The 138,101-nt window shown below is 48.0% G+C and overlaps 2 protein-coding genes across 3 annotated transcripts; one reads left to right on the top strand and one right to left on the bottom strand.

Moving 5' to 3' along the window:
* The first annotated feature begins 23,468 nt into the window (after positions 1–23,468).
* LOC125947933 (nuclear pore complex protein DDB_G0274915-like) lies at positions 23,469–100,530 on the top strand. Of its 2 annotated transcripts, none has more exons than XM_049673498.1 (6): positions 23,469–24,960; positions 69,728–70,194; positions 83,487–83,709; positions 91,795–91,922; positions 97,113–97,281; positions 99,410–100,530. In XM_049673498.1, exons 1-6 carry the CDS (start codon positions 24,891–24,893, stop codon positions 100,087–100,089), a joined length of 1,737 nt encoding a protein of 578 aa, XP_049529455.1. In that variant the 5' UTR covers positions 23,469–24,890; the 3' UTR covers positions 100,090–100,530. The 2 variants fall into 2 exon arrangements, with proteins under 2 accessions (XP_049529455.1, XP_049529456.1); XM_049673499.1 differs by having other exon boundaries at positions 99,432–99,734.
* A 27,189-nt stretch (positions 100,531–127,719) lies between these two features.
* Positions 127,720–131,027, bottom strand: LOC125959143 (transient receptor potential cation channel protein painless-like). Its single transcript, XM_049691951.1, has 4 exons — positions 130,760–131,027; positions 130,396–130,686; positions 128,179–130,312; positions 127,720–127,742 (listed from the first exon to the last, which is right to left on the bottom strand). Exons 1-4 carry the CDS (start codon positions 130,889–130,891, stop codon positions 127,720–127,722), a joined length of 2,580 nt encoding a protein of 859 aa, XP_049547908.1. The 5' UTR covers positions 130,892–131,027.
* Positions 131,028–138,101: the final 7,074 nt, after the last annotated feature.

The following is a 138,101-nucleotide window of genomic DNA, read 5'->3' as shown; positions in this document are numbered from 1 at the left end:
CGGATGGAAGTGAGAGGAGGAAGAGGAGGAGGAGGAGGAAAAGAGGAAGTTAAATTTTATTATCTTTTGAAGATATTATCTCTTCTCGTGACACACGCTCCCTACACCAATCTCTCTTTCTCGCTCTCTATCTCTCTCTCTCTCTGTCTCTCTCTCTCTCTTTCTCTCGCTCTCTCTCTCTCTCTCTCTCTCTGTGTATCTGTGTCTCTTTCCATCTATGTGATCTTCTTTCAACGGGTGGTCCCTGGAATGCGCCGGAACTAACCGTTGCTCCCGGCTTATTATAGCAAAAAGGGCGCCGCGTAACTAGCATCACAACGTTTGGTCTATCCCGTGGCATCCATCCCTTCACTTGACGTAACTAGATCTCTGGTATACTGTAGTGTCAGCATCTATTTTCCCCCCACCGCGGAACGATGCTTGCTGTAGTGTGTGTGCGTGTTGGTTGGTAATTTTCCTGGCTTCACTCTTCTCACCGGATAGTCGACAACTAACGGCGCGTGCTCTTCGGCGCCGTTTATGTCAAAGTTCACTCCAGGGTTAAGGGTCTGATTGAACCTCGGTACCGGGAAGCGAAACGGGAATTATGAGTTGCGTTCCTGGGAAGCGAAACATTCCAACATTCCACGGAGAAATACGGAACGTTCCATATCGCCGCCGACAAATCGCTCGCCGTTCGGCGGTGCTGCAGATTGTGAAAAACGAAAAATCATGCCAGTGGCCAGTGTTTGTGCGCCACCACACGAACGCGTCTCCATGCCGTATAGCGGCCATTACACGGGAGTGGTTTTGCCGCAATCATAAAATGTGTTTGTTGTCTCTGTCTTGTGCTGGGTGGCGCGTATCGGCGTGGCGTGGCGTTCGGAAAGGCATGCAATACCCAAACACTGGCGCACACACACACGTGGGAATTGTGTTGACCCTTTCTCCTCGACTACCTCGAGACTGAGACTGAAGACGCAACTTTTAAGTGTCATAAAACATTTAGATTACGATAAGCTTCGATTTGTTTCGTGGCGCTTTCTCGGTGCGTTTGCCGTTTGGCAACAAAAAAACACTGCAAGGCACAAACACTCCAACAGTGGAATGTGTTTCAATTCTTGTAGCATTTTTGCACAAATATAAAGAGAAAGAGAGCGAGTGCGAGAGAGAGATAGAATCAATTTAAGAGCATGAACCCCGGGGAAACCATTGTGGCAAGGAATTTGCAAAGAAATGTCAACCAATTGGCGAACCGGTTGGGGGATGCGCTTCACGGCGACGACGACGACGACGACGACACCGAAATCTGACACCCGGACCCGGACCCGGACCCGGACCCGGACCCGGACCCGGACGGACAGACGGTCTGTCCCGGGCGTCACAGTCATGCCAGACACCTAAAGCCACGTACCCGGTTACTTTTGCTAATGAAAACATGGCTGACGGGGGCATTTGGGGCTTCCACCCTGTGGATTGTGGTCGCCGCTGCCTCTTGCAACCCACCCCTCGCTACCCTCGACGTTGACGTCGACCCTCGGTTTTCCCCTTACGAGGTTTTTGGTTTTTTTTTGTTGCTTTTTTTGTTGTCGCTTTTCGGTTCCGCACAAAATGTGAAAGGGTTCTTCCGCAATGGCTCGGTCACGGTCTCGCACGGTCTGCGGAATGGTCTGCGGTGGTTTTTTCGCTGTTGTTGTTGGGCGCATTGCTTTTGCGGAATCTGGAGGGCGGGGAAACCCGGTTCGCGTAAAATGAGTTTTGGAGTTTATCGCTCCGGGGAGGTGGGCGGAAAACAGATTTTCTTTTTTTAACCATCGCTGCTGTCGCTGGAATTTGATTAACCAGATATGGTTTTGAGAATTTTTGGGCAGCTTTTTCGGTGAAAAAGAGAATCATTAATGGTATGTGTTTGTGTTCGTGTGAGCGAGATGAGATTATTGCATCGTACAGCAGCATGCACATTACAGCAAAAATCGTTGAAAGATTAAAACCATTTCAAACATTAATCAGTTCGCTCTACGGAAGGCCTCTCTAGAATCCGGAAAGTAAGCTGTTTGATCTTCATCTTTGCCGAGTCAAGACATTAACCAACAAGCCAACCAGAGCCTACTAGCGTGCCAATGCGACAAACCATTTTATTTTCGCTTTGAATAATCAACCACACACACCAGGGCAACGCTTGGAATTCAATGGACTCAGCGCTCTGGCTGTAGAAAAAGAAAAACCACGACAAAAATGGCTTCGCGAATGGCAAAAAAAACCCTTCCTTTTCCTTCCTTCCGATGAGCTCAGCGAAACCAATAACCAACACGTCGTCGAAGATACGTCGTGGCCGGTAGAAGTTTTGGGCAACCGAAGCAACCAGCAACAGTAGCAGCAGTAGTAGCAGCAGCAGCAGCAGCAGCAGGAAAGCAATTTCGGATTATCGCATCGTAAGTTTTCCCGCCCAATGGAAGAAGCACCAGCAATAAGGGAGGACAAAAAAAAAAGAAAGAGACGGAAGAAAAGAAGGGATTGGTGAGAAGGGAAGGGGGGGGGGGGATAACCTATGCGCCATGTATCCGGAAATCGAATCTTTGCATGAACCACAACCCATGGCCGTGGTCGTGCCGTGGCATTGGTTTGCGAGGAAGCCGGCATCGGCTACCGTATGACCAAATGAAGCTCGGCGCACGTACTGCTGCGGTTACGCTAAGACTTTTCTTCGTGTACCAAGGATGCTAACAAACACACACACACACATATGGCAACGCCTCTTGGTGGAGGCAAGGCTTTCTAGGATTTCTAGCATTTTTTTTTTTTTGACGTAAATATCGCATCAAAGCAGCCGCATAACTCGAAATGCAAGAAAATCAACTTCGAACGTGTGTGTGTGTCGAGTTGGATGCAAAATTTAGATAGAAAGTTAAACTCACCACAAACCAGCCCTCCTTTCCCCTTGCCGGTGGCCCTGCACGACGGAACCTATTCCATCACTAAGCCGAAGCGCGCTGAGGAGGGGCTTCATCCGGAACCGAACGACCAACCGACCGATGGCGTTGATGGCGGCCGAACGGACGAACGGACGGACGGATGGTTTTGCATTATTCGCCTCAGCCCATCCTCAAATGACCGATCGGATTAGGTAGCATTAGGAAAGGGGATACGGGGTCTAGGAATCCGGATTGTGGCCAGAAATGAAAGTAGAATGTGAACGATTATGTGAAGACCATTGAGGGCCTCCCCACCCCAGCTGGCCGGCCAAAGAGTAGGCACGCTCGAAGCGTCAAATTTCCAATGATTGGCCTACCGAGGATTTACCGAGATCCTCGTGGGATCGTGGTGCGTGCGAGAGTCTTGGAGTTGTTTCCACCGAATGGTCGGCTTAAGGGGTTTAAAAGGAAGAAAAAGAAGCGATCATTTTAAATTGTAAGTCCCTGGCTCTCCGTGAAGCGAATCGTGAAGCCGCACACACCACCACCACCGCATATCGTCAGATGGTGGGTGCTGTTGTTGCTGAGTTGCCATCCCGATGGCCGTAAGCTTCAAATTTCGGTAAATACATTGACGAGAACGCGAGAAAGCATCACTATCGTGGGGTTATTTTCATGGACGAAAACCCGATGAGCGCTACGCTAGTGTAGTGCACGCGAGAGGCACTTGAATTTATTCGAAATGAAAGTTTCCAGCTCATGCTTCTACCAACGTTGGGCCAAAACATAAGAGAGAGAGAGAGAGAAGGAAACTCGAACGGATATCGATGTGCCATTAACTGGAGCATCGAAACGGCGTGGCTGGTACCATTCCCTCGCTCACCCCGAAACCTGCACACCTGGGAAATCAATATGCTCGCCATTAAATTTACTGCTAATGAGTTTCGGAAACAGTCCCCGTGAGTCGGTGCAAACAAAAAAAAAAAAGCCGCCCCCGTTACAGCAACCGCGGGTAAATGTGGGCCTCGAACCGCGCGACCGAGATCTGGCTGTGCTCGACACATGATGATGCCGCATATGATGACGCCATGTTTCGGTTTTACGTTGGTTCGTTCGTTGCCTTCGTTCGATAAACTGTCTTGAAAACGGTATCTTATGGACGATTTGGGAGCCGATCTCGCAGGGCATGTCTGTGTGTGTGAAAAGCTGTGCATGATACTGGGCACCATCGTCTCTACATATGTTCCAAAAACCCCCAACAGGCCGCGTGTGTGTGTGTTGTGTGCAAAATTATCTGACTTGTTTTATTCGCTTCTTTAGCATTTTATAGCACCAGCGGCGTGGTGCTCGGTTCTCGGTGCTCGGTGCCGGCGATGTTTATCGTCCGTGGATCCCGTGGCACCATAAGGTTACGTTAGGTGTTGTTGCCATTTAAAAATCTCATTTTTCCGCCATCAAGCACCATCGGTGGCATCGTGCAACGATCGAAACACCGAGCGTACCGAAGCGTACCTCCCACTTAATTGTTATGGTTCCATCGGTCAGCGAACGCGAACGCGGTCCAAGCTGTGACACTACTTTGCTCTCGATGTGTGCATACCAAGGAGCAATAGCCTGGCTCGGTTAGTCGGTTGGTCACAACGCGTTAAGCGCGAAATCAGCAACATTTGGGGCCCCATATCCGGAGGTAGGAGGAGGAGGAGCAGGGAGGGGGCTTACAACTGGCCATAACTGGTGCGCGATGCGGTCGAGTAGCCGCTGCTGTTGTTGTGGAAATTTGAGACCCCGCATTGGCACACACTTGGCCCCACCGGGGACTGGGGCGAAAGAGCGTCGATTAGCGCCGAGAGCGTCAACACCACCACGGACCTAGTTAAGTGTCAAGAGGTTATTGAGTTGGTAGCCAGCTGGCAACAACAACAACGAAGCGCTATCCCGAAATGGTCGAGCTGTCGAGATTTGAGGCCATTTCTTACCTGCAATTAGTGCACATAACGAGCACATTTCTCCCTTTTCGCTCTACATCCTGCCTCCTGGTGGTAGGCAAATTGGAGCTCCGATAACACCCAGCACACCGCACACGGCACACACACACACTCATCCATTTCGCAAACGCTTAATGAGTGCATGTGGACTGCACCTTCAGTGCATCATGGAAAATTGTTGGGCAAATTTTATTCCAAAAACTACCCCGTCCCCTGCTGGTGGAGGGTTTTTGGGGTGCTTGCCGGTGCTTACGTCAGGTGGTAAATCGATTTCGACTAGAAGCGACTGGTTGAAGTTCAGAATGTCGGTGTAAGCACGCGATCGCTACATTTCACACATTACATTCTAACCAGCAGTTCATCGGCGGCCGGTTAAGCTGCTTGTGGTGGAAATCAGCTGACGGTAGCGGACGGGTAGTGGCCACCGTCTTGAGCGTCTCGAGACGGAAGCGAAACAAAACCTGGAACAATCGTTTCGCCGGTCGGCAGCAAGACCTTCGCGTGCAAGATTCGCGCTTTGCCGCACTTTGGGGGTTACCGCGGTAGTGTTGGAAGATAGTATAACATTAGTATGGTCGGGAAAGGAAGAGGAAAGGAGGGCAATAAGCGAACATTTCGTATGAAGACCATTCCTCACATAAACTGGCCTTTGGAAGAAACATCAAAAAGATCGTTTTTTTTCCAAGGAATCGATTGGCAGCTTCGGTTGAGGGTAATGTTGGTTTAATGAATGAATGATTAGCTCACATTTTTTATGCTCAAACATATGTATTGTGACTTGAAATGGCTCCTAAATGTACAACGAGTTTTAAAAATCAATGCAATAGTTGCAGCGAAAGAATGCCGTAGCTAAAACGATTTAAAGACAAATGTTTGAAAATCATTATTAAAATCATTCATCGCATAAAAGAAAAAGAGTTATCAAAAAAAAGTGTTCTGGCGAGCCTTTCGGTGTGTGCTTCTGCGCAAAAAAGTACGCTAGCAAAAACGCCAAGTTCAATGTCCGAATTTGTTGGTGTTCCATAACAGCATAATCTACCTACAAGGAGTTAAATTTTCATTGCGTGGCGCTTGCCAGAAGCAATAAAAAGAAGCGTCAAGCAAAGGGCATCGCGCTAACCCAAATTCATCGCATTGTTCCACCATCAGCAGTACAGTAGTTTCTTTCTGATTCGGGCGAAATCGATGCTCGATCACCGTTCTTGCCTAGAAAAAAAAAAAACAAAAAGGAAGCGCCAACCACAACATTATTGTAGTAGCATGAAATGGAAGGAAAGAAGCGAGCCGATGGTTTACATGCTAGCACAAGATTCAAGAATGACTGCGGTAATGGTATCGCATGTGCCTATGTATGTGTGCTCACGCGTGTGTATGTGTGCGTTTTTGCAACAATATGTTGAACATGGTGAATGCCATGGATTGTCTCGCTAGACGTCCCTGTTCGCAATGTTTTTTGTCAATAAAAAGCCCTCCTTCGCGCTATTGGTGCTTGTGTGTGTGTGTCTGTGTGTGGTAAGGGCGAATGGGCTTCACGTGCCAAAACAAATCAATTCGGCGTGTTTCCGTTCTCCTTTTATTATTGGATAAAATTACGCTTATCGAGTGTTCGAGTACTCGAGCAGCACGGAATCGCATGTGAACAGCACCTTAGGTCCGAACTGAGGTCGTGCCGGGCCGTACAAGAACGGGTCGGCTGGCCCTTTGGAACTACTACAACCGTTTTCTTCCAACAAACATTGCCATAAGCCTAAGTTGATCCATTATAGGGTTGTAGCTTAGGGTAAGCTTGATGGTTACACGGCAATGCGAAACATAAACAAAGAGATTCGATGTTCATATTTTGTCTGACCCAACGATAGAGAGGGAGACGAAATCGATACAACCTAAGATTATCTTATAAATAAAAAGAAGCATCCATCTGTATGTTTGTATGCTCCAGAGATTAAGTAAAATTTATCGAGTCGATCTTTTACTTCAAACTCAGCGCACTTGCAACCTCTGCACAAAGTGGAGACGATATAGAAAAGAGCTCAATCAACAACAACACGATGACGATGGCGAAATCATTCTATAAACGATTTCTTATACGTGTTTGCCATTAAATGGAAAATAGCCATAAATAAAGTGCAGTAACTGGCCGTCGACAAAACGGCTGATCCAACACTAACCTCATTTCAATTGAACCGTCATTCGATTTTGCTGACGTTCTCGATCACGGTGATAGCATAAAAACCCTCCAGCAACGATCAATCGCGAGCTAGTCGCGGTTGACGATCGGTACCGGTAAGCCACCGGCAGTCTCTAGACTTCCGTGTATCCAACAGACAGGAAATAGCAAACAGCATGAAGCTGAGTGTAGTGTGTGTAATTATTGCGGTGTGTTTAGTGCTGCAGTTGAGTGCCGCAGCGCCGCTGGAGGAATCGGAAGGTCTAGCACCTAGTGAAGGACTGGCAGCCAAGGACCTTGTTCGACCGGTTGTCCCACTGGAGGAAGTTCAGCAACTACCTACTAATGAAGTAGCAAAGCAAGAAACGGCCGTCGTGGCTGAACCGGAGCAGAAAGAAGATGTTAGTGAAAAAGTGGCAGAAAGCGGTGTAAGCAGCTACGTCGATGGTGGTGCGGACAGCGACGTTGCCCTCGAGGATGCTGCTGAAGGAACCGAATTGGTGTCAAATCTTCGCTTTAAGCGATCGGTCGAGTGCACCGAAGTCGTAGACAAAGACGGCGTCAAGCAGCTCGTTTGCGATCAAGATCATGATGCGGAAAGCAGCGATACCATGGTGCGCGCGTACGGTGGAGGTCATCACCACAAGGAACACCACTATGGACATAAGGTAGAGGATTCGTACGACTGTGGCTGCACAGGATATCAGGTAAAGGTAACGTGTAGGTCCATCCCTATTCCCTATTTGAAAATGAACTATTGCAAGCATAAATCAAAGTTGCAATTCTCTCAACAACTCACCGTGAATGGTGGGGACCTACACTTTACTTTTGCCATTTGGTTTTGTCTACTGTACATTTTTCCCTCTTACCCTTTATTTCTGCCGAATATCATCATCACCAGGCCTCTCATGGCGGCGAACATGGAGGAGCCCATCACTACGAGTCGGCTAAGGGCTATGGACACAAGGAAGGCCATGGAGGACACCACGAAGGAGGCCATGGCCATGGAGATCATCACTATGGACACAAGGAAGGCCATGGATACGGAGGTCACCACGAAGCTGCTAAGGGCCATGGACACAAGGAAGGCCATGGATACGGAGGACACCATGAAGGTGGCCATGGCCATGGAGGCCACGGCTATGGGCACAAGGAAGCTCATGGATATGGACACCACGAAGCTGCTAAGGGCTATGGACACAAGGAGGCTCATGGATATGGACACCACGAAGCTGCTAAGGGCTATGGACACAAGGAGGCTCATGGATACGGAGGACACCACGGAGGTGGCCATGGCCATGGAGGCCACGGTTATGGGCACAAGGAAGCTCATGGATATGGACACCACGAAGCTGCTAAGGGCTATGGACACAAGGAAGGACATGGATACGGAGGACACCACGAAGCTGCTAAGGGCTATGGACACAAGGAAGGCCACGGATACGGAGGACATCACGAAGGTGGCCATGGTCATGGAGGCCACGGCTATGGACACAAGGAAGGCCACGGATACGGAGGACATCACGAAGGTGGCCATGGAGGCCACGGCTATGGACACAAGGAAGCACATGGATATGGACACCACGAAGCTGCTAAGGGCTATGGACACAAGGAGGCTCATGGATACGGAGGACACCACGAAGGTGGCCATGGAGGCCACGGCTATGGACACAAGGAAGCTCATGGATATGGACACCACGAAGCTGCTAAGGGCTATGGACACAAGGAGGCTCATGGATACGGAGGACACCACGAAGGTGGCCATGGAGGCCACGGCTATGGACACAAGGAAGCTCATGGATATGGACACCACGAAGCTGCTAAGGGCTATGGACACAAGGAGGCTCATGGATACGGAGGACACCACGAAGGTGGCCATGGAGGCCACGGCTATGGACACAAGGAGGCTCATGGATATGGACACAAAGGAGGTCATGAGTATGGAGGACACCATGGACATAAAGGAGGTCATGGATACGGAGGACACCACGAAGCTGCCCATGGCTATGGTGGCCACGGCTATGGACACAAGAAGGTATACCGATCTGCTAACTATGAGCAGCAACCTGCCGCATACGGAGAGCACGCTGCGCCGGTGAAGTGTGGCGCAAACCTGCTTGTCGGTTGCGCCCCAACCGTTGCCAAAGTTCCTTGTCAACCAGTGCACCACGATTATGGTGGCCATGGATCGGCCTCTGAGCTCGCCTACAGCTTTGCGGTCCCCGAACCAGTTCCGGAGGAAAGCAGTGAGCAGTGAGTGAGTTCGATTGAGACGCTTAGCAATGTTACTCAGCAAAGAAGCAAAATACACTATATCATAACTCCAAAAGATTCATGACTTTTCTACATGATTATGATAATGTTTGAAAACACAACTTTACAGATCAAAATGGCGGACATTTCGAAAGAATTCACGACAAAACTTGGAACAGGTTTTCCGGAAAATTGGATACATCATCGAACTTGGGAAGCGTCCTCTTCCTTATGATTCCTTTTTTTTCGTGGAAGTTATGAGATTGCGATTGCTGTAAGTAACGGTTTTAGAGCTTCATAATTTTCAGTAGTCAATCTCAAATGTCGACAAAAAACGTGACAGCCTGGATCTGCTTCACACAAATGTCGCTAGTGAGCTATAAAATTTTTGATAAATTAATAACCCTCTCCGGACGCTCGGTTCTCATCATTGCGTTCGTCTACGCTTTGCACAAACAATGTGCCAAAATCAAACCATAAATTTGAAAAATGACACCAAAGTTGATTAAAATCTCGTCAAGCCAGCAGATTCCATCGTTCCGCTAACCCATATGTCGTTTCGTTCCACTCTGCACCTTCGAATGAATCCCTTATTCACCTCGATCGATGGCAGAACCGTCACCTCCACCTCCTTGAATTCAACGAAACGTGCCTCTGGCCAGGTTCTATACCAAAGCATCCTTCGTAGGGATACCCATTATTTGCATTGTTGTGTGATCGTGTGCGTGCGGTGCATGCTAAGGGTCGAGGGAAAAGACTGGAAGGAGGATTGCGAGGGTTGGGAAACGTATGAAGATCTATGCTTCGATAAATTACGAAACTTTTCGGATCACATTTGACAAGTCATTAATCATAAAATCAAGCATTAATCAAGTGTGCAAAATAGAAAAGGTATCGAACGCGTGTGTTTGCTCCGCCAGGGGTTTGTTGCCCGGGTTCGAGGCAAGGCATGGTAAGTGGAAGGGCAACGGGTGATGGTTCATTTACCCGCTCGGGTTCCAACGCCCACCCAACCCCCCTGGGACTGTTGGTTCAGTAAATTTGCACTCATTGATGATGGGGGTTTCGAATAAGTTGTGTTGGTTCGTTCCTTCCAAATTTATTTGCGAATTTTATTTTCATTTTTTTCCAAAAGGATGTCAATGAGAATACCGTTTTAGGTTCATAAGTTATGACGTTTTGGTTTCAAAACTCTTTACCAATCAAATCGAAAAATATGACTAATCAATTACAGATGAAAATGAATGTCTTTATCGATGTATTGGTGCAGTTTTTTTCCACAAAGCGGTCCTTTCTGTAGGGAGTTTATTTCTTTCTGGTTTCGTTTCCATAAATAGTTAAATATTAGTTGTAGTATTAGTTCTTCTCATACCAACAAATACGTTGAAAGACGTCCTTTTTGGAACGATTAATTTACCTAAAACGATCAGACTCATTCGAAACCAATGGTATTTTTGGTCCAAATACCATTATAACATTATACAAAATTATAAGCTTAATAACACGAAAATGTTGCGGTTGCACTTCAACAATGTTGCGGTCCGACACTGCGTTTCTACGTACGTTAGTCTATTAATTTTCCGCCATTTTATACATTGGTCTCTACAAGAATGAAAGCGAACGATCGTCGGATGCAACATGGTTGCAAACCACATCGCAACAATGAAACAAGAAGCTACACAAAGCGCGTTCCGAAATTGGATGTTTCATCGGCGGCTAGGCAGGGCTGCCTCAATCGCTGAAATGCATCATCAGCATCATTGATCGGTCGTTCGGAACCGGTTGAAACGAGGAAAACCACTCGCAACCACACCGAACCCGAACCTTGTATCATGCAGCGAACATCCGCTTCCGATATCCGTCCATTTTTATTCGACACAACACACACCACTCCAGGTCCGGTGGACTCTCTGCTAGTTCCGCTAGAATCGGTGGCAAAGAGTTTGAAGTCAATTTGTTTGATAATGACTTCGATTTTCACGAACTTTCGGTTCTACGCCCGGACCCGATTTTACGTACCCAACGTTGTCACAACCTCCGAGAGTGTGCGTCGTATGTCAAAAATTTGTTTGGCATCCTTCACATCCACGGCACAACGGCTGTCATGACGGGGTGACAGTCAGGACACGACGTGGTCGTCGTTGTCGTTCAGACCGGCTCATCCGACACAGACCAGACACTGGAACGCGGGAGTATGGGTCGATTCAGGTCATCGAGGTAGGAATCCGAACCTCCGAGACTCGCTGGAGCAGCGAACGAACGAGAGAAGAGACGACGACGACGACGACGCCCATCCGTCACTGTGATGTATGATTATACTTCCAATAAATCAATGCTCCAGTTTCTCCGGTCGTACTTAACATGATCCTAAAACTGGAACCCGCGACCGTGTGCGTGCGTGTGCGCGTGTGTGTGTGCTGCGAGTGTAATCTGCACATTCCGCTCAACCGCTTCCTACACAAAGCTGCTTCCTTCGTTCCGGCGACCGTCCGGGTTCTAAATTTCGTGCAAATAGATCCGGGAGAGCCGGAAAATTCCGCCAACCGCCAGTTAGGGGCTAGGGGCAAAGGAATGGAAGAGAGAAAGTGCTGCTGGTGAAGATTATTCTCTCCACGCCATGGTCCCGCCATGGTATCGGAATGTTGTTGCGTGATGTTTGACGCTGAACGTTCCGGGCTCGGCATGTACTCGGCATGCCCCCGAGTGATGGTGGGTCACGAGCCTTCTCGAACCACTCGGAACAGGGTCAGCACCGGTCCATCGAAATGAGCTGAAACGATAAATTATCCTGCTTTATTGCGCCGGGAATGAGCGTGTAGCCATGATGGTCCCGTTGCCACTGATCGTCGTCAGTAACAAATTTAAATGACCCGCACGGATTTCGGCCGCGCCCACTCTCTGGCGTGGCGAGACCATCTATGTAATTGAGTGCACGAGACCGGACGAACGGTACCGGTGTGCTAATGCCTGAGGAACTCGTGGAATCGCTTTTGCAAATGACTCTAAAGGGCACGCTTCGGCACGCAGACAATCAATGCACTCTTCATTAAATGCATTTAATTTAATTCCATTTCAATGGCCGTTAATTAATATTTTCATTCGTCATTCGTGGGGATCGCGGGACCTTCATCGTAACAACAGTTGCAGTTGGTTGCCGTTAGTTGATTGTTTCGCAATTACTTTCTTCACACCTTATGCCCTCATTCATTGGGTTGGTTATGGAACAAGGTTGAAGGTGATTCCCGGTTCCAGCGATAAGTAATTACTTTCACTTTGCAGCGCTGTCCGTAAATAGTCGATAGGATATCTTTAATAATCCTTCGAGCTACCTTCGTGACTAATTATCAGTTTTTTGCGTTGTGCTTACTTTCCTCAGTACAGCAGTTCCTGACATAAAAGCTCGAAAATCAATTAATATAAAATCTACAGTAAGTGATTACCTTATTAAAATTTATTAACGGTCCGCATTGCTCCATTTCTAGTTTGACGATCTAAACAATCATTAAAGTTGTTGATGTATCATTTTCAAAACACTCTAGAAAGCTATTAAAGGCTTGAGAAAATTATTTTAAAAACTAATGTGGGCAGAAAAGGAATTTGAAATTTAAAAAACACTGTGGCTAACTCGCTTCACACTCCCTTCTTTACACACGCCATTTTATTACATAAATGTGATCCTTGTAGTGATTCACTATCGAAAGACTTTATGAAAATAAACGTTCCACAAAAGTGTTTCATAAATTTGGCTGCTTAGGTGAACGGTGTTATTTGCAAAAGATTCAGCAGCGAAATGAAACAAACATCTTTGAACAACTTATCTTTACATTGTTTGCTAAAAATCCCCGAAATCTTTTTGTAATATAACAGGCACAAGCTTTGACCATCAAAGTTATGCTGAATGTATGCGTGCCGATTCCAAATGAAACGCTCCTCAATTAACTTCTAATGAAATTTAAATAACTGAATCTCTCAGCATACTTTCTGTCGATTGGTGTCTCATTGGTGGCATGATGAATTCCACAAAACTCTTGCCACCATCTTGCGCGAATAACTCGTTTCCTTCGTCCTTCGATCGACCAAAGACCGTACAACTCGAGCTCGACGGCAACATCTTTCAAGACCCGCATTCGACAAATCAATCCGGAATCATTCCCAAAAACTCCCAAAAACGTCGTGGCGTCGCACGGTCTCGGTCGTTCTATCCGTGGAAGGAAGAAAAGAACAACGCCTCACAAAAAAAAAGCGGAAAAGCTTCTCTTCACTGCGAATCATCCGAGCACTGTCAGCAGATAACAAGCGGCGACGATGGCGGCGGTGGTGGGGGCTAGAGACACCATCAATCATCGGATCATAATTTGCAAAATGTGTTATTCCAGTGCGAAATTTGTGCCGCCTGACTGCCGGCTTTTTGGGTGGTGTAAAGGGAGGTGGAGTGAGCAACGACCACGTCACCGTGAGCCACGCACCGAGCATTGTTTATCCGGCAGCTTCAGCGAAAGATGGTCTTCGGCGCCCCGAATCGTGCGGTCCCGTCGTGGAGCGTTTCCGCTGAGAATATACCATTCTTCTCGATCAAACGAAACGCATGTGGTCGGTGCCAGACTCATCCGTCTTCAATCACACCGGCAAACCGGCATCTTCCACTGGGGGGAGGGAGGAAGGATAATCCATTGCATTCCCTATGTTTTATCATTCGCTCCGGTTCCGTAAATCATTTGTGCGATGGTGTTGGTGCGTGTCGCGCGCCCAGGAACGGGCTGGTGGCTGATTGTTTCCCACGAGCACCACCCCACTATCCCTCCCCTTCACCCCACAAGCCACGTGCTCAAGTCCACCCGGCCAAGGACGGCTTCATCGGTGAGGCGAAGAATATAAATAGGAAGTAAATTACCAGATAAGTTGCTGCCATTTAGGCGCATGACAGAGAAAACGAATGGATTATTTATATGCGAGGATATCGCCATCGCTTCGGTGCGGTCCTTATGTTGGCCGCACATTGCGCCGAAGAAAAATTGGCCCTCATTATGGGCGCCGAGCGAGGCAAGAGAGTGTGCGGCACACGCGGCACATTCCCGGGCTTTTGGTTTTTTTTCTTTTTGCTGCTTCTTTTATTGTTTTCCTTTCCAGCGACCGCTAAGCTTGTTAGTGCCAGATGAGGCTATGAATATTTTTAACACTTCCAACCGGCAACCGGAGGTCGGTGGCCCCTTCTTACGCGAGGCATAATGCATGCTGGCATTCACGCGTGGAGCACTTGAGACGAGGCCTTCTTCCCTAATGAGTGTCTCATTTCAGGATAGGCGTACGTTTTGTCACCGCGCCATTAACGTCGCTCCGTTTTGGAAGCCATCCGGGGAGCATAACTCTTGCGTAAGGTGGCTTTCATGCGTTCGTCCGTTTGGTAAGAAGTGAAGTTTATCCAGTCGATTGCAGCGTTGCGACTGGGTATTTATTGATGTTTAAACTGCTTAAACAATACACACACACACACCGTGCTCACTAGCATCACCATTCGACAGTTGACCGTTATGGATGGATGTTTGAATAATTTCGTTTCGTTATGTCAACTCCGATAAGCAACATCTTCCAGAATGACTTCCGTTGAGATTGAACGCTTCGAGTCTTAGCAGAAACTTAGTATCCCATCTCGGAAGTTTGTTGCATTATTGAAAATTCTTTAAACTTTAGTCGCTCAACCGCTTCGCCCCGTCTACAGCAACTGCAGAGTCGAAGGTACACGATGCTCTATCCTTCTTGCTACATTGATTGATGTAGATGTGACGTGCGCACTACTGCAAGCGAAGACGAGACCTGCACCCTGCACGGACATGGCCTTGCAACCCTTCACTCACACACACACTAACTCGCACTCAAAGTCAGTCAGTCAGTCACAGGCTTTGGGGTCAGTCAATCACGGCCTGGCATGGCCGGCTTCCTGATGCACCAGCAATCATCCTGCCAAGTGCATCGCGTTCGCACCGCATTCGCACCGCTGCCATCGCCAAAAGCATCTTTGCATATAGATGAGCTATGAATTTTATAGCGTCCCCTACAATGTTGCGCTCAACATCGTTTTCTGCGATTCGCAAAAGTGTAGCAAGTGCGAAGTGCATCTCAGTTCCGGTGCATCGTATCGTTCTTGTGCACGAAGTGCAATGCCTTCCGAAGCCTTCGATCCGGTTCCCAGATTTTAGTTAGTGTGTGTGTGTGTGTGTGTTTGGTTGTGTGAAAACGGGGGAAACAGACAGGAAGGTAAGCCCGTGACTCCTGCCGTGGCTTATGGCACCCAAAAAGCCCTGGAAAAGCTTCTGGCAGTCGGTCGCAGGTGGTCCATAATCATCACATTATGGGGGTTGAAGGCAAGAGCAAAGCTTCTCAGCTGGCCTCATTATCGATCAACCCAACAACAGGTAACAGAAGGGAAGGAGCATGAAGCAGGTGTCCCCCCGGGGAGGCAAGGATCAAAACACCGACCAATAACAACGAATGGGCGCCCGGGGAAGCGTCGGGGCCGACCAAAGCCGACCAAAGTGTTTTCCCTGTTGTGTTGATCCGCAGCGGGAAAACTTTCTCTCCAAACGCACACACACACACGCACGTCGCTGTGGGAGTGTCAATCATTTGCAACTTTTGTGCTCCCCCTTCTCCTGGTTTTTCTCCCCCTCCACACGCCGGATTACGGATAGAAACGGGGACTCGGGCATCGAATAACGTAGTCGCCGGGATCTGGGACTGCGTTGCAGAAAGTTTTTCCTTCCGCACACAACACGCTCTCTCTCTCTCTTCTCTCTTCTTCTCTCTCTCTCACTCTCCCTCGTGGTACGATCGTTTCGTTTGTTTATTTGTTTCCCCACCCAGCAAAACTTTTCCCTTTTCCCCGTTCCGGAGTGGGGGATTGACGAATGGGCCACCCACCGCCCATCGGAGGACTCCGGAGGGTCCGTAGTCGATATGTTGACAGAATGTTGCAACCACCACCGGGAGCCCACACACACACACACACAAGAGGGCACACCGAAGGATATGTTTGGCTAATGAGCTCGCTTGCGTGAGGTTCCCGGTTTGGGCAATTGGAAAATGGTTTTTCCACCGGTACGCCGAACGAGCATCCGGTGCATTAATGCCATGCGACTGACCAACACACACACACACACACACACGCGTACCGGAAACATAATGTTGTGTTTGCGTGCCGGGTTAATTAAGCAAGAAGCCCCTGCCGGTGCCACAACAATGTTGCGAGATGCTCCAAACGAAGCAAACATTACACATTACACTGCAGGTCAAGCGATGCTACACGCCAGCAGATTAGATCTTTTGCACCGTTTTGCGTTCCAGTAGCGGCGTTGGCCATGGTCCAGGTGTGTTTGTGTGTTGTCCAGTTGAACGCACCAACACCAGAAGGTGACCATTAGAGCTCAGGTAACCAGGAACTAGTGGATGCGAATGGGTTTTTGCGTTGCAGCATAAAAGGAAAAGAGAAAGGGAAAGCTCCTTCTGCTGCTGCTGCTGCTGCTGGAGTATATCAAAAAGTTGCTTGCACTGCCGGAGAGATGCCCGAGAGTGGAAAGTAAATTGTTGCAATGTGATCATGCGAAATCGTTTCACTCCATCGCTGGCACTTCCTTCCTTGCTTCCTTCCTTCCTTCCTTCCTTCCCGGTATGCCATTCCGGACACCGGATGGTGGTTCCATTATGTTTCGTAGTTGCCAGTTGCGGCGCCCCGGCGGAAAGTTGGACAGAAGAAGAAAAAGCGGAAACGGATGCACACATAAGGACACCGGCGGCCGTGCAGGTTGCAATCGTACGGTGCGAGTACCCAGACCCACAGCGACCCAACCACTGTTTAGCGGCGGAGCCGACAAGAAGCGACGAGTCTGGCCGTATTTTCTTGGGCAAATTTTCACGTTCCAGCGTCCGCTGAAACCCGACAGCTGCTCCGAACGTACAGTACCGGCAGATGCGCCAACGCTGGGCCGTGGAAGGGGCGGGGTGCGAGGGAAAAAAGCGAAGCAAAACTTTCCCATTCGTCCCGCCAGCCAGCCAGCCAGCCAGCCAGCTCGTAGCCGGGGGCCTCGCACGGAGCAACGGCAAAGTTACCAGCAAGATAACGAACGATGCTACCGTCAGCCTTCTTTCTCGTGCTCTCTCACTCTGTAGCTCTCGGTGAACAAAAAGCGAGTAACGCTCCAAGTGTCTTTGCAGCTGCTGGAACAACTTCGAGCTGCGAGAAGCGGTATTGGCCGCCAGGGGGCGTTCGGGCGCTCGCGCGCACAACGGTTGAACGAACGCCCAAGGAGCCAATGTTTACCCGGGCAATGAACAAAACATAACTACCACTACCAGTACCACTACTGCTACGGAGTTTTGTCGTCTTTTCTTTCGCAATTGCTCAGCGCCATCGAGTCGGCGGCGGCAACCCTCGTCGATGCCGTTGATCGTCGTCCTGACTGTCTGTGCTCGGCTGCGAGACGAGTATGCGAATGCCTTGGTTTGTTTTGTTTGCAGGTTACCCCTTCTTTTCCCTTTTTCTACTCCCCTTCAGGCCACTATCACTATCGCGCTTGGCTTCCATCGACACATTCTGGTTTTGTTGGAGAGCAGCGAGTTCCGTGAACCATCTTGTCGTTTTGTTACCCGCTAGGGTTGCGCCTCCATTGCATCCACGCTTCCACGCCGTGAGAACGAATTTCGGATGTTATGTTCTCTCTATGCTTAGAGAAATTGGGTGTTTCCCCTGCACACACACACAGAGCCACTTTCATGCGCTAGAAGTTATGAACAGTGAAGTCTACGTCGGCGAAGAAAGCACGTGTGTGTGTGTGTGCGACAGAAAACTAATCAATCAGCAGCCAGCACTCGCTCGCTCGTTCGCTCTCCCCCCCCCTTTCGAAGCCCAATATTCGCTTCGATCCGCGCTGTGGCTTCTCTTCGGAAAGTCTTCGAAAGTCATACCACAGTTTTGCTGCAGTCGATTGCGTCGTCGCCATCTTGGGCACTTCCGCCGAAAATCCTTGGCGCACACTTGTTTTGCGAAGAAACTTTCCTTGTTATTTAACTATTCTCGAGTATTCGTTCGATCGGTCGATACACACCCACGGTACACACGGTTGCGACAATCATCGGCAATTGGAAGCCCAAAAAAAGGGAACCTAAAAAGGGCCGGGGGGAACGTTGAAGGAACCGCCATTCGACTAACAAGCCAACAAGCCAGCAGGAAAAAACACAAATCAACTCCCCCATCCAATTGGAGACGATTTTGACAGCAAAGTTCTCGCGTTTTCGTCCACAATATGGCGGAGTTGGGAACGGATATGCACGAGTGATGCACGCAGAAAACACGAATACAGTGCTTCACTAATTGTATCGTACTATCAAAGACGATTAGTGTGTGCGCATCGAGTGACAGAGGCCCTGTAGGGAGCGTTTTCACTCGTGTGGCCGCAACGAAGCATTGAAAGAAGGAAAGTTCTCGGTATCGAAAAGTTTTCTTTCGTAAACAGAACTGGTCGAGCGAAACATTGACATGCTCCGGTAGCTGCCTAGCAACCGATCAAGAACGCAACCATTTCAAGTGACTCCAAAGGTGCCCCTTAACCTCACAATCTCTGGCTAATGACGTTATGGAGCGCCGAAGTTCGTTGAGGCACTCGGATTTACGGCAACCGGTTTTGTGAAAAAGTGGAAAGCGAAAATGAAAAGAATTTCCGATGAGTCGCAGCAAAATGGCCCCGGAGTAGTACTGACGCCCCGGATCCGAGCCCGGGGTGTCGCTGTCGCTGAAAAATCTAATAATGCAATCACCAATCAACCCCCGGGTTGCCCTGTTTGCGAGCGTGATCATCACTCGAGCGTATTATCTGGCCGGTTGGCCCGGTTGGCTTGGCCTCCGATCGATCGATCGAAATTCATCAGCGAATCCCGAAGCTGTCAACGCGGGAGCTTAATTTTGCTGACCCAAAACCCTGGACCGCCACTGCATCCAGTACCGGACGTCCGTGTGTGTCCGAATGTCACGTTCGCAACCGCAAACGCACCCTCTTCCTATCACTTCTCTCCTCGTCGTCATCGTTGTCCCTTGGTGAATGTTTTGAAGTAAAAGCGGTCCTGGTCGTCATTGAGCTTCGGGCACGGTGATCGGCGACGTGCGACAAGTGACGTGTGAGACCGGCGAATGACGGGCGATTGACAGACCGAGGGACACACGGGAACTCGCGACGACGCTCACTGACGCGCAGCCTGGTAATGACATTTGCACCAAGAAACTCGTCACCTCGAGAACGAGAGGCTCCTTCTTGGGATGTTCCAAATTCCAAAGGATCGCAAATGATTTATTATCGAAAAACCTCCGGAGTTTACAAAAGAATGGCCGAGACGAACGAGTGGAGCAATTCCACTGCAGCTGATCAGCTGCTGACCAGTGAGCACGTCAGCAACCGCATCGGACATCGGAATTGCGTCCCTATCCTCCCTTTCCCGCGCTATCACGTCCCGTTCCAATTCGCTGATTCGATTCGCGTTCGATGAACTGCAAAAATCTATCCGACGTCCTCTCGACGACGACGACGACGGTGCCACTCCGGACGAGCCGGACCGTCTGCAATCGATCCCGGTGGCCCGGTGGCCCGGTGGCCACGTGCACCATCGAGCGAACCGACGACGTATTTGATTATTCAAGCATCCTTCATTCATAACGCGCTGACCGTTCCATTAGGCATCGCGGAATGGAATCGGTTGCCACCTACCGGAAGGGTGTGTGTGTGTGTTCCTCTGTGGCAAATACCAGAACTGCACCGATGCGCATCCGTATCGATTCCAACCGCCAGTGAAATGCCATCGCGCTACTAGGGCGTTGGCTAGAGATTGGAGAGAGAGAGAGAGGAAAAAATCGAAATTCCATTCCACAGGACATGACGCATCGCGCCGAGAAAATCATCCCCCAAATGGGGGCTCTTCGCTTTGTTTGTCATTCAGTATCCTCGGGTAAATAGCGCTGGGCTCGGCAGGTGTTGACAGACATGGATTCTGCAAATGGACACTGGTTAACAGTCCTCCGCCGGGCCTGTATGCATTAGTTCGGAAGGTTTTTAACCAAAAAATCGATTGTTTATCTGCCGACTATGTCACTCAGCCTCAGGTTTGATAGCTCAGTGGCCGAGCAATTGATGTTGGATACGTTTGAAGCTAGAATAAATAGAGAGCACGTTAGATGTTTATGAATGCAGAAAGTACATTGGACCCATTTGAATGGTTTGTTTTCAACTTATCGGGAATATACTGCTGGGAACTGTATTTCTAGTGGCATTCAAATGATGTCATATATGTAGATAGAAACGAATGCTTGAAATTCGTGTCGGGAATGGAGCAGATACTTTAATTTTCCTGATTTATATAATAAGATTGGGCCAATGAACCACCATTTTAAACCATTTTTAATACTAGAAGGCATTTAGGTACTTGATTCACGGAGCTTCGGTGTAACTCCGGACTTGCCTGAATTTTGGCATGAAAAACGAACATCGGAGTGTCCTTTTGTGTCTATAGTGGGATCAGAGAGAGTATCGTACACTTCGAGGTGTTATAATTTCAATTCCAATAATTTCAAAAGTAAACTAAAGAGCAACAACATAAATATTATCGATTGTTTGGTGGGCGAGGCGGTAGACCTTGCTATTAAAACCAAATAATGTTACTTTTAATGTTCGTCTCTTACAATCGATTGCACATTGCATGGCTTAAATGTTTTTCACTTGATACGCGAATACTGATTTACGATTTGCAACAAAATTAATGAATTCTTCGATTGAAAAACTGAACATCATACCTGAATGTTGGCAGCATGTTGAAGTTTTCAAACCATTTTTACATCAAATGAAATGCGATAACCTATTCTAAAAACATAAATTCTCGAAGTTCACCCAAGAAACGCATAAAGTAAATACACTTCAACCTTATGGATTCCTTCCCGGTGATTCTTCAAAACAAAATTCTACCCCATCGCCCCGAGAGCGTTAATGAACCTGTTGATGAACGGTTCTGCTAATGCAATGTTCACTTCTCGAACCCGAACGTGAAAACCAACGGCAACCCTTCCACATACCTTGCGCCAGGTTGGAACTTACTTATTTACACCGACACGACGGTAGACACGACGCAAACAATACACTCATGAGGGCATACTTTATGGCACAACATCCCGATACCTGACAGGGCACACCGCACCGTTCTCCCCCGATGCTCCTGCTAGGGCTGGCACTCATAAATGTGTAACAAAGTGCTCACACACACGCACCGGATGCCGCCCCACCCCCTCGTGTGCTCGTAAAAAAATAAAAGGATCCTCTCGCACCATCCACCATGCTTCCACCTTCTACTACTCTTTGCCGAATGCTTGACGTTAGGCAAATGTTTCCCTCAATATTCCTTCCTTTCCTGCTGTTCACATCTTTATTTGCGAAAAGCGAACGAAGGAAAGGACCGGCATGATGATGGCAACATGATCCGGCATCACGCCAATGCTTCGTGTGTGTGCCGGGTATGCCGAGGCCCATGTTTGTATCACCGTTTGATGTCACTTCCGAGCCGAGTGTTGATTTGCGCCCGTAGGAAGGCGCACAATACGCGTGAAGTAGTAGAAGTATCACCAACACCACCGCCATCAGGAAAGGCTCATGAGGTACTTGAGGTTGTTACGTGCACGCTTCGGCTCGCGAGCAAAGACAGAGAGAGAGAGAGAGACAGAGAGACAAATCAAACATTGGACCATTATAAAACAAAAAAATCACATAAACGCGTGCCAGAAGAACGCCTGTAACGAACGACAGCTGATTGCGTACCACCCATCAGGGCCGCTATTTTGCACGACGACGTAAGGCGAATACTTAAACAGGACCTCGTAGCTCACGGAATTGACTCCTTCCCGTTGCGTCACGCAAGTCACGCGATAGGGGATGAAAATGTGGTTTCGAAAATGGGTTTTGACAAATTGCATCTCATCTATTCCATCGATGGTGCAGCGGTTTTGAAGCAATGTTGATTTCGACATCCGTTACCAGAAGAAACGAAGACAGACGCCGTAGCTGGCGGTGGTCGAGTGGACTCCAATTTATTTTTATTGTTTCCAGCTTCCCGGGGGTTGATTTTATTATTGAATTCCACTTGTCACGGTAGCCATCCCCGGCCAGGCTGTGTGTGTGTGTGTGTGTTTGTATGTATGGCTTATCAGCCAAACCTGACCACTTATGTCACTCGCTCCCCATTTCACTCGATGTGCTATTGCTCCTGCGTTAACCTAGTTTCAAACACTCACCGTCGCTATCTGCTTGTTTTCTGCTCTGTTCCCGTTTCAGATGTACGTCCAATCAACAGCTCAATAAACACGTGGTGCAGCAATGGAAGAGCAGCATGCAGCAGTAGCAGCATCATCATCATCAGCACCAGTAGCATCAATGCCTGCCGCCGGGTATCAGTGGCAGTGAGAAAATCGATCGATCGCTCGACATTCGCAAACCAGCGAACCGACGGATCGGTTCCGGATCGTTTAGCTTTTTCGCACGCCGATAAGCCAACCGACGCGACGGTCGCTTACGCTTCGGGGTGTCACTTCTTCTGCTTCTGGTGAGCTTTACGGACCCACAGCCCATACCGTGAGTGTCCTGTGCTGCGTATGTGTGTGTGTTTGTAATCGATATCGGTGGTCAGCAGTGAGTGCGGAGTGTTGCTGGCGATGCCAACCGTCGCCATTCAGCGGCAGCCGGTAGTCCGGAAGCCCGATTGCCTGCAACGGGGTGGCCAGTGGCTTACTGGCGGTTGACGCGGGCCAGCAGGACGATCAAACCGAGACACCATGAAGGCAGAGGACCGACGTCCGCCTCCGAGCTGTTGCCGTGTTTGTGTCCGTACCGATTGGTCCGCCGGCACCGCTGCCGGTTGTGATTCTTCCTGTTTCTCACAGCTGGAGCAGCACCCGGAAGCCACTGAACCAGCATCAGCACCAGCAGCATCAGCAACAACAACATCAACAACAACGACGACGCCAACGACGGAATCGCGTCGCTAATCTCGCGAAAACTTCCGGAAGCGTTTGGCTAACGAAAGAACAAGAAGAGTGAGACCGAAACCACCGAAGTGACCGAAGGGGCAGACAGAAGAGAAGAGCTAGTAGTGGTGGTGGTGGTGGTGGTGGTGCATCGCGTTTGGTGCGAGTGTTTGGAGCCGTGCAGCTTCGGGGCTCATAAAATATTCAAAACAGCAAACATAAATACGAACGGCAGCAGCGAGTGAGGCAGTGAGAGAAAGAAAGGTGAAAAAGGAGGAAGAGGATAAACTCTTGGGTAAAAACACGGTCCAGGGCAGCAGCAGCAGCAGCAGCAGAAACTTGGTCCTTCCTCCTGGTTGGGGAAAAAAAACACGAACACGTTTCGACCAACAGAAGGGAAAGCCAAAGTGTACCGCTTCCGGTTGACGATCCCTCTCTCTCTCTCTCTCTCTCTCTCTCTCTCTCTCTTTCTCTGCCAACGCCAGCAGCAGCCGGTCCCCGGGTCCGTGCGCTTTATCGGGAGCCCTTTTTCAACCCCGAGTGTGACGTAATTCCGGTGCTCAAGTGCTTTCATCTTTCGTGTGTACGTGTGTACGTGTGTGTGTCTGAGCGGGACTAAAAGTAAGAAACACGTCACATCCGGTTACGGATCCGGCGTTCGTTGTGGTGTTCTGGTCCTGGGGCTAGGGGTTAAGCTTCGGTTCGCACGTGCCCATCACACGTAACGTAACGCGTCCGTGGACCGGCATTCCGCTGGCAGTGCTCCAAGATGGAAATGTGCTTCTAGCCGGTTCGCGTCAGTGTGCCTGTGTGTGTGTCTGTGTGTGTGTGTGTGAAGCGTGTGAGAAAAGCAACGCCATCGCGCCGTGCGATAATCAAATAGTGTTCGTTTGCTGGCAGACGGCGGATTGGGATTTTTCCCCGAAAAGCAGGGAAAAAGGAAAACCCCTCGCCACGTAGGAAAAGCTTAAAGCAAAACAAACAAAAAGAGGGGGTTTCAGGGCACCACCGTAGGGATCATCGCTTTGATGTCCACGGCAGGAAAGCCTCGGTGGCATTCCTTTCACTTTGCTGCAGCCTCGCAATCCATAAACGCCTGGCAGGCCGCCTGCAGACCGTCGCTAAGGGTCCCGCTGATCCGGAGCTAGTGTGTGTGTGCATGAGTGGCACCGGAATGCAGTAATCCGACGAGCGCTGGCAGTGCAGCGAAATTTCTTCAAAAGAAATTGCATTCGAAAGAAGTGCAAGTGCATCCAGCAGCGAGCGAAGGGTTGGTTGTGGCCTTCGGTACGATTGGCTGCAACGGCTCACAAGAACCATCGTTTGGGTGTGTGTGTGTGTGTGTGTGCGTGTGAGTGTCGAGTGAATCTAAGAACCGTCTTGAAGATAACAGTTAGATGAGATAGAAGTGCGCGAGTGTGCGAGTGAGAAGGCGACGCGACCGGAACAACCGGAAGGGCGCAGGAAGGATACCCGCAGGACAACTCTACGACGGAAAAAGGGATCCCCCAGCAGGCCACCGGTGGGCCCGGGGGGTTTGGATAAACGCATTCAAAATGACAATGACGAAGGCACACACGGTGTGCATCCTGTGGATGATTATCTTCTTCAGTTCGAGTAACACAGGTAAGAAGATTGGAGGGATGCTATCGTCTTCTTCTTCTTCGCTTTCTAGTTGCATTACCGATTGCTGGTGCCTAGGAGGTCGAACAGGAACCGGGAACCGCAGCTTCTCGTTCAGCTCCCTTGATGGGGTAGCGGAACTTTGTCTCTTTTAAAGATCTCTTTCCTCTGCTCACTGATTCCTGGAACTTCGCTCCGCACCGTTATGCTGTGTCAGCGCTGATGCTGTGCTAGCGATAGATACGCGGTACGTCAATCTATCCAACGAGGATTGCATCGGTATGGCAGGGAAGGATTGGAAGAAGGGAGGGGGGGAAATCATGGCGTGGCCCGTAATGGAGTACGCTTGTTATGCGCTTGCGATGCGGATGCGGTTCGCAGTCGAGTGCAACGTGTGCCAACCAGAGTGCATTTCCGTGTGCAACGCAGCGTATTGAGAGGTTTTCCGTTTCGTCGTCGTTTACGATTGAGTGGCAACGGTGCCCTTTCCCTTACCCGTAGGAGCGGGGCCGCGGGTCGGGCGTAAGGGCGTAATGGCAATCTGGATTTTGTGGGGATTAAGCTCGCTGCTGGAATTCACATTTTTCCATTCGATCATTAGCTCGAGAGCGATTAGAGTGCAACGGAACAAGCGGTAGATGTTTTGTATGTTAAATTTGAGTTTGTATTCGTAGTAATGTGTTCAGATGCATCTTTTAGGGTACACACTGCAGCAACTTGTATAAAGTTTGAAATGTTTTAAGGTTTTTAATGTAAATTTGAAGATTGAACGAATAATATTTCAAGAATATTGTAATAACAAATTTGAATCAATCGCAAGAAAATTTACATATAGATACAATTGAAATATCTGAGCGTCTTGTAATACAAGTGCATCATGCAAGTTTGAAACGCTTTGTCCTAAACTAACCCTCTCAAAGTTTGTTTCTACATTAGCATGCACAATACATGATATTATCGGACATTATTGTAGTATTGAGTTGCTATGTAATGTAGAAATGTTATAAAAAAAGAAAAAAAATGCATAAAGTTTAAGATTCAATCAATGTTCATGTTAATATTGATGTTTATACTGCGATAAGTAATTTTCGAATAAGTTCATTTTGCAAACCAGTTTCGTCGATATCAGGGCTTCGATATCGATGTATTTTTAAGATAAATTTTCATCAAACCGTATCCTTATGTTATTGAAAAGTTGTACTTCAATACGATACTAACAAAAGTAAAATGGTTTCTGTTGCTCAAGCAAAGTTACTAAAAAATTATATACAGTGAACACATGTAAGAGTGAACCATTTGCTAGAGTGTGTTCATTCCTGCTGCAAAGTGACGGCAACCGGTTCTACTTTAATCAATTTACTGAATTAACTGCCCCGACCGCTCTCCAAATATTGCTCCCGATTGAATCTAATAAATCCTGGTGCGCCTCAAAAGGAGCATCGCTTCCCGGGCACCAGTGTTTGAGTTACCGATCGTTTCATTAATTTATATTTGCTCGAAGCACATAAAAACACACACACACACACACACAAGTTCACATACACTGTAGTAAACTCACTCTCCTAAATAAATACCCCAAACGCACAATCGAAACGTTTCCCTTCCCAAAATCCGATCCAATGCGAACGGCGATGATGATGATGGTGATGGTGATGATGGAGTAAGGGTTCGAATGGAGCAAAAGTGAACACCACGCACCACTGTTTGCGTTGCGTATCAATATTAAAATACCAAAAAGGCTGGGAAACTCCGTACCGTGGGAAATTCTCTCTCTCGCTCTCCTTCTCTCTCTCTCGCTCTTTATCTCTTTGAGCAAGGCGTGGGTTTATTCCTTCACTCCTTTCACTCGTCTTCATCCCCCGCCATTTTGCAATGGGATTGGCATGCGAATGATCAACGACACCGGAACCGGAGTGATGATGACGATGATGACGATGATGACGACGGAGACGGCGACGGAGACGGAGACGGCGACGGAGACGGAGACGGCGACGGAGACGGAGACGACATTCCACGCATGAGAGGTAGACGCACGGCGGCAATTGAATCACAAAATCTTAACGCACTTCCGGCCACGTTCACGGTGACAAAATGCAGAATTGGGCGCCACATCAATCCAGCGCTGGAGGGGAACGTAGGAGGGTGCAAAGAAGAAAAAGATGAAGGAGCATAAACAAAAAAAAACAATCGCGTAAAATCCGCCATTTATGCTCTGGCGTTTCACGATTCACCATGGCCACCCTAGATTCCCGTGGCGGATTTGCGTCCCACTGCTGCCACCGTTGTGAGGCCGTTTTTGATGATTGACATAAAACGGGGCGTCGCGTTGAATAGCAGGCCATGGGGAGGGATTTTTGGTAGGGGAAAGGAACCGGCGCCATTGCGTTGCGTTGCTGGCGTTTGCTGCCGAGGCCGAGCCCAGGCGGTTGGGAAGCATAAACTTTTCGGCTTTATCAGTGTGTAAGGGATGATTACACTGGCAGGCAGGCTGGTTGGGTGCGACGGTTTGACGTGCTGGCGGTGCTTGTCAAATAATCACAATCCTTTGGATGGAACTTTACACAACGAAATGCCGGCCTCCGCGTTCCAACACACACACACATGCGTGTCAGGGTGAGACGAACGTAGCCGCGTTGTTTATGCATTTAAGGGGGTTTTTGTTTGTCGTTGGTTGGTGCTATGCCGGTGTTGGTGTGGTGGGTGACTTTAAAATTTGCCAAACGAAACGTTAGGATTACTACCCACTGCCCCCATTCCCTTCTCACTCTTTACCTAGAGACCCGCTAGGCAAATGATTTAATGCGGGAATGTTACCCCCAGGCAGCATACGATGGAGGCGCCTGGTTCTTGATGATGAAAAAACAGTCTAACACCCGCTGAGGTGGGGTGGTACGGGGTGGGAATAAATTTTCATACTCACCACTTACCCACCCCTCCCATCACCCTTCTTTTTGTGTCACCATTTCGGTTGGTTAAACACCGAGCGCATCACATTTCACCGAAGGGTTTCGTTTTATTTATTGAAGAAAAATTTACAGAAGAAACTGAAACGCCGCCGAGGGGTGGTTGGGGAGGATTACGGAATCGACACAATGGGTACCATTCTAATTGATGGTTGGTTGAATGCGCGCCCAGCTCCAACCCCCCCGGGGAGGACGACAACCGGACGGAACGATTGTTTTATGTATCGATTGTATAGGGTGGCCATTTCGGGGGTTTATTGCATAATTTGAGCATGGCACTTTGAAGCCCCTTCCCCCCCGGTCGCTGGCTGTGGAATGGAGCGACAGGCTCAGCAATTTCCATGATATATTCCTAGTGGGCATCATTTAACCAACCCTCCGCTGTTTGAGCAAGTGAGAGAGAGAGAGCACGTACGAGATGGCTTCATCATCACACACAACCACTCACACACACACACACACGCCGTATGGTTTTATCGTTTCATTTTTGTTGCCACTAGGGTACGAGTTCCCACCCACCCGAGTGCCCACCACCGTTTCACCAACGCGGGGAATCATGAAACGTAAAACCGTTTTGATGCAGAAATTTAATCAGCTGGCCGGACGGCTTTGCTCCACGTCCACCAAAAGCATTTTTCATGTTTTAAATTACAATTTAATTTCTTTTATGAAACGATACACCCCCCACGAATGTTGCTCCTCCCCCTTTGGTCCCGAAATTCATTGGGGGAAGGAAACGTGCACACGGATTGGACTTTTATTGGCAGATAAAATGGCGGCACATGGCGGCACACAGCGGCAAGGCAAAGGTATTGGTGTTGTGTCGAGCACACCATTAGCACACGATACCAATTGGACAGTTAATGGTTGGCAGGGGAGTGGAGAAGAGGGGTAAGAGGGTACCATGTACGCCCAACGGTGGAACAGATAACTCAAATGTATCATTTGACCAATGGATACCAGTCAATGATTTATGATCAATGGATTGAGCTTCGGTCGATTGGATTGCCACCCCTCTGAGGGGTGTTTGCTCCCCAATCGTTTTGATTTCCTTCCTAGAATTACTGTAGGCATGTTTGTGTGCGTGTGTGAGATGGTTTGATTCGTTTTATTAATGGAATTAATATGATTAGCTATCCATCATACAATTACGACGCAATGGTTTTATTGCTTATGCGTCTTATCAAATGTGCCAGGAGCATAGGCGAGGACAAACCAAGGTGGCCAACTAGATCTAACGTATTGTAACATCGATTAACAAATTAATAAGACCTTGCTACGAATTGAAATAAGTAAATATAAAATAATATAAGTAAAATATAAGGATGGCACAACATTAAAAGACAGATTCAAACTGCACCCCCCAAAACGCACACACGCACAATTCTTCGTCGTCAGTTAATGCATGACTGGTTTTATGAGCTCTGACTCATCTCCGTTCCCCAAACCCAAACAACAATCAATTCGAACAAAATGAAGCCACGAACGAAAACCCAAAATGAAGAACCATGAACCGAAATCGAAACGAAACCTCACCCATTCCACTCGCACGCACCACTGAAGGCAATAATCGTTAATTATGCTTCCCTTCCCCATCACCCCACGGGGTTGTGGTTTTTTTTTCCCGATGGCGAAAAAATCGCTGAAACGTATCATTGATCAAATCAAGCGGCAGCTTCCTTTCGTTGCGTTCTCGTCTGCGCGTCCACTACGTTGTTGATCCAAGAAGCTGAAATCACGCTCCTTGGGCCTTGTGTTCGATTCGAATCGGAGTAGCAGTACCGCCGGCAGCACCGCTCCGTTGCTCACCTCACCTTTTGTGCTCCATCATCAGCGCCAATCTTGAATCGTGAATCCGGACCGTTTTTGGGGCCCTTGGGGTGGTCCTAGCCTCGGTACTAGCTCGCTAGTATCCAAAGGAATGGCCACGGAGCACGCAGCATCTGTGGTGCGAAGTTCGCGATGGGCCTTAAATGGCGATGGGAGCCGAAACCGCATTTAAACATTAGAGATACAGCGGCCAAAGGCGGCGTTGTCTTGTGCCCTGTATTGTTATTGGAAGAGGGGGAAAAATCCCATTTCACGGATCAATTCACGCCTTCCCAAACGTTGCGTATCGGTGGCTGTGAGGAGCTGCTAACCATAACGTCCATTGGCTGGCGAGCGAGAACATACTGACCCAGTCCCAGTCCCAGTCCCAGGCCGAGCATGAAGCGAGTTTGCGTACCAAGCGACCAGCATAAATATTCATTTAATACTCTTCTCCACGGGCTGGAGTGCTGAAAGGGCGAACAAGGCAAAGCCACAACCTGATGTTCTTAATGTTTTCAGCCGTTTTTGGGGTGCGATTACGTTATTAAAAGATTTTCACTTAACCTCATTCATTTTGCGAGGGGCTTTCAAGGGATGTTCGTGGTCGGTTTTTTTTTGCATATAAAAGGTGCTTTAAGGGAAGCTTTTCATTTGGATAACAGCGAAGAGAACGCTTCAAACGAGTGTAGAACTTTTAACCAATCTTGAAGACAATTCCTCCTTCAAAATTCGAACCATTGGCATTCAAATATTGGCAAATTAGACGACGAATGGTCAACGGTGCTGCCTGCTGGACGCACAGTGTCAGCATTCCCGGGCCCCGCACGATCGGTGCCTATCAAAGGTCGATCACAAAACATCAAATATGTTGCACACAAAAAAAAACCATAAGCCAGCAAGCATTAAATCCCTTTCCATCAATCCGCTTCTCGACATGTTCGACGCCGGCCCTTGATTTGCTCAATTTCAAATCCATCTCGGACCACCACCACCACCACCACCAACTACCACAACCATCAATCAGTGCCTGACGAGAACACAATCAAAAAGGCCGACAGCAATGAAATGGCGTTGGTTGGCGAACGGAAGCCGGAATCGGAAGAAGCCGGGCAAAAGATATGCTAACCATCTGGCCCCGATTCTGACTGCTCGAAACCGAGCGATATCGGTCGGTCGGTCGGTCGAACTCGGACATCCTTCCATCCGCACCCCTCACCTCCTCTCCCGAAAATGATTGCTTCCGTACCGGGCATCGGTTGGTCAGCACCGCCCCAGCCAGTTCATTTCCGGTCACTCTTTCGTCGTCCTCCAAGCTTTCCGGCCCCTCTGTGGGGGGGAAACAAGAGTAGTAACAGGAGGAGTGTGGTGGGGTAGCACACAACAACAACAACAACAACAAAAAATACCCGAGATCGGTAGCTACTGGCAATAAAACCCTGACTAAGCAGAAATCGAAGTTACGTGGGTTGGTGAGGGAGGGTGGTGGTGGTGGTGGATGATACGCCCTCTCCTCCCTCTACAGGGCGATCGAACGATCAACCCCCTTCATGCTGTTGCTTCTATGGGCTCACTCACTCTGGCTCTGGGTAAAAATATTTACGACCATGCTGATTATGCAGAATAAATCAAACCATGTTCCAGGTCCATGTCCGTCCGTCCATCCGTCCATCCGTCCCTTCGCTTCGAACGACGAATACGATCCGGACGCTCAACATTGGCATCGGATTCAGCTCGGTTGCTACTAACGCCGCTAGCGAGCAGCAGCCTTTGCAAGCACAGCATGGGATTGCGCTTACTTAAAAAAATGTAAAATATTTCTCCACCAACCGTCATGGCCCTCTATTTCTTCTTCTCTCTGGTTGCGCGCTCGGTAACTATGGTAATGATGATTGAATTTGAAATATAAACCTCAACCTGTCGCCAACCAATTGCGTCATCGCTGCATTGGCCGCGGGGGGCACGGAACAGGTGCGGGAAGGAAGGTGGGGCAGAGCGGCCAACAAGCTTCCATCATTGTCGTCGTCGTCCTCCGTCGTGGCCAGAAGGCGTTTCCATCGTATCGTTCGTCCGTAGCCAGCCAACTTCACAAATTGACACAAATGCGAGGTGTTCGAGCGCGACAGGAACCATCGTTACATTCACATCATGGCAAGCCTTGGTCCGTCAGTGGTCCGGAAAGGTGCACGCCGAGCACGCAAGGAAATGGTTCGAGCGCCAGTGACCGTTCGCAGGGGCAACGCGCGTTATGCAATTGGAATTAAATTTCAAGAAAAAACCATCAAAGTAAACGTAATTCTTGCGCTTTTACTTCCATGGAATAGAGGCACCACACGGGGCTCGGCCAGATGGATATGATTTCGCTTGTTCACCCGAACTCCCCCGGAGGGTCATTGTATGGGGGTGTAATGGTGATGGAAAAGCAAATGCAATGATGGTAAACCGATGACTTTTGCTGTGGTTAGGTTTCGCTGCGTACCGTGTTATGTGTTGTATTGGGCGGATGATATTTATCCTAACTAACTAGTTTAGGAAATGCTTTCAAATTACTTAGGACAGAGAATCGTTAGGCGGTTTGGTGAACACAAACATCACAGCAATGATGCATTCGAGATTTACCAGGAACTTTCAATTCCTTGAAGAAACAGTTGCTACATACAACATTTGTGTACATGAAAGAAGTAGACGCTGTAGACGTTTGTTAGTGTAGACGTAAAGTCAATTTACAGTACTCAAAATATATATTTTTCTCATCGTGCTCGTGCTGTCTTTGGACATAAAATTCCTCATTTTTTTTTTTCAAGCGACTAATGTCACAGAAAGAATAAATTGCACTAATAACAGTGCTAGAGAACCACCTATAAATAACGACCTGGAAATTTTGCGAGGGTATTGCGGAATGTGTTTCAACATTCATGTTTTTCCCATGGAAATGGCTGGACACCGCCCGTATTAAGAGATTAGAGTCAGAGTCAAAGTGTTTTTGAAAGTCTTCCAACAATGCACCACTACTCTATGCAAATCATTTCGAGTTGTTATTATCAATAACCTACTCGATCGCAAAATCCATGTTGCAGTGAAAGGAGGATCTCAGCCAGCATTCTAGCCAGTATGACGTCAATGTCTACCATAAATATCGAAAACTTTATGTGACTCCCCATAGAACAAGCGTCACTGTACGTAATAGTGTGTATATTAGTGTGCACCATTAATTACAGTTCGCTGGCAAAAGCCCTTAACCGCCCGAAAAATCATCCCGAGAACTGCTTCCAAGAATCCGTTCCCCTGATAGGCCACTTCCTGTTCCCCACGGTTTATCAATAATCAAGATATATGTCATGTTACTGTGGCCTGGCTGCCATGTTCCCGGAAGGAAGGTTAAAGCATTGGTAGCCGAGATCGACGATGAATTTGCGGCCAACCGACCTGTCGACCTACATCGGTCCCCTGGGGGGGAGGTTAAAGGGCAACGGGGAGGCACTCGCCACCATTAATCGATCAAGATGGCGAAAGTTTCCTCCCTAATTTCTGCTCCTTCTTCTGCCCTTCACACCGGAAGCTCACAGACACACACCCGGGTGTGAGATAATAAGAATTTACTGTTGTGTTAGTGCGCGGCCAGTCCCGCGCTAGAACGTCACCCAAGCATTAATGTATGCAAACAAAAATGGTTAATCTTCTCGGTCCTCGGTTCTCGGTGCTCGATTCTCGGGTGACCACAACGCCGCTCCGCCGCATCTCGGGGACCGACACCGGCACCGGCCGATATTGGCCAGGGGTTTATATTAGCTTTTCGCCTCCGCTCGACATTATGAAGATACATGACGTTCACACACACACACACACGCGGGCGCTCGCACACACAACGAAGGGCAAACCGGAACTCAGTCTCAGTAATGATGACAAAATGGCATCACGACACGAGGCGGCAGCGGAGAGTATAGAACGCCACAAAGGAGACACTTCCTTCCTTCCTTCCTTCCTTCCTTCCTTCCTTCCTTCCTTCCTTTCTTGCTTCCGGGCCAGTGGAGCGAGTGAATGGCCGAGCGAAACTCTCGGGCAACTCGTGCGCTCCCCACGGGAAAACCTAATCCGATCCGTCGCCAACAACCTCCCCAAGGCCAAGAAAGCGAGCGAACTCCGTATTTGTTAATCCCCTGGAATGTGGTCCGTTCTGAACTGAGGAGAAGTCGAGGTCTACGGATCCGTTGGGCTGTCGACCACTGGCTGGATGGCTCGCTGGCATGTCGGACTTGACGAAGGCACTACATGAACCACGGCGTCTACGTCTTCTCACTTCGGACTCTCACCGGGTGCGTGTCCTGTACTGACAAGCTGACGCCCTCACTCATAAACCGACCGAGCGTTCTGATCCATACATTTCATAATCAACCTCCAAGAAACGTCACAGAACAGAGAGTGCAGGCCGAACCCTTGTCCAAGGCGTTGCTCTCGGAACGCGGAACGCTTTTGAACCCCACGAGGGCGCCTACCGTATCGAGGCTTGTTGATGACTGAAGGCGTGTGAAGCAGAGAAGTAGACCACAAACACCATCCCGGGAACAGCGTACAGGACAATCGAAGAAGAAAGTAGCGAACAAGCGTCGTCGTCGTCGTAGTCGTCGACGTCATGTTTACGCCTGTTGTCGTCACCACTAACTGTTGCGCTGTTGTCCTTGTCCCGCCGGATCCGGGGATCCTGTCGTCACCACTCGCAGTTGCTCTTCTGCTCCGGTTTCCGGTCCGGAATGAGACGCAGCTTTTTGCATTGTATACATCCAGGGGTATTGTGCCCGATGAACGACCGAGAGAGGAAGGAAGGGAATGGAAATGACGACTAGAACGAAAAGCTATTCCCACCCTCCGGAACCGGATGTCCCCGAGGCAATACCCAGCTGTGTGTGTGTGTGTGTGTGCGCGCATTCGGGAGAGAATTAAGCAAAATTGTTATTAACTTGGGTCATTAATCTAAATGTAGCCATCAGAAGTGATGGAGCTTTTTGGTCGTTCTGCGGAGAACTTGCCAGGCATCTCCAGGACCAGGCACCCACCACCCACCAGGTAATACCTAGGACACTAGGTGGCGCCATTAAAAATCTCGCAAAAGAGCATAAATTATCCACAAAATAACGAATTAAAAGGAACCATATTTTTACTGTCTGGAGAAGGAGACAGACCGACCGACCGACCGGTACGACGTTGGTAACATTTAACATTGAGCAAAGGACACAGCGGACGGGAATGCGGATTGCGTAGACCCGGGAGAGCCAACACCAAACGACAAACTCAACGTCTAGCCCTTGATGGCCAATCTGCCATTAGTCTTGAAACCAAATCCCCTTTTAAAGTACGTAATTTCAGCACCTCAAAGCCTTCTCGGCAGCAGCTCCTTTCGTCCCTCGATCCGAAAGGGAGACCGAAAAGCGTTCCCTAAAGTATCACTTCAGCTCGTGATGTGTGATGTGATCCGTTTCCGGTTTCATTTCTCGCAACAAAACACAAACTCCCGCGTGAGTCTCGGCATCTCGTACGAGACATTTTCCCCTGGATGCCGTAGTATCAGACACTTCTCCGTAGCACCCAGCAGAAGGACGGACGAGGACGCCTGAATTGTCTGAAATGACAAATGTGACTTTCATGCTCGTGTGTGTGTGTGTGAGGGAGAGAGAGAGAGAGAGTTGGTCTGCGTTTGTGGCGATACCCTGGGACGCCGATTCGGACTGTCTTCACTTTGTCTTTGTCCTTTTTTGGAGTGGTGCGTTTTTCTTCAAACGACTTGCTCCCTCCGCCGGAGAGAAAGAGGGATTATCAAGGTAACCGGGACGACTCCTTTTGCATGTCGGAATCGGTGTGGTTGTCGCTGCTACTGCTTCCTGCTGACGTGTTGCTGATCGTTGTCATGTCGTTGATGGGGTTGGTGTGAGATGGTTTTTGGGAGCCGAAAAGATTTAGCGACCATTTTACGACCACCAACGCCGAAGAAACCACCAAAGGAGTGTCGTGCTAGAGGGGTAAGAGAGTAAAACAAATTCCCTGGTAGCGCATACAACCACCACCACCCTCACCACCACCAGCAGCAGATTAATGGACGCTATTTATAAAAGTGTAAATCGTTTTATCGCACTCGCCAGGTTCCTAGGTTTTCCCGGTTTTTTCCCGGACCGTACCGTAGCCCCAGCAACGTGAAGCACATCATTTCGCTTATTTATGCTGAGTTTGCCCTTCCCCGGCCATGTCCCCTGCGTGGCATTCTTTTGTTTGCGGGTTCCCGTTTCCCGTTGACCGCGATCGGAGATAGCGGAGAAATCCGGGACCCGGGAGCTGGCTGGCATTGGGCGCCGTGGAATGAACTGAACAATGACCAGCATAGGCCCGGGCCAATGGTTTGGAGTGCGAGTGCGCAAAGGCCAAGTGCGTCTGCGACTTTTTGGGATCCGATTAATTATGCTCTTTGGTGTAAGCGTGTTAATTTCTGGTTGGGATTCTTTTCTTTTTTAATGTTTTGTTTTTTTTGTTTCGTCTCTCCTGCTAGCTTGAAGCTTAAACAGAGCGTTTGACACAAGTTGTGAAGTCATTAACGGGGGAGTGGGAGTGGGAGAGAGTTATTATCCAGAACCTTTTTGGGGCACTTGATCCTAGATAATGAAGCGTTACTTAGCATTCATCATAACGTTGTCTTTTGTTAGCTCGATTCAATTATGTGTTTGTTATGCTCCTTTGGGCAACAAATACTGACTGTTTCTTCTCTTCTTCTCCGATTCTGGCCTTTAGATTAGGTTGGAATATACTCTGGATTTTAGTCGCTAATGCGTATTTATCAGCAATAATGATAACAATTAATTAATTGATAAGAAACAATGAAGAAATCCAGATGAATTAAAAAGCTAGCAGCTAGCAGCAAACTGCATCATAATCTCAAACTCAAAGCACCATCATCAAACAAGTGTATCTACCAACTCCTCAAAGCTTTCAAAGTATATCTAAATTCCCTTCCCAAAATCTACTTTTTTACTTAATTACAACTTCTTTCAAATATTTTATTATTCGCTATAACGTAAACCTTAGCTTCACGTACCTAAATCTCGCGACTAAATGAATTGTATATTGACTTCTTATGCTTTGGATGAACGCGACACATTCGAGAAATTTATGATATGTGAAATACTTACGAGTAAATAACAATCAAATAGAATTTCATCGTTATGGAAGACCAATCACGTACAGTATCCGAATAACTTCAAACAAAATGTGCCGACACAAAAAAAAGGGGAAACAAAACCCCCGGGATAGTAGATTGCACATTGCCCCACGATAATGCACTTCCGGCTGTTCCGGATGGCTACCTGCATCCTGTCGCTTTCAACGATGATCGAACTTGGTGCAGACAGCGACGCTTTTCCCTCGAGAGAAGCACGAAACTGGACGAAAAAGCCATCGGACAGCAGCAGCAGCAGCAGCCTTCTACTATCTAGAACAACCATAGGCATTGTTATGGTGCTTGGAATTCATGGCCGTATCCCTCACCCGCTTGGAGTGGCTCGCCTACTTTCAAAACCACATCCAAAATCATCATTCCGGCTACCCGGACGATAAGGCACACCTACTGGCATCGCGAGGGCATTCTGTTTTCCCTCCGTTCCGGCAGCACGTGGCCGTCGTGTGGATCAGTATTTTTCGAAAATATCTTCGGTTACCACTTGAGTGCTTGACTGCTTGAGCTCGTGCTCATTCAGCTCCTCTCAAGCTCACCCTCGGTACGTGACACGGCCACACGGGTTCTGCATTCTTCGGCGGTTGGCCTGGCTGCCCCGGGGTGACCATGCCTGAAGTTATGCTCGAAGACCAAATTATTATCGTTATTATGCTGCAAGCATTCGAGCTAGGAAAAGCTACCCTCTCTCTCTCTTTTTCTCTCTCTCTCTCTCGCTGGATAGTTTCCTACGTTGCGAAATGGATCGAACGGTTTTGGTGAGACCATTCACCACGGGATGAATAATTTATCCTCCAATAATTACGCTCTCCATTCTCGGTTGATGGGCTCATCACCCCCTTCTACTCACTCACTCGGCAAGGGGGTCGACTGACGTTAACATTTTCAATTTCATCCTGACCTTTTCGATGGATGCAGATAGCGAAGCGTCGAGAATCTTCCGCTGTTTTCAGAGCATCCATTATATAGCAATGCGAATTGTTTTGTGGCATTGGCAGAGGTGCTTCAATCGAGAGTAATTATGTACCACTTACCCTCCTCATCCATTCCGCGCGAATCAAGCGTTTAACCAATGGTTATAACCTACAGCGCGCTGGGCATTTACAATCTGCATCAAACAGAGGGAAAAAAATCAAATTTCATCCTGATATTGATTGGATTGTACGTTGCTTTTTTAACATGGTTCTCGTTTATCACAGCCGATAGCAGCACAGATAACAGTGCATTTGTGCTTGCATGAAACATTATTACGATATTATCACGCTTCGTTCCTTTTTTTTTCTCTCAAAAGTACACTGATTAGATTACAGTAATCGAGTAACGTTGCGTGCACACCAGTGACCACAAATCAGTAGCCGATGGCTATTGTGGCTAACGAAGCGCTCGAAGCGTCCGATAAATCTCAATGTTCAATCTGTGCCAGTACAAACCGGGGCCCCCACCACACAACACAGTCAATTATAAATTAACTTTTTATTCTTCCAATCAATGCTACATACCGGCTGCAACAACCTGTTGGTGCAAACAAAGGTTCAATTAGCTGCACATCACTCTGGTCAACCTCCGTGAGGTACTTCATTGCGTAAAAGAGTAGCGACTGATGGAAATGATTTTTCAGAAGGACTCTTCTAATATCACTTTGTTGCCTCAATTTATTGCGTCCAACCAAGGGTGGGGTGGTGGTGGTCGCCATTTCGTTTATTAGAAGCGACTGATTGAAAAGTTTAATTGAAGCTAATAAAAAAAAAGCTAAAACGGTCACCCTCTAGGTCAGGCAGCTTGTTGGAACGAAGCCCACGAAGCCCCATTTCCCGGAGCGGGCGAGCGAGCGAGTGAGAGAGAGAAAAAAATGTAGTTCATTTAAAACAATTTCCACTGGCGCCTGGCGTTCAATTTATTACGTATTACGGAGTATGCATTCGCAGTCCGCAATAGTCCGCAGCGAAGGCAAACGGTGTCCGTCTTTACCCTTCGAAATGGAATCAATTAATTCCAGGCTCCTCGCTCCTGAGGCCTTCGACTGGAACCGATGCCGTTGCCAAGGAGGAGGCTAACTAGTTTTCCAATTCGCTATATTGAACCATTTCTCATCATCGGTTCACTTTCATGGCTAGTTGGCGATGACCAATGTTGCGTTCGCTCGTAGATGGTTTCACTCACTGGTGTCCAGTGTGTGTGTGTGTGTGTGTGTGTGTGTGTGTGTCCGATATGTGGCACCGAAGGAGTCGAGCCACGGAGAGGAGAGTAGCATGGTGGTTTCCATGCAGGCGGCATAATAACGTGCTGAGGTTTCTGCTGCCCAGGAAGAGCGAACGAAACGGTTGATGGTAGACGATAATTTAATAGAACAAATCGAGACATCATGGCATCATGGCGCTCGACTACCCCCACCAACCGAGCAACCGAGCAACCGAGCCCGAGTAAACCTTATTAAGTGATGTCAGCTTTGATAGTTTTGAAATGCTGTTTGCAATGCTCACACTCCACTGCTCGTATTAGTCTATTGGATGGGCTCATTGTTCAGTGTGAGAAGTAATGCATCTGCATCTATCATGGTGTTGCTCATGCAGTGCAACGAGCAGTGCAAACGGTGATGTGTAAGTGGCCCAGATGATAAGCTGGCAAAACTTTCCCCATAACCTGTGGCCTTCAGGATTCGCGCAGGAGGTGTTTCATCCGGATCGTCAGGAGCGCAAGGATACCTTCACACGACCGCAACTCTTGCACTGCCATGATAATGAGGACTTGTTGAAACTAAATTACTCACCCACAAGTTAGTCGGCGTAAGCGTTCGCTCGCGGTGGCTTGGAGCAAACTAGTTAAGTCAATTAGGTTGAGAATTAATTAAAAGATTATTTCGCTTGGGAACCATTTTTAACTTTCGTTAAAGGAGAAGACAGTCTAGTGTCTTCCAGGGTCGCTCTGTGTGTGTGTGTGTGCCAAGTGTCTTTTCGTTGGTACTAAATATCAGCATTATTTGCAGCAAGAAATGAGCTTCTTTTAACTCGAATTCGTTTCCATTTTGAGGCAAGTAGAAGATAGTAAACAAGAAATGAATTACGAGCAACCAACCGCCAGGGATCGCATGATCATAGTTCAATAATTTACCAGCAGTCGAGCAGCATTATTACAATTCCGATAAACCGGATTACGATCGACAACGAAAGGTTAAAATTGTCCACAATATGAAGTGTGAAAAGTGTGGGGAAATGGAAAATTGGGGGCAAAAAAACTGATCAAGGTTTTGTGCAAAAAAAAAGCGACGACAACGATACAAAATGGACAAAACATGACCGCACTCACATCTAACGCGACAGCCGGCGGTCTCGCGATTGGCCTCGAGAGGGCGAACCCAACCAACCAACCCAAAAGAGCGGCCAAAGAGCGACCGGCAAAGTCCAGTGGACCGTGTACGTGAATGATTTGACGGCTGATGAAGGAGCAATCATAAATAGAAAGTGCGTTTCGCCCTTGATTACCTCGGTCGGATAGCCGGCATCTCCACCGGATGGCCAGGACCAGCTAGGAGGTGGAGCTGGAGCTGGAGTGACCATTACCCAACGTTGGGCCCCTAGGCCCGGTCGTTCCGTCCGGACGGTCGCTATTGATTGAAACATTGAATGAATAATAAATTAGAATTTAATGAAAGCGAAACATTTCCCTCGAGTTCGCTCAAACCATGGGAATGGGTCTCCATCCGTCCGCCCGTGGCTGCTGGCTGCTGGCCCAATGACGACCGTCGTTGGACAACAGCGCCAGTGAGTCGCGCGACCTGGGCGTCCCTGTCCCAGCTGACCCAGCATAGTGCGTACTGTACCGGTGGCCGGCTGTGGGACGGTTGACGATTCCGTGGCCACGAACTTGGCTTCAGCCGCAAGATCCATACTTCCGCCAGCCAACCAGCCAGCCAGCAAATTGCCGTGCTCGATAGCATTTTCGTTTAAAAAAAAAATGGAAGGGAAAAAAGGGAAGCGAAGAAATATACTTTCCTCGCAACACATTTTCCCGTCCCTAGCCAATGTCGACCCATCCATTCCACGAAGCCGCTGGATGCTACTGTCGCTTGTGGACAGTTTGTGTTCCATCCGTCCGTTGATGACGATTCCCCGAACGGGTGGGTGGGCTGGGAAGGACGGAGAGCGGTGGTTGCAAAGCATAATGAACTCATAATAATTTCGAACCACCCCCAGCTCGTGGCTCGTCCGGTCGGTCGGTCGGTCGGTCGGTTGGTCGGTCCATTGGTCAGTGTTAGGCTTTTCCGACTAGTGTCACCGGGGTTTTCCCTTTTTTGCTTCTAATTTTGTTTCTTCTTTCGCTTTTTTTCTGTACCGTCCATTACTTCGGTACGGTACGGAGAGCCGTTAATGAGGGGCGGCAGGCTTGATTAGGAGTACGACGACCAACATTACCGACAGCGGCAGCATGGCAAATGAATCGGAATCCAGGGAGTTCTGTTTACGCACGTGCTAGCGTTTTCCTTTACGTTGTCTTTACGGTTTGCGTCTTTTCGAATATTTGATTCCCGCTCGTGCTGAAGCGTTTCCGTTTTCGGTTGAAGTAGCCCGTTTTTTTTTTTTTGAAAGAAATTAACATTTGAAATTAAGTATTCCAATGAGTGTTTAAGTGTCGTAGCGAGCGAGAGAAGACGTTTCGATTTCATGAACTCTTACCCTCGCACAAAAGTAAACAATGTGCTTAATGAGGCCGACTGAAGCAATCTGTTTGTGTTGCCAAAACAAAAACCATAACCTTCATAAGATTCAGTTGTCCTGAATCTCTTTTGTTTTTGTTCATTAAGAACTGGTACGAATGCGAAAACAATATTGCTTTTTATTACAGCGCAAAAGTCCCGTAAAACGTTTAGTAACATTCAGAATTAGCAAATTGTGATGCACTTCTTTTAAAATTCAATTAACCCATTTAATGAACTTTGGTCAAATTCTCTGTGCTGCTACGAGAAACTTTGCGCAAACATAATGCCTACCTTTTGCCTAATATTCTGAAATTCATAAATGTGTATCAGACATTCTTGTAATGAGGTAAATCAAAAGGCATCCAAGAGATGCAAGGGATTCCTTGTAAGCTCTAATTTTGTCCTTCATCATCCCAATCCAAACGGCCAACTCTACCAAATCTGGACAAAGGAACATGTTCTAGATATGAGACTGATTAAAAGCACAACCCCAGGATGGCATAGGATCACTGTCACGTGGAGGGGAGTCGCGTGACAGATTCAACTAAAAGCATTCTAGGCCCTAATTGATGGATAGCAATCATCCACGCCACATTTCAAAAGCAATCTCTGTTGTAAACTTTTTAATAGAAGGGAATTTCGCCAACAAACAAAAACACACACACACACACACCAATATACCTTGAAGCAATGGCTGGCAAATGTATCTGATGGACAAACTCCCAAACCAAACCACCCAAAAGAACCGCTAGCAAGCAATGACATTATGCCAGTGCATCTCTAATGCGTTTCAAGCGAGAGCTGGAGCACTTGGAAACTTTCACTGCATCCCAGCACGCTGTGAGTGCATCGTTGTGTGTTTGTATCCACGGAAAACGGGAATTTGCATTTTGAATACATTTTTTTTCTCCCATCAATTTGAAAACCATTGTAACCGGTCAAGTGCCACAGGAACAGAGTCTCGCTTCATCATACACGATAGAAAGATCAAGTACCGCTTTCTCTCTCTCTCTCTCTCTCTCTCTCTCTCTCTCTCTCTCTCACACACACACACACACACACACACACCTTCTCTCTCCGATACTCTATATCTACTTGTATCCTCTTCTGTTTGGCAACATGCTATTTGGTTTGGAAATTGTTTAGCATAACTTTTGTTCCAGCAAACAGCGTGGCCACGGGTCTGAGGATGGCTAGGGACCGAGAGACAAACCGCCGGTTTCCAACCGCCGGAAACTACCAGCACTATCATCGGCACAGTGCAGCACATAAACAATACAGTAGTTCTGTCTGCTAACGGACCAGTATACGGCTCCCCCCCGATACCGCTCGCCACCATTGATGGCAAGCTGACATCTAAGCGGCTACAAATAACATAAACTAGCTTCCCTCCTTCCTGTCCTTTCACCTCGGCCCGAACCAGTCAACCAACCAACCATAAACAGCTCGCCAGCACTCGGCACTGCGTGGAAGTCGCAATGCTATCCTCGAGAGCGATTTGGCGCGAGTCGATTCCCAAAGGGGGTTTGGCACCGGTGAAGGCTTTGCGCGTCCCAAACCATCCGGCCACCACACCGTGATCGAGACGAGAGCAGCCGAAGGGGCAGGTGTCGAGGAAAGGGGAACTTCATGCCCATGGTCCTGCCAAACTTTGTCCGGAGCCGAGCAGAGCAGCACCGCCGCCGCCGCTGGCGCTGATATTTATGGGAGGAAAATATTCCATTTAGTGTCCTTTTCGCATCCTCGAGAACCGCAATACAAACTGGTTTACAACTTCCAGAACCGGCGGGCCAGGCGGAACCCGAAGCGAAGGAAGGAAGGAGTGGTGGACAAATCTATGCTACTGGTGCCACAGCCGTGGAAGCATCGAATCCCGGGCCATGCTTTCGATTCGATGGCAATGCAGCAGCGAAGAGCAGACGAGAAGAGCAGCCTTCTGATGGTAGCACCACGTGTGCCGTTGGCATGGGCTGGTATGAGCTGCTAACGAGAAGGGCACCTGTGACTTTCTCCCTTTCCCTTCCTTCCCTTCCTTCCCTCCTTTCCTCACCTATACCCTGCGAGAGCAAGTGGCAGCCCGGAGCCAGGACCTGAGTGTTCGGTTCAAATTTCAATGTCTCATATTTTACGAGCTACTGCCAGTGGCAGGGAAATGGAATCACAATTTATGCGAGTGCCTCTCGGGCACTCGGGCAGCCCTGTCCCTTCCCCCACCTTCCCTTTCACTCTGCCCTCGCCAGCACCTTCCTTGAGTGGTTCGCATGGAAAGTGTGTTTTTGCCGGGGAGTTTGCGAGCGAGAGTCTCGTCGCCGCTGGTGGAATGCTGGTGGACTGGTGGTTGGGTGGCAAAATTTCAAATGAGTTTCGGAGGGCTCCTTGCATGTGCCCCTCTGGCGACCAGAAGCAGCAGGAGCAGCACCAGCACCAGCAGCAGCACTAGTGCCAGTATCAATTGCGGTGACAAGTGGAAATTGTTCAAACTACCCTTAGGAGAACCCCATTACCGAGACAAGCGGTCGGGATGGCTGTATGTGCGTGTCTGTGTGTGCGCGATAGGGGAGGGGGTAAAGGGAACTGTCGCTTGGAGGAAAAATCCCGAAGCATGCCAACGACCAGTACCTAGCCCTGCTCATCGTGTACCAGCGACAGCACTGAAGCCACGGCCACCGAGCATAGCATCGAATGGTGCCAGGGTACGCCAGGCCAGACCACCGGCATCACCTCCCGGATGTGTAAGAGCATGTAAAAGATCATCCAAATATTGTTCAACGAGCGATCCTTGCCGACAAAAGCTAACTCAATTAGCCCGGGATGGAGCGAGCGTTCTCGAGAGAGAGCTAGAGCACGACAACGCGACATCTTCATCATTTTATGCGTTTGCCAAGAGCCAAAAAGCTGAACAGATACGTACCAGATTCTGATGCACTTTTCGGGATGATTTCGGAATTTGATTTACACTTTGCACTGCGCTGTTGTAAGTCCAGTAAGCAGAGATCGTGATTAAGTTTCAAGAGCTGTTGTTACGAACGTGTTATAAGTTATTCGACTGTTAGATTGTAATTTGTTTTATCAAGATACCTCAAAGACTCTATAAGTTAAGATATAATATAAAATTTAAATATAATTCATAAAACCAAAACAGTTCCCATTTGACCCAAGTTGCAATCCATTCGGAACACCAGAACACCTGTTTTCAGTGGCACGCAAATCATACTAATTTCATTTGCAGCAACCTACCATAAGGCCAAATGAAGATGCATTCTCCAACAGTACAAATAGCACAAGTGGCAGGAATTTAATTTTAGCCAATTTCATGCTGCAATATGTAGTGCAACTGCTCTCAAAGCACAAGTTCTGAATGCCTAGCGTACTGATGCATGCTGCACGCAGGGGATGAGTCTTTCGTTGCACATGTAGCTTCTTGTCAACAGAGCTTTGGTTTCTTGGAAGTATCTCCTTGGTTGGTGCAATGTGCATTTGATTTATCGAACTGTAAATGGCACAAGAGTGTACCTGTTCCTTGCTTCAGATATGATTAAATTTGATCGTACCAAGCTCTCACTCGAAATCCATTCAAATTTCATTAATTTGTTTACGGAATATTGGCAATTTATCGACAGTTTTATGAAGTTTTTAACAAGGTTTCTGTCGTTTATTGAATTCCAGTGTCAATCATACAGCAAGTAGTCAACGGAATAGATATTAAAAAGGCAACCGATAAGATGGGAATAAATTGAAAATACTCAAACAAAGCAGAGCCAATGGCAACCAAACTTTCGACTGATTTGACTTTGGAAAGCAAAACAAGAAAAGCCAATATTCTTAGGCCGTCGCGGCCCATCACGCGACTAGTCGCGACTAGGGCTAGCGCGCGCCAAAGTGAATCCCGTTACACATTGCAAAACGGGTTATGCTAAATTTAATAACTCAACCGCCTACCGCCGCCACCATAAACCATCGCTCCGGTACAGTAACACCTTCTGGCCGGAAACATGATTCGCGTTCGCGTCCCGCGGGAAGCCCCCACCGGGGGGAAAACCGCGGCCCTTGCGCCCACCGGTGGCCATAAGCCGTTCGCTGATGAATGACATCCGGTACCATCGTTCGCTCGCTCGCTCGCTCGCTCGCACCGAGGTTTCCACATTTTCCATAAACCATCCTGGGGATGGCTGGCTGACTGGCTGTCTGGTGGTGGCTTTGCGACGGCAGTGTAATCGGTTTTTCGAGACGCTCCGGCCGGCTCTCCATCGAAGACATGAGCCAAGTTTAGAGAAAAATAAATTAAATTAAATTATGGTAATAAGTTCGGTAACTGCTGTTGCTGCACAGGCACAGGCTTGGTGCTCCGGCTTCGTGCTCCGGCTCCTGCGGCTCCGGTTTGCGCCCGACTGTCACCGCCAAGACCAACGAACCGGCGAGCAGGAATGGAAAATCGAGCGAGCGGAAAATTTGAGACACACCAGCGACATCGGCCACATGCCAAGGCGAATGATGTCACCAACCACACCATCCGTCAACACGGATGCCGATGACAAAGTATGTCCGCCATTCCAGAGATTCTCCGAGGAGAAGAATACCCTAGAGTGATGTGTGTGGTCGTCGCTCGTCGCCAGCGGATAGATAGACGCAAATGTTTGCATCTGAACAGTGTGATAACAAACAAAAGCACACACACACACACACACGCACACACAAACGTTTGAACGCATCTATTTGAAGGAACACTTCATGAAGTCAATCACTGTGCGCCTAAGGTCCCCGCTGGTGGTGATGGTGGTGATGATGAATGTAAATTCCGATTCGAACACATTTGGCAGCATATTGTGTACAGCGACGACGACGATGATGTTTGCTGGTGTGTGTGTGTCCGTGGACCTCCCCCTGGTCCGAAAGTCGTGGCGAGAACGTTTCGCGTTCAGCGTGAAATTGATTTTACTTTGTGTTAGTCGCGTGTTTGAAGTATCTCGCCGCACCCAGCATCAGTCACCAAGTTCTACGAATATTAATCACACACAAACACACACACAAACACACACAAATTGACTCCCAGTGTCACGTGCTGACACCTATCGCCTTGCCATGCCATGCCGTGTTGAGGGAAAATTTATGCTATCAGCACACGGCAGGTCGCAGTTATCTTTTGCTCTCGATTCTCTTCATTAAAAAAAACACACACACACACACATCCCTTAGTGCGGCTATGGTCAGCTACTGCATCGTCTGACGGGACCACCGAAGGACATCGTGGTGTTCCATTTCGATTACTAATCCCAACAGAACTTTTGCCGGGAAGCTAATAGTAAATTGAAAAGAAAGAAGGACAACGAAGGAACTTGAACGTTCGCCACTCCGGGATGGTCTTGGCATGCAGCCAACAGTAACAGTCGTTCGGTCGTCCCTCGGTTTCTCTCTATCTGAAAGGCTGGCAATCCGAGGGGTGGGCTTTGTAATGTCGCCACGCCAGTGGAGAGAAAGATATATTTGTGATCGCATCGCAGGAACCATTGTAGTTTTTGGGCTGTTCGAGTTCGGCTTGCCTTCCCTACTTCCTTCCTTTCGTTGTTTGTTGATCGATCCGAAGCATTATCCTCGACGGAGGAAAAGTGTCCCAACATTGAGCGCGCTGGCAAGCCACGTGTGCTGGCGACCTAATTTGCCGCCGCCGCCGACGACGGTAAGGAGGTGAGGGGGGCTAATGTAACAATTCCAAATCGCTGGATGGCGGCGTCGCCAATGCTCTTGGAGCCAATGGATGGTTCTTTCATGTTCCTTGCTACGGGCGACGTGGAATGTCGAGCCTTTGAGCTCGTTCCGGTATCGTTATGATCTGGAAAAGGGTTTAAAAAACATGAACGGCTGCATGAAGGTGGATGAGTGTCGTTCCTTGCAAATGCTCGAATTCTCTTGGCCATGTCTGTGGTGGTCACATGTAATGGGAGATGTGGACGTTCTCTCGTGCGAGACGATCGTGCATTCCGTTGAAGTTGCAAGTTCCTTGACTCCACGCAAGCATTATATTCTTCTTTTATTGAAAGCACATTCGAGGGAGGAACACTCAACCAGACGGAACTTCTTAGATGCAGTGCCAACCGAAGAAGTGGTCCGATGAATTGTTTGCATCAAAAGAAGGGGAAAGGGCTTTCAACGAAATGGAAGCCAAGAATCTGAACCTTCAACCTTCTCGAACTTCAGAGAAGTCAAACTTTGATCTTCAAGAATGTGCGATTCTCGGAATTCGGCGGAAACGCCACACCGGTGGAACATCGTCAACACGCAGCAGCAGGAAATTTCCATTCAATTCATACCAGCTTCCTTGAGCATAAAGAATGCTTCAGCTGCTGCTGCTGATCCTGGAGTGCATAAGGGACCATCTTTGACTGCCATTTTGGCCTCCCCCTTTGTTGAACCCCTTTGACCAGTGGCGTTAGTAATAGTTAGACTCAAAAGCGTCACTCCAACGACATGCACCGGAGCCGCGATCCCATAATCCATCCGGCATCCAGCGGCGACGTGGCCACAAAACAAAACAACCTGAGATTCCGGAGCACCACAACCGGATAGGAAAAGAAAAGAATAAGACCCGGGAAGCCGACGAATCCTTTACCGCGACTTTGGTTTCCGCTCAACCGGAACCACATTGTTCCGAATAGACGCGCAAGGGAAAGGGAAAAAAGCTGAAGACGGAGGGTGCTGCTCCTTCCACCTATCTTACGCTACCGACGGTCCCGACTCCCGATGGATATATATCGCACACATCCGGATTCCAGTGATGGCCCCTTGGACCGCATGTGATTTATGGATCACCGGAAGCGCCCCCAAACCACAAAAGCGACGGCACCAGCAGCAGCAGCCAAAGTTGTCGCAATGTCGGAATCGCAACCACCGTAAGACCCCGGTGGTGGCGAAAGGGGGAAAGGCATTCTTCACCTGCACCGTCACTACCCCCTTTCTTTTTGTTACCGCTTTGGTTCTTCGCGTGCTTTTTCTTTTTTTGGTCGGAAATGCGGTCGGAATGGGGACGGAAGTAAACATTTCGTGAAAGTATAGAATTCAGAACCGGATCCACACGAACACCAGGGAGCTCCAGGAGCTCCAGGTTGCACTATCAAAAGCCACTAATCCTTTTGCGGATACACCGAAGGTGGTGGCAGCAGCAACATCAACAACAAGTTGGCGAGTCTCGGTCGATGATGGCTCGTGGTCCTCGTGGTCGGAGTGGTCGGAGTGGAGTCCAACTTGTTGTTGGAACAAAAAAAAAACAGTTCCACTTCGGACATTCGATGGCCCCCATAAAGCATACGTCTTCCGGTGTGGTGCGCCACGATGTGGAAGTAGCTGGCGCGAGGTCCTCCTTCTTCCACCCGGCGAAAGGCGAAAGGTGTGTATGCGTGGTCGATATACCGTACCATCCCGCATCCCGCATCCCATATCGAGAGACATCTTGACAATGGTGATTTATGTGAATTGGAATACGCTTCTACGGTGGCAGCTGTTCGACAATCGACTACAAACATACGACGCCGACGACTGCACTGAGGTTATACCCGGGCTTCTATCCCGAGTGGTACTCCTCCGTTGGTCGATTAAGTCGATTTATGGTCGACATCGTTGATGGAAGCCGGCCGCCAGTCGCGTTAGCCAGCGGCCCAGGCCAGCAAACATCAGCATCAACTCGCGGCTCACTGGCTCGCTGGCTGGCTCGCTGGCTGTAATGTGGATCTATTACGTCGATCGCAAATCAGGCGTTAATAACAATAAAGCGACATGAAATTTATGTTCATTGCATGATTTGTTTTCCGGCGCTTCGGGTTTCGTGTGCCTATCTCTCTCTCACACACACACACAAAAGAGCAAGCATGTGTGTGTGTGTCGTTGTTTGTTTATTGATTCAATCTCTTCCAGCTCACCGGCTCCGTGTTAGTAACTCTCGACTGCGCGGTTCTTGCGGTTGTCATCTGCGGGAAGGAAAACAAATGGCCAGTGTCACCATTTGTTTCACCTTTCCGGCTCTTTACCAGCGCCATCAACACCACCACCACCACCAGCAGCATCTGCGTTGTACTCTCTGATGGCGACCATTGACAGTAATTACTATATTAAAAATCATTCCAAGATGGGAGTCCCGGCAAAAGGACCTCGATAAAGGCTCGATAGGTTTGACCTCGAACCGCCGCCTAATAACCGGGCAGCCTAATGAGAGAGGCCGAGCACAGAGTGAGCATTTCGTCCTAACCCCTGGCTTGACTTTGCTGTTTCCGTCCGTTGGCCCGTTGTGACATTATTAACGACATTAGTTGCCCTCTAAGTGGCCCTTGTTTACCTCCATCATCACCACCACCCGTCCCTCCGCCACCACCTTCTGCGCGACGATGATCCAATCGACAACCGCATAAACATGGCCAGCACCCCATTCCCAGCATGGGCCCATTATGGAAAAGCATTAACACGCATTCCCCACCCTTCGAAAGCAAAAAGCGAGGAAGCGCGAAGGCTCGTGTGTTGCAGCAGTAATAGGAACACCTTTAAACACCAGACGAAACCGAACCAATAGAAACCGAATACGGCCGTTCGGTTGCCGTAGAGCGCGACCGTTGTTAGTAGTAGTAGTAGTAGTAGTGGCACTCACATAATCATTACACTCCATTTTTACGATCCCTACGGTAACTTCATAGCGCGTGCCGATAGAGCCATAAACTGGTCCCCCCTCCTCTGGGGTGGTGGTGCAAACGACCCCCTTTGACGACATAATTGAAATGCCGCGCCAAGAGACAAACCCAAGGATCGTTCTCGATTGATCGTCTTCGAATTCCGTTCGAATAAACGGGAAAGTGATGGTGATGAGGGTCAGGTAAATGGATGCTGGAATCTGCTCTCAACTGTTGCCCGGGGTCCCGGTTCACGATGGAGAAGCAGCATTCGTCGTCGTCGTCGTCGTCGTAATTATGAATTCCTTCGAAGCATATATTGCGCGCGTCATCGTGCATGCCGCGATGCGCTCACATTCCATGGTTTGTGTCGGTGTGTGTGTGTGTGTCCGTGTGTGAACCACGCCTGGTTTCAGTAAATGACCAAGCAGGCGTCGAGGATCTACGGGGAAAAAAAGGGAAAACCAGCGTAGAGCTATGTGTAATGAAGGGGCCATTTGGGTCAAGATACATACAAAAAATTACGGAATCCAGTGCACACACACACACGCACACCGAGAGAATGTACGGTGCTGCTACATGACAACACGCAGCTAAAACTGTCCGCTTTCGCTGTTGCTGTTGCTGTTGATGCTGTTGTTGGGTCGTTAATTGAGTCTTTATCGCGTTGCTACGCTGATCACGGCGGGCGCTGAAGCATTGAGTGCCGTGCCCGATAATTGGATTCACACGCACCCCCCCCGCCATGTGCAGAATGTGGTCCGGCAAGCTGTCCAGCACTAATTGGTCTTTCGTTGGCCGGTGCCGGCAGTTTCACGTACCAAACCGGAATGTGTTATTGCTGCTAGTGCTGCTGCTGCTGCTGCGTCGTGGTGCTCACTGACGGACCAATAACGCTTAAAGGTAATGGGTTTCGAAAGCACTTGCGCTCTATAATAATGCTTATAATATTGAGCCGTTACCGAATGTGGATTATTAAAAACTACGGCGTAGGGCGTGCTTCTTCTGCTCGCAATAAACAATCTGTTTGTTGCTTTTTTTTGTTGTTTTTGTTTGAATGCTTGAGTTTCGTATTTATGCAATACCGTTTCAGTAACGTAGCGGTAGAAGAAGCTGGTGATAATTGATAGAAAAGAATACCCAAAATTGAAATGAAATTCCCCGAATTGAATATGATCTGATGAAGCATTGTTGGGCTTACAAACAAACAGCCAGCGTTTGCACTTTAAACTTGATACAATCACACAGTAAAAAGCGGTATCCTAGCAGCTAACAGGTGCATTTGCAACTCAATATCCAATTAATATTACTCCGTGTAACTTGCTTTCATTTAACAAGGACTGAACAGCTCACTGGCGCATCCGATCCCAAATTGAATGCCTCAATTATCCATTTTTAAACAAACGCCAACATTGATCCATAATCGATCGGCAAATTTGTTGTTGCCAATTTTACTGTAACACGAGATGGCGAGTGTGTGCATGCGTCACTAGGGCAGCTCGTGTTGCTGCCAGGCTGGCAGGCAAAACAACAACTTAATTGAAAATTCATTTCGCTGCTTCGGCTGCTGCTGCTGCTGCTGCCACGGAGAACTGTAATAATATGTTTGTTTTTGTTTTCGAAACCTCGGCACCGAAAACCACTTCTTCTGGTACATTCTCTCATTTTAAGCATCATATATTACTCGCTTTATGATCAGGCCGCATGGAATCGAGCATTGTGAGGACTGCGAGGGCTCTCGGGGAACAGACTTTTGCGACAGCCGATAAATTTCACGAACGGCAGCCGTATCAAGGACAAATGTTCGTGTTGGTTATAGCAACATCAGGTGCAGCATATAGGCACCAGCAAAAACGAGGAATAAATTACAATTGATAAACCGACCGATCGGGTACGGGCACGTGACTCAAATGTTGCTGAAAATGCATCTCCCCCCCTCCAAACCCCACGGATGGTGTAGTATTGGAGCACACACAAAGGCAACGTGGCCACCATCGCCACCATTCCGCTCCTCGATTGGTGGTCGACGTTCGGTTTCGTGTTGGCGAGATTTTAATTGACAATAAATGAACCACACATAGTCCATAACTCATTTTTACTCAATTTAATTTGGTTGTCCAATTTCACGCCCAACGGGATGGAATAAATGTTCATTTGATGTAGCATTTCCACACCAGTCGCTCTCTCTCTCTCTCGCGCGCTTTAAGGTCACTGTGGCCAACGTTTGCCAGTGGAGGCAGCACACCACAATCGGTGTCGGGCGTCGCCGTTCAGCAGGTGCAGCTTGCAGCGTTGCATATGATGCTGAGCTTGCACGCACGCACGAGATGAAAATGAAATTTTCCACCTCCTTCTTCCACCGAGAAGCCAACCATAAATGTTACATGGTGGTTGGCTGCGAAGGAAAATGTGTCCGTGTGTGTCCGTGTGTTTGTTTCGTTCTGTTTCGTTTACTTCGACCGATCAAATCTCGTTCAGTAGTAGCAGCAGCAACAGCAGCAACAGCAGCAACAGCAACAGCAAGGGTCAAGAGAGCTAGAGAGTAAAAACGTGCCAAAGATACTGATTAGGACATCAAATATTCATCGCAGGTGACTGGCACCGTGGCGTACACGCGTTGGCGTGTGTGTGGCCATCCGTCTCGGCCGTTGGGTTCGTTATTGAAAGGTCACATCCGCACCTTTAATCTGGGGTTGGCGCGAGTCGGTTACGCCAACCCTTCTTTCCCGAAAGGGGTGCCGAAATGGGCGAAGAAGAGGCCAACTACTAAATGTCATCTAATCAAATCTTATCAAACTTTCATCAAATGTTCATCACTCCCCAGAGCACCTCACGGTTAACGAGGGGAGGGGTGTGTGGAGTGGAAGTGTGCCAGGGCCAGGAAAATCGGATTATGCTGGCCGGCCGCTTTCTCTGGCTCGCTGTCCTGGAGAGAGAGAGATATAATTCAATTTCCCCGGGCCCTTATCTGGCCTGGAGCTTCGTGGGTTGTGGTGATTTGTTTGCGATAGGTCAGCACACATGCCACGCTTTGGCGCACGTCTGTTGGTGCGTGCGTACGCGCGTGTGTGTGTGCATTGTTGATTAATCAACAAAATGTGAGAAGCAAAACAGGTAAAAAAGGAAGGAAGGAAGGAAGGAAGGCAGGCAGGTAATTCAAATTCCATTCCACCGGACGAAGAGGGATGGATTTCGATTTAAACAAGGGCAACGCATGGAACCTCTCGGCCACGGCAACATAATTACTCAATCACGGTCCACAGTCCGGTGGACGATTTGTTTGTTTTGAAGTTGTGAAGTGATTTAGTGGATGCATTTAGTCCATTTCCAGCCGGTTATCCGGTGTACCCCGTACCCCGGGGTTTGGCAAGTAAACATTTACCAACTCACCGGAGTGGTAGATAAACATAACGGATGTGGTTGATCCCTAGTGACCTCCGAGTGGTCGAACGAAACAGTAAAGTGATGCCCTTAATAGAAATGGAATAGAGAGTACATTAATCATGTGAATAGAAGGTTTCTTGCGAGAAACCTGCAAATCAAACACAATACCAGTGGCGTTATAGGTTAGTGATTACATCCAAAACGATGCAACCTGAAGAGCAATTCAGAATGACACAATGTCTTTGCGATGTTCTGCTTTTTAATCTTTTACCTATTGATGACTCTCATGAGTCGTCAGACACGCTGCATTGAACGGAGTAGATGTAACACTCGTGTAAACAATGTCTAGTGCAACATAAACATCAAGGCATGTGCTCAGATGATTAGCAATACCATTTCTTACGGAAGCTTATGTCGTCTTTGATTATTGCTTCCGAGCGATCGAAGCAATGCAAACAACCGTTTGCATCAATGCATTTAGCTTCCGTTTGTTGATAAATTCGTATGGTTTCAAGATTGTGGTATTAGTTTGCGTTGTTTCATTCTTCGTTGCTTTATTGTTGTCAGCATTTTAAACCTCCCCTTTAATCACGTTAAGCACGTTTTTTTTCCATTCCAGTGCCATATCTAATGTCTACAATCTCTCTCTCTCTCGTCCCTATAAGCATCTCTTCCTAATGATTATTACTTCCAAATAACCGCTCGAAAGCGAAATGAGCATTGCCTAGTTATCGTTTAACCGAAAAACCGTTAAATTCTTCCAAAGTTTCCGCTCATTACGAGCCTGGCTGGCTGCCTGACTGGCTCGTTCGTTGGCTGCTTGGTCTCTGTTTGCTCTTATCTTTGCGCTGAATTTGTTTCGTCGAGATTGCGCGCTCCCCTCCACTGGCAACCAGTGACCAGCGGACTGGGAGATGGTGTAATCCGAAGGCAATGACGGCACCAGCAGCAGCAGCAGCAGCAGCAAACGGGCCACCGAAGAGCCACCGCTGAGTGGCCACAAATTTTCCGTCTCGATGCAGAATTTCATCTTTTTACACTACATTTGCGTCTTTCCCTCTTTGCGAACCGGGCTTTCAAAGAGGCCTGGGCACGAACGGAACGAAACGAAAGTAACCAGACCATGGCCATCGCCATGCTTCCTGGACCTCCTCCTCCTGCTGCTGCTCATCCGTTGTCGCCTCGATGAATTCGCCGAATGGAAAGTTTATCTGCCCGGACCGACCAACGGGCCGCGTAGGAACAAGCAAAAGTTTCTCGATCTAACGTGGCGATGAATGGTGTGTGGAGAAGGGAAGGGCGAGAGGGACGGTGCGGAGAGCAAGGTTAAACGGAAACACTTGCTTGCACCAGGCTCGCTACCATCATGCGGCGGTGGCGCACAAAAGGGCACACACTATGGTAAAGGTCACCTGGCGACGAGAGCCGACGAGAGCCGTTTTCGAGGCCCAAGATCATTCCGTTTGGCCGAGCAGAAGAAGAAGACGAGCAGCAGGAAAAGAAGCAAAAGAAGCGCAGGGACTGTTGTCACACCGTTTTATGCTCCGTTGGAAACGCGGTGAAGGCAACATTGTTTGGGGCTGTTCGTTTCGTTCGCTTTCGCATCGCATCGCATCGCATACGGTCGATTGTGATTTGCATTGCATTGCTCCGCAGCACGACGCTTTCTCTGGGCGGGGGGGACACAGCGCAACACAACTCCTAATGACACCCAACCGGAAGCTGATTATCGGAAACGGAACCCCATTTGGACGAAGTAGTATTCCAAAGGCACTGGGTTTGACTACGCACGACTCCTGCTGCTACTGCTTCGATGATGTACGAAGTGCCTGACGCTCAACGTTGGTCACGAACTCCACGAAGATGCACAGACTCAGTCCGGGCGGGCACGTCGGTCGTGGGTTGTGGAACCGTTTACCGACGACGACGACGGTTGCTGCAATTTCGGTAAAGTGCTTTCCCTGGTTTTTGAGCTTTGAGTCCGGCCACTGCTGCTGCTCATAAACCGTGGAACCGGTAGCCCTTTCCTCCCTCCCCTGTTTTCCCTCGGTACTTTCTGCTTTTCTTTTCGTTGGATGCGTTTGCAGCAGCAACAACAACACCGACGACGACGACGATTGTCTCACTTTTACTGTGCGGACGTTGGCCGACCACAACCTTTACGCCACGCCCTTTCGGGCACGGAGCACGGTGTAACGGTGCAACGGAGACACAATTCAACACAATGCTAAGTGCACCTTTCATGGGCCCCGTGCAGACGACCGACGGCATTTGAACAAGGAGAATGCATTTGAAAGTATAGTAGTGCTCTCCGAGTGTATCTCTGGCAAGGCACTGGCAAGCTCAATACCAACTCCAGGGGGCCTCGCTGGTCACTCTGTTGGTGCTTTTTTGGAAGGATCATGAAGAGAGAGAGAGACAGACAGAGAGAGAGAAAGGTTGCAGTAGCAGCATTTTATTAGCAAAAATCCTTCGCCACCTGGCAAGCACCGGATTCAAAGCAGCGGCGACGACGTCCCCTTTAGCCCGTGACCAAAAGCCACCGGCACTGTGGACGGGCGTGGGGTGAGTTTTTGATGAAAATTCGTGTCCTCTACACCCCCTCCCAGTCGGCAGCCCTTCGTTCCCGTACTTCCAACGCTGCTGCGATGCTTATAATTTCTTTCGTCTGCCTCGCACACCTCGCACTCGGTTTCGTTTTCCTTCTCGCGAGCAAAGCTAGTGCATAACCTCCGCATAAAGTCAGCCGAGTCAGCGGTTTTTTTTCTTTTTTTGCGGACCGCACACTCGACCAAACGGACCAACCCGAGCGGGAGAGGTTTTACAAAAGCTCAACCTCGCTGCCCCCTCCCGGGGGGTGAATTTTTCATTTTCCCTCCACTTGAGGTCCGAAAACCAACAGAAAGGATAAGGGAAAAGTGGCGCTTGGTTGGGTTTCGGTTCGGTTTCAGAGGAAGGGTGAGTGAGGAATTCGTCTGGAACAGCATAATCGCTGCTAGTAAATGCCTGCCTCACGTTTCTTAAGCTCGCTTAAGCGTGACCGAGGTTCGCTTTCGTTGGAAACCAGGTGGCAGAAATTACGAGAAGAAACAACGAGGGGCAGAACGCCGATGACGAATCGCGTTCGTCGCGTTGCTGCTTTTGAGTTTGTTTAAGAAGACACTCCAGGTGCACACACTGCAAGTTGCTTTGCTGTTCATTTCGGTCAGCTTTTGGCGGGGATTTTGGAGTCCTTCTGAGACAGCTTGCACCAAGTTGGATTTTTTTATCTGCTCTAGATGGACATCGCATTCTTTTACTACACCTTATGACTTCTTGAGGGTCTAGAATATGAATTCGTTGCAGCTATACTATTAGTTCTAGTCTACTAAAAAGCGTTTAAACAAAAGAAGAGAATGCTGCACAAAATATTGAGCATTATTTTGCATTGGCTCATGGGCACTATTAAACATAAACTCTGGTTCGCTTATCATTATCCAGCCGGAGCTTATCAATATGCATTGAATCGAGCTCTCCCTCTCACAGAATTGACAGATTTATGGTTTAATCGTTCATTAAAAAGCCATCGGCTGCACATCGAACGATGGTGGCACGTCATCAGGAAATGTGATTCGTTGCTTCGAACGCGAAACGCCATTAATCATTAATTTATGGTTCAATTCCCCGTTCCGAAAACGTTTGAACCTAGCCAGTATGTGTGTGTGTGTGTGTGTGTGTGTGCGTGTGATGGTTTACATTCCTTTTGAATCGGTCACGTTGCCCACGGACGGATACCCATTCAGCATTACAGATGAAAAGGGACTATTCTCCGTGAGGCTATGTACAAAACATTAAAAAAAAGAGACTCCACTAGAACGCGGCAAGACGGCCACCGGGTTGGTCCCATTTCCGGAGGGTATGGCGCTAGTGCAGCTGCACTAGAACGTCGTGTCGTGCCGGTTGTGTGCTCGTCACACACACACAGGAGGGCGCACACCGACATTTCCACTCGCAATACGCCAAACAACGCCTGTGAACCAATTCCTGAACTGATTCCGTCTTGTTTGCTTGGCCTATTTCATGCGAGCCGCATCCGTCCTGGTCCTTCGCCCATCCCTTCCCCCCACCCCGGGAGTGGTGTTGGCATCCCGTGGGAATATCCAAGCGATTTGCCTACTCACCGTCTATCGGTCTCCATCGTTCTCTCACGCGCTCGCGTTCCTTTCCGCGTTGATGGAGCTGCCGGAGGCTGCTATTCACGTCCCATCCCTTCACGTCCCGTCCCCTTCTATTCGGACGATTTCTGCTGCGTCTTTCGGAGCGTTTCAAAAACGATAAACGTTATCGTTTCGTGGCAGCAGAACCAACCGACCGACCGTACCGACCGAACCGACAAGTGTCCCTTGGCTCGCGGGCATAGGCAATGGTGGGAATGATTTTTTCGCTTCCCGGTGCCGTGTCCTTGGAAGTGCGAGGGGAAGGCAGCGAAAGTAGGAACACGACAAGCCAGGATCTCTCGGGCTTAAGCCGTGCTTAATGCCGCCTTCACATTCCAGCCTGCGGTCCTGCGGAGGAACACTCTCTTCACACAGTGCTCTAGGGCCATCGTTTATAGTGGGAGAGAGAGAGAGAGAGAGAGAGAGAGAGAGAGAGAGAGAGAAAGAGAGAAAGGAGAAGAGGGCAGGAGGAAATGAAAGATGAAATGTCTACAAAAAGGCGCTGGCAATCATGAATGTCTGGGGGGATTGTTGATTTTCGAGCCTTCTGAAATGATTCGGTTGTGCTGCTGCTGAATCAAGTAGTGCTAGTAGTAGTAGCAGTAGTAGTAGTAGTAGTAGTGGTGGTGCCGTTGTTTGGTCAAAGCGAGGTTGATAAAAACTCTTAGTAAATGCTTAGTGGTTGAATCGTCGCTACCGTGCACCTTTGTGTAGTGCCGGTGAAAACCGATGGACAAAGTAAAGAAACTCTCGAGCTCAAGTTTACAGCCATTGCAAATTGCAGCCGAACTGCCGGGTTTGAATGGGCTTTTTGTTTTTTTTTTTTTGTGTGTGTGCGCGTCAGGGAATGGGGATTGCTTTGCCTGCCTTTGTTAATAATTATGATTCCTTTCGCTTCTTTGCGCCGCTTAAACTCGCGTAAACGGGGGTTGCTTTGTTGAGTTGTATTAAGGCGAGGATTCATTGTGCTGGTAAATGTCTGTGTGGAAGGAGATTTTCGGATGTTTTTCACCCTTTGAATTCGTATAATTTTGTATTGTTTCTGCACTTGAAGTTTGAAATGCACCATTTTCTACATCAATCATAGTGTGCTAGGGCCTCAACAAACTCGTGGTTACAGTAAGTCATAGCTTACTATAGACACTACTACAACGGCAGAAGATCCTGGGATGCCATAATGTCCGCAAAATCATCATTAAATGGAGCTTCGACTAGTTAGGACTTAACTAAATAACAACCTCACTATCGACCGTCCGACATCCCATCGCGGTCCGGACCCACAGTAATTCCATCCGAGATCAATCTCACGTTCTTTCCCCCCAGACGGGGGGGGGGGGAGGGGGTGCAATGCAATCAGATTTAAAGCCTCTCTGGTACGTCGCTCCGTATGTCACCTCAACCGGTCCGGAGTGGCGCATGCCGGACTTACCTACACGATGGTCACAAAACGAAAAGCGAAAAAGTGAAAGGAAATGGCACGAGAGAGAGAGGGAACAGGAGAGCGGGAAGAGACAGGAGAGAGAGAGGATAAAACTAATGAAACCACAACACCGGCCAGGCCTGGCCAGAGGTTTGCCGGTAATGAAAACAAATGGGATTTAATTTTAAATGAGTGAACGAAATAAATTACCCGCCATTTTGGACCTTCGGCACGATCCCGGCCCTGCTAGCCATCCAGCGTACGTGTGTGTGTGTCAGTGTCTGTTTGTGGTAGCAAATCTGCATTTCCATGCCAAGGTTCCAGCCATGCCATGCCATGAGCGACACCGGAGAGCTGGCCTTTTCGGTTGCTGCCCTCGTTTTGTAGCGCCTTGAACCGAGCGCATGACAAATGCACAAACATCCGACTCGACTGTGGCTCGAGGACCATACCATATGCCCCCCACTTCGAACTGGACGACTGCACTGCACGGCTCTCTGGAGCTTCTAAACAAGGCGTCCAGAGATCCAGAGATTGGCCGGCGTAAGAGTCCGGTATTTATGATGACCCCTTCCACGCTTTATCCCGAGCGAGACATCCTTTGAACCACCGGACAGGACCGGAGCACACCAGAACAAACCTCCCAGAGTCCTCCGAGAGTGCGTTCAAGTGTGGTGTGTCTAGACACACGGCACAAAGCAATGCTGCCGCTCCGCTTAATGCTGACCAAATGCATGCAGAAGCAACCCCAACCCCAACGTCGGAAGGCAGTAGGCTGCGCTGAGCAGTGCAAGTGAGCAACGACAACCTTTGGTGTGTTTGTGTGCGCCCCTTTCTGGGAAAACGGGGAGTTCGATGGAAATGGACATTGTGTGAAGCAATACGTTGTTTTGTGAGCAACCTTTTGACCGGGAACCGGCCAGAACGATACATCTCCCGAGCTCCCGAGCGCCACACCGAGCTGGACACACACGCACACAAATTCGGAGTAATCGTTCTCGGTCCCGAGGACACGCAGACAGACACCGAACAGCGGTAAGCGCACCGCACGTCGTAGTGACCGCTGGAGGATTTATTTATTGAATATAATGAAGCAAATATAAACTTCCGCTTTCCGGTTCCGGCCAGGAAGGCACTCGGCACCCGGTCCCGGTTGTTGCTCGCCGCACTTGCCAAAGCTCACTCGCATTGGGTCAACTGACTACTAGCCTGGTTCTGAGCTACATAGTAGTAGTGCCGGTCAGTTGGAATCTATCTTTTAAGGAGATGCTGGTGCTGGAACACGAATCTTCAACATGCCCTCTGCACCTTCTCACCTATTTCTACGTCTACGGATTCGAAAGCTCTTTCGTTCTTCTGGTCGGGGGGATTAGCTTTTCTTGCCTTTCGCCACCGCGCTCTCTCTCTCACACACACACACACACTCGTATTCCAGGTTTAAAGGGATGGGAAGTGGTGGGTGTTATGGGCGATTTTATGCCACTTTGCTATTCGAGCTAAATTACTGTAAGCATAAGAAGAGCAGTATCTCTTGGTGGTGTTCCGAATGGCAAAAGTCCGGACCCACTGGTTTCAGATCCACTTGCAATTCCTCTGCACTCTCCCTCTCCCTTTCTCTGTTCCTCACTCTAGTGCCAGTGTCCGAAGGGTTCTTCGAGGCAAACATTTGATTTTCCTTCTCCAGACCTTTCCCCCCGGGGCGGGTAGTACCGCAAGGTCCGATGAAAACCGTCCGGGAACCTTCCGCAACGTTTTCTGTCACTTTCAGCATCCAGTGACCCAGTGCGTGGGAGATTGGGTTTGCATCCCCACCCCCCAGAATCAGGCGGATGTGAAGGGGGTGGCGGTCTGTTTTCTTTCGGCCTCCCTTCGCTCCTCTTTTCACTGCTCACTGTAAGGTATTCGCTCTCTCTCTCTCGCTCTCCTTCTCGCTCTCGTTTGCAACTTCCCCGGGGGCGACTTTTGCGAAAATGGGGCCAAGTGTTTAACCGTACAAGAACGTGTGCGCGTGTGTGTGTGTGTGTGTGTGTACGTGTGCAGTATTAATTCCAAACCAAAAGATTCTGAAAACCGGTAAAGAGAAGAGAGGAAAAGAAGGTGTTCACCCTCTCACCATCCCCCCATTTTCCATCGTGCAATTGGCTTGCTTGATGCTAGTAGTTGGTGGAAAGGATTGTGTGGGGAAAGGGTGAATGCGACCCCGGGACCGCAGCTACCGTAGCGTAGAAGATGGTTCCGAAGCGAAGTTCAAGCGCCATGGCCAGGCCTGGCATGGGTAGATCGTTTTCTTTTATGATGCTCTCATGTTTGCTTACCATATTTGAATGTGTATGAGCTATCATCATACGCGCACATACACAGACACACACACAAGCGCACATATATGTACGTATATGTATATGCACCGACATGAAATGTGAGCTTTTGGGAAAATGTTCCACCCACCAGCACCACTGGAGCACACACACGGACACACGGACACACGGACACGGCAGCATCATGAATAAGGTACGGCAGCAAAGCAAGATGTAACCCCCATCCTCCTTCCTTGTAGCACTCCGGGCACTCTTCGGAGAGCTTCTCCAAAGTTTTTCCTGCCAAAAAAGAAGATGGTGGACAGTTCGACTCCATGGACTTTCGAATCATCTTTCGGTTTCGGTTTCGGTTTGCCGCATTTTATTGATTGTAATTTGTGGGATTTGGATTTTTGGGCAACGAGAGGATCTCTCCAGCACTGATCGCACCAAGCCCGAAGATACTCTCCAAAAGGTGCTCCCGAACAACGCGCGAACCTTCCGATACTCACCAGCTGCAGACCGAGACCGGGGAAAGTAACGAACTCCTGCGCTCCAATCGGACACCACCTAGTAATGGTGGTGGTGGTGGTGGTGGTGGTGGTGGTGGTGGTGGTGGTGGTGGTGGTGGTGGTGGTGGTGGTGGTGGTGGTGGAAGCCTTACAGCACTTTATGGTTGGTATGCAAGCATATCTTTACGATTACGGTTATTGCTAAATCAAAGGGCAACCGCTCGTCCCTTTTTCTGGGAATGGGGACGATTACTCTTCTGCTCACCACGAGCCGCTCTCCAGTCCAGTGATCGAGCGAGCAGGCGAGAAAGCGATCCCTCGATTACAGTAAAGGGCTCCCAAAGACTTTAAAGGGCGCTTTTTTGGGAGGGAAAGTTGATATGTTTTAAGCAAATGCGCGCACGAGTCGATGACGATGGCGTCGGAGTCGACAACTGGCGCGCATTATCTGGCAAGTGGCATCACCGTCGACTTCTGCGTCGTCGTCGTCGTCCTGTCGATCATAAGATCAAATTACCACCGAATGTGTTCTTTAGTTTCCAAGTTCTGCTACGAACCATGCCACTGTCACCACCACCACCACCACTACCTCACCGATTGACCTACATTTGTGCTGATAAAGCGATGGGTATCGAATGCGCACTCCGTTGTCGTCCTCGTAGTTGCCAGCCAGCCAGCTAGCGACAAATGGTAAACTTGGAATTTTCACGCGGAACGCCGAGAGCGAAGAACCGAAACACGAATTTCACCGCACGTCGGGCCCAAGGTCTCGTAAAAAATTATCGTCTGTGCGTCTCGGTAGCTGCGAGGCCGGGAATTGAGCGTCTCGAAGATTTTCATCAGTTTCTTGGGCCCCGCATTTTTTTTTTTTGCGGGTGGATACTACGCTTTGGGTAGATACTTGCTGCTGCTGCTTCTTCTGGGACGAGATAAACGAGCCTTGATTAACTAATCGATGGCTTTCCATCTCTATTAGCCTTCTCTCTCTCTCTCTCTCTCTCTCTCTCTCTCTCTCTCTCTCTCTCTCTCTCTCTCTCTCTCTCTCTCTCTCTCTCTCTCTCTTTCTCTTTATCTCTCTTTCTGCACCATTGTCGAGCTCGAACTTCATTTCCCTAGGTAGTGGTGGCAGTGGTGACGGTGCTGGTGAAAAGAGAAATGAAGGAACTCATCCGGTCCGGTGCACGAATCAGTGATTGAAGTAATTTATTTGTTTCTCCGGCACACACACACAGCAACCAACCCAAAAGCACAACTCGTTAACCGAGCCCCAATGTCCCATATCTCGCTCCCTCTCTGGGGAGGCGCTGGAAGGATTTCATCGTACCGATAACAAGCAGCATAGCGCCAGTGATTTCCTTCGAGAGTTGCGCAGTCCAGAGTCCACACTCCTACGCTGGACACTCGACGCTCGACATCGCATCATTCCTCGTTCGCACACACACACACACACATGCTTGGCGTTGGGCTTGAATTTTCCGTGCTTCGTTTTTTTTTGCTCAGTCTCTCTCTCTCTAAACGACCTTTTCTTTTATCTCGCATTTTGTTTGCCTTCGTTGCTTGTTTGTTTTGATTTGTCCCACGCGTGGGTTCGTCGCGAGCAAGTGGACGCCAACATAATAAGACCGCAGGGCCGGCAGGGCCGTATGTGGCCGGCGAAAGGACGAAATTAATTCAATCAAATATTAAACAGAGGAGAGGATGTTTAAATTAATTGGATCTGTCAATTCCTATCAGCCTCTAGTACTGTGGACTCTGGTCCTCTGGTTCACACAGGCTGCTTTGTTTTGCCCCAGACCCAAGACACTTGGATCGCAGATAGGACGAAGGAGATGTAGTGAGTATTAGAAGTGCTAAGAGAAAGCCTGTCGTCCCCGTGGTTGTCGATAAACGACAGCAACTAGGGCACTCTCTCTTTGTCTTTTTCGCACACTCACACAATGACGTGCTTATAAATATTCAAACGTAAACACCCTACAGAGAGAGAATAATGTCGGCGATGAACCGGGGAAGGAGCACACGCCATGGTTCCATATTACCAAATTCATAAGCAGCATCATCATCAACATTCCGGTGCACACACACACACACACACACACACAACAAAGTGCATCATTTTGAACATTAAGCGCGCAGCAGTATTGGGTTGTCGGGGATGTTGATGATCTGCGCGATCGACACCGGGCAGCGAGGCGAGTATATCGGTGTGTCGACGACGTATTTTCTAATTAAAATAAAATGCATACACAGCCAAGCTGTGACGAAGCCGACACCCCCCCAGGGGTGGCCGGGCATCGCATTAGCAAGGCGCAACGCAGCGCATCGCATCGCATCGCAGTGGGTAAAACTATGCTTCACTAGCTCCATCTCCATAATTTATGCTTCCCGCCTCACTCATTAATCGTGCATTGGGTTCGCCGGTACATGCGGCCTGGTATCGTTCGTAGCAGTGCTTCAAAGAGATTCAAACTGGGACGCAACGATGACTTCAGTGTGTTGGTTTCAATTTTATGTTAAAAAGGCAAACAGTTTTACATTATGTAGCGCTTAAAGTAATAAGCGTTGGGTGGCTGTAATACAATTTCATGTTAATATCAAAAGTTCATGTTAATAACAGTTCTGAGATATAATGTCCAGAACAAAACGGAAAAACCTTATTGGTATTAACTTATTGGCACTCGTAAACGAGGTCAACTTAATACGAGCTGTGACATTTTAATTTGCATATTTTATGTGAAAGACTGAAGGATATGATTGAGAAACGGTTCTTGAAAACGATTGCTAAACGTGTTACAGAACTTCAGGAATTTTATACTGACTATGTGATGGAATTTTTTTATTGTCTTTTTATAAAACGAAGAAGGATTTCAGCTAGACAAACCGCAACATTAATTAGGCAGCAACTGCAACTTTAGCTTCAGAAAACGCGAAATTGGCGAAAAAAAGTTTCGAAGTAGGCGATACATCAAATTAGTATCAAATGAATGTTCAGAATCGACGATATGGCCAAGTAGCTTCGAAAGGAATATAGTTTAGTCAGAACGAATCTTTGAGAAGTTAGTTACTGAATTAGGTCAAAATGCATGTAAAAAACGCCATTAACAGCAATCAACCAGGTTTTTAAGAGCTCATATAGTACAATAAATTAGCATAACATTCAGTTTTAAAATTGAGGACTTAGCTAACATGTCTTAAAATAGAATAGTTTGTACTCTGCAGATTGTTTCTATCGCACGGTACTCACTAATATACTAAAACCATGTAGCAAACGGGAAAAGCAACACTTTGAATAAGTAACTAAATAAAGTAATGGTACCAACTTTTAGTAATATCTCGGGAGAACATTACATACCTACCGCTCCAATACTCACTGCCACTGCCATCTTCCCCATCCGATGGACTTGGCCTTTCACCCAATTTGCCACGCCAGACGACACCACATTCCCGCATCGAAGAAAAAAAAAACAGAACCACCCCTAACAACACAGCATTAATCAACGTAAGTCCTCCGCCTGAGGAGAAGTCGATCCCTGGTCGATCCCCCGGTGGTCCGTGTCGGGTGTCGAAGTCGCGCGTCTTCACGTTCGCCCAAATCGACCCCGGGCTGGCGGCGGCGGTGGCGGTGTCGACGACCACAGGCCAAGTCGGCAATAAATTATTTAATCCTCATTCATCTCGAAAATGAAAGGCCGGCCGGCCCTGGATTAGGGAAATTAGTTTGTTTTCCTTTTCGAACCCCGCGCGTCGCGGCGCTAAACGATGAATGACACTTTTCCATTTACCCTCCGAACGCGGGCCGAGCGCGTTTTCTCACTCCCACAAACACACACACAGCCCCGAGGGTGGCGCGAGGGTTCAATCGATCAGCACTATTAAGCAATTTGTGCCCTCACCATCTGAAGGTCCTTGTGGCAACGATTCGGTTCGATCTGGGGGAGGGTACAGGCTACATTCCTTCACATCTGGTGAAGAAAATGAGGCAACCATTTTCACACTCCCCCCCGGTCTGACCTTCTCGTTCCTCCTTTCCGCTACCGTCGGTCGACCAATAAAATCGTTCAGCGTCGCGGCGTTGCGCTCTCTACCAGTCCGCCAGTCAGTCAGTCAGTCAAACGGTTTGATGGAGCTGGATGGAAGGCGGGCAGTGGTCGGTTTTTCCCGGAACGATGAGAATGACTTTCGCGCCGCGGTGACAGTGACGTGGCTGAATGATCCGGGAGCTTTATCTTCTTCGTCCTTCAGTTCGTTCGACGACGACGACGACGACGACGCTGGCGACGATGGCGACCGTTCGCTCGCTTCTGGTTTTTGGAAACCGGAAGATGAAGCGATTAATCTTCCTGATTGGGACCTTCCCTGTTCTCCTACTGTCTTCTACAGGGGAAACATTACAGAGTAACCGCGCTAAATAGACGACACAATGAAGCTGTAGAGAGAGAGAGCGAGCGAGCAGAAGAGACGGGGTGTTGCCTTTTCAACCGGTAACCTCCCGGGCTCGCTCTTCCGCCGGAACCGATCTGATCTACATTTATCATCATTTCAATAAAATGGCCCCCGGGCTGGGCCATACCAGGCGCCGGCAACCATTTTAAAACAGTTTAGCTGCTTAGCTTCATCAGCGGCACCAACCGAGCACCGCGTGGCCACCGGATTCCAAAATAAACTCCGAAAAACATCGGTTCCGCCGAAGCAATACCTCCCCTTTTTCCCGGGACACCATCGTGGGGCTCGTTGTTCGCTTAAATTTTAATACTAATCTACCCTCCCCACTCTGAGGGGGGGGGGGGGTCACCTCGACTCGTCTCCGTCGTTCCGTCACTTTGGTTGCGTTGGGTTGATTGATTTTTAATTAGATTAATGATGCCTCCATTGATTCGCGCTTCTCGCGTGGCGTGGCCGCCTCTCGCTCGGTGAAGAGATTATTTTCGATCAAGTGACTTCAATCACTGACCGTCGACCGGGGGGCTGGTGGCGCAAAAGTGAGAAAAATACGCCACATTTGCTAATGAGCGGTCGGTCACGGAGTGGTGCGCGATTTGATTCTTGCGCAGGACGCGCGACAGGACAGGACCGCCGGAGCTAAACGAGGACGCGCGAGCATTCACGCACCAGCGACTGGTCTGCACCGAGCACTAATTAGCTTAAATTGATATGCGAACCAACAGGACAACGCGAGCGCGCGCGCGCTCGTGTGTGTGTGTGTGTGGGATCGGTGCGATCAAAATGATAATTCTAATGATGAATTATTGATAAATCAAATCAAGCTTTTCTACTTTGTCCGTTCGACTGACGGGTCTCTAACGTCGCCATCTCGCTCTCGGAATTGCCTTTTTGTTTCGGTTTCCATTATTTTCCGTGCAATTAGGCTCCGCGGTGAGGCGATTAGTTTGCATCATGCCCACCACCACCAGCACCCCTCGAGTACACCGTTAAGTCAATCGGTTGTTCCGGGATTGCAATTTCGGAGCGTTACGCGTTTGATTGTGGTTGCTTTGATGTTTTGAATGCAGCCAACTAACGGGCGAAGGGGGTTTCTACTTAACACACCTTTCAACAGCAGAAGCGCAGTAGGCTACGTTTTGCACTATTTTACAAACGGTTGACCGTAAAGCGACTCCGGACCCCAGCTTTTCCCAACTTTCGGGACCCTCTGCTGGCAACATTTAAAAGAAACAAAGCATACCCGATGCCCGGGGCCTCGGTGTCCGGTGCCTGGTGTGCACGACATACTACCCCCCCCGCCCCCCCCCCCCCCACCCGGTCGGTAATGGCATTTTCGTGCATCATTTATTTACAACTCAATCATCGTCCGGGGAATGATTTAAAATGGATGAAATCAATCCACCCAATAGGGGATGAAGGGATGAAGGGAACTGATGGATGGATGGATGGGAATGCGCATTAAGCGCAAGCGTCCAGTCCCAAAACCACGTCCGTCCTTCCCGCGAAAGCCGATAACGATGCAGCATGATTAAGATATTAAAACGCGCGGCGGTGGCGGCGGCGACGACCATACGCCCAGTCCACCCCGAAATGCAACCGAAAATCGCGCGCGTCTGTAAAGTGCATTTTAATTAACGCTCGTGGGGCATGGGGGTTTTAAAATAAATTGCAAATGGCCACGTTACACGCACAGTCCCGCATCCCTTCGGTCCGCCCTGAGGTAAACACATGCCGGTGACACACCACCCTGCGTGGGAGCGCGATTTTTGCATAAAAAAAAAATTGGAGAAAAAAAAGAAAATGCCGGGCGCCAATGTTTCGAAGCCGAAGCCCGACCGTAACCGTATCAGCAACACTGACACCGCGGCATCAGCGGCAAAAGCGTGCAGCAGGAATTGAATTACAACAATTACAGCCTCCTCCTTCGCCACCCCCCCCCAAAAAAACCTACCATCGATCACACAATGGAGCATTCGGGTTGCTGCTGAACGTGAGCCGCCATTTCGTTTTGCTAAATTAATTTTGTCCAAAATGTGTATCCGCGTGGATTGTGTGTCTGTGTGTGTGTTCAGCGTGGCGGAACGGTCACGGGACAGAACTGTAACGGATTTTGGGGTTGTGGCGCCCAAAGCACTTCCGCAAGGAACGATGAGCGATGGTCGGTCCGGGAGGGGGGTAAGTGATTGCATTTTACTTTGCCAGTGTGATGGTCCAAATGCAAAATGCATTTGGCCACCGGCCAACCAGGCCAGGCAAGCACTGATCCGTGGAGAGGGCCGTAAGGGCTTTCCATAGAACCCAGATACCACGTGGGGAGGGTTCCGAAACCATAAATCAACAAATTACGCGCCGTTCGTTCGATTGTTTGGCTCTCGAGAACCTCGATTCGCTGCAGCACCAGGTCCCGGACCGGACCGGACCGGAAGAGTGTGCGTTCGTGTGTGTGTTTGCTTTTGTGTGTGTGAGGAGTAGCTGGCGCGTGAGCATAAATTCAATTTCTTGAAAAAATCCATCCCGAATCCCGATCACTGTTGGTCCGGGAATAGTGAGCTGCACGTAACACTGACCCCAGGACCGGGGCCATCACCATCGCCAGCAGCTGCTAGTGAGAGGTCCATAACCACTTTGCACTCACACAAATCGCAAATTTATAGGTCTCTGCTGTGACATCGCAAGACGAAGAAGAGGGTAGAAAGTCTTGTTCCCACCGGTTGCCGCCACGGTGTGTGGTGCCCAAAACCCCGAAGAGTGTCTTCATCCAGGAGGAGTGTTCTCACGAACTGCTCGGTACGAACACGTAGTCGGTGAAAAAGCTTTGCCCTTCTTTTTTTTGGCATCGATATCGACCTTCTGATTGTGTCTCACTCTCCAATAGAGAGACACTCCCGACAGCAGATGCTAGGTTCAAGCAAAGAACGCCACGGCAGTCACTATCTTTCGGGGGACTCCGGGACAACGGGACAGATATCAAGCAAAGTTCTTAATTTTTAATACATAATTGATCCAAAACAAAAGCTCTCTCTCTTTCTTTCTCTGATTTTGGCGTCACATAACATGTGCAAGAAATTTTAGGGTTTTTGGAAAACATTTTAATTAATTATTCCTAAACTGATGCTGCCGCTCTGGAGTCACGTATTACGTTGGTGACTGGAACCTTGAACTAACGCCAAACCCCCTTTGTGCTCTTCCCTTTCGTCTTTACAGTGAACGGAGCACAACGAGAGACGATACCGAAGCAGCAGCAGCAGCAGCAAACCACATCAACGAAAGATGGTGGCGCTTCAGCCGGTCAACCGAATCTGCTAACCAGCAGCAGCAGCAGCAGCAGTAGTAGCAGTAGTAGCAGCACAAGTGGAAGCAGCAGCAGCAGTAGTAGCAGTAGCAGTAGTAGCGGTAGTAGCAGTAGCCCCAGTAGTACCAATGCTGCCAGCAGCAGCAGCAGCATCAGCACCACAAGCAGCAGCAGCAGCAGCAGTAGCGGCAGCAACAACGGTGCATCGACGGCCAGTCATGGTCGTCCGTATGGTCATGCGGCGGAGACGACCGCATTACCGACGGAACAGCCCCGTGTTGGGCCATACTTCGATGTGGCCGCCTCGAAGAACGTCACGGCGCTGTTGGGCAAAACCGCGTATCTGAACTGTCGGGTCAAGAATCTGGGCAACAAGACGGTAAGTCCACCAAGCGCTCCATTCTACACTTCTGGCTACCCCATCGTAGCGACCCCTGGCCTTGCCGTGCCTTGCCTTACCTTGGCGTGGCTTGTGGTGTTACCAGGAATTTTTCATCAAATTTAGTTCCGGGCTCCTGCATTATGGAGCAAACCAGCAGAAGGGAGAAGGTGCAGTAAGGACAGGTGGTCTACCGGCTGGCCCAACATTTGAGCGACCAGATGTTCTGTAAGCGGACTAGAACCTTGGCTGCTTAGAGTGTTGCTGCATTGAGCAACACATTCCACCATCAACCGGGGGCACCACCTCATCAACGCATCAACTCCTGTGTCCTGTTCCGCCTTTTCACAAAACCATCGTGCTTGGCTTTTACCTTCGTCGAATGGATGGTTTGCATTGCAAAATTGGTTCGACGAAACCATTTCCATTTCCATCGAACGCAATTGAAATGCGTTCGAGGGGAGAGAATGAAACCCGTTTGACTTCGTTTGCCATCGAGCGCCATTTAAGCCACATTGACCTCACATCCATCCGTGTACACTGTCCGTGGATGCATGCAATATGTTGGTGAAGGTAATGTGAGGTTCGTGGTAGCTGGAATGGGGCGGGAACGAGATGATTCGATCGGAATCAATTCCCGGTACCCGAATGCACCAACCCATCGCTACCAAAAACGCCCAAATGGCTTCACGGCATCTACGGTGGCACTGGGATCGGTAGCTATAGTAACGGTACGCGATGTTCATGCTGCTCGAAACTTCGAAAGAATCGAACATTTAAACCGGATGTTGGTTGGCTGAGGTGAACGCGAGTTCGCGAATTCGCGAATTCAATGCACTGGCTCCGTGGCCTCAGGTCAAGGGGAGAGGAAGAGGAGAGGAAGGAGATAACACTCTCCCAGAACGGATGCCAATCGTTCGTTTGTTCGCCTTTTCGCTGATGTCTGACAGAAGCAGCCCGCTTTCGGTACATCATCACCGCGGTACCGCTCGTGTGTGATGTTTGCTGCCTGCCGCATACGGAATAATGCGTTTTGCGCGGTCGAAGGGAGAAACCGGACACCAAAAAAAAACAACGGCACCAATTGCGGCTAGCATATACGCAATGCATCCATCGGTCGGACAACGGTAGCATCGCAAGTCGTACGTTGTTCACTGCAAAAGCGAAAAACTCCCCCGGAAAGCAGGAAAAAGAGGTTTCATTCAGAGGCGAACTGGTACACATCTTCCATTACCGCGTGTTATGCGCGGACATCGCGGATTCTTTTTCTCACACCGGACCCCCGAACGCTGGATGAGCTGCATGAAATGCAATTGCGTCCGAGCAAATTCGTGGCTGCTGGATGCTCGTGGAGAACGTTAACAAGAAAAACGCGGAATCGATGGCCGAAGGAAAGGTACAACGACGGTCGTGGTGGTGAGGTGTGAACAAAACATTTCCCCTTCAAAATCTCCCCGAGAAGAAAAAAACCCAATCAACAGCTGGAACATTAGTCATCGGATTGGGGTTTTGATCAAATTTGCTGTCCGGGTTTTGATGTGGCAATTGTAGAATGACGTCGTTTAGTTCAAACGAGAAAAGATCCAACATTCGGATGGGGTTGAAAACGGCCGTTCGTTAAGCAAAACCTAAGCATATTGCCTTTATTTTGGTTTTGACGGACGATCTGTGACCGTTGGATAAGGTTTAGGTGATTTGTTGAATGTTTCAAACTCGTTTGTCTCGATAAATAACGTTAGTTTGAGTTTAAAGCTTATATCATAAAGCTTTGATGCACACTTTCTTCATATTGCCGGTCTACTGATGACAATAACCTCTTTACTTGTTACTTTAGCATCGGTTATTGATATCTTTTCGGAGACTGAAGACATTCCCCGAAATTGTATTTTTGTCCATTGGGATGGAATGATATTGATCATTCCAGGTCGGCATCTCACCACAAATCCTATTTGCATCTTACGAAGGGTTTATAAAAGAGCAAAATGTGTTTGGTAAGGTATCTTTTTTTGATTTATTGTCTTATCTGACACAAACGCGTAGGTCTTTGTAACTTGAACAAATCTTACCCAAAGCATGGAATTCTTTGCAACATCGCAGCAAACATCGTTGCTTCGACGAACAAAACTGCTGACATGTTTAATCATAAGTCGAATCCAACGTGTTCTTTATCTTTGCTTCACTTCGTACGATATCGGATGCTCCATTTCAATATTTGTCTTCCGTCGGTGGCTTCCGGATTGGCTAGCAGTAGACACACGATCCATCCAGTCAAACCATGCCCGAAGTGCTATTACTTTGCCGAAGGGCGACAGAAATGGCGTCCCTTGAGACCCGCAGAGCCCGTTTGGTTTGCCTTTGTTATCCAATATCCCTGAATGGCGCAGAATGCAGCGCTAGAGCACTCATTCCACGCTTTCCGGTAATTAACGGCACGTCGTACGTCGAAACTGCTGAGCGTCCGCTACGCCTCTCGATGCAATGCAATGCCTGCAGCTGTCGTGCCGGGTCGTGACGGAACCGGAAGCCTATGGCCTATGGATATTATGACCGTACGCCTCCGTGCCAGCCCTGCCAGCCCGCCTTGAGTTAAAAACTTTCCGATCCGCCATTTTTTCCCCCGTCAACCATTCACCCTAGTATATTCTTCTCGATGGTACGGTGACGGTGGTGGTGTCGTGAGGAATTCCGGACGGCGAAAAGGAAGTGAACTATGAATTGGACACCATCATCATTGTTGGAACTTTGTCTTTAGAGGCCCGAGGCAAACCCGGCGGCCCCGGAAATGTGTGTAGAGGACCGTCTTCCATGGACCTCCGGACACGCAGTGTCCGCAAAAGAGCGTGACAGTATTTTGCTTCCTTGCGCTCTTTGCTCCTTCCTTTCCCTTTTCCCTCTTTCTTCGCTCGAGTGTCCTCCGCTTTTACAGCAGCTAGACCAGACCAGACTCGCTCGCTGGTGAAAGGTTTTCGGGGTAAGTTTTCTTTATTATTTTCACTCCCGGCAACTTCCCAGGAAGTTGCTAAGTAGCTAGTTGGCTGGCGTAGCATCCCTTGCTGGCTGCTGGAATGAAGGGATCTGCATCCTCCTTTCCGGTTTTCTCGATTCGGGGCCCAACTGTTGTGGATGGTTTTTGTTCTGGGCAATTTCAAGTTTTCAGGATTGCAGGATAATTATGAACACTCTTCCGGAAGGACGGAAGGCGGAGGCGCCAAACAAGGCCAAAGACTATTCCACACAACTGCTACACTGCAAACACGAAACCCGTTGCTGTGCGTTAGTTTCGATCGGATTTGGAATGTTTTTTTCCGGAACAGATGCTCGCTACTATGGGACACACACACACACCCCCAAAAAAGGACGAGATGAGTTCATAAGATTTACCCTCTATTTACTCCCGTTTCGGTTCAGCATCATACTCACCGACCGACGGCAGCATTGTAAGTCCATTGTGCTGGCGCTTCCAAAGGCTGTATCTGACCTCTGGACTCGCGTGAACTCAGAATGTGGCAATCCATTTAACAAATCACGATCAATCATAGGTTTTTGTCCGAAAAGGGGTCTTCAAATCATAACGCACACAGGTCTTCGGCCGACCCAATAAAAGGGTCGTGGGGTTGTAAAGTTCATTACTGCTTTTGACAGCGACCTTCGATTCGGTCAAGCTGTATGGTTCCCTCCGGTTCTTCTTCCCTTTTTTCCGCCGTCGGCGCATTTCATTCGCCATATTTTGGGATCCGCCACACAAAAGATGTGACATTTTGTACGAGGTGAATCCGGTTGATGACAGGTCTGCAGAACTCAATAGCCGTAGCAGGGCGAAGGCAAGTCAGCAAAGGAATAAACCTAAGTGACTTACTAGCGCAGCGTCAACAAATTCCGTTGCTTCGCCATAAAGACTCAACATGAGCTAAGTGAAATTGACGGACGCCGAAAAGGGAAACTCCTGTCTTATCTTTTTTGTTTTTGTTACTGTACCGATAGTACAATCTCCTCTTTCTGTGTGTTGTTCTTGGATATCCTGTTTTCGCTTGCAACGATGGACAACCCACTTTTGAACCTCGTCTCGCTCACCGAAAAGTGGCCCAGGCTTCAGACCAAACCGGACTAAAACAAAAATAGAAAACAGGAAGCACACATGCACCGTAGTTGCTGGTGTTAGATCTTTTTTTTTCGTTTATGATTATTATTATTATGTTTGCCACTCAATCCCATTCCTCCTGTTCGGGGCACCGGCCACTTGGTGCCACTAGCCATGAATAAAACATTGCCGAGCAGCAGCAGCAGCAGCAGCCAGCAGCGAGTGAGCCAGCAAGTTTTGTCCTCGTTCTTTTTGGAGGAAGGAAGGAAGGATGGTGCGCATGGTGGAGCAAAACATCCTCTTACTCAAAAGACGTATGAGCCAATAAAAGTGATGAGCAGCTCGGAACGGTAAAGAGGCTTCCAGCTGTCTCTAGCGACGTTCGCTGCACCATGGGGCCACTTGGGCCACGCTGGGTGGATGTGTGAAGAGGAAGGAGGAATGGGAAAACATTTTTCAATCGGGGTACGAAAGAAGGATGTGGAACGATGTATGAAAAGTTTATGCGATATGAAGGACATTATTGAGGAGCAGACAGGAGCCGGCGCTAGGTTATAAGAAGTTTAGTGGAAAAAAAACTTGTTGTTCCCGTTGCAAAACTCAAATCAGTTTTGGAAACAGGAATATCTTCGCTTTTGCTGAAGTATTTTTGGAAATCATCGTACGGGAATAGGAAGACAAGTTCAATTATCGGGTTGTTGAAAATTAATATAACATTAATTTAATAAATGGATTAATTCTATACACAGTAACAAAAAGCTTTTTAATAAGATACTCGCTAGAGCTATTTAAGGAAGTCATTCAAAGGGATAATAAATATTCTTTAAATCACTCCTATCTCTTGACAATCATGCTAATTGCTTTCAATATAATAACCGCACTTGTCTCTGTAGTGATCAAACTCATTATGTTATTAGCTAAATGTCTTAAGGGGAGATTTTGCACAATTTTTTCGCTCCTACTTTTAATTCGATTTAATCGATTTGCATAAGAAAATAGGCAAACATTATCGATCCAGTGAACACCAAGAATTCATTTCTTCCCGTTTGCTCACATCCCCCAAAGCGATCCAGCGGAAATGCACCAAAATAGAACGAACTGAATGGAGAAATAAAACGAAGAGACTCCATTTTATTGGACGCCATTCCCCGCGTGTTCATGTGGCACTACCCCACACTCCGCGCTGCAAAGTGGTCAATCAATTTGCTTGATTAGTTATTTTCTCAGTTCATTCAGCTGCTCCCCAATCAACTCATCAGCAAACGGCCCCCTCGCGGGAAAACCGGAACGGAACGAACGAAAACCTCGGGAAAATCAAGAAGCGGCATCCTTTTCCAAAATGGATATTTGTTCAATCATCCGCGGCCGAGAGTTCCGTGGCGCGATGTCGAGTTCGGTTTTCGAGTCGTCCCTTCTACCTTTCCACGAAAGCAACACAGCAATGGTACCCTTCTCGCTGGCTTCCCTTCTCGGAGTAGACCAAGTGATTTCAAGAAGATAATCGCAGCTTCGAGCAGTGTATTGAAACCGACGGCTGCAATTAGAACGTGTCCATTAGCAGTTAGTCTTTCCTCCGCTCCCCACCAGCAATCCGTCTGTCTTGCTGTCCGTCTGGCGTTTCATGGATTGTGTTTTCACCCTACTACACCCTTGTGGCCACGATGCGCTTCCCTCAAAATGGCGCCGTACCGCTTCTGCCGCTCGATGATAAACAGTGAGCAATGGGATCGCCATAAATTGTTGGCCACTGTCGACCTCGTTAAATGACGTTACGAACGAGCGAATGAACGACGGAACGTACAAACTGCACCCCTAGAACCAGGCCCCGAACCCGGCGTGTGGCGTGTTGTGGTGAAAATTTAATTACACAACCCCTATACGACCGAAGCGATACGAGAAGGTGGAAGGTGGTGGTGCAGTGCACCCCGACCGAAAGTCCCATACTGAAGACGTCTTTATTGCGGCCGAAGACGACGCCCTGAACGCCCTCCTGCCCTCGACATGCTACGGCCACCCGAAAGGAGCAACTTTTTTAATAGAAAAAACTCAAACTGATTCCCATTAATATTAAGCGAGACAGACGATTACTTCATTGATTTTTATCGGAGTTCGGTACTCCCCTCCGATCCCTTTCGAGGGTGTATGTGTGTGTGTGTGTGTGAGAGTGTATGTCACTCTGCGGGTGGCCACCGGCCCGGCGGAGGAGTGGGTGATAGAAGTTCTTTTATCTTGTTTCTTCGTTTTCGTCCCTTTCCTAGCCACCCGCTCCTCCTCCACCTTTTGGCTTCACTATATCATCGACATCATCGCCATCATCGTCGTCGTCGAAGAGTTTGTCGTCGGAGCACCTCGTTAAGTGCGCTATTCATCGCACTGCGCACCATCCCGTTGGCATGAAGTCCACGGGCTGGCCATCCGGGAGTGCATAAGCTGATGCTGAGCTTCTTCTTCTCCTCCTCCTCCTGCTTATCCTCAAACTCCAGAAACCTAGAAGTTGCTCCTGGTCGAGTTTTGGTTAGCAGCTTCAGCTCGCTTCGCTTCCCACTTCGCTGTTTGACAACAAAATTAAACCCCCAAAACATGTGTTTTATCCTGGTTCGGCCTTGAGCCTTGAGTCGAAAAAGGGCCACTGAACCACAAAACCATCTTCCCTCTCCACCGCAGGAACGACGACGACGTTCGACGACAACGACAGCGACAACGTTCCTCGGTTGTTGAGGTTAAAATGGATGCCTGCCTCGTCTCTCCTGCTACGGCCTGATGGGCTGATGGGGTCGACTCTCTGTGTGTGTATTCTGGCCACTAGCGGTGGTTGCTCGTGGTTTTTGCTCGAAAAGACAATCAATATATTCGATTATGTTGTCTCATGCATTATTCAGGCACTCTCTCCGAGACTCATGTCCGTATATCGCAGTCATGGGCACACCATACCGGGGGCCAAACCCCCTAGCTCGTGAACATCCGGAAGACAATGATGCGAGGAAAGAGAGAGAGAGAGAGTGTGTGAGTGTGTGTGTCTGTGGGTTTACTACATGATACATGCACTTTATTTATGAGCTAAATGTGCAAAGTGTGCGCAAACGATAGCAGCGGCTAATGATAATCGCTCAGTCTGGTGCGATGGCAGTGCATCAAGCAGAAGGGAAGGGAGGAGAGATGGTAGGGGAGAGGGGGAGACCTCGACGCGACTCGTCTCGTCTCGTTATACCAGGCGCCATCTTCTGAGCTGTTCATCTTCATGAGTTACGCTTGTGTCGTGCTGTGTTCGGAGTGCTATTCGATGGATTAGTGTGGAGTGAGAGGGGAACGGGTGGAACTGCGAGGGACGAAAATTGCATCGTAAATCAGTTTACATAAGGCCGCTAACGGTTCAAACGACAAGTTATTAGCTTCCTCTAGTCTGGGGCTACTCCTGGACGGGTGGACAATGCGGAAACGAAGGTCCATCACTGCGATGCTCTTTAATTGTTTGAAACGAGTGTGAATGCGCTTTTTAATGCTACTAACAGTAGATTAAATTAAAAGAAATGTAATGCAATATACGTGTACATGTTAATAAGTCTCGATGCTACGTTTTTATCATTTTACATCAATAACTCATTCCTTGAAAATGTGTTTGAAAAATATGACACGCTCCGAGCAAATTTTCAATTATATAATTGAAAAAAGATGGATTGTCCTTCGTGGAACTCAAAAGGTGTCAGATTGTTCGGAGTAAAAGCTCGTTTAATTTAACAATTTTTCTCAATCCTCCATTATTTCAATCTCTTGTCTGACGGTTTATAATGAATTGATATGAAATGTTTTATGAGCAGAATGCAGTCCGAATGTAGCTTCCAGAACAACAACACAATGCACCAGCAACTGCTGTTACAACCGAACGATCCCCAAGGGGGGAATTTAATTTAACATCCTTTATTAACATCCTCACAATGGCATCAAATGACGTTAAATGTAAGTAACACACGCACTACAATGCGAATACGAGTGAGGAAGCGTACGATGGTGACTACAACGCTCGTTCAATAGCAGCACAACATAATCAGATGCGCATCTGTTTCATATTTTCATTACAACTGCAACATGACTACCACCGCTATCCACTCCACATCAGCCGAACGATCCAAGCCAACGATCACGAGGTGCTTTTAACGTCGAGCTGCAAGCACCGCACCGAACCGGACGAATGTTATTTGTTTTGAAGAGGATGATGAAGAACTCATTCCATCCCGTCTCCCGTTACTCGCGTTACGATGTTTCCTCGAGGACATCCAACACGATGATGATGATGGTGATGGTGATGGTGATGATGATGATACCCCTGCACTGGATGCTAAACAGAGCGAAGCAAATACTCAAATTCACTTTTCGCTGAACCGGATGTTAATAGGTCTACGTTTACTCAGCAACCGAACATCGCCATCAAACCGACCATACAGAGGACATTCCACCGAGCGTTGTCCTCGTCGATACACGACCCCTCGGTGGCGCCGCACCCACTCCACTACGCGGCCACGATCCAATCGACCATTCGGGCAAAATGGGGTTTTCGAACGGTCGTGCCGGGATGCCTTTTTGCTCTGTTGTTTTTTTTTTTTTTTGCTTCGTCTCTGTTGTTCTCTCCCCTCCTGACTTCACTCGCTTTCACTCACTTTGCATACCATTTGCCGCTCCCTAGAGAGGCCATTTCGGAGGGCAGGGAGGAGCAAAAACGAAAACACGAAAGAAGCAACAACAGCAACAACAACAACAAAAAACATTCATAGATAATTTATTCCTGCTGCATGCAGGCAATAAATATATTTTATTTCGAGTTTTTTTTTCTGTCTTTCCCTCTTTTTGTTTTGTGAACTCTGCGTAAACCTTTTGCTCCACGCGTGTGTATGTGTGTGTGTGTGTGGATACAATGGGGTTTCGGCATTTCCTTTTTTTTTTTGTACGTTTTGTTCCGCATCCGCACGTGATGAGAGGAAAACCAGCGTCCACGAGGAAGCTATCCGAGTGCCTTTATACATGCACCAATGATAGCTGCGTACACTGCTACTGGCTGACGCACACACACACACATTTTGTCAGACAGCATGGCGTGGCCGGCATGTTGAATGATGGTGCGGAACATCGCGCGATCTCGTGCTCGTACTCGTGCTCGTGCGGTGGACAGCAATTTCCACGCTAAAGGACCGGTTACCTTGATTGGCCACCCTCGTCTCGCCTGGGAAGGGAAGGAAAAATTGCTCCACTTTGGCTACGGCAGGATTGTATCCTGTCCCGGAGCCGGAAATGAAAAGTTCATTCGCGTGCGAACGATTTCATAGGGATGACGAACTCACTCAAGCACCCCGGCAAAACAATGACAATGGAATTGTTGGAAGGGACATTTTGTACAGCAACCGAAGACGATTTGGTTGGTGGCAATGGAAACATACTGCTGCGAAAGAGAAGTTGCTATAAATTTACGCTTTTATTTAAGGAAGTCAATAGGAAGCAATACTCGGAATTTCGAATGTGAGCAGTGTTGGTAGAAGAATTATAAGGAATGATAAACTATCTATTTTCTATATATAAATGAAAGTTGCGTACTTTCGAATGCCCATAACATGAGAACGGATGGGCCGATTTCACTTCCTCTTGGCACTAAGGATTCGTGTTGCTCTGCTTCATGTTTATAAGTTAAGAAATGTTGGGAAAATTCTGTCCTTCTAAGGCAAATTGAAACTCTTTTTTGCACTGGCTTTCCACTTCACAGCTTACTTGACTTCATATTACTTCAAAGCATTGGATGAAAACCTTTTAGCTCCAATGCATACTTCGATGAATTCGATATTCTTACTCTAATTTGATTATCATCGCCTACTGTGGTACTTTAATTTTCTAAACCCATCAGACCAATGAACCCTAGGTTTGTGCAAACCAAGTACGGATTGGTTGATTCGTTATTATGTCTTCCAACGGAGATTTGTCAAGTGGTTTTCGTTTGGCGACTATTAAGGTTAGAGCAGAAATTACGAACATACGGTCCTCCCTCATATATGCTAAACAAAACGAAAATAACGAAAATAATTAGAAGATCAAGTATAGGATTGTGCAGTCGAAATTCAAGGAGGCTTCAATAGTCGAGGTACAGAACGAAGTTTGCGGAGTCAGCAAGTAACTCAATAAAAATGTATCAATAGTTTTACAAATTTGGACTTCTTGTAAAGCTATAAAAATGCCATTGCTTTCTCTGTCATTTCGCGCTTGAAGCACTATTTGTCCGAGTCTGGGATGTCTCGGAAAGGTCTTTTGCGAATGAATCAATTAATGCTCTCGCACCCTATCGCGTGATACGTGACCGATGAACCCATTCCGCCCATTCCATGCTGACGACGCGACGACGCGCGGCACACGCACTCGTGGGGTTTTTGGGGTGCTTCCATGGTGCGCAGTGCATGCGTCTCACTCCCGCTCCCGGAACATTCGTGACCACGTGATTTGTGATGGTCTAATCTTTTGTTCTTAAGTGCTGAACTATGTTCCTTTGCGGTGCCTAGGACCCCGGGGGCCATGATCCCGTAGACGAGATACGCGAGGTTGAAGTGAGAACGGTTCGGTCGAACATTGCGTCAAGTGCCTATCTGCCGTCAACCAACCATGCTAATAAATTATCACGCCGCAAAACGGGGCAGGGCACCCACCTATCCACCGTTGATGCTTGAAAAAGACAAATGGAATGTTTAATCAACAAAAGGTTGTGACCGGCCAGGCCAGGCGCCTCCCTTTCTCCTTTGCACCATGGAGGCGCCTGGTGGCTCACAAAATGGCATCAGCTTTTCATCGCCATCGGAATCAAATTAAATAACCCAGCGGCCCACCCCCCGAGCACTTAATCGGAATTCTTCACATTTTCCACTGGGAGCCACCAGTGGCCGTACCAGCCCAAGAACTGAAGCCATTCGAGTCCGTACGCTTGTCCGGGAATGTTTGCGGTTAAGGCCAGCAACCAAACGGAACAGCCGGAAGCCAATCAAGCACTCAAGTGCGACTCCTTCTCGACAGCAATCGCTTAATAATTGATGAAAATTCAAACCTCATTAAACACTCGGTTGCCACCACGAATGTTCGAACAAATATCGTCCAATCAATATCGGTTGTAATCAAGGGGGTCCGATCGATGGTGATCATCGCTTCAGTGGGAACCGGACAGTTGGGAAAGATGTTGCAACTGTTCACGCGTTCGAAACCCTTCCCCCTTCCCTCATTCTTTCTATCCAATAAATCGTCCCGAAATGGAACAATGGATATTGTGCAGATGTCTCAGCTGCAAGCGTGCTGCAGCGTGCCTTGTGTAAGATGGCAGTTGGGAAAACTAATTGATTTCATTATTCATGACATGGCACATGGGTATGCAGCTGATGTATTGATGTAAGCGATTTCCACTCACTGTTCCGCAGGGCCAACGGTCGGTCGGACAGCTGCAGCACAGCTGAGCACAGAAACCGATGAAATGGAAGAATTGTCCCTTGCAGAGACATAATGCTCTCGAGTGGCAAATATTGATTCTGGTGGCGAGCACCAGCAGTGCTGCTGGGCGGGAAGGGAGTTCTGTACCCAAGGACTCTCTCCCACTCCCCAGGAATGTCTGTGAAAAGTCAGGAAAAACAGGCAAGGACCAAAGGTCACTTCTTATTGGCTTACGACGAGCGTTAGACACAAATTGTGCAATGGACCAACTGTGTTCTCAGATGCACATACACACGGGCACTCACACACAGAGGCAGACAGGCAGACAGTCATGCAGAGAAATAAAACATTCCATCTTTCGAACCCTTCAGCTGCAGCTTCACAGTCCTGTCTGTCCGGATGGTCCGGATTCAAGGCGGAACCACATCCGAGCAGCAACCGATGCACTGACTAAGACGTCCAAGTATCTCGGTCACAGGACTCGACCAGGCCACCCGTACGACCATCCCGTTTGAGGGCTACATAATCTTTACGTTTTGCTTGCCAGATCGGATGGGACACCGGACAGCACCGGACCTTCTTGCAACATCGACAAAATGCATCGTGACGCTCAGGCTCAGGGTTTCGTTTGGGTTGGCTATTAAAATGATAAACTACATCGATTTGCTGCCTGTTGCACACTAGCACACAAATTGTCCCCCAAACCCCTTAAGGTCACCCCAAAGGGGGACGGAATCTTTCCGCACTTCGGACGTAGCTCCTCCTGGTCAAGACACCCGTGGAGGTTGATGGATGTGCATGGCCAAGAGCATTATGGGCTTTTATGCGCTACGGTCTCCGGGTCGAAGCAAAATCCATCGGATTAAAAGAAGTCGATAGAATAAAATTGCATCATGCTCAAGGATGCTTCTGAGGTTTTCTATTCATTTGACGTGAAGTTGAGCTTTCATTGAAGCAACAACTGATCGGACAGATTGGATCAGATGCCAACTGAAGACGTCTTGAGCCATCCAGCAAATTCAGGTCTGGGGTAGAAGAGTTAGAAAAAAAATACCATCTCAATATGTGAAACGATACCTGGTTGACGGCCGCTGACCAGGGTCATCAATCTTGCCCTGAACAACCTCCGTGTTCCTGGTACAAAACGAGAAACTAATACGACTTAATTGAACTCGACCGACGTCTATTCAACGTAATCTCGAAGAGCATCCCCCGCTCCTCCCCGCAGGTCATTCTGGTGTTCTCGTTCCCGGAACAGAACATGAATGCAAAGCGACACGATGCCACCCCAGAGACCATCGTGGCATCGTGGTCCTTCTCGAGACAGGGAGTGGCGAACGAAAACAATTTCCAAAAGCGATCACGTTTCGTATGCACGCAGCATAGGATGGGAAGGGCTAGAGAACACACACACACCAGTGAAAAACAAACATTGAATCCGGTCTGTGTGGTCGTCCAGAGCAGCAAAAAGGTTCCCGGATCCTTGGTTCGCTGCTCCTCGGTTAAGGGTCCTCTGCTTCACGAGCGTTGTTGGCATGTAACGTGCATAAATCTGATCCCCCTGATGGCATCCCCGCGCCCCGGGAATGGTGCACCACCAGCAGTCCGTAGTGCTCCGTTGGTTTTGTTTTGGAGTTCTTTCAACTAAATTGCATCAACTCACCTCTTACTCATACTCTCTCTCTCTCTCTCTCTCTCTCTCTCTCTCTCTCTCTCTCTCTCTCTCTCTCTCTCATTCTTTTTCTCGTTCTCTCTCATACACGCATACACACAGATGTTGCTGCAGGTGTCGTGGGTGCGCCACCGGGACATCCATCTGCTGACGGTCGGCCGCTACACGTACACCTCCGATCAGCGGTTCCGGGCGATACATCATCCGCACACGGAAGACTGGAGTCTGCAGATCAAATATCCGCAGCATCGCGACTCGGGCATCTACGAGTGCCAAATCTCGACGACGCCCCACATGAGCCACTTTGTGCATCTGAATGTAATCGGTAAGTACCGGCCGGAACCGACTCGGAACGAAGGATGGAGCAGTAGCTGACGGTTCTGGTTTATGGCATCCAAACTTTCACCCTCTCCCCGTGACCACAGAGGGCACAACGGAACCGGTCGGTGTCCGCTTAACGAACGGAACGGTGACCATGACCTCTGGGTTGGTCGGTAGCATCTGGTGCAAACCACCCCACGCTCAGTATTTCGTGGCTTTCGTTTGCAATTTCTAAATTAATTTTAATTCCCCTAACGCCATGACCGCATCGTAAAATCTGTGTTTCGTTGCATCGGGCATACGGGGTGTAGTGGTAAGGTGGTCACCGAAAAGGCGCTGCCTGGTGGCATGCCAGTTCTCGGAGTCGACTGCCATGACCGGTTAGTATGGGCCACCCTTGGGGCAGGATTTTCAAGTTGATTCCAGCGCTCGCTACGAAAACGAGCTGCACATATTTGGCCGGGAAGGTGCCGGGATTAACATTGACTCCTGGTGGTGGTAGTGGTGGTGGTCTCCGTAAGCGAAATGCTTCGTTTCGAGATTGTTAACACGCGACACTGATTGCATGCTTTGAAACCTTTTAGCTTTATGTGGGAGCGCATTTATCATACTCTACTTGTGTTGTGATAAAGTGAATAGTTTGTTACAGAGCCTCAGAGGTGCAATCGTGGAAAAAAATGGGTTCTTAACATCGGGAAAACAATGTCAATTTCGGCAAACACTGGCAATGAACTGTATAACCAGTGTGGTGTTAGTTAGCTGTGGTAGCTATGGGTAACGCTAGTGTGGTAGTTACCAATAAGACAAAGTGAGCTATGCGTTAGTCAGTAATGCGATACATACAATGATTATTCTGCTTCACATTAACGAGTGTGTTGCTTTCTGGAACTCTGTGTGATAGCTCGACATGTATTCAATCCCAAAAACGCAACAAAACCATTTCCAGAGACACGAGATCACATTAAACTGAGCAGCAGAACGCTGGTATTGCAACATTCCATCGACGATGCCACGAGCATTCCGCAATTCTCTTTCATGAAAATCCAATTAAACCATATGACACGCATCGCCAGCCACATCGATAACGCCTGTTTCGCATTTCAATGAGACAGACACCCCATTGAGTTGATGCTTCGGCGCTAGGCCGATGTCGTCATAAATGCATCTTCGCTGCGAGGGAGTGCTGCTAAGAAGCTGCTCGGTGAAGTGATTACAGACGTAGAAATGCCTCGTTAACGTCCAGCTAATTGTGCGTAAAATGAAATAACACAACAGCTCCCGGAGATGCATTAGCCGGAGAAAACGCAGTTGTATGCGTTGTGTTAATGCGTTAGCATAGATTACTGCTATTGATGGCGTTTTAATCCCAGTGCATTAGTAGCCATTGCATTGATTGCATTGAACTGCTTTCACCGGCTTATCATCGGCTAAGACCCTCTAGACTGGACTGGATTTGCTGACTTCATGATAATGATGATAATGATGATGTTACTGTATCCGTTGGAAAATGGACAACGAACATTTTCAATGCTTTACGAGTAATTTGGACCATTTTTTTCACTCAATTTGCGTTCCAAAACAAGGGGCACTCGCTGTTCAACTGTTGATTTTACTCCGCAAAATGGCTTCATCCCGGTGCAGTCCGACGCCTTCCTTCATAATATCTGCACAGCAAAAGGACAAACTTTAGAATCATATTTTCTCTCCCGTCCCACAACTCGAAAACTCACGGCATCAATCGCCAGCAGCATCAAACATCGGAGGTCAATATTTTGCAACTTTAAAACAAACATTCGACAACATCAACATTGCAATGACAGAGTCACCAGCAGTGGAATGCACACAGTGGGCAAACATTTTGCGAAACTCCTCGCCATTGCTGGCCCTTTTTGGCAGGAGCCCCGGTACAGCAGCCCCGGGTTTGCCTCGATTTGTTTGGCAGCAGCAACGGGAAACCAACCAACGAGTCGACAATTAAATGCTTGGAATGGAACGATCCGACCACAGCAGCATCAGCAGCAGCAATGATGCCGTTCTGCTCATCGAGGTAACGGTTTTAACTAACGGAAGCCAAGCAATAATTTATCCTCGCTATAGAGCCGGCACACCGTGCGCACCGGACCACCGTCAACCCCATTCCCTTAATTCAATAGTTTAGTACCGAGTGCAAGCAAATTGCAAACGCATTTCGGTCACATTGCATTTCCACTGGCGTAACGTCAGAGCAGAGAATGTAATTCTTCCTCGCACAGGAACCGGGTGTGCACTCTTGTTGTCATGGAAACAACACACACGCACACGGTAAATAGGGTGGCCCCTATTTCGGTAAATGGTATTGGCGATTCGATTTCGCAGCTCGCTTTGTTTGACTTTGGCGCTCGCTTTGGAACTCGGTACACTCGTCGTTTCCGTCGGATGAGGACTACAGCAAGGCTGGCCATTCGATTCGAGCGCAATGCGCAACTCTCTCGTAGTAACTGTGCTGTGAGCGGTTCCAAGGAATCGAATCCAACCAAAGAGTGCGCCAGGAGTGCAATGCAGTCGTTGTGCATCTTTCGACAAAAAGCGAGCCACCAGCTTGTGTTGTGAAGATGCAGAGTTGATGTTTGATTTTGGGGTTTCGTGAACCAAACTGCTGGCCTGCCATATGCCACTAAGCCAAGGCTGCCGATAAGTGACGATGCGACGATGATACGACGACACATTTAAACAGCAAACTGTAGCCACCACCTAGCAGCAGGTTCCAACATCTGTCTATCACATCCGTTACGGCATACGGCGGCACATCTCATCGCAATACCATCTAAATCCCGCTTTGGGGTATCCCAATTGGAGAAACATTTACATTCAAAGTGAACGATGGTTTGTTGGTATCACCGTTACACCCCTAGCTGGGGCGCTCATTTTCTCACACTCGAACGCTGAATTGCGTTCAGCAATGTTTGCGCCGATCATTGGATTGGCCAGATGATGATGATGATGATGATGATGGTGATGGTGAGCAGCGGATTATCCGATGGAAATAATGTTTGAACAATGTGCAATGTGCAGCAAAATCCTCCCCAACACCCCATGCAGTCCCAAAAACATGCGTTAGCGTGACTTGATCGAAATGGGAAGATAAGGATGAACCCCGGGGTGACTACTGAATGAGCCAGATAATAATGTGGCCGCATTAACTGATGGTGGAGGGCACCGGCGGAAGCCATCGAGTGTAACGTAATCGTTGGCTAATGATATTGTTATCCAATGCTAATTCCTCCATTAGTCTGTCGGTCGCTGCAATGCACCGGTTTTCGCACCGGAAGCGCGTTCGAGGTATTGTTCACGTTTTGATTTGAGTTTCGATGGAACTTTGCGAGCTGCTAAGCAAACTAGCGAATAATCACTGCATTCTATCACACGTACTAGGAGTTGTTAAACAATCTGTGAGTCACTGGTTTAGTACCCTTAAGCTCGCCATTCACGTTCATGCATGCCATGGATTTTTGAATTCTGTGTAACAAGCTGAACGAGAGCGGGACAATGGCCAAACATTCCACGAAAATCGAGTGCATGACAGGGAGTGGCGCGATTGAAGGATGTCCTTTAGATACGTTCGTAAACAAATAAATGTGTTACTGGGAAAAATCAATTTGCGAACAATATAATTCATCGTGCGATATTTTTTTCCTTGTGTTGCTCGCTTGATAAATGACCACTTCATTTTCACTTGAAGTAATCATTGAAAATAACTTAAAGAAAAAGCTAAAACAGAATAATAGCGAGAGTTTTCAACTTTTTTTCCCCAACTCTGCCTGTTGTAAACAAAGTGACACGTGCTGGTCATGGCCTCCTAATCGAGGAAATCGTGAAACCTACCGCTAGTGACGTGGCGTAGATTTGTGAACGGCCCCATACATGATGAAATACATGAACATGGATGTGCCTCTTTCGCTTCCTCTAGTTCAGTACAGCAATTGTCACGGTTCCAGGAGCGCAAACGCATTATTTGCTTGCCAGTTAATGGTGTTTGCTTGACACAGCTCGACACACGCCCCATCTCCCGACACAGCAGCGCTAAGCCACTCCAAAGCATTGATGCCAAAGAGAGGGTGATTTAATCTCGTCCTCCCCGTCCTCCTCGTCCTCCTCGTCCTCCACGGCTTACGAGCGATTACGGGCGCTGAAAACAAATCGTCGGTCGGTGGGCCGCACCATGAATCACGGCTCCGGAGCGCCTGAGCGCACACCACCGTACCGTATCAAAATCCGGCACCGACCAAAGTCATAGCATTAACTGGAAGGAAAACCCCGTTAGCTACCGCCTATCCTCCACCGAACGATGATACTCCCGATAGCGACCCCAGAGTGCAGTGCACGACGTAGCAGACGTAGCTCCTGTCCTGCGCCTGGTCTGGCCTGGGCTTACTCAACTTTTTCATCCAGGATCACCAGGATCCATCGGTGCTCGTGTGCTCGTGTGCTCGTACACAAGACCAGGGGACGATAAATTCCGGATCTCATTTGCATGGCGAAGAAATAAACCAAACGATGGTTTGCCGAGCGCTTAATCGACAAACTCATAAAGCTTTCTGCTGCTTGCTGGTGGTCGGGCAATTAAAACCATCGATAAATATTAAACGGACAGCTTCGCTCACCCTTTTCTGCCGCTCGATTCGACCGCTTGCTCGTTTCCTTCTTCTTGGTACGAACGAACGGTCTTCGGTCTTCTTTCGGCGGAAGAACCATATTCGATTCCGGCTGCCAGCCAGGCGGAATTCTATTTTTGAACTTCCTGCGTTCTTCAGCTTTCGATGCTTATCGTGCAGAACGGGGACTGCGATAGTCGTTTTGCAGTCCTTCAACTAGATACCGATGCATCGGCATTGCCATTGGCATTACATGAAAGGTGAAGCGCTCCCTAAAAAGTTTATCCTCCAAAATGGATCTTCTTGGAATGCGCGTAATTTGAAGCGCAGATGCATCCGGATGTCAATCCGCTCGGTGCGCTACGTTTCGAACTTTTCCGTCAACTTTTCCGTCATATGTCGAACATGCCTGACGTAGCACAATTCGAGAGGTTCGACACAATTTGTTCGACAGTAATTAAGAGAGTTCCTCGTACGCTACCTACGCGCCTCACGACGAGTGTACGTTTTACCAGAAAAAGAAAAAGTTATCCCCAGAAAAACGGTTAACGATTGCGAGTCCACTACGGAAGCAGCACCGGGTAGCAGCAGTACGATTGAAAAAGTTGCACCTCGAAAAGGCACCAAAACAGAACTTCCGGCAAAAGCTCAACCCCACCCACGGGGGGGCCTCACATCGTTGCAGCGACCTCCGATCTTCAGGTAGGAATCGGAGCCTCATTGCAAAAGGCGATACTAACGCTGGCCAAGGTCGGGGTTCCGGGGAAGGGTTCAGGAGCTTCCTGAAGCATGGAAAAGTTGGGCCGCCCCGTTAGCAGAGCACTTTTTGTCCGTTCGATTGCGTCAAAAGTTGTTTGACCCAAGGCACACACACACTAACACACCATTAGGGTAAAACCGTAGATTGTAATGTGGCTTCCATCGTCTGCGTCTGCTTATGTTTGTCAGTGCGAAGTTAATGGCATGGCAGAGTAAGCGACGTACATACGGTTAAATGTATTTGAAGCCCTTAAGTTACTCGGTTATTCATCCATAAAGCTGTGAGTAACGGTGAGCACAGCTGCTTTCATCTCCGGTTGCTCTAAGCAAATGGTTGAGGTCATTGCACTTACTAGTTCCAAAAAAGTTTCGTCACTCAATCCCAAACTACAATTAATGCTCGAGCTCCAGTTGTAGGTGGAGCGAGTTTACGGGGGTTTCGACGTAAATGCGAATTCCATGCGACATTGCTACGGATTTACGAAAAGAAGTAATTGAATTCCAATCCCACTGAGCATAGGACTTTGATAATTCATTTCGGTCGCCAGTACGCCAGTTATGAACATCCCATGCAGGTGTATGAGAGTGCTTGAATATATGAAATCATTTGCCCCCTTATTACGAATCTCCTCACGTCTCCTCGGTGCACCTTACGAAGCTGAAAAAATGAGGGGAAAAAAACGTTCAAATCTATTAAGCTGATTCCATGGCTTCACTCAAATACCTTAAATACCTCATCCGACTGCCAATCGATCGGTGGGATTACTACTTGCAATCCGATTAAAGCGAAAGAAAGTGCCGCTCAGCACAGAGCTTAGAGTCATCGGGACTCATCGGGAATGTGTGAAGCAATGCGGCAAGAAGGCACCGCGCGAAGGGGCTGGGGGGTAGCGGATATTATCATAAATTCCATCCAAAAGGCGCAAATTCCACACATATGGACGCAATTACCAATGCCGCCAGCCATCGAGCCGATCCGAGCTAATGCACGTGGGATTAAATTGACATCCATTCTCCGGGGTCTGGGCCTGTCCTTGGCTTGGCAGGATCCTTTAGTGTCTCAGCAGCGGCGGCAGCAGCAGCAGCACGGTTCGAGATCCACCAATAAACTCCAAAAAGCCGGCACCCGGTACGAAGGAAGTGATACGGAATTAGCGCGAATCCTTTCCCGGGCGCGACCGGATCGATTCCACTCGCTCACCGTTCCGATATCATATTTCGAGAAAACTGTGAGCGCTTTCTTTGTCTTCTTCTCCTCCTCTTCTCCATCACATCCGGAAGGAGCGAACAAAATCAAGTGAAAATATTTGATTTATTACTTGCCACCGTCATCGTGTTGATAATAAGCCCCCCCGACAAGGGCCATCGAAAGAGAGGAAGGTGGTGGTGAGTGGCCAAAGGGACAAGAAAAGGCTTCCAAGCGGAACGGAAGTGCCTTAACGGAAGAAGAAGAGCTTGGCAAACAAAAGGGAGGACAGAATGCGTTCCCCAAACCCAACCCCAAACCCAAACCCAAACGACGGAACATTGGGTTCGCATAAATTTCTCGGGTATTTTGTTTTGTTTTCCATCGGAACTCCCCCCGGAACAACCATGCGCCCTGCTCTTTGCCTCTTTCCAATTCCTGGAGGATTCCGGACCGGTCCGAGAAACACGGAAACCGGAGAATGCCGGACACCGGAGCTTCAAAAACGTAATATTGTCCACCCCGTAAACCCCTCGCCGCAAACAGAAGACACCGACCGGGCGTGCACACAGACTCACGCGCACACACAAAGAGGACAGAGGTCAGATTGTAAACAGGGAAGCCGACCGACGACCGACAACCCGAGAACTAGCAGCGTCTGGGGTGCAAACATTGGCGAAACCTTTTGCACCTTTCCCTTGCGACGACCAAGACACGGAAAACCCTTTTGCTCCGGCCCGTCTGAAAAGGGAAAGCCATCCCGTGGAGAGGGGTGTGAAGTAAAGAAAGTAAGAGCGAGACATACAGATAGAGAGAAAGAGTAAAAAAGGGAAGAAAAAATGGTGGCATTCTAGCCACATAAGCTATGTCTTGCTGATGGGTTTTTGTGTGCCGATGGGGATCAAAAGGAAGGAAACTGAATGGTGGTTCGCCTCGGAGGAAATTCCATTTTCCTTGCCCTCTCTCCCGTCCTGGGCTGTCCGGGCCAACCAACCTTGGGGTTACCTTGTCGCTGGCCATCATCATCATCAGCTTCCAGACCGGCCAGCCAGCCAGCCGGGAGCATAAATCTTTCGCTCAAATGAAATAGCAGGAAATGATGGAAAATGGAAAGGGGAAACGGAAGACCACTCGCCTCGTGACCGGGTCCATTCCATCCACCCCGTGGAGCGTCCCTTGGGAGCCTTGGACCGAACCGATCGATCGATGGCCTAGCGCTGGGGCGAGCAAAAGCGCGGAAGCGAAGTAGCTTCTGCTTCTGGTGTTTAAATTTCATTTCAACATTCCACACTCACTCGGTCACGGTCGATTCTTTGCCGATTAGTGCTTATGCTGACTTTCGGGAGGAGATTAGAGTTCTCGATGGATCGATGAAAGACCTCAATCCATGCCTACTGAGTTTTTTTCATTGAAAAACATTAATGAAAGCAGATGACGACTTATAATGATTCTTTCACTTCTTAACATATTTTGCTTCTTCTTCTGCTTCTTCTTCCTCTTCTGGTCTCTGCAGAACCCTCGACCGAAATCATCGGAGCACCGGATCTGTACATCGAGAGCGGTTCCACGATAAACCTGACGTGCGTCGTAAAGGACTCACCGGAACCGCCAGCCTACATCTTCTGGAATCACAACAACGCGGTAAGTACCCGGGGGCGGCACTGTCCAAACAGGGGGGACTATTCAATCGATATGCTTGGCCTATGTCCTTGGCCATCTGTTCCTGATACAACCCCGAGTACCCGGGTTCATGTCATCATGCCGATGGATTAATTATCCTCGGTTTGTGTTCGCTGCCTAGATTCCGTTTCGATCCGATGCGATCGCAGCTCACATACTAAAGCCTAACCCGCCACCCCCCTTCCCGGTAACTGGTCACCTCTTCGGTCCTAGCTGGAACCTGATCAAAACCGAAGTGACCGGAGTGACACACAATCGATGTTTCCCGTAAGATAACGCCGGAAACACGTAACGAGATAATTGATTCCGCACACACGCACGCACACACACACTCACCGGTCCTGTAGCGAGTGCAATGGCCGATGCCATTGCCACTGTCCTTGGATAATCCTTCAGCACAAGGGAGCAAGGGGAATGTGCCTGCTTCCGGATTGGCGTCATCATCCGGTCCGGTTACGAGTTGTAAGCGAGTTGGCCCTGAGTGCCCGGAGGATAAAATCCCGTGACCATCAGTGGTGGCGGAATGAGCAAAGCGGAATGCATTACCAGCGTAGCCCCCCGTGCACGACGCAGTTGACTTTGGCCACTTTGCACTCCATATATTTCTCGCGTTCGCGTTTCTGTTTTTTTCGTTTTCATTTTTATGTGCCCAACACACCGACCGAGAAAGGAACATAAGAAACACGACGGTGGCATAAAGCGGATGGCGGATCTGATGCTGCTTCGCTTCACCTCGCGCCCGTCTCGGCGCTCGTCAGCTAATTTATATGCCAGCCGAGGTGGACGCCATTCTCCCGTAAAATCCATTACCATATTCATGGCCAGTGGCACACACAGGGCAGACCGGGCAGTGGTCGAACGATCAGACGCCCCGAAGACCAGACACTGCACTGCACTGCACTGCGCTTCCGGAACCGGACGAAGACCGGCGGCTCCCGGGAGGGCTGCCGGGACTGAGCAAGCTGGGACTGAAACGGTGGTCGTCCATCGGATCGTCCTCTGCATCGTGTCTGCATAAATGACAGTAAAAATGGGCTGCCAGCTCCATCGTTTATCCGTTTCGCTGCCACCACTGAGGAGACTACTACTCCGGGTTCGGGTTCGGGTCCGGGAAAGGTGGATTAAGCGAACGTGGCGCTCACATTCGCGGCGCATCATTGCACTCTGATCCGACAGTCCTTGTCGCAGACACACACACACGAACACACACACACTCATCTGATTCCACCTGACCTCACGTGCAAGGGCGCGACGGAAGTTGCCGCCGTGCAGTTGCACCATTTGCGCCAAACGAAATGTCTGCCAAGGGAATAAAATGAAAACCAGTTGGCTGAACGTCGGTTGGGAGCACCCGTCGGAGAACGAGAAAGATGAGACGAGACTAAAACTAAATGAATTAATAGGATATTGAGCACTCACACATACGGGCACACGGACGAACGCACGTACAGGGAAATATCGAGTACGATCGGTCGGACGCGTTCCACTCCGGACGCGAGCCACGAAGCGTTTGGTGGAATTCGTCAGGTGGAAAATCGAAATACGGCAGACAACGTGCAGACGCAACGCACACTGCTTGCAGCTGGTGTAGAGGGAACCAAAAAAAATGTCGGGCGGGCCAATTTTCCCGACAATTTTCCATTCCACCTTCGATTTGCCGGCATGAATATTTTAATCTTTTTTTTTCGGGGTTTGCAATATTCGACCATTTTGTGCCACGCTGCCAGTCAGTGGATCAGTTATGAGTTAGGACACGTTTTTCCTTGTCTCGAGCGGCCTTTTCTTTTTTTTGTCACATTTGAAATAGCTTGGAGTAAGATTCCCTCGACAATGTGACCGTTGACGAGGAAATTAAATTTGAAAATAAGACACACCGTGCGCGAGCCACGCGATTTTGTGTACAGGATCGATAATATTGATAACTGATTTAGTGTTGGAAGTCTCTGCTAAAGTATAAACAACTGAATCATCCCTTTTGATTCTTTTCATATTATAATCATAATAAAAAGGATAGAAAGGAGAATTATGTAAAATCAAATCTGATCATCTCTTTTAAATATTCGTGAAAGATTGGTGTAATTGCATTTTCGATTTGAATTAAATTTTTCCTTCGTAACTAGAATATTAGATTCTATTTAGTAAACCAAAATCGTCCCTTGTAGTTATTTCAGTGCAACAAATTTTGACTACACTTGTTTGATACAATAGAGAACAGGTCAATTTATGCTGGATATCATACAGCAGATGCGTTTCACTGTTCTAGTTGCAAAATATCGATGTCATCCAATCCAACCTTTCCATGCTCAACACTATCAATAGCGCATAAATCATTAAAACTCCAGAATTGCAAATTGGTCAGGAAAATACGGTAGGGAAAACATTCCAGCATTTGCATTGAAACTAGTCAAGCGATACGATAATTCACATTCAAATCATATTCAAAATTGTATTCAAATCAGAACCCCCGGTAAAATGTTCCGTAAACCGAATGTCCGTGCATTTGAATTCTGTCACTATCATCGACCATGGTTCCCATGTCAGATGGATGCTTTACGATGGCAGAATATTACATTTTCAGGAGTGCAATGCAAGGCAATGGGCTTAATTAGTGTTATGGTTTCGATATTCGACTAAACGATGAAATGAAAAGGTTTTAACGTGATCGACAATTTGTAGCCACTGTCAAATGGCTGTTATTACTAACTATTAATACCCATATCCAAAGCTCATTCCAATCCGTTTGCGTCCAATTATGCCTTGAAAAATAATTCCTTGAAAATAATGAAATCGCATACGAATAAAAACGGATGGTTTAAAGAGCAACTGAAGAAATCATTCACCAACGTTTATTTTCCTCAAAACAATACTTAACGAGTTTCTTCTTGGTCCATATTGACGGGCCTCATAAGTCCTTTTTCAGTGTTTAACGGCCACCGGTAACGCTGCATCTCGCGGCCACCAAAATGGCCGTTTCGCATGAACGTTGCGCACAAGGTGTAACCGGAATCGGCAGCATTTTCCTTTCTACGCCGCGCGTTGGGGGAAAATTTTAATGAACCTTCGCGATGCCGTACCATACCGTGGTGCCTTCCAATGCTGCCCAACCTGCAGTGGCGCCCCAAAGCCCGAGCAGCATTTCGCTCGAAATGCACGCGAAGCGGCAAATGGCTAACCGCTGCCGGTGCTAAGTGGGTCGGAAAAATAGTTTGCCCTGTTGCACCTCGGGTTGTTTTCCTCGCATCACCGCAGACCCGCAGACAAGCGTGATGTGAAAACACACAAACCGAAAGGTGTGCAGCGCCGCATTGCTCTCCAGCTCCAGTGCATCATCCTGCTGCTGATGATGGCGATGATGATGTGGATGATGGCGATGAGTGTGTTGAGTTTATTATTATTTCTCACAGCATCTCAACACTGCACTGTTGTGCCCGCGTTGTGCGCGTTTATATTGTGTTATAATCATGCTTCATGCTTTTCATGCAGCCAATCTCTATCCCTTTCAATGTGCTTAGACACTCGTTCAATCTGAGTCTCGTTAGCCCTTGGACCGCACTTAAACCGGTTAAGGGATACAGGAAGCCTCTCGAGGGACTACTGCCAATCCATTTACATTTTTTCCATGCTCCGGCTGTCGATATGTATGTGTGTGTATTGCGAGGTGTATGGCGTCGTCAAAACGCGTCTAACCGAACGATCCCGAACACATCACAGCCTCACCAGCAACAACAGCAAGTACGGGAAGGAAAAACGAATAGAAATCCCCAACATCCGGTCGTAGCGTATGCGGGACGAGCTTACGGCCAAGGTGGCCACCCACCCGACCCACCCATCCGGTGTTTGTATTAAATCTGATATTGATGTTGCTGATAAACACCGGAAGCCCGAAAGCGGAAACCGGATACCCCGCCATGGCCATTCTGTTACTGCCGTTGCTGATGCTGTTGCTGTTACTGCAACCGACCATACATCTGTTACATGGGCATGAAGGGAGTGACGGAAGGGACCCAGCTTGTCCTCCATGCAGCCGTTGTGGTTTTGCTTTGGCCCACACCAACACCACGAGCCCAAAGTTCCCGAAGCACGGAATAAAATAAAACAAATAATGTAGAACCGAGGAGCGGCCACACGCGGCACGTGGGCGTCAATGAGGTTCGATTCCAGCGGCGAGGGATCATCCTACCACCATCACCACCACCACCAGCAAGCACTCCTCATCCTGCTGCTTGCACACCTTTTCGCACCGCACTAGCGCCTGAACCAGCTGCGCCAAACTCACAAATATTGACTCATCAATAATTCATGAAACAGAATTACGAGACGGGATCGAGATGGCAGACGGAGAGGGGATGATGCAGGCAGCAGTGCAGTGCACCGTGGCACACGCGGAACGCGCCCCGAGCAGAAAGCTTTATGGTCGATGGGTTCGGTTTATCCCAGGAGTTTTTTGCGTATTTTTTTTTTGCTCGATCCTAGGGGGTATTTGGAAAAAACTCTCTCTACTGGGTCCGCAGTAAACCGGTCAGCACCGAAAGGAGGGGTTCCGGTGGCTGCTGGGCGCACAACCAGGGAGTCAGGGCCACCAGCCAGTCAGTTGTGATGGTTGTGACGGTGACGGTAATGGCGATGTTTACGATCGTACACACCTAATATGGAGGGGCACACGTCACACGTTGTTGACACACGAGGATGAGGATAGACAGGAACGAGTGAAGACGCTCAACAAGTCTTTTCGATGGGCATGAGCGACTGAGCGCTACAAGTGGGAGCTTTATTCCATTACAACCCATAATTTGGCATTCCTGCAGTGCAACTGCAGCTGCAAATGGGATATAAACAGTTCATTAATCATGCAGCTGAGTGAAATTGCAATCATCAATCGAACGATCGACGACTTCACGCTTCAGAGCTGCTCTCTGCTGCAATCTTTTTGTGAATTTTTGGGCAGAGTGAAGAGCGATAAAGAGACAATGCAACGAAAAGAAAACTCAACCTTCAACAATGGATTCTTCGCATTTTCCTCCGCTTTTGATCAAGATAGCTGCGACCGTGACGTCACATGTTTGCGCTTGATTTGACAGCTGTCATATTATACACATCGCTAATGTCACACCGTGACACCCGGTTTCTCTTGCTACACTTTTTGCTTTGCAGATCATCAGCTACGATTCGCCGCGTGGCGGCGTCTCCGTCATCACCGAGAAGGGCGACACGACGACTTCGTTTCTGCTCATCCAGAGCGCACGGCCATCGGATTCCGGACAGTACACGTGCAATCCGTCCAACGCCAAAAGTAAAAGTGTCACCGTGCACGTCCTAAACGGTAAGTCCACTAATTCATATCGAAGCGAGGCGAAGCGAAGCGAACGAACGAACGAACCACCATCACCACCACCATCACCACGTCGATGTGCAGCATCTGTTACCGCAACTCCCTAGTGTTTTCCCTGGCAAAGGTCCTCTCCAAAGGACGGACAGGACGGTAAGGATGGTCTGCTAAAGGACGGTCGCGTCTCGGTGGTCCCGTTTATATTGCTGAAATGTTTTGAATCGTGATTGATGGTTTCAATAATGGACTTTTATGAGATTACCTTGGACTACCGGGTTCCGCAATGTCCGATGACGGCGACCACGATGTCGTGCTGCTGCTACTTCTACTATTACTACTGCCACTACTACCACTACTGATGGCTTGCATTACAAACCGTACTGGCCAGTTGTTTGGCCAAGAGGGCAAGTTTATGCAGGGCAATAGAAGCCCCGTTCCCCCCCTGTACTACTGCTGGTCAACCACGGCAGAAGTGTGTGTATCTTTCTCGCTGTTTGAACCGGAGCCCTGGTATGACCTGGCATCGATTCACATCTCGAACTGCATCCACCGGACTTGCAGCCTCGGTGCAGCGTCATCGTGGACCGTGTTTGGTTGGTGGTTAAGGTGCGGAACGCTGGCTCCCATCACAATTCCAGCGCTACCCTACGGGAGAAATGTCAATAAATCACCATTCTCCTAAGGTATCGTAGCGACTCCCGGTCGTTCGGTTGCCGGAGTGCCTGCTCGATGGTAGAATTCTGGTCAACCGCTCGAGCTCGAGTGCTTTCACGACCGTGGATCGAAAACAGCGAAGAGTCACAGCATTGGAATCTTTGGCGGACCACCGTGTGGTCGTGGCGACATTGGCCACAATTGACGCAATCCAATCCGAGCACCCGAGAACGGCTGTAATGGAATTGGGATTGGCCACCGCGCTGGCACCCCATTAAAGTCGAATCAATTTCGGTTTGCACATTCCCCGGGGGAGCCAGGACTGAGGACTTTAAAGTAGGTCCAGGTTGAAGGACTGTGAAGCTTCACAGTCTCCCCGGTCAGTTGAAGTAAATTGTTTCCTCATGGACCTGTGCAAAGCACGGTCCTAGGGGGCCTCCTGGAACATTACACTGGAGCCCAGGGGAGGATGGAGAAAACTTTCCTGATCAAACGGAACGGACGATGCGCACCGTTGTCCGGATGGTTCCAGATTATGCTAAATTAATTTTCGATTCTTTTCAACTTTACTAATAATCTTCCGCTTATTGCGATCAGATACAATAAATAAATCCGGGACAGAAAAGTTTCTCCTGCCTCGCCTCTCTGTTCCTAGGCCGCTGGCCGCATGGCCAGATGGTCCTCCAGGGTCCAGGAGTTTGATGAGAAGTACATGATTTGGGGAATGAGAGGAAAGCGAACGTTTGGGATAACGGCCCGATAATGGGTCGTTTAATCGTTTGCATAAAGTTTCTTTTGATTTTTTATTTAAATTTTACGGTTTTGAAACAATTTTAGTTCTGATAAATTTAGGACGAAATTCAATTTTTGGAACAGTGTCACGTAAACAGCGTTTAACGGGGCGCCATCTTTGATCTCCCGAAATACTTATCCATGAAAGGATAGTTTGCAAAATAACGTAAGCTGTCTATTCTCTTTCGTCTCATGACAAGCCACTGAACGGTCCTCAGACGGTCAAAATAATTCATATTTTACGATAGTTTTTCACGCTTGAAAAAATAACAATGGAACAAGATATGCTGCACACAAATTTAGTTCCATATAAATAAAATGAATAATTTTCTTTTAATGTTACTTCTCCTAAAAATTGCTTTAGGACACAATTAATCAGCTATTTTTTTTAACAAAATAACGTATCCTACGAAGATGATAAATGACGGCCTGCATATTGTAACATCTACAATGATTGAAAGAAATCAAAATTAAATACTTCAAGGCACACTCTGACGTTGTTTGTTATGGTGATACTGATGCTGATGATGGTGACGATGGCGATGGTGGTTCGCGGCGCGGTTCGTGGTACGGTGCGTAGCGAGCATCGACGAAACGCAGCGAAAACGAAAACGAAACAGAGAAAAAAGCATTTTGTCCAACTGGTTAAGAACAGTTTGAGGGAAAAATTTGACAGGTGTTTCCCATTCCGTTTCCAGGGGAGTACCCAGCAGCAATGCAGCGCGCGGGACAACCGCATCATCGCACGCCACACAACCATCAGCTGTTGGTGCTGGCCTCGGTGCTGGTCTCGTACTGGCTCTGCTCCATCGGTATGCGGCTTCCGAGTGTGGGTTCCGGTGGTACAGTCCGACCCTCGCCGTCGTAGCCTGTTTGCTGCACCGCGCCCTACTGAGCGTCCTGGCGTTCGCATCGCCGTCGTGGTACCGACGCACTCCCAGGGCCCGTACACCCTTCGCTTCACCTCACTGCACCTTAAGGCCCCACTACCCTTTGCTTCCCCCGTTGGGCCGGACGCCCAACGGCGATAACAACCATCACCAGGGCAGGGGCGACAGCGAAGGTGGTGATCCCTTCATTATACCGCACCATACGTGCCACTCTTCACCGTCGTCCTCCTCCTCTACTCGGAGACACAATCACCACAACCATCGCTGGCGAACGGAGGCGTCCGCCATCGCCGTGGATCGGTCTCTTCGCGCCTGCACCCTACAACAACAGTGCAACAGTAGTGGTTGTTGCCAGCGGTTCCGCTGCTGTCTATGGTCGCGACGTAGCAGCTCTCCGACCGCGAACGGATGTCCCCCGCGTGCCGAGACGCATCTACGACAGCGAAGGTTCCAACCCGTTCGATGAAACGCCCGGTGATGAAGCGCCTCGTGGTTCGTTTCTCCATTCCCCGTCACACGCACACTCACACACACACGCACACACGCGCGCGCGAGCGAGGAATGGGGTGCCGAGTGAAGGAAGACTCATGAACCTTCTTCTCGCCCCACTTTTTCCTTAGAAATAGTCTTTCCATTCTCCGCATCATCCACATCCTGGTGGTGCACCGATCGTGGCCCTAGGAAAGACTCGGGCCACTGGCCACTGGCCTCTAGCCGGCGATGGTCGACACATTATGGTGACCCTCTCCTCCTCCTCGTAACGAGTTGATGTGTGATGATGGAGTAGTAGCGTGTGACGCGTTAATTGTAAATTTACTCTAGCAGCATCAAGCCTACACATAATTAAAAAAAAAAAAAAACAGCGTTCGGTAAGAGGAACTGACAGCCGACCGATTGACCTGGAAAACCTGGGTAGCAGAAGTGAAAAAAAGTAGTACACAACACACACCGATACACACCCGCGGACACACTAGCGTCATCGAATTCATTGAAGACAGCAAGGTTACGACGAACTCGGTTAAGCACAAAAATCGCGAATGGCTAAGCGCTGTGTGCGTGTGTGTGTGTGTGTGTGTGTGTGTAGCAGTGTGCGTGTGCCAACTGGTAGCACACGGAGCAGCTTGGAAAATGCTTATGAACCTAAGTGTTTGCAGCAGCAGCAGCAATCGATGATGAAGAAACGAATGCGGTCGACAGGCACTCGGGTGTTGGAATGGAGTAAGTTAAGTAAAACAAAAGAAAGTCTGTTAAAATGATCTAATCTTTAGGTATCTCTCATAGTAAAGTAAAATAAAATAAAGAAAAATGGAAGAAGGCAAAACAGCCGCGTAATTGCACGAACAGTCCAGAGAAAGAGAGAGAAAGATAACGAGAGAGTTTCCATTGCTCCCCGTGATCATCGATCATTCGACGCGCGCGCGCGTTGAGTAGCAGCAGCAGGATGAGTTAAATCAATTTTAAAGAAATCAACCAGGATTATACAGATATAGAGAGAAAATAGAGAGAAAGGGATAGAGAAAGAGAAAGAAAGAAAGAGAGAAAGAGAGAAAGAGAGAGAAAAAAGAGAGGAAAAAAAGAAAGGACAATGTCTCTATGTCAGGTGGATAGAGTGATGTTAACTGAATGAAACCGACCTTAGATAAATCAAAACACACTTCAGAAAAAAGCGGGACACAGCGAACGAAAGATAAAAAGAGAAAGTGTGTGTATGTAAGAGAAAGAGAGAGAAAGAGAGAGAGAGAGATAGAGAGAGAGGAAAGCAACTAGGGAGTGAACAAGAGAGAAAGGAGTACATTGTAATCAGTGTGGTCCTCGAGTTGCTAGAGAGATGGTTAGTAAACCGCTTTCTTCCGTTAAAACTTGCTCCGTCTCTGCCTCTCTCTCTCTCTCTCTCTCTCTCTCTCTTCTCTTCCTTGATGTTTGATTTTCTCGTTCACCCATCTTTCGAAAGGAAAATCCTGCTGCTAGAGATCCTTACTTCGGCCTTGACATGGTCAAACCATAAAAAAAAACACACACACAGACACGCAGCGCGAGAACGAGTCCTGTCCGCGATGAAGCATCAGCGATTATCAGGCATCTTCTCTCTAGTGGGTAGTAAATGGAACGACAGTTACGACGTACGACGCGTGTACTGATGAATGCCAAGTTGGCAAGTGGGGGAAAACGTGAAGTATGGAGAAAGTTATTAAGTTAATTTTTAAAACCACTCGTTAAAGTATGATAATATATGAAAACCCAAAATCAAGAAACGCGAAAGCAGAAGAAGCAGACGATGTACTCATAAATTACACAAACACACATACCGCCACACACACACATACACGGTTATCGGAATGATTGAGTGATACTTTTCATATTTCCATCGCGCGAGAAACGAGCAGTGATGGTCCGTGGAGGTCCTGCAGCTTCGTGCGGTGCTCCCTGGCCTGGCTGCATCGACACTGACCGCGCGCCGGTGGTCATTTTAGGGACAAAAAGAACAAATGTTAAAACCCACAGACAACCGCACACACACACAGACACTCACACAGTTCATCATCACATCCACTGCTCTAGTAAACCTTCCTGGCCTGTCCAGCTACTGGCATTCCCAGGAGCTCACTGGAAGGTCAAACAGAAAGAAGATGAAAAACCCGTTTACAAAATGGCCAGACGATGGTAAGAAAATAGTTAAAAAAAAAAAGACAAACCCAAGAGCAGCAGCAGCAGCAACGATCAACTAGCGACCGATCCCTGGCCCCAAAGAATCACAGACACAGAACTGCTCCAGCTGTATCCAGCTGAGAAAATAGTAAATGAACAGATTTAATTATCATGAAATTGAAATAAAAACACAAACCCTCGGGATCCCCCGGGTGGGTGTCCGAGCTTTGTGTGTGTGCAAGTGTGTGTGTGTGTGTGTGTGTGGGATAAAAACACGAAAGCATCCAGAACGAAGAGTAGATTCCGGTAATGCAATCTGGTTGGGCAATGATTCTGCATGATGTTTTCTCTGTGGGAGTGCTGGAAGTGGGAGGAGGGGATTCGGATTTCCAGAGACCCCGGAGTGACCCATGAAATCCACAGAGATCACCGAGCAGATGTTGGTTTCCGGGATGCATACCAAACACCCATACCCACACACACACACACGCAAGGAAAAAAATAAAACAAACCCTCTGGTGAACCCTTTTACCGCCGTATATGAGAGATACACAAACACATCCACAGACACACAGATACACACGAACACAGAGCGAGAGGAAAAGGAATGGAAATTATAAGAGCAGCAGCAGCAGCAGTTGGAGTAGTAGATGGAGAAAGAAGAGAGGAGATGTGTGAGAGGAATACAGAGGGGAAAAAAACCGGCGAAAGAACGAAAAGGAAAACACAATATATGATAAATGAATGTACAAAATAATGGAAAAACATATATATGAGGAAATAAAACATTAAAAACCGTAAACTGACGTCATCGTCCTGGTAGTCGCGTTGTTGTTGTTGTGGTAGAGATCTAACAGCCACGTGGCAGTTCGGAGCCAAATTGTGAGTGAAAATACATCAAATAATTAACAGATTGGTCGTGGGTGCGTGGCACGTGCACGGGCGATGATGCTGTTTCTCTTTACTGTTCGCTTTCCATCTTTCTCGTTCACTTAAGGTTTCCAGGAGCAACAACATCACAACAACCGAGCCCCAGCGAACTGACATGCCTTCCACTGACGCCGAGCGTTACTCCTGGTAACACATCTCGCGTGTACTGCTGATGGATTGCTTCGTTTGTTTTGATTTTATTTTGTTTCGTTTTTTATCCAATTTACAAATGCCATCGAGTAAATGATACTCCGCGAGGAAAGAAGAGTTTCGCTTTACTGTTGATTAGTGTAGTGATATGATATGGTATCAGTCATGGATTGGTTTAATTGACTCCTTAGACATTTTTGTAGATTTTCCTAAGAAATACCACAGTTCATTTTGAAGCTGGTCCCCTTGAACGCTGCCATTCGCTCGGAGGAACACTTCCCAAAAGCCCATTATCAGGCAGCACAACATGGCGGCAATTATTCAATCGTTCACCTCAGTTTCTTCCGTTCCGCACCGCGCAATTTCAACCGAAACCATGTTGAACACGCTACCATACATGCTGTTATCAGGCCAACATCCGTAGAACATCGTTAGAATCCGACGCTACTAGAAGCTTCCTGTTTTCCTTCCTCAGAACATGCATGGTCTGTAACATGGCCCACCATGAACACACACACGATGAAGGAACAGCACGAACAGCAGCAACAGCAGCAGCAGCAGATGCCTGAGCATATTAATTTACACACACCCTTTAACCCCGCTAGCTCGTTCGCGCTTCGAAAAGGAAAAAGGGGATTCCCTAACGAGGACAGACGACGATTGGGCAAACCTCCTCCTCGTCAAGACTCGCATCGCTTGCCTTCTCTATATAGTAAACTCATAACGCGCTACCGTTGTAAGCGCCCTTCGACGTACAAATCCGTACAGCACCGTCCTGCGACCGGATGTCGAACTTGGATATCGACTTGCTCCATCTCGGGGCTTTATGAGAGTGCATCGATATCCCAGCTCACTCCAGTGCACCGAGTGGCTCCCGGATTGAAGTGGAGCGTATTATCGATGTTGTTATTAAGGCACTTACCTCTCCTCCCCCGCCTTGGGTTGCCTTGAAACCGAGGGCCACGGATGTCGACGAAACCGACGTCAGACGTTATGAACGTCCCAATGGAGTTCATAAATAAAACTAATTAAAAGCGAAGCAGCAGTAGCAGCAGGAGCAGCAGCAAGAGCGCCACAACGGAATTGTGTCACAGCCGGTTGACAACGCGGTTCGGCGACGGTCCTTCCGATGACGTGTCCCCGTGCGCTCCGTGGACCGATCGAGCGCACCACGACGCGACACTGCGGTTTTATGGCTTTTCTTCGTTTTAATTGCCTCATACGCGCACCCTCGACATTAGGAATTTAATGCTCATAAATGGGGAGTGGGCGAAAGGGTCCCACACCACAGTCACACCACCACATCCCCGCGGTTCGCTTCACTCTCGGGGGAGGAGGTTAGGCACTCATTCCCCCCATATATATGTACTGCATACTAGCGTATCATGGCGAATGGAAAATGAAAGAAAAGCAACGGAAAAAGTGAAGCTAAAACTGGAAACGCTGGAAAGCCATAGTACTTAGGGGTCATGACGGGAGGGCTGAGCTTCGGCGCGGGATCCGGAGGACACTCGCGGCTCGCTGCAACGGCCAATCGTCTATCGCCCTCATCGCGTCGTCCACGCGTCGTGGGTGGGGAGTATATGTACAGGGCTAAGGTGAGTGGCAATCACCTCCTTACGGCCCTCACCCGAACTAGCAGAAAACAGGTAGTGCCGGGGAAAGGATGGTTCGGGTGGAGAGGTTGTATTATTTTTCCATCGTCACCGGCGGTGCCTAGCCGAAGCGCCCGAAGCACGACGCAAGAGGCGTAATGTTTTCTGATGAATAATAAATCCGGAGTTTGAGGCATGGCATAATCCACTCGTGAAGCCCCCGTATGCTACGCGATGGGGCCCAGGCCCGGTCGCTTCAGCTGCACAGTGGGAAAATGGTGCAGCTTTTTTTGTGAGAGTAAAGGTGGAAAACCCCTTTTTTGAGTTAGTTTTGGCCTTTAAGCAACCATTTGAAGATGGAAGATGATGCCTTATAACTTACGAGAGTGCTGACTCGTTGCTCAGGTCTTCACAACATGGCCTGCTGAGGATGTATTTTGTTTTCTAACAGCCACCTTTATGGCCTTCTGTTTTGTTGATTTTTATTGTTTCGTTTCACAGGTTACTGAGGTCCTTTGGGTAAGACCCTTAGGTACTGATCGATGGAGAAGAACTATCAGATTTTTCGGATGCAAACCTTATGCCTTCTACAACATACGAGGCTATCGATCCGTGGCTGTATGTAGGAGCTTTAGATTGTATTTAAAAGTATATAATAACTAATAATTAATAACTATTTGCTAATTAATCGTTTCGATGGAGAAAGAAAAAAGAAAGAAAATAAGAAAATCAACACATTTATTTTAGGAATAATTTTTTAGCCATCTTATAAAGTATCATTACTTCTTTCATGAAATCCAAAAAAAACAGCAACAAGAGCTTTTTAATAGTCAGACTACTCGTTAACTCTTTCCTTACATTCAAAACAAACTATCGGTACTCATATTAACTTTGTTTCAGATAAAATATCCTTCGTTTGCAACACTTTTGTCCAACATTCGCAACAGTTCACCTCCAGGTGTGCCTGTCTGCTTGCCTGCCTGCCTGCCTGCCATCATGTAAATATGGTTCACGGAGAAATAAGCAGAAAGAAGGCACGATGAACGTGATTCCGAAATATGGTTCCCTCCGGTCCCCCACCACTCCCGGCTTATTTCCATCCAAGTACCCATCGCCCGGCTTATGCGACCGACACCGGGGTTCGAGGGCTTCGTATCCAATTACACTGTCACCGCGCGGTACAAAGGGATTGGAGGATACGGTTTCTTTTTTTTTTTTTCCTTTTCAAGAGCGACTAAAAAACCCACACACGAGTCCCTCCACCATGTACGCCACTCGATGGAACGCGGAAGTGGATGGAACTACACCATTGCACCAGCTGTTATCGCTGGACAAATACATATCTTTCGCCCGTCTGACTGCCTGCCACGTTTCGAAGATTGCAGAGAGCAGAGAAGCGATTCCTCGTTCCGTTATTGCATGGCACGATGAAACGATGTTGAATGTATGCAGATGGTAGCGATGCGTTGCCATTGGTACCATTGTGGCGTGATCGACGCACCATCAATCCCAATTTACGATTCGTTTCCACGAGTCGCCAGCCAGTCCTCCACAATCCAGTCCGATACCAAGCGGTACGTCGTAGGCACAAGGCCGGAACCGTGGGAAACCGATCAACGCGATGCAAAGCCACTCTTATCGCTCGAGCTTTTCGATCTTTGGGTACACTTTTACGTTCCAGCATAAAATGGAACAAATGGTTTTGGCTGACGGGCTGGCTACTGCTGCTGCTGCTGCTGCTGCTGCTACTGGTGTCTTATTGCGATGAAAAATCGTTCCCAGTCCCAGGCCCCGGTCCAATCGCGCCGATTCGTTGATTGTGTGCTGCATGAATGGTGCACCGCCACCTTTGATTGTCAATAAAGTGTCGAGCATCGTGAAGCACCGACCAGGAGCGCTCCCAAACGAAACATCAATTCGAAAGAGACTAGGAGAGAGAGAGAGGGAGAGAGAGAGAGAGAGAGAGAGAGAGAGAGAGAGAATTTTCGCTTTACTTTGATCCTATCAAATTTGATTTACTATCGAGCACATAAAATCAGTTTCGCCAAGAAAGGCCAACTTATATTGCAGAGCTTAAGAGCTGCTGTTGAGAGCACAGAGCGATCTCCAGGAAAATGAGCGAAATGATATGCGAATCCCAAGCACACTTTCCATCGGATTCCCAGGCCCTAAATCAGTGCAATCACGCATTTCCATCTCACTCCATCTGCTGCTCCTGGACTGACCTGGTAAGAAATGGTTGTTCCCGTTTCCCGTTTGTTATCAACAAGTACTTAGGCAAACGACCAACGACGGTGGATGTTAAACCAAAATGCTTCGCTACAATATCAAACATCAATAAGGTGATATGTGCGTCTATCAATTCAAGGAATGGCCGTTGGGATCCCTTGAAATCGTTTAGCCACTTCAACGTAACACCCACAACGTCAGATAAAAGTAGACGACTAATTGCATCAGTCGGACTCGTGCAGCAAAAAAGGAAAAATAGATATTGTTTATCAGACTTTTCTTCTTGGAACCTTCTGTATGTGTGTGTGTCAGCAAGAATGTATGTGTGTGTCACCGGCCACAATCTACTTAATTAACTGCCGGATCCTCGAGACAAGCTAATGAAACAACTTGAACGCATCGAGCCGTGCACGAGGGTGCTCGTTGCTGGAACATTCCTTTCGCTGTAATTCTGTTCACGCAGTACAAGATGCAGAGGGTGGTGGTTTTTTTCATTTCGACAGGAAAGTTCCTTTTGGAGAATTTCAACACCATCGAAGTGCTTCATCGAACCTCAGCTGTGGCGTCATCTTGAGTCAATTAAAAGCAAATTACTAAATTCTGGCACTCTCTGTCTTTCTTTGTGTCTCTATCTCTCTAGGCATGGGTTTTGGTATTGGGCAGAGACAGCAGTATTTTGCTTAACACATTTTTAATCTATACTCTTTTCAGTAAACCATAAAAAAATAAGTTGCATTTTATTTATTTAGCTCTACTTTAGGAGCTTCAATACCTTTCAAACTCAACTGCAAAACACATCATTTGATTACAATCACTTCATACACTTAAAGCAACAGATCTCTGTAAAAGCTATCGATCTAAATTAATACCGAAAAAGCTCCGAGCACCATCGCTTCAATAAATCTTCATCGCATCTGTCCGTCTTTGAAGATCCCGATCACAAAGGGAAGTTGCAACAATTTTCCCTCTCCTCCCTCCGAATGGAACCGCTCTTAATGCTTACACTCCAACGCTCGTGAATTCCGTTTTCCGTTTCTTGCTTCTGCGAACCTGCGAGCGTCTTCATCGAGCGGAACTTTTCTTAATCCCCCCTCCCCCTCAAACCAAACCGCTTTGTTCGTTTACAGCTCGAGCAACGCGCACCAATCATGGTGGTCAGATTCTCGCCGACGCCGACACCTGACCCCTCTCTTTTGCCTCTCCCCGTTCCACCATCCGCATCAACAAAAGCACATGCACTACTCGCATGAATGGTGTGCGCATTCGAAAGACGCTTTCCACTTAATGCACTTCGCATCGACGGCAAAGGGGTGCTCGTGAAGGTGAAGGGAACGACCCATTCGTTGCCATCACCCATCGGTTGGTGGCATCGAAGTGACCCAAATGACAAGACCTCGACCAGCGTCCTTCGATCCGATCCCGAAAGATGATTGAACACGAAGATTTATGGCAGGGGCGCTCCAGTCGGAAATGCCACATCGACACGGTTTGGTAGGGGGTTGTGGAACAGGGGATGCAATCTCCTCCCTTGTCGCCACCCCCTAGCCACACCCTGACCGAACTTTGGGGGAGCAATTGCGCACGAAAGTTGACATGCAAATCAGGCATCCCGATTTCCGATTTCACTGATCGAACTCGGAAGGAACGGGGAAACGTCTCCGGTTCCTGGCAAGGGAAAAGGGAGGAAATGCACTTCAGAACCCCGACAGTCAGCTTCTTCTGGCAGTGGCTGGCTGGCTGGCTGCGAGCTGCGAATCGAAAAACAACTTCTAATCGGTTCGGTAACAGGAGCTTCTCGGTTCGGGTTGGTCCAGGAAGCGAAGGCGAAGACGGAGAGGTGGCAGCCGGAACTTGGAAGGGGTTGGAAGTAGCGATGAAGCAATCTAGCGAGTGATAGAGCATGCACCGCACACACTCTCGAGTGCTCGAGTGTCCTCCCCCTTCCTTTCCACACCATCACCACCACCATCGCATTGCGTTTCGTTTCGCATTAGCAAAGTGACTTGTCAGAAAGCAAAATGGCGTTGCAGCAGCAGCAGCAGCGACGGCAGCAACGGTAGCAGTCGATGGCCTCCATCGTGCATCCCTTGGTGCAGGTGCGGTTTTAAAGTTACGTAATGGATACCGCTTCTACTGCTTCTTCTTCTTCCGTATCGGCTGCCTTCTGGAGCTGGAGCATCGGTCAAGAGAATGGCCACCACCGTGCTCAAGTAGGTGCACCCTCGAGTACTCATTCTACTCCACCCCCAGGGCCGGTAGCCTTCACCTCCATTAATCAATGGCAGGTCTTGATGGTGCAACTACAAATACCCATCGGCCCATGAGCCGACTCCCGACCGGTGTGTTTGTGTGTGTGTGCGTGGCCCCTCAACGATCGTCGCCCGGCCCCGTCGTCAGTGCAAGTGCAATTAAAAGTTTAATTTCCGCAAAATCCCTTACATCGTCAGTGTCGGTTTCCGTTGACGTTGATGAAACGGAAGCCCCCTCCCCCCTCCTTTTGGGGTTGATTGTCAGGGAAAAGGGGAAGAAAGAGTTCTGTGTCTGCAGGAAACTAACTCCCCTTTTCCCTAACCTACGCCTCCTTTCAACGGTGTCTGTGCTGATGACAGATGTCGCCTTTTTTGGTTCACCAAGACCAGAGAGCGAGACAGAGAGAGACACGACAGAGAGAAAGGAGAGAGAGTCACCCCTGGCCAAATGGCATACCTTTGGATTAAGTTGGCATCAGGCGGAATGCATGATCAGATCGGATGTGGGCTCGTGTGCCGATGTACCGTCAGGTCGATCCGGTTGTCAGGGAAATAAAGAATGCAAACTAGATTTGCAACTAACACTGCGTGTACGTCTGTGAGTGTGTGCACTGATGTGTGTCACTAGATGAAAGATTGAAACCACTTCATCGGAATGGAAACAGGAATTCTACCAGCTAGTACCATTCGATGACGTTGATGTTAGTGTGTTCGTCTGTGTGCGTGCTTTGTGAAAAGTAAGGTTAGGTATCACTTAACCTTTTGTGCCATTACTGAACTGTATCCAAGCTGTAGAATTGCAAAGCAGCTCTCCAATGGTCAATGTATTCCAATGCTGCAAATCAAGCGGTGCAATGCAATGACCGGCAACCGGACTTCAAACGAGAAATCGCATAATATTCACAAAGGGCTGATACATATTGCAACAGCGTGTTCCAGATCGGTTGACGTGTTTACGTCAACCAGCTGCCTCTAGCAAAGGAACATACCACGTGTCCGCAGTGGACCGCATAAACTGGACAACCGTTCTGCTCTGGTCAGCCAGAGGTCACACGAAAGCTCAGCAAAGCGTAAGCAAACGCATGACCCCTTGCTCCGATCCGTCACCCAAACGGGACCGTTCTTATTCGGTCATTCACCGTTCGTACAGGCGAGAATCAAACCCTTTTCCCCTCCCTTAACGTTCGTTCGGGGGAAAAAACGATTAATTAAACCACGGCGGCGGATCGATGGCCACTTCGCGTACCCTTGTACCGACAATGTTCCGACAACTCGTCCTCGTCGGTCGTCCTCTCCGGTGGCCAACGCTAAGAGAATCAAGGAGTTGACTGATACAGCGCACAGCACAATGGCAGCAGCAGCAGCAGCAGCAGCAGTTTCCTGTTTCCTGGCACCGGGGTTCGAACCCTCTCCGAATCGAAGGTTAAGGCGCTTGCCATTCGCTTGAACTAAAACTCATCACTGCTGAACTGCTTACGACAGTCGCCGGATCCTTTCCAGCATCCGTTGTCGTCGCTTCCCCTCCCCCAACCAGGAAGGACAAAACCAGGAAACTCTCCCGGCCCGGTCCATCCCGGCCCGGTTCGACTTGGTTACGAGGGGACAGGGGACATCCTTTCTTCGTAAGCGCATTAGACGACTTTGTAGCAGCTCCGCTCCACTTCACTACTGACAGATTATCGACCATCAACATCATCAACAAACGCCACCATCATCATCATCATCATCGTTGTCGTCGTCGTCGTCGTCGTCGTTGTCGTAGGAGTTCCTCCTGACGACCGACAGTCTGTCGTCTGCTTGACAAAGACGAAGATTCCGGGACGACGAGCCCGGTGTTTAGAAGAAGCGGAACCGATTTCTTGTGTGCGTGTGCGTGTGCGTGTGCGTTGTTTGGATACGAAACGGACAAACCAACAGCGTAGCCTGCTTTTCGCAGTTCAGTCGCTTGCCAGAAAACGCTCACTATATATGCTACTACCGAATGCAAACATACCTCCATCTCACCGCTCACATACACTCACACACACGCACGCACACACACAAAGAGACACGTACGACCGTCGGCATCGTGGCATCTCGCACGGCATCGCATCGGTCCTGTCCTGTCCTGTCCTGTCCTGTTACTGCAAAATGCTGCAATGCTGTTGGTTCATATTTTCTCGACTTAAACAGTCCCGAGAAACCAAGCAGCAGCAGCAGCACCAAGCACCGAACGCCGTTGTCCATGGCCAACGTTACCAACATCATCGGCATCGCTGCACAATAAAACAGATAAGAAAAACACCATTCTCGGGTCACTTGGGCAGGCAGGCAGGCGGGCAGACGTTCAGACGGGCAGGCCGATGCCGATGGCCGAAATGAAGCATACCGCTTCTGCTTCCCCCCCCCCCCCCTTCCTCGAAGTATCTGTTCCGATCCAACAACCGGTCGCCTTCGGAAGCGAAAATCCTTACGAACAATTACATGCGAAAGGAGGGAGGAGGGCAAGGGGAAGATGGAGGACATTCCCGGCTACGATCGACCATCGTATGGTGCCATCGAAACACAAACACACCCTTCCCATCGCTTCCACCTCGCTTCATCCTCTCCCGCGCCGGGGGACAAAGCCGATCAAATCGTCCGAAAGGACTCAACGGATGGGACGCAACACACGGTTGCATGTTTGCCGACCTCACTGCGTGTGTGTGTGTGTGTGTGTGCACATCTTGGTTTACATCCCGGAGCCCCACTGCCTGATGCACACACACACACACCACTCACACACAGGCAGAGACAGACGCCAATAAAGATCGATAAATGGTTTTGTTTTCGTTCGCATCGCGTCTACTGATTGGATGCGAACAGGAGGTTTGAGGTACGAAGGAGGAGGATGGTTGGGAGGGGGTGGTGAGGAGTCGGATCGGATGATGGAGGTGCGGCGCAGCGGCGAAAGATAACATTGTAGTCAAATATAATTGGATTGCTTTATGTTTGTTTATGCTTTGTCGATAATTGAGCGTTATGCTTTGTCTCTGCAGACGCACGTACACACGTTCACACAGACACACGGACACACGCACGATGGCACTTGTCGCATGGCCGGACGCTTCTTTTCGGTTCCTTTTATTGCTTTGCCTTGAACGCTCGATAACAACACGGGTGACATACTCTATGTGTGTGTATGTTAGTGTTGGTGTGTTTGATGCTTTTATCCTCGGTGAAATCACGGCTATTGAAAAGACGCTGAGCTTAGACGTACTGCGAGTTGGATCGCTCATCTTTAATCGGCTGGAGAACAGATCCTCAGCTTGGGGTGGATTGTAACATGATGCGATCCGTGATTGTCAATACCAAGCAATGTTGAAAGGACAATCACGCTCATCGGGTCGTTAAAACGCCCAAAAAGGAATTTACAGTTTCCATTGTCTTCATCAATAAAAACATGATTTTAGAGAGGAATTAATATTTTTTCAGACAGAGTTTTTTTTTTCAATTTATCAGTTTACAGATCATCTGAACAAAGTGCAACTCAAGCAACTACTGTTAGGTGGGGTAATGTTTTATTTTTAATGACAATAATTTGTCATATCTCGCAATGTTACATAGAGTTGAGTATAATAAAGTTATCTGTAGGTAAAGTAATTAACGTTCTAGCAAATTCTTCACCTAATGAGTGTAATTCTTGTAAAATTCACAGAATTCTATAAATTTTATAAATAAGGTTTTAATTTATGCGAATTGACAAGCGATTGATCAATGGATTTCCCATCAACTTTTGATATTAAACGATTATTTTATTATTAGACCTAACACAGACCGTGGATGGTAAGATATGCAATGTAATTTTTATCGACTTCAATCACAACTCAATAATTATCTCAAAATGTATATCATTTATTTTTTGAGAAATTTGTTTGAGAAATAAGTGGAAAAGAATTAATGAATTTTCCTATCCAACTAAATTTCTATCTTATTGAATCTTATTTCCTCCTCACTGCATCAAGCAGATTTATTCAACAGGAATGTGTTAGTTGTCTGTTAAGTGTCATTATCAAAGTGGGTTGAAATACTTTGTATGAAAAGCAAACCCTCCAGATCCAGCCATCATTATTAAAGAGTCCGTAAGGAGGTCGCGATTTCTAACTCGTTCCTTTATTCTCGTTAGCTCAAGTTATCTTTAGTTTCGATTGAATGATGAACCTACAAATACTCGATCCAGCTTCAATCCAACTTCAATCCCGTCGCTGGTCACGCAGCGAACCATAAGGATCCTTCCAACGGAGCCAAACAACCAGCAGATTCTCCGAAAAGCATCCTCCGGTTCTAGCAATCCAGCATTTGAGTTAAGATTTCCCGTCCCCCTGGCTGCAGCTGCGTGTTGATGTCCTTTCCCTTACATTTATTTACGTTTCGTTTCGCTCCCGTTGCACAACTTTTTCCATTTCTTATCGACCCCCAAGAAACAACCCGTACCATTGACACTCGGGAAAATGATTCCCGAAGTCGCGGTCACCAAAGAACGCGGACCACCAATACCACCGCCACCACCGCCGCCGTCGAACGGTTGATTTAATAAGCAGGTTACCTCGCCTGCTGGCAGCAGCTTGCGTAAATCTTGGTCCTGGGACGATTGGCCACCGCCAAAAGCTTGAGGTAGGACCGACCGGTCGGGAGCTGCTGCCTGGGGGCAACCACTGATCGTCGGCATCACAAGCACCAAAGCAGCAATGAACGGAAAAGATGAAAATGAATTGGACAAAAGCCGCGCCGGTCCCGCGCTCAGCGCCGCTCGGGATCAAAAACGATAAATAAGACAGTGAAATAATCATTCACTTTAACTTTAGTAATTAAAACTTTTTTAACGACATCTCCATGGCGCTTTTCGGGTGGTGGTGGTGGTTGGGTTTGTGCGGACGAGCGTCGTCCGCCGTAAGATGAAATATCCAGCCCAAAAACGCGCCCGGACGATCCTTGCTTCTTTTGCTCCCTTCCCTGTCCATAAGCTTGGTCTGTTCTCCGCTGAATCGGCCTACAGTTGGTTCGATTTTTGCGGCAAAGTTTACGTTATTCATCGGTCCAGTACAATGCATGGCCGCGCGGTCTTGTTACTGGCATTGATTTTACTTTCCGAGAGCCTTGGTGTTTTCGAAAGGAGCAAAACGGAAGTTCATTCTGGTGATTTACAATTTGTCTTCTCCAAACAACATCTTTAACGTAAACGAACGTAGCTTTAAGCTCCAGGCAGCTTTCTCCGAAGTATCATCCGCAACGCAGCTTCATTTATGGATCGTTCGCCATCTCACGACTTTCGCGAGCAACAACGACGTTGCTGATGCTGCCTGTCAGCAGCCAGACAGAAGAGAAGAAGAAGAAAGTGAAGGCAGAGGGGTTTCGGAACCACTTCAATCGTTCCGTAGCGCCCTTCACGTCGTTTCATTGGGAAACTGTTGCCTCCTGACCTCCAGCACCATCGAGCCGCTCGGCTAAGTCCGTGCGACGTTAAGCACCGCCACCGAACGGTAGCAGATGGCAAAATATTTCATTTCTGTTTCCATTTTAAACTTTGCATCGATCCCCCCCCACCCCTCGCTTCACTTCAATCGCACAAAACGGTAGCGCAAATGCTGGCGAAGCAGGAAGTTTATGTGAACATTTTAATTAAATATCGTATCACCAGCAACCACGGCCACGGGCAACCGGCCAGAAAGGGAAGCCACCGGCCCGAAATCCACGAAGCGGTCGAACGAGAAGAAGCGAACGATCCGGAATGGCGTGCCCGCCATTACTTCCCGATTTTCATCCACCGGCCCACCCCTTCAACCGTCATCGGCATCATTTTTATGAAAGCAACAATTTGAAATAAATTTCCAGAGTACTTTCCGTGGTTCGCTGCGTTTTTTTCTTCTTCTATTTTGATCCGGCTCCTCACTCCTCGAAAGGTACAGCGTGCCTTTCAGCCAGCTGGAAGTTTAATGGAAATGGAATGCAATGCAATGCAACGGCGCGAAAAGGAGAGCTGCGAATAGCCGCCATAAGCTGTGTGTAATGTTGCCCCGTCGGAAATGGGAAGCCTTGCATAAAGGAGTGCCCTAGAGCATTTGTCGGGACTCATAATAAACCTCCACCGAAAACTTACCGAGCATCAATCAACATTGCCCTTTGAGGGAGCGAGTAAGAGAGAGAGAGAGTAATCTGCTTCCATCTGCGAAGGCATTCAGAATGCAGCGTCCATTGAAGAGAGGAGTTGGTAAAAGAGCAAAACATTATTTTAATGTTGTTTATTGCACTGCAGCAGCAGAATTCATTCGTCTTAAATCTTTCTTGTTGGACAATTGCAATCCGGTCTGTTTGGTTTTGTTCAATAAGTTTGCTTTTGATCATCGTTTTAATGGAGCTTCATTGCCGGTATTTGCCAGTTGGAATAAGCATTATAAACGATATTTTTTTGCTACTGAAAATGACTCCCTGATACCGTTGTGCTTACTTGGATCGCTTATTCATTAGTATAGCATACCGAAGAGAAGTGCTATAGCAAAGTGAAAATATTAGAAATGGCCGGAAAGGTGTAAAATCGACAAATATTTTACTTGGAAAAATCGACAGCAACCTTGTCGATAAAACGAACAATGAAGAATTGACAGCAATTCTCGGACATCTGAAAGCGAATGATGGTGATAGCAAAATCATACGATCATATTAATCTAATGAAGCAATTTATGTCCACAAAAGAAATTAGATGAAAAATGGATTAACACCAAACAAACCAATGTTGTTATTGCAACTAATAACGTTCGGCCATGTGTTGCAATACTTAACCTATATTAATATACCTAGATTAATAACTGTTATTGTTATGAGGGTTAGAAGAAGTTAGAAGATAGCCAAGGGTTTAGGGAATACAACCCTTGTGAGAATACAACCCTTAGAATCGCTTAGAGAAAAGGGACGATCTCAGTAACCATAGAAGGAAAAAGACGTGTGGTTTTTAGGTGTGCGAATATCAGTGAAACAAAGAAGTGTAAAACAACCGACTTTATTCACAATCATAAAAGTTATTGAAAACCAATAAATACTCTAAGTTTCTTTTTTTCAAATTTCATGTCCACCATATAAAAAAACATATTTCAAAACCATGATCTTTCTCTGTGAGTACTACAATTGATTTGCAATACGTAAGTCACGAAAGCTTATCGATCTGTTCAACTTTCCTTAACAGCAATTAACTTTTTTCCTCAAGCACTGCATTATGCAATATGATGTTTCATCGTCAAAATGAAAAATTGATGCAATTTTTCATTTTGACACTACGGGCTTTGAATTTAAAGTTTATTTTCACGAACTGTTCTTCATGCGCCTAAAGAGCATCGCAACAATTATTGTGATCCCAGAGTGTCGGAGCTTTTTCGGATTTACGCACCAATCGCCATCAGTTTATGGTGACCTTCCGTCTCGTCTCGACCAGTCCGACAATAAATGGCAACGCTGCTTTCGATTTCCGTTTCCGTCTTCCGGTCCGGGCCAGACGGTCAATCCCGGCCAGAGGGTCAGTCCAACATGTCAGCAGCACCCCCGGCAGCAGCAGCAGCAGCGGCGCGCACATCATTTAATCATATTCACGCGCCATAATGATAAGTTTTAATAACCAACCGGCTTTAACCATCCGGCGGCCGCTGGTCTTGTTGGCCACGGGACCTTGCCAAGCCCGATCAACACACATACACAGCCAACGAGGTGAAACGACGAGCTCGGTAGCGCCCTGCAGCTCCCAAATACTGGAAGGTACGGGATGGTCGCGTTTCACCGACACACCCCGACACTGGGACTCGGACACTCATCGTGGCGGCCGTTGGTCTCCCGCCCAGTCGGCATCAAAATGGAAATGCGAGTGAGATAACATAAAAGTGAAATAAAAATGAAATTAATTTGCCCGTTTATGTGACACCATTTGCACCGCGCGGTAGACGAGAACCATGATGTGGCAATCCGTGGATATCCGTGTCTGGCTGTGGCTCCGATGGTACTGTTGGTACTGTTGGTCCGATGGGCTGCCATTTTATCCCTTTTAGGGCTCTCGTTTCATTCGCTTCTCTTCTCTTTGCCTCCTCCGCCTTTCTCTGCGTCTTCCTCGCTGGACCATTAACCAACAGGATGTTCAGACCAGTCGGAACCACTCGGGCTCGGAGTCGGAGTACAATACCTCTCCCCCGGGACGCAAATATGGTCATGTCAGCGGCCAGTACGCGGCGCCGGTACGTTATGGTTATTAAGGGTGGCTAGTGACACCACCATCAGCCTAGCAACATCTAGCCGGAACGGAACCCGCGGTAACTGTAATTGAAAGCTCATTTGTGCTTCCCGAACCGGAGCTGCGTCTAGGGGCCCAATGTTGCTTTTGTGCTCGGCCCTTTGCTGGTCTAGTCTGGAGCGACTATTTACTGTTTCCGATCGTCGGTAGTCGTTGCATCCGCACCCTCTTTCGACAGATTGCCGGTGATCGATGTCGCCGTACGAACCAATGATGCTCCAGCGAGCTGAAACCCCGCGTTACTGAACTCCCGGTATACGCATACGGTGGCAACGCAGCAGTTACTAGCACCAGCACCAGCACCAGCATCATCAACGCGAACGCGAACGCAATCCGCGCTACCAACGGCTGTCCATCAACTGTCTGTCAAGTGTAGAGCGCCGGGCACGATTCTTCCATCGCATCCGTCAACAAGCCGACAAGCCGTACCGACGGTGGAATGGAATGAGCGTCGACGACAATACATTAGTCACAAATCGGCGTCACTTAGACAGACCGCGAGGCACCGCGAGGCACCGCTCTACGCACCACCATCACGCCACCATCATGTCAACTACTAACCAGCCTTTCGCCGGGCATGAGTGACATCACGTACATAAAACTAATTGAATTTTGGCGTTTCATTTGCCCAGCGCGATGGTGCGATCCGTGAGCGGCGGGGAAAAAAACGAAACCCCGCCGCTGCTCTCATCAAGTACGGCTCCGGTTAACTGGAAATGCACCGTTTTTTTTTTGTCGGAATTTAATCAACATGAACCCAAAGGCTGCGTGTTGCAATTTCCATTACAACGGGCGCAACGAGCGCTTCTCGACCTCGTGCCACTCCACTACACTTCCTACATTAATCCCAGCAGCATTGGAACATTGGCTGGATATGGAGCTGGGAATGGTTCGTTGTCCGTTTTTGTTTTTCCATCGCCGAACAAATGCGCTTTCCATGAACTGCACTAGCACCATAGGTACGCTTGAAGTGGAACATGTTTTTCAACGAACACTCACCGGATAGGCTAAAATGGCACTTGGGATGCGGCATCGGCCCCGTAAGTACTCACTCACTGACTCGCTCGTAGTGCACACATGAAGGATGCAAAGGGTTGCAGTTTCAAAAAAAAATCGAAAACTCTAAATGCCATTTTTAACCTTTCAATTCGAGTTGACTAGGGTAGCGATTGAATTTCGAATCCGGTAAACTTGAACCGTGGAACCGCTTTATGAGCACGTCCCATTCAGCAGCAGATTGATGGAGGTTTTTTGAATGTTTCGCGAGATAAGCGGTTACTACTAATGGTGCTAAGGTGGTACTTGATGGAGGCGCATGGTATGCGTACAGGAAGCTAAATGTTTGCAGATCGCCTCTTAGCTGCTTGACACTAATTGCATAGTTTTTATGGCTTCCGTATTCGGAAATGCACACAAAAGAATCTCCCAATTTTCGGAGGGTAATTCTGAAATCCACTCTGTTTGCTTCTGTCTGTCGCTGAAATTTGACTTACGGGCTGCCGATGCATCAATCTTTTAAGTACTGCGATCAAACATGGTTTGCTTCTGACGGAAGAGGATGCTAGAATTGTCGTTGAGGGTCCAGTAGCTGTCGTAACGAATTTTGAATAGGACGTAAGAGTCGTAAAATTTTAATTTAAAAAACATCATTCAAATCAAACTTGAAATAAGTTATTAAGTTAAGTTAAGGTTTTGTTCGAAAAATCGAAAAAACGTAGTTGAATTGTTAAATAAAATATTAAACAGTATTTCATGTTTTTTAAAGCCCCATAACAACGCATTCTTTCTATCTGTATACTGTCAAGTATAACGAGTAAAATGGAAATAATGATAAATACTTGCTTTTGTCTAAGAAGGAAGGTCTCATTGCTAATCTAATCGTTCCAAAATGCACTGTTTACTAGATGCTAGAAAAGATAAACGTTTTAGGAATTCTGTCGCTAAATGACATGCATGGTGACAGCGCCTACTGTGAAAATGATACTTATCGATGATTGGAATTATGAAAATTAATTTCGACGTAAACTTGTTTAAATGATCCGGATCATGAAATGTCTCAGAAATGACGTAGACCATGAAATCCTTGAGCAATTCTCTAACTCCTATTGGTTTGCAACCACCGTACGCTCGTGTGTTAGTTGTAAAGCATTCGCATGCGGAGCCCACGTCACTGAACATTGTGCAATTAATAAATGAAAAAAAACTACATCCCCAGTTACAACGGTAAGCCCCGTGCCGTTGCACTAATGTGTCTTGCTAGCTACGGTTAGCGAACGGTTTCCATCGCTTGGCTTGCCGCGTTGCAATCATGGTCGGTCAGCCCTACATTACCAGCACGCTGGACGATCACGGACCCGCCAAAGACCGCCAGACCACAAAACGGCGAACGAGCAGCTAGCACGTGGAGCGGCTCAGCAGCAACAACAAAAAACAGCAAATAAAATGGCGGTAAATTCAATTTTACAACTGAGCAACATAATCTCATTTTTATTAATAAAATCCTCAATAATTTAATCTCGACAAAATTGTTTTCTTTTGCCCCGTTCCGTTCCGCGCTGCCCCGTACCTCGGTTTTGCTGGTACTCGCTTCGCGTCGGTGCGAACCAGCGACCGCGATCCAGTCATCGGTTTCATATTGCCCGCTTCCGTACACACCAACTACCGCCAGGGGACGGTTTTGACCGATAATTTCCTTTTTTTTATTCAGCTCCCTTATCCTTCTCCTTCTTCTTATTGCTCTCTCTCTCTCGCTCTCTCCTTCTCTCTATGTTGCATTTCGTTTTGGCTGAAAAAAGCGGCCACTTAAATGGGCGAACAACGACTACAACCACTTACTAAAAAAAAGGGGGCGAAGAGATAAACAAGAAAGAAAAAAGCGAAGACAAACTACCACGGGAACCACCGGATCTGCGGTTTGCCGCGAAGATACTTGGCAGTTAACCACCCACACACCAGTGCTCCAGAAAACGGGAACACGATTGAAGGGGAATGGACAGTGGAGCATCGTGTGACCATTCGCCGCCCGGCGGCAGCTCATCATTATCAACAGCGCCATTGAGCGAAGATCTCGATAATTCTGTTGCGCTCTTCCATAAACGACACGTCGCCCACAGTGCTCCTGCACACATACGGGGATCCCTCCCGAAGTTTGTTTGCTCTCGCTTATCGAAACGTCCCCCGCACCCTTCATCCTTAAGCTCTTTCTACTTCTATCCCTTCTCCAGTTCCCCGATTCAGTTCGCGGAGTATCCCTTTCGAATAAAGGGTCCTGTGGTCCTGCGACTAAAGCTCCTGTTTTGGTCCATCGGGATAGCCCGGGATCCGCTTATGGTGGTCATGTAATGCAGCCGAGATTAGGACGCCCAAATGGGTAAACCGTTTATCGTTTGGGGTTGTCCCCAAAAATGCTAGTAATTCAAAGCCGATGAAAAGACTTTTTTTTCCGAACGCCCAGTTTATACAGTAATTCGCCGTCGGTTTGATGTCAGCGATCGCACAACATTCCGGTGAGTTACAACAATATTTGAAGTGATAGGAACTCTTTGAAAGCTTTATATTTCAATTATAAATCCGAAAAATTACGAAATGAGGAAGAGATGTAGATATTGTTTTTTATTTTATCAAAAATAAAACTTAAAGAAAACCTAAAGCGATCTATTCCTAGATGAGAAAGGTATAAATGGATTGATAGTTCCATCAACTCACCTGCATCACCCAATAATAAAGGAAATCCAAATCAAAACTCCGATCAGAATACCTACTGCACCGCTGCAAAGTACCGAAAGGGATTTATAAAACTCCATATGTGCCCGAAATTGTTGACAATATGGGATACCTGGCTGGCATTTGACTTCCGGCTTTTCTATTCCTAGCTGATCAATCACTTCGGGCCCATCGGAAATCGTATCATCGTTCCGACCGAGAGTGACCAGTCTGGGTGTCCCAATATCACACACCATCAAAAGGCACGCACCATGTGTCGATGCTGGTCGCAGCGAGCAAGGTTTACGAGCGCATCAAACCGGCCACGGTCGCGGTGCTGCAGCCTGGACTGGAAATCAGCCAGACCCAGGGTGTCGACGACAACGATGCGTTACTCGCCGCCAGAGTCACCAGCGTGCGAAACGCCAGAGACACTTCGCACTTCATGGTTCTTCGCTTGATAGCGAATTTGCCGCGTCCAATTCCCGGAATGGGTCAAGCATGGGGACGGCTTTGGTTATATCGTGACGACGACGACGACGAGGATGACGATACCGTGTCCTTCGCATCGCGGATCGCACAGCGACAGTGGCAGGGGAGCAAATTCGGAATAAAATTTATGACAAACAGACGCGCGAAAATGATAAGCTTTTTATGTGATGAGACGAGATGAGACGGGAGCAGGAAATGGGGAAATCGGGCAACGACCGAACCACCAGACCAGACCGGTTCGGTCTCTGCTGTCAATAAAGTGATTGTATTTCCCGGGTCCCGGACCAGTCTAGGTTGGTTGTTGGTGTGGGGGACGGATGGAAGGTAGGATCAGGAAGGATGCAATAGGAAAATGATTACCAAGACCGCCGCTAGCGCGTCATGAGGCCTGTCTGTGGGGCCTGTCGGGTGGCACTCTACTGTTACCGGAAGTCAACGTTTTTCTGAGCCAGTCCCCCGCTGTTACTGCTGCTACGCGGTCATCCCGAGGAAATATAAAACGGTTCGGTGAAAACGAACGGTGCACGGGGAGGAGTGAATCGCGAGCGGACGATGAAACGAAACGAAGAAATAATCGTAAAGGAACTTTGCTATTACGTTCCGGAGGAGAATCTGGAACACTCATAACGAACTTTTCGTCCAACCGATGGCGAATGGTTGCCGCCGGTTGTCACCTTACGAGCTGGTGTTGGCGAGTTGGTTGTTTGACATTCTAAGCGAGAAGAAAATAGCGAGCAAGTTTAGGTCTTATAGAACGAGATGTTTGTTCAGGTAATATAAGAGTATTTCTTTCCCAGATCACTGCCAAAGAGTTAACATCAACTCCATTGTTTGGTTATAATTAAGTCACATTTTCCGGCGATATCAAGGAGTTGGACGTTTCGAAGAAAAAATCAGTTAACATGAAGCAAATATGCAATGTTTTGTTCCATATTTTCGACGTTAAGTATGTGTTAGCTGTTTATTTGGAAGGGATTTTATCATTATGCAGTTGTTATACTTGTAGAACACGAAAGAAAGAAAAAGAAAGTCCATAATTCCTTGTTTTAGTTGTGGCTTAGGTAATTTTTATTTGATTATTTTACATAACTATAAAAAGTGTACTTCTTCTTAGATATTTACATTTAATTCTACTTAGTTAACTATCGAAATAACAATTCTAAAAGCAGTACTATATTTTGAAGTGTATTCCAGTGAAGCGCACTCTCTGTAGCACACGTGTCTTGTTGTTCTAAATGGTTAGTGTCAGGATCGGCTTACATGAGAATGTTACTACCATCAACGAAGGAAGGATGCATCGACGCCAGTTGTCACCTCCCCCGGTGGTTCAACATTACTCGATTGCATCATTAGCCAGCGCCATGCCAGAAGAGTCTTGTCCTGACGAGTACTGCCTTGTTCCGGGATTGAGTTGAACAAACTTTTGTCAATTATGAAGACTGCTTACAGGTCCGGTAACGGGCATCGTGTAACAGTAGCGATGCCATCAGTCCGCCCGTGTTGGTCTAGACACGTTGAGAGACGAACAGTTTTATGACCCCATAGTCCCCCACGGAGACATGTAGCATGAGTGAGGGAAATGGCCAGGATTAGATGGTCCAGGAAGAACGATACTCACAGTTCGTGCGTCAACAGACTGTATGACTGTCAGGCCGAAGCCCCTAGACTGTGTCATGGGTAGTACTCGCACCCAGATGTTGTCGTATAATTACATCGTCGCACTCATTACTACCACAGCATTTCAGCAAGCTTTACGGTGCTTCTCGTGTAGTTCACACAAACCAGTAGTGGAATATTCCAGGAATTTGTTTGAGAACCCATAAATTTGTTTTTTCTGTGATAACCGAGAATTGTGTTTGAGAACCCAGAAACCCAGGAATTGGTTTAAGAAATCCTTCAAATAGATGATGCACTCATCGGCACGGAACTAACCTATCCTAAGAAAGGCAAACACGAGAAAAGCAAACTGCATCCTACAAGCATCGCCTCTGTAGCTCCTGCCCAACGGTAGCGCAACCGCGTCGTGAATCGGAACAAAGTCTTCGCTAATGAATCGGTGAAACTCCAGTAATGACGACCGATAATAAATGTAATTACTGGAATTCAAACAGTCTGTGCCGGAAGCAGTGAATGCATCTTTACTGCACCGCGACTGCGAGGATGGAATAACGATGCTGGTGGATTGTCATTACCGTCGAAGCTGGCGGTGGCGGTAGGTTTGGAAAGTTTTGTCACATTAAAACCCACGTTTGCTACGTCGGTAACCAATGGCTTTCTGATTCCATCTGAATTCCTCGAAGTGTAGCTACACGAAAGGAGGTAGCGAAGCTATAATTACCATTACAGTCCGGGAAATGAAAAACATGAACAGTTCGCACAGTCCATTAGTTTAATATTGTAATAAACTCTGAGCTATACAATGGTGGCTACTGGAGAGAAAAGAGGAAAGTAGATCAAGTAGGATCCAAACGTAAATCCTTGCTCAATTCGTCTTTAACAAGCCACCGTTTGGAGGTGAAAATGAATGAATCAATCGGAGGAGATGGCAGACTTTTCATAGGAATTATGTGAAACAGTGTTTTTTAAAATTCCAATAGCTACTACATAAAAATGTACATAGAAAGCCTTTTCTGAAGTCATAAAGTACTGTTAGTGTTAAACAACAAATAGCTGCATACCGTTAATGGTCGAAAAACGCTTTTCACAATCATGTATCCAACATCCCCCCCAAAAAAAAATCGACTTTTATCCCTCTCAACCAAAAATCCATAGACTTCAGCTCACGGACGAACACAAAATTGGTGACGGCACGCACCATGACTCTTGCACCATTAGCAAGGACCAATGCAACCGCACATCAATCGCTATCCAACGATCGCCTCCGGTCACCGGACATTCCACGGCGAACGCTACCATGACGATCTACGTGACGAAAGCGTGGCATTTGCCAAACCGGCGTTTAACGCACTCGCCCACCACAAACCGAATCGAAACTTTTTCACCGCAAAACTTGAACCAAAAATGAGATCTTTACGTTTTGCGCGAGCGCCCGGTATGAGGTGGTTTGAAAGTTGCGGTACCAACGGCCCAACCGAGAAGCGTGATTTATGCAAAATTGTTCACTTTTACGTTACCCTGCAACCCCACCCCCTGAAAATCACCCAGAACCGCGCGCCACCCACATTGTTGCATAATGGTTGATTTGATTATTCCATCGCAATCCCCGTCTCCCGTTCACGGGTTCAAAACTCAAAACTAGATGTAACCGCAATCATCGGGGTTTGAAACATTGAGCCATTGGTCGGGATGTGGTTTTAATGGAATCCTCAAGTGGCGCACGTACGCTATACTTTTCGTGAGAGTAAATGTTCCGCTTCGCCCGGTAGCTTACGTTCGCTGCTTCACAGCGAGTTATCAACACGCGCCGATACGCCGAATCTAATTTACCGACAGCATCGACAGCAGCAACCATTCATGCATTTATAACATTCACCCGTCGAACGCTTTCGCTCCGCTCGGAAGCGGCGTCGAGTGTCGAGTATTCGGTAAACTGAATTACGGAGGAAGAGAAACACAAGAGTGGTCGGTTGAAATGGTGTTGTGTAACGCAGACAAGTAGTAGATCTTCGAGGAAACTTCCACGGAACGGTTCTCGAAGTATTCTGCAACGATACCGCCACCTGCATTCGGTGCCATCTTGTGCTGACGGTACGACGGCGATGATGATGCCAAGCAACAGACACATATGCCAGCTTGCACACGATGCTTCCGTGTCGAATGAGAGAGACACGAGAGTGTAGTGCACGTAGGCGCTGAAATATGCACGCTGCAGCTGCCGAGCTGCTGGAGATGGAAGCCGGATGAAAAGCTGGAGGATATGTTTGCAGCACTCAATGTTGCTCAGCAAAGGGGTACACCGGGTGGGGGTAGGCGGCAACCCATCTTGCACGTGGAATGTAGTGATTCTGGCAGGTATTGAAAGGCATACAGCGGATATTAGTGTTTTATGCTTGCTCATAAATCATCGGGCACGTGATACCGGGATACACCTGTGTGCCCGCGTCCTGGGCGAGTTGCAGAGTATTTTTCAAAGTTATTTGTAGCTGGATAATGCCACGTCTTGGACGAACTACGAAGGAGTAGCAGTAGCAGCACAACTGATGCATTTCGTTCTCGTGAATCGCCTTTCATTGATCGTTGGACCGATGAAACAGAAGACACTCGAATGGGATGAACGACGCAGGTGATGTAGAGGGAAAAATCTAGCGGGCGTTTATGCTGGAAGGTAGGTGCAGGCCAATAGGGCACAGAAACCGCTATTGCTAAGCTTTGTTAATCCCTCGACGTTCTTTATCTTGTACTACGAGCGCAGAAAATGAATTATGTAGATGCTGAGCCACCGCCACGGGATGATTAATGATTGCTCGTTGCTTGAATTTCATTCAGCATTCCTTCAACTTGATAATCCAGTAGCCATTGTCAAATGATGTAATTGTTTTGATATTCATCCGTTTCGGCAAACACATACATTTCTCAGGAGTCAATAAATGATTTATTATTTTAGAAGCGGAAAGCTGATAGACGGCATAAAAGGTAGCAGTGTAGCAGCTCAGTACCAAACCATTTACCATATTTGACCTGATGATAGAAAAAAGGTTTTCCTCAAGAGACGAAAATATTGCTGTTGATGGCAAGTAACAACAGAATCAGGTTTCGATTCGGAACAAGATAGTGAGCAGAAACTTTTGCAATCTTTCATTGAATTTATTCTGATAAACACGTTGAATACCTTGTATGGTACAGTTTCTGTACTCTCACGGCCTATTTCGAAGACACTAATACTAAGAACACTTTACGGACTGGATTGTCGTCTGCCATTCTCGTGGCATGCTTAACCTACCGAAGCCGACCCTGTCGTATGCGGTGCGGTACAGTAACTCTATCGATCTATCGATCCATCGTTTCTCTTTATCCTTGGAACCCTATTGTCCCTCAGAAAATGCTTATCTTGAACACATATTAGAAGGTTTCGTCATTTTTCTACAAACTGGGCCTACTGTCGTTCTCAGTGTTAGACCAGTATTAGACAACCGCACAAAGTTCCAATAATACTAAACTACCCATATTAAGGTGAACAAGAACACTCGATGAATCTTTTGTGTCGCATAACTAACTAAGACATAGGTAACTAGGTCGTATACTGTAGTTTGTTCATGGCTACCATAGCATACTAGCACTCGGTATGATCCTAACGAACACGAAGCTGGAGGACTTTGATATTACTTGACATTGCCTAACAGGCTGCACGTCACAGAGAGGTAATTGTACCTAGTAACCGTTGAAAAAAAAAATTAATCGTTTTTCTTACCGACTCTCTACACGGGCGCGAGAAAGCTGAAAATGAGATGAGAATGAAAAAGGCGAGAATGTCAAATCCCATACATTTGTGACAGCCTACTTGTATCTTTACATTTCCATTTGTATGGGATTTGACATTCTCAACTTTTTCATTCTCATCTCATTTTCAGCTTTCTCGCGCCCGTATAGATGAAGTGTTATATTTCATGCTACATTGCTGTTCGTGTTGTACTTATTCTACCGATCCCATTTAAATTTTATGTTCAATACTAATTCAATTCCCAATTCTTAGTTAGTATTGCTCAACTCAATTGTAGGTTAAATAATGCGTTTTTAATCATCTATATTAGTTGAATACGTACTTCGATTAAGATTAGCACGCTCCTCGATCACTGTTAATGCATCTGTCAATATAGAACTATCAAGCTTAAGGAAGGTGGTCAATTGTAAAAATCCAAAATCTACAACAGTATCTGTACCCTCACTGAATAGTGGTGCAAACAGCGGAAGGGACAATGTTTCCGTTTTTTCTTGGTTATTGTTCCGATTGTCACACCGTCTCGGCTGATTATTTCGAACCACTAGTGGAACTGTTTCTTCATTCCCTTCATCGTTTGATTGCTGTAATGTTAGCGGATCTACTTGTATAGCTACCCCATCCTCTATTTCATCGTTCGATTGGTTCTCAGGTGAATTCTGGCCGAGTTGCCCATTGGCTTGACCGTCACTTTGCCCATTGGCTTGATCATCAGTTGGCTTCTTTAAACGCCTAACTAGAATCTTACCTAATTCATCGATTCGCACTTTTATTTTTGATGTATGATGCTTCAAAAATGGTTTGGGAAAACAGTTTCTTAGAATTTCCGGTTGCAAGTTCACCATTAGACGCTCAATCCGTTCGAGCTCCAACACCTTCTTACTTATGCTGATCAACTCGGACTTCTCCTGGATTGTCGAAATGTCACTTACTGCCAAACCGTTCATCAAGTTAAGAATAACCAGCGGGGCAGTGAAAAGAAAAACGCAAAACAGAAAAACCTTACCACCACTCAGGTCCAGGCTTGCCGCGTCGAATTCTCCAGTTGTCATAACCACTGTTTTAACCACTGAGTTCATTATCGTGCCAAATTTGTGAAAGTCACCGTCTGTTGCGGTTTCGTTGGCCTCATACGTTTGATTCGACTCAGTAATCGGAACGTATACTTTTTCGCCATTATACGTAAGATAGAACGCGAACACGAAAGTACCAATCAGTGGAAGGAAGAGCAACAGGCTTTGGATGAAGTTTATCGCTACCGTCTTAAACATGTACATTATTGTAGAAAGCCGTTTAAATGGTAGCGCACTCAACATAAACACCATCTGCAAAGAAAAGATTAGCAACACAAACGATGACAAGATTGGTTCACAACTGAGCGATGCAACATTAATAATGATAACGACGATGCTAACGATGTCAACCAAGTTCTCGAGCGTAGCATATGATCGAGGTAGCAGATACAGTTGCATTCCTTCGCGAAGTAGCGTCAACAAGCATACTAAAACAATCAGAACCAGCACGAAAATATTACTCTGAAGATTAACAACTTTGCAGGTGCTCAGCGAGTACATGCCGAAACTGCCAATTGTTACCATCGCGAGGAGCAGGTTTAGCAAATGGATTAGACTCAGTCGAACCCACTTAACCATGACAAAGGAATAGACAACGGGGTGCGTAAGCAAGCGCTTCAACTCTTTGGACTCTGCCATCCTACGCAGGGGAGTCATCTCGGTGACGACAACCCGCTCCTGAGCACGCACACCCACATCAGTAGCTTTTCGAATAAGCTTCCATCGGTTCCAACTCCTGTGCGTTACTGTGGCATTGCTCTCCGCAGAAGGAGGCGTGAAACAGGTCGTATCGAAGTCTATCGATTTCCAATCCTGTTTGGAACCGTCCGCCTTGATGAACTTGTCGAAGCATGCTTTCCAGAAATTATACGTTCCACACTCCAACGGAGTCAGATTTGCCTGATTACACACACCAAGCGATCCGCAGCCACGTTCGAGGAGCTTGACCACGAAGCTTTCATACCCAAACTTGACCGCCAGATGCAGCGGCGTATTTTTGGTCTTGGTAGTTTTGTGTAGGGACACAAAATTGCTATCTATTAGATACATAGCACACTTCAGCAGTGCTTGGTGTTCATTCTGTTTTTGCCTGTTTGCATGGCTCTTCTCTAGCGTTTGCGCCAGTAAAGGATCGTAGTTTACCAGTTCCTCATCGTCCTTCATCAGCGGTATTAGCAGCTTAATGATGTCAAGATTTCCAGCCAGAGCTGCGCTCAGCAGTAAATCCTTTAGCTCGAGACGATGCTTTTTTAGCTCAGGTTTCTCTACGCTATTTTCAAATATCAACGATTGTGCACTCTTAACAATCTGGTGAACGATATCGTTTAATTTTAGCTCTACAGCTACCTGAAGTACCAGCTCGATTACCTTCTTTACCTCACCTTCACTGACAGAAAATGACTCCCAATGTTCATTGAAGCTGTCTAAATCACCGAACCGCAGAAACAACTCTAGCAGTTCCGCTGTAACGTGAACTTGTCTGTTCCCTTGATCCTTTCGATAGAATTTGATAAGACGTTCTTGCGAATCATTCTCCTGACCTACTCTGTATGCAATAGCTGATATCGATTGTGAGTGGTGGTGATCCACTAATCGCTTTATAGCAGCATCATCGTTGTAGTATTTCAGCAACAGATCGAAAGGCAGCTGGTTGGAATTACTGTATATGTTAAAGTCAGCACCGACATGCAACAGCTGTTCGATTAGTTTGAGTATTTTCTCACACTTTTCTTTCCTTCTTTCTTGCTCCGGTACATTCGCACTCGCCGACTTGCACTTGTCGTACTCTTCGCACAACATGTACAGCGCCGTCTTCTTATTCTTGTTCCGCAAGTTAACGTCGATAGGGTCATGTCCGTCACGCTTGAGTAACCAAAGCAGAAAGTTTACGTCAAGCGTCTCCACGGCGTAATGGATTGGAGCGTACCGTCGCTTCCCGAACAGCTGGAACGAAAAGCAAAGCGCGCATCACACTGGAGTTCAGTATCTAATGATTACAGCATCATTATATGCTTCTCTCGCCTTACCTGGTTTTCAATTTTGAAATGCTCTATGATGAGCTTGATGTATATTAATTTCTCTTCTGTATATGTGCTATGATCAAACAGATGTTCCACCGCTTTGACCTGATTGTAGCTAACGATCATTATGTCTGGCGCCGTAAAATCGTTAGGCGAATCAAAAGTTCGAGTCTCCTTCACGAGTTTTTCTAAATCCATCCACCGATTATCCTTTAAAAACTGGTGCAGTTTCGTCACATTTTCCTCTTTTGCCGGGTCCTGCTTCACGATCTCTTTCAGCTCATCTTGCAATTGTTTCTGTAAAGATCAAGGAAATTCATTTCATTTTACGGCATTAGGAGACTTTTTCATCGTGGTGCATCTAACCAACCTGAAGATCTTCGCGCTTCTTTCGCACCTGCTTGCGACTGGACGAATCCATGTTTATCGCAATTTCACTAGGGGTTAGCTGAATACTACCTATGGATTTAGCTTTATTAGCTTTGGTCGGTGAACGATCCATCTGTAAAACAGATTTACACCAGCTGCAAACACCGCACCACTTTAGCGATACAGAACCGTAATACACGAGCTAAGCTGATGTGTTCGCACAATCCGATTTAGACGTACTTCATTTCACCATATCTTTATATGTTGAAAACACCTTCGATTTCGATTCCGCCACAATAACTGCTATCGGTCGCAAACCTTATCTTAGAACGCGCGAGGTGCTAAAACATAAGATATCGCACTACCTGCACTGAGTGGAACTTATCGTTCAAATTATCAGTAAACCGGCAAACGATTCGATTATCGTTTGATATGATCCGCACACGAACCCAGTCTTTGACGGACTGGCAGCGTCGTGACGGTCAAGGCAAGCAATAGCCGAACAAACACAATCATATTGTTTACAACCAATTTCACCACTCGGCACGATTCGGTATGCGTATGCCTGAAGCGCCAAATTAATATGATCCGCACATGACCCCAGTCTTTGACGTTCTGTATGCTTATGCCGGTAGCGCCCAATTTACTGAACGTTGTTTGTGTGTCTTATAGAATCACACAGCAATACTAATCGTGAATTCGACGAAGCGATTATGCATATTAACACGCTTCATTCAGCTGTGAATCACGTTTTTATTTTTATCAAACACGTTCCTCAAACACACGAATTCGTCACGCGCAGGCGCGAGCCGCGATTGTCCGAGAAGCACCTAACGAATGTCACGATCAAATTTTGGGTGGCAAGCAACATACGGCTCAATAAATATGCTTTCTAAAGATAAATTTCCACAGTTTTGTTGTTTACTAATCACTCGTTTCCTTAGCGTTCGCTTTGATTCACTTTTTGCATTGAATTGTAACCGGGGAGAGCATAACGATGAGTAATACACAGAACGGTTTCGCGATTAAACACTCCTCCGAAATAACATTGCGGATTACTTATGTCGACGCGAAGAATCCGTTTAGAAGTTGCCGAAAGCTGACAACATTATGCAGACGATCAACAAGTCAAGCATCCGAAAATAGACACTTTTACCATCTTCACAAACCGGTTTAGCTACGGAACGCGTAAACAAGCGCTTCAATGCTTTGGGTTTTTTTTCGGTCTACGCATAAGAATCACTTCGATGACGATAAACCGGTCACGCACGCTACCATAGTAGCTTCTGGAATGATCTTTGCTCCGTTGCTTCGACAAAACACTCAAATCGTTGCCACTCTAGCCCGCGGTTGGCCGACGAATGATCCCTAGTTTCCTTATCGCTCGCGCCCTGACTCTCGAATTTATTTTGGTCTGTTGTTTCGGCCACTGGAGCGATAGAATGCGTAGCGGGTTGATAGTTCGCACAAACAGCTTCCTTGGTATAAGAAGCAGCATTTCGCATTTCGACTTTACTAATAAGATTAGAGGCGTTGGCGTTGGCTTACTGGTGAATGAAACCAGAGATTGAGAGCCGGTCTTTTGTACTCTTTTATTCCTGCTGCGCATCATATAAGCCCGCCATATTCCACTGCGTCGCTGGTAAGCGCTGGGTCTTGCTTCTCTTCTTCATTGAAACTCTTCTTCAGTTTAATGGTTGGTCATGTTAAACAATCAGTACTCTTTTATACTACATAATTTTCAGCACTGACTAACAGAACCGAAGCGCTCCAATGAATCTCCAAGCGAACAGCACGCATAAGTAAATATTTCGTAAATAAAAAGGGCATTTTGCTCGAAATTTTATTCGAACAAGTTTTTTTTTCGATGACATGAAACATGTGCCCCATGAGTGATCGAAATAGCTTGGCTGAGGGTCGTAGCTGGACTGGGCACGTGGCCTTGTGTACGCTATCTGCATGCGCCATAAAGCCAACGCCAAGGCCAAGATATGAAACCTTATCCCACGAAGCACTCTGGTCGCCAACGTCGGGATAGCAGTTTTTTCGTCCGTATAAATGTACATCTATCGAAATGGAAACCATTACAGTAGTGAGCATTTGATTGTGCTCCCAACCCACCGCGAGGTCACCAGCTGTTCGTCTCATAAAACCCTTACACTTTGCGTATTCATTCGTGTCAAAGCCAAAATGGGGATGATGCATACCACTAAACATTGCGTCGCACAAAGTGAAGTTGTTTGCATCAAAGTGCAATTGCATTGCTTCATCTTTTCGCAATGAATCGTTGCCCGTTGGTTCGGTGCCATAAACCAGACCAACGATTGCCGCTGTAGCAGCACACCACGACAGAACACCAAAAAGAATGTCTAATCTCGTGACTTATTCGTCATGTCAGCAACGCATTCTTGAGGAGCGAGCCACTGTATCCGTTTTGCAACGAACAAAATGATGCTGACCAAAAAACGAAAGAAAAACCTCATACTGTCATCCGTCGAAAGGATACCGCAGAGCCCTAAAGAAGACGTCTTAGCTCCCTTCTGCAGGCCGCAAGCTGACGGCCTCAAGCGCTGATCCCGTCAGTCGTGGTTGCACACGTTAGTGAAGTGATTTTCCGTTCCCGACACTGGAATATATGTCGCAAACAAAAAATGGCTGCTGGCTGTGTATGTGTGTGTTATTAGTAGAGCAGCCGCTTTGTCCGGGAGATAGAGAGAGAGAGAGAGAAGTCCAGAGACACGATGCATTTGCAATGAGCCACTGAAGTGCAGTAACCAAAGCAACCAGTCAGCTGCTGCTCTGTATTTTGACAGCAAAGTCAGCACCAGACATAGAGACAGGGAGAGAGAGAAACATACTATTACGCTTCTGCTGCTCTACCTGTCTCTCTCTCTGCACCAGGTCAACATAAGAATAACTCCATGTAGAGTGCACCCGGTGTGACCTATGTGTCCTCTCTCGATCTCACCTCCGTCGCTCCAGCCCGATTTTCCGAGAGGTGGCGAGTGCCGGTAAGTTTGGAAATAAAAGTTTTAAACATTTTCCATTTACGTGATTCGACCCGGAGTGCGGAGGAACGAAGAACTCAAGCTCTGCCCTGCCCGCTAGGACGAGGGCGAGTAATGCCTTCTGCTGCTCTGCATGCCAAATGAGCTACCAACCTTGAACATACCACCAGCGTCACTACCACACCAGATTGCCAGTGCCAGTGTGACCAGAGCACCCTCCCAACACTGCTGCTCCCTCACCCTTGAAGATAGATGAAGACATCGCATTGCCCCCGCCCACCCCTCCTCCGTTGGCAAGGGTGCTGACTATATACCCTTTGGCCAGGATCTTCAGGTTTCATCACTCTGCATCACGGCCGCTTGGCGCACAGTGGAGAAGGTGCAGATGAATGGCTTTCAAAGTTTGTCTGCACCACCTTCTGGTCTGGAGTCGAATTCCATCCAGCGAAAAGGGCGAGCGAGTGGTTTGCGTCCCGTAACGACGAAACCATAGCAGGCGCTGCCTCGCTCTCTCTCTCTCTCTCTCTCTCTCTCTCTCTCTCTCTCACTCTGATGGTGGTGGTGGTGCAAGTTGCAGTTTGCAGTGAAGTTGGTGCAACTATACCCTTAGGTCAGGTTGATGGATGGTTAAAACTGGAATCTGACCCTTCGTCACTCTTGTATTCCCGGTGTCCCAGCATCCACCGATGTGTGTGTGTGTGTGTGTGCGTGTGTGTGTGTGTGTGTGTGTGTGTGTGTGGCTGATGTGGAAGCCAAACCCCGTTCCGTCCGTTCGAGCGAACCAAACACCGGCACCAACACCGTAAGGCTATTGTTCTCGGTCAGCCTGCGAAGTCCTGCGAGGTGCCTTCTTTCGTCTGCTGTCCACCAACCAATCGGAGGCATCTGGAGCACGTCGTCTTACGATGGTGCCGCATTCTAGAATCAATCACCGAACCACCGACCGATTCACCGATGCCAACGCGCCAACAGTGTGCACCATCACCACCACCAACCATCGAACCCAAAGTCCGATGGCCAATCGATTGGCCACAACCGACACCGGGCGATGGAAGTAAAATCGAGGAAAAACTTTTCAACTCCGGCGAAAACTCATCGGTGCATTGCGATGTTCAAATTTCACTCTCTTCGGGAACATAAAACTTTTCTTCGCTTTTCCATCGTAACGATCCACCTCCAGGCGCTCTCTACCTTGATGGTGCCCTCGCCCTCAACTAGCAAACGAGCCTTTACCGTTGGTGTTTGTGGTTTTTTCGTAGGCAACGCCGAAGCCGATCAGTGGAAAGGGACGAAGGGAAGAGAAATAAAACACTCTCGGCATGGATATTATATTTCGATTTTGGGAAAACGGAAAACTTTTGGGCCGGGATGCATGCAGGATGCATCTCGACTGCTTCATCACTACCACCGCCACACACACAGAGAGACTGTACTATGAGCCGGGAGCAGCCCCTTCCCGTTCCCCACTGGTTGGTAAGGTTTTTGGAACATTTTCCAAAGTGAGGTCTTCATTTATACAAATGAGCAACATACAAGTACTGGCGAAGGGAGGGGGAAAGGGGCGAGAAAACTTTACGAGCAAACTCCACACACCCACGGGAACCGTCAGAGGACGCTAGGCGACGGTTCTCGGTGCGGCCTACAGCTCGTTGGCAGTGCGACGGAAGCGACCAACAATCGATCTTAATTGAATTCGTTTACCGGACGGAACTGGAAACTCCTGGCCGTCCTGGCTGCTCTTCTGGTCATGTAAATTACCTTAGATTTACAAAACTTTTCCCGCCCCGGCACCCTCCGTCTCACTCGGGCGAAAGGAACGAAGGACACGACGAACTAGCATCGAGTAGCGTCGAGGAGTTTGAGGCCGGGCCTACCCTTGGCCTGGCGCGTACCGAACGCTCGCGTTCGATCGTCAGAGACATGGGCATGGAAGTTTTAATGAGTTTACCTCGTTTGCAGTGTGAGTGGTGGTGTAATGGTTTAATGTGCTGGCTGCCATCCAGCCTTCCGCAAGCAGCAGCAAGCGGCAACATGGCGGCGGTAAAGGACGTGCCTGCCTGTCAAGCCTAATGGGAACATGATGAGTCGGCGCCGCCACGAGCTGGGCGGCTGGGAATTACCCTCTTTTTCTCTCCCCGAAAACAACATCCCACGAATAGTGGCTTGTAAGGAGAGAAAGAAAGAGAGAGAGAGATGCTTACGCCAATTGTGGCGCCACTGGTGAGATCGAGCACAAGGGGAAGAGGGGCACAGCTCACAACTCCCCCCGGATTCTGCCACTTGCCAAACAATTGCTTCACGGGACACAACTATCGCGAGCACAAAATGGTGCTGGGAATGGGGGATTGTTCTTCATCTTACTTTCAGTGCCACCACCAACCCGAGAGGAGGGATGGTAATTGGCCAGACACTTCAATTGGATTGAAGATGAAACATTCAACTCGCGGTCCCAATCTCAAAAGTTCGTAACTTTGGCGATCGTTTATTTTTTGTTGTTGTGTTGGTAAACAGAACATTGTTGCTTTGTATTGCGCTCGTGTACTCCACCGGACCGAGTGATGGGAGTTTTGTGAAGTTTGATGTTTGAAGTGGTGCCCGGTCTACTAGATCCTACTCGAAAGTGGCCCAGTCTAAGCTTACTTCGTTTCGTAACGTAACGTTTTTTTTATGTTTAAGATTCGTCAATCACTTGCACTGCAAGCAATGGTAGACTTCCAGCAGTTCATCCAGTGCATTTGCATCCCAAAATACCTCCGTACGCCGGAACACCGGCATAGTACACGATGAAAGTCGCCGGTCCGGTGAGATGCCGGACGAATGGCCACCGGGTACACGAACCGCAACACCTTGGCAGATGCCGTCGTTCCTGGCTGGCGGAATGCAATGAACCCTCAATGCGCCCGGGACCCGGGACCGATGGTGGTTCCTGGTAAAATATTCCATCACCATAAATCATATGCTCGCCCACTCGCGCACCACGCAACGGTCCGTCCTTTCATCGGCACGGATGCAAACACCACAATTCGTGACCGAACGCCATCGTCACCGTGAAGAAGAGGAAGAAGAAGAAGAAGAAGTAGGAAGAAGCTATTTTCTATTTCCCACCAATACGTCCGGTTGCACCGGGTACCTGCAGGTGCCTGGAGACGCGCCTGGTGACGGAAACAATGGCTCACCGCAATCGGCACCGACCGACCGATGGTCTGGAGCACAGCAGGACAACAGCAGCAGCAGCCGCAGCCGAAGGAATGCGCATGGATCCCGGCATGGATGCAGCCCGGTGTCAAGCCTGGTGTTGTGGTGGTGTGGTTAGCGTGGCTTGCGTTTGACCAAGCGGACGGATTCGGAGGCATAAGTAAGATAAATAATATACATTCGTCAAAATGTCATCGCCCCCTTGGCGAAGCGATGGGACCCACCAAACCGGGTGGGGTGTCTTTGAATTTGTGGCTCCGAATTCCGCGTGCATAAACTCGCCCATTCCTATGCGGCCAAGAGCGGCGAGTGTACCAAAGGCTGTTTGCCGTTTTCCTGACGGCGACGACGACTACGACGACTACGATCACTTGTTCTCGTGCGTTGCCAGGAAACCAACCCGCATTGCTATGCTTTGTGAAGCCACACACACACACAGACACACACAGACACACGCCGGCCGCAGACCGCAACCAACTAAGCGGCGACGACGACGTCGACGAATTTGGCGAGGCTCCGGCGTCGCGCTCAATCTTGGTTTGCAGCTCACAGCCGGGAAAAGACACTCAGCCGGTGACAAACAAACGGATTGTGCAACGTTATAAATGATGTGAGGTGGGGAGAAAAAAGGGGGAAAATACTGGAGGTGGTTGGTCGGTTGGAAGTGATAGTGGTGATGGTTCCCGTGGACTTTTGGAAGGCATAGTGCCACTATAGTGCCTTGGCTCCAACCAAAGTGACGGACGGCGCCCCGTCACCACAATCGTTGACAATCGAGCGACAAGTAGCGGGAGCCATCAAGTCGATGTTGCGGTTGTTATGCGCCGGAGAAACAACCAACCGAATGCCAACGGACCACAAAACCCAGAATGCTGCTGGTGGTGGTGGTGGGATATTCTTTACAATTGCACGTCTGGGTACCACAACGTCTTATGTGCGCTATTGTTTTGGGACTTGTTTTATTACATTTCCGGTTGTGTGCGGCCAAGCAGATAAACGCGAACGGCTAGGAGAGAGGATTGCATTATGCTTGATTTAGAGTCAAAGGCATTATGGTGAGGGGTAGCATAATCGAATAAGAGGTAAAAGAAGGAAAAGTTCTTCTTTTTGGTTTGTGACTACGATCCTCGGCACAGCCTG

The sequence above is a fragment of the Anopheles darlingi genome, chromosome 2 (assembly GCF_943734745.1).
Source record: "Anopheles darlingi chromosome 2, idAnoDarlMG_H_01, whole genome shotgun sequence".
Lineage (NCBI taxonomy): Eukaryota > Metazoa > Arthropoda > Insecta > Diptera > Culicidae > Anopheles > Anopheles darlingi.
The sequence above is the reverse complement of the archived record's forward strand: the minus strand, read 5'-3'. Positions and strand labels throughout refer to the sequence as shown.

Excerpts from the sequence above, each read along its gene's own strand:
- LOC125947933 (XM_049673498.1), top strand. The coding sequence starts at position 24,891 with ATGACAATGACGAAGGCACACACGGTGTGCATCCTGTGGATGATTATC. Across the intron at positions 24,961-69,727 it reads CTTCAGTTCGAGTAACACAG|TGAACGGAGCACAACGAGAG; the intron begins GTAAGAAGATTG and ends TCGTCTTTACAG. Across the intron at positions 83,710-91,794 it reads TGTGCATCTGAATGTAATCG|AACCCTCGACCGAAATCATC; the intron begins GTAAGTACCGGC and ends TGGTCTCTGCAG.
- LOC125959143 (XM_049691951.1), bottom strand. The coding sequence starts at position 130,891 with ATGGATCGTTCACCGACCAAAGCTAATAAAGCTAAATCCATAGGTAGT. Across the intron at positions 130,687-130,759 it reads AGAAGCGCGAAGATCTTCAG|AAACAATTGCAAGATGAGCT; the intron begins GTTGGTTAGATG and ends TGATCTTTACAG. Across the intron at positions 130,313-130,395 it reads ATTTCAAAATTGAAAACCAG|CTGTTCGGGAAGCGACGGTA; the intron begins GTAAGGCGAGAG and ends TTTTCGTTCCAG.